The sequence below is a fragment of the Pongo abelii genome, chromosome 6, assembly GCF_028885655.2.
Source record: "Pongo abelii isolate AG06213 chromosome 6, NHGRI_mPonAbe1-v2.0_pri, whole genome shotgun sequence".
NCBI classification, from domain to species: domain Eukaryota; kingdom Metazoa; phylum Chordata; class Mammalia; order Primates; family Hominidae; genus Pongo; species Pongo abelii.
Genome location: NC_071991.2, coordinates 17,265,471 through 17,409,649, shown reverse-complemented (window position 1 = coordinate 17,409,649; position 144,179 = coordinate 17,265,471).

The following is a 144,179-nucleotide window of genomic DNA, read 5'->3' as shown; positions in this document are numbered from 1 at the left end:
GTTCATGAATCGCTGATTATTTTCAACTAACCACAAAGATATTGGAACATTATACCTATTATTTGGTGCATAAGCGGGTTAGTAGGCACTGCCTTAAGCCTCCTAATTCGAGCAGTTCCTGGCCAGCCAGGAACTCTGCTAGGAGATGATCAAATCTATAATGTTATTGTTACCATCCACGCATTTGTTATCATCTTCTTTATAGTTATACCAGTCATAATTGGAGGTTTCGGCAACTGGCTAGTTCCCTTGATAGTGGGTGTGCCCGATATGGCGTTTCTCTGAATAAATAACATGAGTTTCTGACTTCTCACCTGATCCTTTCTACTTCTACTTGCATCCTCAATGGTAGAGGCAGGCACCAGAACTGGCTGAGCAGTTTATCCCCCTTTAGCAGGGAACCTAGAGCATGCAGGAGCCTGCGTGGACTTGACCATCTTCTCGCTCCACCTGGCAGATGTCTCTTCTATTTTAGGGGCCATCAACTTTATTATCACAATCATCAACATAAACCCCCCAGCAATATCCCAATATCAGACACCTCCTTTCATTTGATCCATCCTCATTACGGTAGTCCTTCTACTATTATCCCTCCCAGTCCTAGCCGCCAGCATTACTATATTATTAACTGATCTCAACCTCAACACTTTTTTTTTTTTTTTTTTTTTTTGAGGTGGAGTCTCACTCTATCGGCCAGGCTGGAGTGCAGTGGCGGCGATCTCGGCTCACTGCAACCTCCGCTTCCTGGGTTCAAGTGATTCTCCTGCCTCAGCATCCTGAGTAGCTGGGGTTACAGGCACCCACCACCATGCCTGGCTAATTTTTTGCATTTTTAGTAGAGATGGGGTTTCACCGTGTCAGCCAGGATGGTCTCGATCTCCTGACCTCGTGATACGCCCGCCTCGACCTCCCAAAGTGCTGGGATTACAGGCATGAGCCACTGCGCCCGGCCAACACTTCTTTTTTTGACCCTGCTGGCAGGGGTGACCCTATCTTGTGCCAACATTTATTCTGAATTTTTGGTCACCCTGAGGTTTATATCCTCATCCTACCAGGGTTCGGGATAATTTCCCACATTGTAACATATTATTCTGGAAAAAAGGAGCCATTTGGTTACATGGACAGCATATGAGCCATAATATCAATTGACTTCTTAGGATTTATCATATGAGCCCACCATATATTTACAGTGGGAATAGATGTAGACCCACGGGCATACTTCACATCCGCTAATCCCCCACAATACTCTGAGCCCTAGGGCTTATTTTCCTCTTCACAGTAGGAGGATTGACCAGCATCGTATTAGCTAACTCATCACTAGATATTGTCTTACACGACACATATTATGTTGTAGCCCACTTCCACTATGTCCTATCCATAGGAGCAGTGTTTGCCATTATAGGCAGCTTTGTCCTCTGATTCCCCCTATTTTCAGGCTATATACTCAATCCAGCCTAAGCCAAAATCCACTTCACTATTATATTTACAGGTGTTAATTTAACTTTCTCCCCACATTTTCTTGGCCTCTCCGGTATACCTGGATGTTACTCTGACAATCCTAAAGCAGTATCTGCATGAAATATTACCTTGTCTCTAGGCTCATTTATCTCACTAACAGCAGTCATGTTAATAATTTTTATAATCTGAGAGGCCTTGGCTTCAAAACGAGAAGTATTAATAATTGAACAACCATCTACTAACCTAGAGTGACTTTACAGCTGCCCGCCACCTTATCACACATTTGAGGAACCAGCTTACATGAAAGTCTAGAGGAGAAAGGAAGGAATCGAACCCCTGAGACTGGTTTCAAGCCAATCCCATAACCTCTATGACTTTCTCTATAAGATATTAGTAAAATTATTACATAACTTTGTCAAAGTTAACTCATAGGTTAAACCCTATATATCTTAATAGTTCATCTATTTCAGCTAGGTCTCCAAGATGCTACATCCCCTATTATAGAAGAACTACTCACTTTCCATGACCACACTCTTACAATTCTCTTCCTCATTAGTTGCCTGGCCCTATATATTATTTCCCTAATGCTGACAACAAAATTAACTCATACTGGCACTATAGATGCTCAAGAGAATGAGACTGTGTGAGCTATTTTACCCACCATTATCCTGATCTTAATTGTCCTCCCCTCTCTTCTATTCTGTACTTGACAGATGAAATTAATAGCCTGTCCCTCACTGTCAAAACAACTGGCCACCAGTGATACTGAAGCTGTGAGTATACAGACTATGAAGATATAAGTTTTGATTCTTACATGACTCCAACAACAGACTTAAAACCAGGAGAACTTCGACTCCTTGAAGCTGGTAACCAAACAATTCTCCCAACAGAAATCCCCATTCGTATATTAATCTCATCCAAAGATGTCCTGCAGTCACAAACTATCCCGTCACTGGGCCTCAAAACAGATGCAGTCCCTGGACGCTTAAATCAAACCATTTTAACTGCTACAAGACCAGGCCTTTACTATATGGCTGATGCTCAGAAATTTGTAGGTCCAACCACAGTTTTATACTTATCATCCTAGAATTAGTTCCCTTAAAATGCTTTGAAACCTGATCAACATCTACACTATAATATCACTATAAAGCTAATTCTAGCACCAACCTTTTAAGTTAAAGACTGAGGAGATCTAAGCCCCATCTGTAGTGAAATGCCTCAACTAGATACTTCCATATGGCCCATTGTTATCCTATATTAATTGAATAGGTTGGGCGAGTTTACTGCAGCAGGAACACGCCCTTAAGAAACAGATCACTCAGGCTTTTGTTTGTGGCTTAAGAATGCCTTTAACCGGTTTCTGCCCTGGGCAGGCCAGGTGTTCCTTGCCCTCATTCCCGTAAACCCACAACCTTCCAGCTTGGATGTTAGGGCCATTATGAACATGTCACAGTGCTGCAGAGATTTTGTTTATGGCCACATTTTGGGGGGCTTGCTCCCAACATTCCACATGGTTCATGGTTATCCTACTGATAATTATAACTCTATTCTCCAGTTAAAAGTATCAAATTTCACTTACCATCTACCCCCTACACCAAAAACGACCAAAGCGCAGAAACATGAAACCCCCGAGAATTAAAATGAATGAAAATTTATTTGCCTCTTTTACTACCCCAACAATTCTAGGTCTACCTGTAGTAACATTAATCATCTTATTTCCTACTATACTATTTCCAACCCCCAGTCATTTAATTAATAACCGATTGACTTCCATTCAACATTGACTAACCCAACTTGTACTAAAACAAATAATAATAATTTGCAATGTTAAAAGGCAAACCTGATCCCTTATACTGATCTCCCTGGAGAAACCCTGTCTCTACTAAAAATATAAAAATTAGCCGGGTGTGGTGGCATGTGCCTGTAATCCCAGCTGCTCAGGAGGCTGAGGCAGGAGAATTGCTTGAATCCGGGAGGCACAGGTTGCAGTGAGCTGAGATGACTGAGTGAGACCCTGTGACAACAACAACAAAACCTGCAGATTTGGTGAATTACAGAGAGAAAGGGATACATCTAGAAAAGGAGGACAGGCACAAAGTCATACCAATTGGTATGATTTTGGACAACTGGTATGGTTGATAGACAGGCTGGAAAAGCAGAAACCATACAGAAACCTGGCTTGTTGGTTTCACTTTTACTTTTTTTTTTTTTGCTAATCCTTTCACTAAGCTAATATGAACTTCTTATGTATGGCTAATAATAGCAACTTGGATCTTGCATGTATGGATATTGGGTTTAGGAAACATGATATCTACTTGGGAATTAATGTTAAGGCTGTAAACTACTCTAATAAGCATATCTGGTTTGGGGATTAAGTGAGTTTTCTAAATATTGTGGATTTGGGCCTCATGTTATTGTGTTGTATTTCCTGATAATTCCCTGAAATACTGGAAAGATTGGACATTCAAGAAATTGGGGTAATCATATTTTGAAGGTGTTGATGTTCCTATGGGAAATAGTCCAGTCTGGGAGAGCACTGAAAAAGAAACTCAGGCCCCAAAGGCACTCCTTTGGCTAGGGCTGAGCAGACTTGGAGGAAAGGAAAAAAGGGAGGAAACTGTATGAAATGATAGTCTTCAGTTGCTCTGAATTGATCCAAATGAACACAGAGAAAACATTAACATAGACTTTTTTTTTTTTTTTTGAGGCGGAGTTTTACTCCTGTTGTCCAGGCTAGAGTGCAGTGGCGTGATCTTGGCTCACTGCAACCTCCACCTCCTGGGTTCAAGTGATTCTCTTGCCTCAGCCTACCGAGTAGCTGGAACTACAGGCATATGACACCACACCCAGCTAATTTTTGTATTTTTAGTAGAAATGGGCTTTCACCACATTGGCCAGGCTAGTCTCGAACTCCTGACCTTGTGATCCGCCCACCTTGGCCTCCCAAAGTGCTGGGATTACAGCAGTGAGCCACTGCACCCAGCCTGGATTGTTAATATTTTTATATCCTTTTTTACTTCGTGGCCCTCCCTTTTACTTGGAACGTGTCCTTTAGGATATTCTGTTTTATGTGCAGTTCTTAAGTTCTGCTTTTCTACTTTGCATGGACTCCAAACCTAGTCCCTTATGCCCTTAGGTGTGGCTACTAATCTCCAAAATTCTAGATTCTTAGAGTCAGCATTTTCCCCAAACAACCACACTTTGGTGTTTGCTTAGAAGTCTGGTGTTACAAAACTTTTTTTTTTTTTTTTTTTGCCCTTGGAGATTTTTCGTATCTTCTTGTAGGCTCAGCAATGCATTTACAATATGTTTATTGTAATTCTCCCATCATCTGACTGTTTTGTGGTGGAAAGGTCTTTTGAAATATCTAAGGCACCAGACTATCAGCTGCAGGATTATCTAGACTTTTTTTCTTTTTTTAAAATAGAGACAGAGTCTTAGTCTGTCACCCAGGCTGAAGTACAGTGACACGATCATAGCTCACTGTAACCTCGAACACCTGGGCTTAAGTGATCCTCCTGCTTCAGTTTCCCGAGCAGCTGAGACCACAGGCACACACCACCATGCCCACCCTGGCTAATTAAAACTTTTTTTTTTTTTTTTAAGAAATGGGGTCTCACTATGTTGTCGAGGCTGGTCTGGAACTTCTGGCCTTAAGCAATTATCTGGCCTCTGCCTCCCAGAATTCTCTAGATATTCTTTCTGAGCAAATAATAGGTGGAGTTCCCTTCTCACCTTTCCGCGTAGGGCAGGAGTAAAACATAGTCCTCAAGAATTCTCAGTGATCTTTGCTTCCAGGTGAGAAGGAGACAGAGCTAGAACATAGAGCTCTTCTGGATAGGGGAAGCAAGAAGATTAGTGTTACCTTCTCTCCAACCTCTATTTTTTTGTTTTTTTGAGATAGGGTCTTGCTCTGTCCCTCAGCCACCCCATCACGGCTCACTGCAGCCTCAACCTCTTGGGCTCAAGCAATTCTCCTACCTCAGCCTCCTGAGTAGCTGGGACCACAGGTGCACACCACCATGCTTGGCTAATTTTTTATTTTTTGTAGAGATGGGGGGTGTCTCACCATGTTGCCCAGGCTGGTCTTGAACTCCTGGCCTCAAGTGATCCTCCTGCCTCGGCCTCCCAAACTGCTTACAGGTGTGAGCCAGCGTTCCCAGCCACAATCTCTGCTTTTAATGTGTGGCCCTTCTTCCTTCCATCCTCCAGCTGGAAGAGCTGATCTCAAATTTCATGTCAATTTTGTGATACTGTTTTCCTCTTGCATCTTTCATCTTTGTACAGAGATCTTTTAAGGAGGAATTTCAAAGAAAGGAAGAATATTAATGACAGTACACTTAGAAGGAACTAGAGGGAGGAGACAGAATGAAGGAGACAAAAGGAATAAGAACAAAATGCGAGACAAAATAGGTCTAGATTTAGACATCTGTTGTACAGTACAAGTAAGAGCTTATTGGCATGAATACATGCCCCAGGCCCTTAAATTTTCAGAAAGGATCTCCTTCATAATTTATTAATGGTAATATAGACAGATAAAGTGGCAATGGATTGATTTCCTATTGTGTTTATGCTCTGATTTTGGGGCTCCGTGGACTAGGGTTCAAAAACATATGAAAGGGCTGGGCGTGGTGGCTCACGACTGTAATCCTAGCACTTTGGGAGGCCAAGGTGGGTGGATTGCCTGAGCTCAGGAGTTCGAGACCAGCCTGGGGAATATGGTGAAACCCCATCTCTACTAAAATACAAAAAAAATTAGCTGGGCGTGGCAGTGTGTGCCTGTAATCCCAGCTACTTGGGAGGCTAAGGCAGGGGAATCGCTTGAACCTGGGAGGCGGAGGTTGCAGTGAGCCGAGATCACACCATTGCACTCCAGCCTGGGCTACAGAGCGAGACTCCATCTCAACAGCAACAACAATAACAGCAATAACAAAACAACAAAAAACAAAACACCTCCTATAGGCCAGGCACAGCAGCTCACGCTTGTAATTCCAGCACTTTGGGAGGCTGAGCCAGGCAGACCACCTGCGGTCAGGAGTTTGAGACCAGCCTGGCCAACATGGTAAAACCCTGTCTCTACTAAAAATACAAAAATTAGCCAGGCATGGTGGTGCACACCTATAGTCCCAGCTACTTGGGAGGCCGAGGCAGGAGAATTGCTTGAATCCAGGAGGCAGAGGTTGCAGCAAGCTGAGACAGCACCACTGCACTCCAGCCTGGGAGACAGAGCCAGATTTCATCTCAAAATAAAAATCCAAAACAACAACAACCTCCTATAATTATAATGCTACTAATTATTGGTTGGTCAGTGAGTAGTTACTTCAGACCATAATTAGAGCATGACCAATGCATGGAAATGCATAATCTCTTCAAGAACTGTAATTATTAAGAAACAGTTGTTGATTTCAATTTTTCTATAATTTGCAACTTTCTAATTCAGTGAAATACCTTCAATGAATAATTAGTTGGTATTTGCAAATGCTTAGCACTCTCTAGAGAAAGGTGCTACATTACTATAGAGAAAAGGGCCTCTGGTGTCAAGCTCAGTACCTCTGAGCCTGGAAGGATCAATTAACTAACTAAATAAATTCCTAGAACAAAAGTTGATTTGATGATTTGTTACACAGAGGAGCCAAGGCAAAGAAACAATAATCACAAGTGATTTACCCTGGAAAAAAAGAGGAAAGCCTCTATGAAACACCAAGAGTGAGCAGATTCTTAATTTTCATCTTTTTATTTTTATTTTTAGTTTTGAGACAGAGTCTCACTGTGTTGCCCAGGCTGGAGTGCAGTGGTGCGATCTCGGCTCACTGCAACCTCCGCCTCTCGGGTTCAAGTGATTTACATGCCTCAGTCTCCTGAGTAGGTGGGATTATAGGTGCCTGCCACCACGCCCGGCTAATTTTTGTGTTTTTAGTAGAGACAGGTTTTCACCATGTTGGCTAGGCTGGTCTTGAACTCCTGCCTTGGCCTCCCAAAGCACTGGGGTTGCAGGCCTGAGCCACCATGCCCAGCCTCACCTTGTTTTTGGTGATAGTTTTACCAACGTCTGCAAAGGGGAACATGGGATTTTAAGTCACTTTTGTGTGAAGATGAGAGCCTTCGTCTGTCATTTCTGTGCATAATTTGGTGCATGTTATAACATAGTAGCAGTGGATACTAGAACCAAGTTCTAGCAGGTAAAAGCTCAAGGCAGATGAAATGTCTTTTGAAATAAATGGAAGTCATTTGATGGTAGCCTGAGAAATTACAAAAATCAGACATATATTGTAAAAGAAGAATGACTTTTTTCTTTTTTTTTTGAGTCGGAGTCTCGCTGCGACGCCCAGGCTGGAGGCAATGGTACAATCTTGGCTCACTGCAGCCTCCGCCTCCCGGGTTCAAGTGATTCTCCTGCCTCAGCCTCCCAAGTAGCTGGGATTACAGGTGCCGGCCACCATGCCTGGCTAATTTTTGTATTTTTAGTAGAGACGGGGTTTCACCATGTTGGCCAGGCTGGTCTCGAACTCCTGACCTCAGGCAATCCACCTGCCTCGGCCTCCCCAAGTTCTGGGATTACAGGCGTGAGCCACCACGCTTGGCCAGAATCAATTTTTTCATAGGTGAACTGGAAACTCCAAGAAATATTATATGTTACAGCAACTAACTAAATCTCATTCGTCACTCTGGAGCCATCTTCCTTGAGTAAATACTATATATATTAGTGCTTGGTTAGAGTCATTCAGAAAGGCCCAGTCATGTTTCTGGGCCTAGGTCTGGGACTGAAATTCTCTGGAAGCTGATTTCTTACTGTTGGACTTAATTTTCTTTCTCTTTTTTTGAGACAGAGTCTCACTCTGTTGCCCAGGCTGGAGTGCAGTGGCGCGATCTTGGCTCACTGCAACCTCTGCCTCCTGGGTTCAACTGATTCTCCTGTCTCAACCTCCCAGGTAGCTGGAATTACAGGCATGCACCACCACGCCCGGCTAATTTTCGTATTTTTAGTAGAGACAGGGTTTCACCATGTTGGCCAGGCTGGTCTCTAACTCCTGACCTCAGGTGATCTCCCCACCTCAGCCTCCCAAAGTGCTGGGATTTCGGGCATGAGCCACCGTGTCCGGCCCTGGGCTTGATTTTCTAAGTAGCTCATGTCTGCAGCTGCCAACCATCCACTCATGGGTTCTATTTTACCATAAACTTGCTTCCCCCAGCCGAGTGCCAACTCTTCCTCCTCTTATTCTGTTTCTGCTGGAAATTCCGACACTTCTTTTTCAGGTTAAGTGTTTGAAAACATTATTTTAGAGAAAGTGTTCTCTTTCTAAATGCCCTTAAGGAATGTACTTAGAGGTGGCTGCATTAATTCCGGTGCTAATTCCTCTAATTAGCTTGAGCTGCTATGAGAAATACCACAGACTGGGTGGCTTGGAAACAACAGAGATGTATTTCTCACAGTTCTGGAGGCTGGAAGTCCAAGATCAGGGTGCCAGCGTGGTCAGGGTCTGGTGAGGGTCGCCTTCTGGGTTACAGATGACCAACTTCATGTTGTATCCTACATGGCTAAAAGAGAGCAAGCTGTTTCTCTGCCCTCTCTTTTTTTTTTTTTTTTTTTTTTTTTTTGAGATGGAGTTTCACTCTTGTTGCCCAGGCCGGAATGATGCAATGGCATGATCTCAGCTCACTGCAACCTCCGCCTGCCCGGTTCAAGTGACTCTCCTGCTTCAGCCTCCCAAGTAGCTGGAATTACAGGAATGCACCGCCACGCCCAGCTAAGTTTTGTATTTTTGGTAGAGATGGGGTTTCACCATGTTGGCTAGGCTGGTCTCAAACCCCTGACCTCAGGTGATCTGCCCGCCTCGGCCTCCCAAAGTGCTGGGATTACAGGCATGAGCCACTGAGCCCTGCCTTTTTTTTTTTTTTTAATTACATTTTTTGAGACAGGGTTTTGCTCTGTCACCCAGGCTGGAGTGCAGTGGTGCGATTATAGCTCATTGCAGCTTTGAACTCCTGGGCTCAAGTGATTTTCCTGACTCAGCCTCCGGAGTAGCTGGGATCAAAGGCACATGCCACCATGCACAGCTAATTTTTAAATTATTCTTTTTTATAGATGGAGTCTCACTATGTTGCCCAGGCTGGTTTTGAACTCCTTGCTTCAAGCGATCCTCCCACCTCAGCCTCTCAAAGCAATGAGATTACAGGCGTGAGCTGCTGCACCCAGCTTGGCCTCTTCTTGTCTCATTCATGAGGGCTTCATTCTCATGACTTAGTTACCTCCCCAAAGCCTCCCCTCCAGATACCATCACATTGGAGATTAGATTTCAATGTATGAATTTTGGAGGGGACACAAATATTCGACTCATAACACCCCCATTTTGCAGGTGAAGCAAAAAAGAGCCAGAGAACTTGTAACTCATGTGAAAGCCACGTGTGTGCAAAAATTAGAAGAGTGCCTGACACGCAGCAGATGAACAATACCATTATCTAGAATTACTTAAATTGCCAAGAGTCAAAGCAGGAGCTCAGAAGATCTAAGATGGGGCAAGTCACAAGGGGATGGTCTATGGGCCCAAAGAAAATCCACCAGGGCTGGGCGCAGTGGCTCACATCTGTAATCCCAGCACTTTGGGAGGCCGAGGTGGGTGGATCACTTCAGCTCAGGAGTTTGAGACCAGCCTGGACAACATGGCAAGACCCTGTCTCTACCAAAAAATGCAAAATTTACCCAGGTGCGATGATGTGCGTCTGTGGTCCCAGCTACTTGGGAGGTTGAAGTGGGAGGATCTCTTGAGTCTGGGAGGTGCAGGTTGTGGTGAGCCGAGATCGTGCCACTGCACTCCAGCCTGGGTGACAGAGCAAGACCCTGTCTCAAACAAACAAACAAAAACGAAGAAAAAAAGAAGATCCACCAATCCACCAGAGTGGTTCAAAGTCAATGCTCCCCAAGTTTTGCATGTGGCAGCATTCACAGAAAATGGTAATATTTTTGGCCAGGCGTGATGGCTCATGCCTTAAATCTAGCGCTTTGGGAGGCTGCGGTGGGCAGATCACCTGAGGTCTGGGGTTCGAGACCAGCCTGGCCAACATGGTGAAACCCTGTCTCTACTAAAAATACAAAAATTAGCTGGGTGTGGTGGTGCACACCTGTAGTCCCAGCTACTTGGGAAGCTGAAGAGGGAGGATTGCTTGAACCCAGGAGCTGGAGGTTCCAGTGAGCCGAGATTGTGCCACTGCACTCCAGTCCAGGCGACAGTGCGAGACTCCGTCAAAAGGAGCCCTAAGGCTCTCTAAATGTTTTGTAAAAGTCATGCTTTTTATGATTGTGTCAAAGGTGTTGTAAAGGGTGATTTATCTATATTACCATAAAATTTCGTTGGAAAAATTGTGCCTCAGCTTCCCAGTCAACCTTGAAATCCTTTTGACTTTAAGAATATGGTTGGAGTTTTAACCTACATTTTTAATATACAACATAATCATCACTTCATGAATTTTCATTTATTTTTACAAGATGAAGTCACAGTCAAAGTATTTTTACTTTTGACATTGAGATTTTGGTCTGTGTTTTAAGTGCATTTTCTTTAAGAGGCCCTTTTCTGATACCAAAAATCCAAGGATAACAGGGACCTTTCTGTACATATTGTTCTGTGTTATTAACATCCAATGCAATATAAGTCTTTAGCCAGGTGTGGTGGCTCACACCTGTAATCCCAGCACTTTCGGAGGCCGAGCCAGGTGGATCACTTGAGCGCCAGAGTTCGAGACCAGCCTGGGCAATATAGTGAGACCCTGCCTTTACAAAAAGTAAAAAAATTAGCCAGGCAAAGTGTTGCGCACCTGTAGTCCCAGCTGCGTGGGAGACTGAGATGGGAGGGTTGCTTGAGCCTGGGAGGCAGAGGTTCTGTGAGCTGAGATTGTGGCACTACACTCAAGCCTGGGTGACAGAGTGAAAGCCTGCCTCAAAAGAAAAGAAAAGAAAAAATAACAAACAACAAAAAAACAAATAATAAGATTTTTAGTAGGTGAGAGATTATACCCAGGTAACTTGTTCAGTGTCCTTTCAGTTACTGGGTCTAACCTCAAGGACACTAGCTCTGAAAGACCACTTGAATTAGTGTGCTTCAAATTCTCTGGTTCTATTAGTCTTGATTGTCAAGATACACTTATTATTATACTCTAATTTACATAATCCAGCTAGAAAGAGTCAATGGAGGAGGTTTGGGGATTTCTTGTCCTGGGCACGGGGCTCATGCCAGTAATCCCAGCGCTTTGGGAGGCCGAGGTGGGAGGATCATTTGAGGCTAGGAGTTCGAGACCAGCCTGGGCAAGATAGGGAGACCCTGTCTCTATAAAAATAAAAATAAAATAATTAGTCAGGCATGGTGGCATGCGCCTGTAGTCCCAGCTACTCAGGAAGTTGAGATGGAAGGATCGCTTAAACTCAGGAATTTGAGGTTGCAGTGAGCTATGATCACAGCACTACACTCCAGCCTGAGTGACAGAGTCAGATTTTGTCTCTCTAAAAAAATTAAAAAGAAAAAAGAAATAGGTGAGTATCAGTTCTAAACCCCTGAGATGTTCATCTGACTGTGGATAGAGGGTTGTCCATAATACTCCTTTTGTTTTCTTTTTCTTTTTTGAGACAGAGTTTCACTCTTGTTGTCCAGGCTGGAGTGCAGTGTTGCAATCTCAGCTCACTGCCACCTCCGCCTCCTGGGTTCAAGGGATTCTCCTGCCTCAGGCTCCCGAGTAGCTGGGATTATAGGCATGCACCACAATGCCCGGCTAATTTTGTATTTTTTTTTTTTTTTTTTTTTTCAGTGGAGACGGGGTTTCTCCATGTTGGTCAGGCTGGCCTCGAACTCCCAACCTCAAGCCCGTCTCAGCCTCCCAAAGTGCTGGGATTACAGGTGTGAGCCACCGTGCCCGGCCAACACTCTTGGCGCAACTGGCAATTGAACATCATATTTAAAAGTCCCCTGGCATCTTCAGGCTGGGACCTTTCAACCTCACCCCCTCTCCTTGCCATTTTCATCGGCCAGGTAGAAACAAAAATGGCACAGGTGACGTCCTTTGGAGTTTGCATTGATTCCTGCCGCCCTTTGGTGTCTGATGAGGGCCTTGTTTCCATGCAATGGCTGAACAGACTGCTGGGCCATGGGTTGAGAGGTCCCTCTTAGCCTTCTCTTGTCCACTTACTCTTGCTGTGCCACCATGCTGTTTGGAGCTTTCATCCTTTTTGCATTTGTGTGTTTTCCAAATTAGTAGTTTGCTCTTGTGTGTTGACCTTTTTAATATTCTGTATTTTGATTGGTTGGTCTTACCATTCTCTCTCATTTTCAGCCTGGCTAACCCTCCAGGGAAGAGGTGAAACAGCTATCCAATAAAAATACAAAATACTGAAAAGGTCAAAATACACTATTACAATAAATTACCATAACTCAAACAGGGAAGCAGGCATTAAAATTCTGATACGTACAAGGATGGAGATTGGCATGAGAGTTGAAAATGGCATTGCATTAATGCATTTGGATGTCAGAGTTCATCCAGAAGAGAGTAAACATTCTAAAACCAGAGTCTGAACATTATTTTGTGAGTCTTCTATGCTGTCACACCCCAGCATTGTTGAATAATAGAAATGCTGTCCTGAGCTGACGACTTTGACCATTTTTCCTTCTTCCCCGGCAGTGAGGACAAGGGGGAAAAAAGAAAGAACAAACATCGTCTCGGCAAGATGAAACTCTTAAATCTGGCTTGCCAAGAATCTGTTACAATTTATGGTTGGTCAAGACACAGGGCATTCATTTTATTTATTTTATTATCTGGGTTCTACGGCTGTCATTTGGCAGAAATGTCAGGTGCATGAGATAGAAGCACATGGGTAATATGGCAAACTCCTCTCACTACAAAGAATAAAAAAATAGGCGGGTGTGGTGGCTGGCGCATCCCTGTAGTCCTATGGAAGACTGAAGTGGGAGGATCACTTGAGCCTGGGAAATTGAGGCTGCAGTGAGCCATGATCGTGCCGCTGTACTCCAGCATGGACGACAGAGTAAGATCCTGTCTCAAAAAATAGTAACAATAAAAAAATAAAAAAAGAAATAAGAAGAGACCTAGTTCTAACACTGCCGTGGACTTGCTGTGGCTTAGGCCATTTCCCTAACACTCATAACCTAGTTTGCCCCATAAAAACATCAAAGTCATCGTGAATATCACGCAAGATATTGGGGATAAAAGTGCCTAACACAGGTTGTACCACTTTGCAAGTCTTGAGCAATATAAACTATCTTTTTCTCACCCTCCCGAGCTCTGTGATCTTGGACAAGTCTCTTAACCTCTCTGAGCCCTGCTTGCTTTCTTTTTTCTAGAGCTAGGAGAAACCTAGTGGTCAAGTGGATGATTCAGTGACTTGCCAGGGAGTCCCTCTCTTCCCTCCATCCCATGCAGGCAGCAAAGTTCAGTGAATCAGATCTCCAACCTGCAAGGCCATTTCATATTGGTTGGATCAATAGAAGCTCCATTTTTTTTCCTCTGAGATATCGCCAGCAGACATCACTTGGTGGCTACTGACAGCCAGGCAGCTGGCAGCTGTGGCCCGCTCACCTCTCCTGCCTGTCACCCAGTAATGATGGCAGACCCCCACAGGGGCAGGGTGTGCTATCAAATGCCTGACGGAACTTCAGGGGACAGAGCTTCTGCTTATGGGCATCGCAATCTAATCGGCTCCTGCTTGAACAAATTATCTCTTAAGTGCTAGTGTGAAGAGAGCTGTGTTAATCTACTAAATCATAAACCTTCCCCGCAGTGTGATGCCGCGATCCAGACAGATACTAATCTGCAGCCATGCTGTCAGTTTTGGTTTTGACACCAATATTTTGAATTGCCAACAGAAAATCGTATTTGACATTTAATTCCAATCACACAGAGGCTTTCATTGAAAGCACTGTCAGTTTACCTTTATTTGGGAAGAAAAGAGACAATATGCTCATGTCTTCTGGTAATTTTTTTTTTTCCCTTGGAGGAGGTGGGGGTGGAGGGGAGAGAGGAAGAAAATTCAAACTTCAAATAATGCACCAGCTGAAGAGGTGCTGTAATCCTCATGTCACCCTCATGTTGAATCCACTCCCACGTGCCTTTGGTTTCATATTCTCAGATTTGCCGCATTCCAGTAAATCTCCATCATTTTACACAGATTAGGCATTAATTCAGGTCAAATCAGGATTAATTAGTTAGTCTGAACCAGCCAGTGGCATCAATGTGCCAGCAAGCATTTTAAAATAATCTGTTCTTATTTTGAGTCAGTATTTTCCGAGAGTGGGACCGCTGGATAAAATTGCAATCAAGTATCAGATAGGACTGGAAATTTTTAAAAGCAAAATGTCAGTTTCAGCAATGTTTAAATCTCACCTGTCACTAGGATGCAAACTTTCTCAACCTGAGTCCTGTGGGAAATAAAGGGATGGGTGGAGGGCTGGAGAGAGGGAATGTGTTCAGAGAGTAAGAGAACCAACCTGGAGGCTGAGTGTGGTGGCTCACAGCTGTAATCCCAGTGCTTTGGGAGGCCGAGGCAGGAGGATCGCTTGAAGCCAGGAGTTCGAAACCAGCCTGGACAACATAGGGAGACCCCCCGCCCCCCATCTCTACAGAAAATTAAAAAATGAGCCAGGCATGGTGGTGCATGCCTGTAGTCCCAGCTACTTGGGAGGCTGAGGCAAGAGGATGGCTTGAGCCTATGAGGTCGAGGCTGCCAGTGAGCTATGATTATGTCACTGCACACCAGCCTGGGTGACAGAGTGAGACCCTGTCTCTGAAAAAAAAAAAAAAAAAAAAAAAAAAAAGAAAGGAAAAAAGAACCAGCCTTTCAAGTCAAGGGTTGTTTAATTTGAGAGTGTTCCAGAACCAGCCAGAAAACTTCTAAAAGATAGATCTCAGTGGGTGCCACCAACTTTCTGATTCAGTAGGGCCCTGGAGTAGGGCCCCCAAATTTGCAGTTTTAACAAGTTCCCAGTTGATTCTAATGTTGCCAGTCTGGGATAACCCTACTTTGAGAATCACTGTTTTAAAATCACCATACCTGGTGGTTTTTAGATAGGGCAGAATGGAAATGTACCCTGAGACATGAAGAGTGGGGTTGGGGAAAATGTTTACCTCCAAATCAAACAGAAAGCATATCCTCTCTCTCTATGCCCTTTATCCATCCCTTTATTTCCCACAGGACTCAGGTTGAGAAAGGTAGCATTTCAGTGGCAGGCAAGATTTAAACGTGGCTAAAATGGCCTTTTTTTTTTTCTTCCCCATTTTGAGTCCTGTCTGATACTTGATTGTGATTTTATCCAGAAGTCTCACTCTCAGGAAATGCTGACTCAAAATAAGAACAGATTATTTTAAAATGCTTGCTGGCACATTGATGCCACTGGCCTGCTGACTTGGCAGGGAGATCAGAAGTGCGGCCCCCAAACCAGCCAGTATTTGAGGACTAAGGGACTGTATTAGTCTGTTTTCATGCTGCTGATAAAGACATACCAGAGACTGGGTAGTTCATAAGAATAAAAAGAAGTTTAATGGACTCACAGTTCCATCTGGCTGCGGAGGCCTCACCATTATGGCAGAAGGCAAAAGGCACGTCTTTCATGGCGGCAGACAAGAGAGTATGAGGACCAAGAGAAAGGGGTTTCCCCTTATAAAACCATCAGATCTCGTGAGACTTACTCACTACCATAAGAACAGTATGGGGAAAACTGCCCCCACAATTCAGTTATCTTCCACTAGGTCCCTCCCACAACATGTGAGAATTATCTTGATGAGATTTGGGTGGGGACAAAGTGAAACCATATCCGGGGCCAATTATGTGGTGTAGCTGATCTTTTCCCATCTCACCTGTTGTCTTCCCACATTTTGACTATTTTGGCAAAACAAGAAGGTGTCAGGGCCACAGAGCAAACTGAAGGCAACTTATTTGGAGCACTGAAAATGAAATCAAAAGTGAAATTCTTGGTTAGGATAATGCGTGCTCATTATGTGTGGGAGAGGCTCAAATATAGTAGAAAGAGCACTACATTGGGATTCAAAAAATCTGAGTTAAGTTCCAGTCTTGGCTTTATAACGTAACCATTACTTGAGATTGCTAAGCCTCCATTGTTTCATCTGTAAAAGGAGGTAGTGATACTTATTGCATGGAACTGCTCTGCAAGTTAAGTGAGAAAGTGCACTGTATTAGTCCGTTTGTGCACTGCTATAAAGAAATATCCAAGACTGGGTAATTTATAAAGGAAAGTGGTTTAATTGACTCACAGTTCTGCATGGCTGGGGAGGCCTCAGGAAACTTACAATCATGGCAAAAGGAGAAGCAGGCATGTCTTACATGGTGGCAGGCAAGAGAGACAGTGCATGTAGGAGCAAATGTCAAACGCTCATAAAATAAAACCATCAGATCTTGTGAGAACTCATTCGCTATCAAGAGAACATCATGGAGGAAACTGCCCCCGTGATCCAATCACCTCCCACCAGGTCCTGCCCTTGACATGTGGGGATTATGGGGATTATAATTCGAGATGAGATTTGGGTGGGGACACGGAACCAAATCATATTATGCACCAATATAAAGCTTGACACAAAGTAGGTGCTTAATAAATGCTTGCATCCTTTCTTCCTTATGCATATGCCTCATCTAGGCCATTTTTTTTCCCATTAAGTTATATTGACTCCATTGTGGTTACAGAGCAGATAAAATTGCTTCAGATGTTCCCTTGATGTGGAGGTAATTTTGTTACTCTCCCTTGCACAGATCAGAGGTCTATCTTTCTGTTTTGTTTTGTTTTGACTGTTTTTTTTTTTCCAATAGAGATGGGATCTTGCTGTGTTGCCCAGGTTGGTCTCAAACTCCTGGACTCAAATGGTCTTCCTCTTTAGCCTCCCAATGTGCTGGGATTACAGGCATGAGCCACCGTGCCTGGCCAGAGGTCTATCTTTATTAGAAGATCTTGAGAGGCCACTTGGCTCTCTGAACATTTGGGCTGAAGAGGAAGGAAGAGAGAGATAATGGAAGATGGGGTGTGGGGTTGGGGGTGGTTAAAAAGAACAGGGAGGTGGTCTTCTCTGCTCTCTCTTCAGACTCTAGGATCCTCTGAATCCCAGAGGATCTAAATGGCATCTAAAGCTTCCTGGGAGGGAAAGCCTGAATCCTTGCAATGGGAATTCCACTCAGAGATGCTACTTGGAAAAAATACTCTACTTATATGATTCTGCCGCATATGGGGAGCTCTATTTCCATAGCAACAGAGATGGAAAAAGGCAAAATCTTAACTGGGCTTGTGAGGCAGTGTGTCTTTTAGCTTCTTGACGGTAACTCTCTTGGGCTGACCTGAGCTTCCTAGCCCTTTGAATCTTGGTCACCCAGCTGAGAATGCCAGACTGCCATGGCTGGTGAGAGGTGTTCGCTCAGCAACTACTAGCTGAGGGCTTTCTCTGGGGACCGGTTGCTGTGGATACACAGATGACTAAGATGCACTACTTATGTGGTACTTGCCCAAAAGGACTGGAGGGGCTGGTGGGGGATTTGTAACCCCCAAACTCTATTACAGTAAGAAATGTGTTATAATAGGATCAAATAAAATGAAGAATGACTGACAGGAAATGACTGATTCAGCAAGAAGTAATCAGGGCCCCCGAAAAAATGATGGTGGGCTGTGTTGAAGATCAGTGAGGTAGATGAGACAGTCGGTGGCATTAACGTAGAAAGCCAGGCTCAAGCTTAGAGCTGGATTTGTATGACGGGAGACTTGACCTTGAAAAGGAAGACTAGCAAAAGCATGGTGATTGGCCAGGCATAGTGACTCACACCTGTAATCCCAGCTACTTGGGAGGCCAAAGTGAGAGGGTTGCTTGAGCAACCTGGGCAAGGAGTTCAAGACCAGCCTGGGCAACATAGTGAGACCCCATCTCTACCAAACCCACCCCCAAAATTAGCCAGGCATTGTGGCATGCACCTGCAGTCACTGCTATTTGGGAGGCTGATGCAAGAGAATCACTTGAGCCCGAGAGTTTGAGGCTGCAGTGAGCTATGATTACATCACTGCCCTCCAGCCTGGGTGACAGAGCGAGACTCTGTCTCTACCACAAACAAACAAACAAACAGGCAAACAAACAACAACCCCAAAGCATGGTTTCTCTTTGTCCTGGAGGAATAGGTGTTTATCACCAGGGAGTAGTTCATCAAAACAAGGTCCAGATGGCCAGAGGCTAGGGTACGGGTGTCAGTGGGGACAAAGCTCATTTTTGAGAATTAGGCCACATGATTAGAGAAGAATTGACTGACATCCAAATGCTCAGAATATGAAAGTAGAGCTCCTTAATTCTCCCCATTTAAAGACAAGAGTCTCTCAAATGTCCGAGAGGGACTGAACTTTCTCCTGGTACCAGGAGGCTCCAGGAGGGCTGGGTGGGCAGGGATGAAGGAAAGCCCATATCATCACTGGCTGTGCCCTGCCCTGCCTCAAGGTGTACCAGATGAGACCTCAAGGGCCCTCAGACCTCTGTATTCCAGAAGTAGTCTGTTTGACAGTGAAGGAAGAAACTGGACAAAGATTCCGCTGGAGCCACTGGTCTGTTACCTCGTGCTGTAAGACAGGGGTCCCCACCTCTGGGCTGTGGACAGATACCAGTCCATGGCCTGCTAGGAGCCAGGCCACACAGCAGGAGGTGAGAGGTGGGTAAGTGAGCAAAGCTTCATCTGTATTTACAGCCACTCCCCATTGCTCACATTACCACCTGAGCTCCACCTCCTGTCAGATCAGTGGCAGCGTTAGATTCTCACAGGAGCATAAACCCTATTGTGAACTGTGCATATGAGGGATCTAGGTTGTGTGCTCCTTATGAGTATCTAATGCCTGATGGTCTGTCACTGTCTCCCATCACCCCCAGATGGGACCATCTAGTTGCAGGAAAACAAGCTCAGGGTTCCCACTGATTCTACATGATGGTGAGTTGTATAATTATTTTATTATATATTACAATGTAATAATAATAGGGCCAAGCACGGTGGCTCATTCCTGCAATCCCAGCACTTTGGGAGGCCGAGGTGAGTGGATCTCCTGAGGTCAGGATTCAAGACCAGCCTGGCCAAGATGGTGAAATCCCGTCTCTACTAAAAAAAAAAAAAAAAAAAAAAAAAAAAAAATTAGCCGGGCCTGGTGGCCAGCGCCTGTAATCCCGGCTACTCGGGAGGCTGAGACAGAGAATCACTTGAAATCAGGAGGCGGAAGGTTGCAGTGAGCTGAGATCACACCACTGCTCTCCAGCCTGGGTGACAGAGTAAGATCTGTCTCAAATAAATAAATAAATAAATAAATAAATAATAGAAATAAAGTGCACAATAAATGTAACGCACTTGAATCACCTCAAAACCATCCCTGCCAACCCAGTCCATGGAAAAATTGTCTTCCATGAAACTGCTTCCTGGTGCCAAAAAGAAAAGGTTGGGGACCGCTGCTGTACAGTATTGTCCAAGACTGGCATTATCTTCCTGTCTTCAGTACTCCTGATAACATGTGACATGCAGGAAAGCCATGCCAGAGACTCATAGTGAGAATCTAATCCTCTCCGCAACCATCCATGGAGTAATGGCCTTCCACAAAACTGGTCCCTGGTGCCAAAATGTTTGGTGACCCCTGCTGTAAGAGGACTTAAAGAAGATGGTCTTCCGAAGGCTCCCAGAAAAGAAAAGAGTCTCTCTTTTCTCACTGTCTCTCTTTTCTCCAGATTCCCTGACACCTTTTGGGCATGGAGAAGGGGTGTAGGGAGTGTGCGTGTGTACATGCACATGTGTGTGTGTTTGTGAGCACGGGCACGTGCCTGTGAGCGTGTGCTTTCCTGCTGGTCCATGTCTAATACTCTTCTTGTTGTGAGAAGACCACAGCGGCTGTGGCAACAGCAGGGACTGACATTGTTGAGAAACGTGGAAGGTGTGTGAATTGTCCATTTCACACTGCTCCCTTCATGCTGACGCCCTCCCTGGTGATAATGAAACAGGAGGAGGATGGGAATATTGTGTTTTCTGTTGCTGCCACTTTCTGGGGCAGCTGGTTGCTATGCAATCTTGTGAAAACTGTCGTCTGCAAGTGAGAGCCACCTGACCACGGTGCCGGATGCTCCTCTGTCCACAGGAGTGTTTGTTTATTTCACCTTTCACCACATCAAGACCTAGTTAGATTGAGCCAATTCCTCCAGTCTTAACTGGGGCATAGGAGCTTTGGACAATGCCTGCCATAAAGCAGACATCCAGGAAACATTTATTAAGGATAGTGATGGTGGTGAGCATGAACAAATTCTTGGAAACAGAGTGGCGGTGAAGACTCAGTTGATACATCTCTGCCCATCAGATTAAAATAGGAAGAATTAAACTGATGGATTATATTAGTATTTGGAGGTTTCTTTTTCAAATTTTTAAAATTCTATTTATTTATTTATTTATTGAGACGGAGTTTCACTCTTGTTGCCCAGGCTGGAGTGCAATGGCGTGATCTCAGCTCACTGCCACCGCCGCCTCCCGGGTTCAAGTGATTCTCCTGCCTCAGCCATCAAAGTAGCTGGGATTACAGGTGCCTGCCACCACGCCTGGCTAATTTTTTGTATTTTTAGTAGAGACGGGGTTTCACTGTGTTAGCCAGGCTGGTCTCGAACTCCTAACCTCAGGTGATCCACCCGCCTCGGCCTCCCAAAGTGTTGGGATTACAGGCTTGAGCCACCGCACTGAGCTTGGTTTCTTTTTTTTTGGATAGAGCATGGACTTTGTTGCCATCCAGGTCACTGTGTGACATTGGGCAAGTAACTTTACATCTCTGAGTGTAAATTCCTCCCCTCATTTCTTGGAGTTACGAGCATCAAATATGATTGATCATGCTAAGTACAGATTATAGTCAATAAATGTTAATGGTTATGATCATTGCATAGTGTAGTGGTTGAAGACGTGGACTCTAGGGCCACACTATGTAGGTTTGACCTCTGACACTGCTGCTTACCTGCTGTGTGACCTTGACCTCTCTCTGTCTCAGTTTCCACATCGGTGAAATGGGCACAATAAGGGAACCTGCTTTAGGAGGTTTTACGATGATTCAGCTAATTAATTTTTGCAAATTGCTTGGCATCGTTCTTGGCATATAGTAACCGCTATATAAATGTTTGTGAAATCAATAAATGAAATTAAGTATTGCATTATAAAGTTTAATATGGAGAAAATCTCTTGACAATGAGAAAGATAGTAAAAACCCAACATTTCCCAAAATTTATACATGTGGATTATTTCTGTATTGAACAATTTGCCATGCAACAAACAACCTCAAATCTCACTGGCCAATAGAAATAGTAATTTTTTGGCCATGTTTTAGGTGGGTTACTGCTGTAGCTCATCAGGTCTCTGTGCTATGTAACAAATCACTCTGGGATCCAGGCTGCAGGAGTAGCCTCAATGTGGGATGTGTCCATACTTGGTTATTTTTGAGACAGTCTTGCTCTGTCACTCAGGCTGGAGTGCAGTGATGCCATCACAGCTCACTGCAGCCTTGAACTCCTGGGCTCAAATGATCCTCCTGCCTCAGCCTCCCAAGTAGTTGGTACCGTAGGTGCACACCACCATGCTCAGCCATTTAAAATTTTTTTTGTAGAGATGGGGCTTCGCTATGCTGCCCAGGCTGGTCTCGAACTCCTGGCCTCAAGCGATCCTCCCGCCTTGCCCTCCCAAAGTGCTGGGATTACAGGCATGAGCCATTGCACCTGGCCTGCCCATACTTCTGACAGAGGGGAAGAGCAAGTGGTCTGAGAAGAACACTGCAATTGCATTCAGAATTTCTATTTGGAGGTGACGTGGTCAAGCTCAGACTAGTCACATGGCAGTGGATCGGAATGCACCATTTCCTTTCTGGGAAGTAGCAGCGCATAATTGTGAACAAGACAACTAGATACCAAAACAACGAAAGTAGTCAGATGACATGGCACCATTTTACATGAGGAACAGTTGAAAGAATTTAGCCCCTTGAGCAGAAGTCCAACAAGAGTAATAGTAGATGTCTTCACATATTTGAAAGCTATTTGGTAAAAAAATTGTTGAAATATATCTGCACAGCTCTGAATTAGGGTACAAAGCACAAGGTAGTATTTGGCTCAACATAAATTCTAATAAAAACTGGCTGCTGGGTGCGGTGGCTCACGCCTGTAATCCCAGCACTTTGGGAGGCCAAGGTGGGCGGATCATGAGGTCAGGAGATAGAGACCATCCTGGCTAACATAGTGAAACCCCGTCCCTACTAAAAATACAAAAAATTAGCTGGGCGTGGTGGCGGGCGCCTGTAGTCCCAGCTACTCAGGAGGCTGAGGTAGGAGAATGGCGTGAACCTGGGAGGTGGAGCTTGCAGTGAGCAGAGATCGTGCCACTGCACTCCAGCCTGGGCAACAGAGTGAGACTCTGTCTCAAAACAAAAACAAAAACAAAAACAAAAAAACAACTGGCTGCTGAGCATGCTAATGGGATCTCCCTATGGTGGAGTAGACAACCGAATTACTGGAAGTCTTCAAGTGATGGCTGTCAATGGGTGGGAATTCAGATGCCATACAATCATATGTTCCCTGAGACTCTGAAATCATTGCCTTATGAATGTAAGTGAACTCTGGATAAGTTGGAAAAATTGCTAATTTTTATTTTATTATTTATTTTTAGGTTTGTTACATAGGTATACACGTGCCATGATGGTTTGCTGCACCCATCAACCCGTCACCTATATTAGGTATTTCTCCTAATGCTATCCCTCCCCCAGCCCCCCAGCCCCCAACAGGCCTGGTGTGTGATGTTCCCCTCCCTGTGTCCATGTGTTCTCATTGTTCAACTTCCACTTATGAGTGAGAACATGTGGTGTTTCGTTTTCTGTTTCTGTGTTAGTTTGCTGAGAATGATGGTTTCCAGCTTCATCCATGTCCCTGCAAAGGACATGAACTCATCCTTTTTTGTGGCTGCATAGTATTCCATGGTGTATATGTGCCACATTTTCTTTATCCAGTCTATCATTGATGGGCATTTGGGTTGGTTCCAAGTGTTTGCTAGAAATAGCTAATTTCAAATCAATGGGAGTCAACATGAGTGGCTGTTTAGACGCCAACTTTAGCCTTGTATGGGACACATAGTGAGATGTTGTCATAGTCACTTGTGGTGTTCATTAAATATTTCTGGCTTTTCTTCTTCTATTATATAAGGATTGCACTTGCATCCTGTGAAATTAGGCATTACAATGGTATTTGCTTTGACCAAAGTTCTCTGAGAACAGATGATGTGTGTTACTTCCAAGAGGAAACTTGATGAATGTATGCAGGATTCTCTGTGCTTCCTTCCCACTGCTGCAGTGACAGAGAGCCTGAACTGGAGGAAGCTTCTATCAGCCTGGGCACTCTACTGATTGTGGAAACAGATTCCCCTGCTGATCTATGTTGCTCATGTGTTATTGATGCAGGGCGGATGAGCTCCCAGATTGGGCCTTGGCCCGGGAGGATTCTTGGCCTCTTTCAGGAAAGAATTCAGGAGTGAACAAATGGCAGAAGAAAACAGCTTTGTGGAGGTGGCAGTGTTACAGCTGTGACTGCTCCTGTAGAGCAGGGCTACCCCACAGGCAGTGTGTGGAGAGCAGCAGCTCAGGGGCTGTCATACTTATACCTACTTTTAATTATATGCAAATTAAAGGGTGGGCTATTCAGAAGTTTCTAGGAGAAAAGTGGCAACTTCTGGACTGTAGCCATGGAAAGGGGCTGTCACTTCTGGGTGTTGCCATGGCAATGGCAAACTGTCATGTCGCTGATGGGAGAGGTGCTTTTGGTGTCTCTTTCCTGTTTCAGCAAGTCTTTAATCTGGTCCAAAGTCGGGTCCCACCTCCTACCTCATGATGGCTGAGAAATAAACGCTGTTGTGGTCAATCAGTGAGATTTTTAGGGTGTCTTGTTACTGCCGCATACTCCAGTCTAGCCTGTCTGCTTATGTTTCTACCACCTAGAGCAGAGCTGTCCAGTAGAAATATGTGAGCCACATATATAATTTTAAATGTTCCAGTAGTCATGTTAAGAAAGTAAGAAGAAAAATCACATGTGAAATTAACTTTAATAATATACTTTAATCCAATACACTTCAAATATCATTTCAACATGTAATCAATATTAAAAATTATTAATGAGCTATTTTATACTCTTTTCCATCCAAAGTCTTTGAACTTTGGTGTGCATTTTACATGTAATATTTACACATATTTTACATCTCAGTTTGAGCAAGCCACATTTCCAGTGCCCCACTGGACAGCTTGTGGCTGGAGGCTTCGAGAATAAGATTTGACTTTCTTTGTTTATTTTTTGAGATGGAGTTTCACTCTTGTTGCTCAGGCTGGAGTGCAATGGCATGATCTCAGCTCACTGCAACCTCCGCCTCCCAGGTTCAAGCGATTCTCGTGCCTCAGTCTTCCGAGTAGCTGGGATTACAGGCATGCGTCACCACACCAGGCTAATTTTTGTATTTTTAGTAGAGAAGGGGTTTCTCCATGTTGGTCAGGCTGGTCTCGAACTCCCGACCTCAGGTGATCTGCCTGCCTCGGCTTCCCAAAGTGCTGGGATTACAGATGTGAGCCACCGGGCCTGGCTGTTAAGACTTGACTTTCTAGTGGAATGTTGAAAGGAGGTGGCAGGCCTTTTTGCTATGTTTTATTTAACTGAGCCCATATTCATTGTGTAAAGGGGAATGATTAAGCATTTATAAACAAAACAAAAGGACTGTTATATTGATTTTTAGGTAAAAGAAGGAACAAGATGTTACTTTTTATCAAGACTGAAAAAGACTACAGTAAGTCCCTTGTTATTCATGGTTTTACTTTCCATGGTTTCAGTTACCCGTTGGCAATCACAACCAAAATATGAAATGGAATGTTCCAGAAATAAACTTTTCATACTTATTTTTTAAATTTTATTAATTTTTTATTTTTATAGATTCAGAAGGCACAAGTGCAGCTTTGTTACATGGATATATTCCCTACTGGTGAAGTCTGGGGTTTTCATGTACCCATCACCCATACAGTGTACATTGAACCCAATAGGTAATTTTTCACCCTGCGTGTTCCTCCCACCCTTTCACCTTTTTCTTCTCCAATGTCTTCTAGTCCATTCATAAGTTTTAAATTGTGCATCATTCTATGTAGCATGATGAAATCTCCCACCATCCAGCTCTTTCCCACCCTGACATGAATCATCACTTTTTCCAACATACATCCAACCTTGGGTAATTTAGGAGCTGTCTCAGTTATCACATCGACTGTCACAGTACCATTCTATTTTATTATTAGTTATTTTGTTTCTTTCTTACCGTGCCTAATTATAAATGAAACTTTCCCATAGGCATATATGCATAGGAAAAAACATAGTATATATAGGATTTGGTACTATCCGTGGTTTCAGGCATCCACTGAAGGTCCTGGAACATATTCCCCAAGGATAAAGGGGGACTAACTGTACTAGTGTGGAATAGAAACAGATGTAGGGCCCTTTTGCACACAGGCTTTTGTGTGTTTTAAATACTTTTTTTTTTGAAATGGAGTTTCACTCTGTCGCCCAGTGTGATCTTGGCTCACTGCAACCTCCGCCTCCCGGCTTCAAGCAATTCTCCTGCCTCAGCCTCCCCAGTAGCTGGGATTACAGGCGTGCGCCACCACACCTGGCTAATTTTTGTATTTTTAGTGGAGACAGGGTTTCACCATGTTGGCCAGGCTGGTCTCGAACTCCTGACCTCAGGTGATCCTCCCGCCTTGGCCTCCCAAAGTGCTGGGATTACAAGCATGAGCCACTATGCCCGGCCTGTGTTTTAAATATTTTACTATTTTAAATATTTTATTAGAAAATATTTGAAAGTCTGTATCTTAAAGTATACTAATGTCAACATTGACAAAACAAAACCCTGTATAAAAAGAAAAAAAAAAAAAAAGGCCAGTCCTTGGTGGCTCACGCCTATAATCCCAGCACTTCGGGAGGCCGAGGTGGGCGGATCACCTGAGGTCAGGAGTTCGAAACCAGCCTGGCCAACATGGTGAAACCCCATCTCTACTAAAAAAAATATATGAAATTAGCCGGGCTTGGTGGTGCATGCCTGTAATCCCAGCTACTTGGGAGGCTGAGGCAGGAGAATCACTTGAACCTGGGAGGCAGAGGTTGCAGTAAGCCAAGATCGCACCACTGAACTCCAGCCTGGGCAACAAGCCTGGGAAACTCTGTCTCAAATAAATAAATAAATAAATAAAAATAAAAATAAAAATAAAAAGTTTCACTGCCCTAAAAATCCTCCATCCCCTGCCCCCATATTCCCCTACCCCAACTTCTGGCAACAAACCACTGATCTTTTTACTGTCACTTTTTCCAGAATGCCATATATTTGGGATCGTACAATGTGTAGTCTTTACAGATTGTTTTTTTTCTCATTTAGCAATATGCATTAAAATTTCCTCCATGTCTTCTCATGGCAGATGTGAATTTATATTCTTATTTGTCTCCTTGCATAGAAGGTAGCGTGCTTCTCTGTTAAGTACATTGCTGTTTCTTTTAAACGGAAAATAAACATATGTTGGTGCTTTTCACATCAGTACATGGAGATCTTCATTCTTTTTGCTTTCTTTTTCTTTTTGGTACAGCACATTGAATTGCTATCCTATAATTTATTTCACCAGTCCTCTACTGGCAAACAGGAAAGTCATTCTTTTACAAATATTCATGCATTGCTTAAAGATGGGGATACATTCTGGGAAACGCACTGTTAAGCAATTTCATCGTGCTGACATCACAGAGTGCACTTACACAACCCTAGCTGGTCTAGCCTACCACACACCTAACACCTAGGTTATATGGTCTAGCCTATTGCTCCTAGGCTACACACCTGTTCAGCAAGTGACTGTACTGAATACTATAGGCAATTATAACACAATGATAAGCCTTGTGTTTCTAAACATAGATAAAACATACTAAAAACACAGTATTATAATTTTGTGGGAGCACTGTTGTATATGCGGTCTGTTGTTGACAGAATGTCATTGTGCAGTGCATGACTGTAATGCTGAAATAAGGCCCATGTCCATGTCATTGTGGACGTGCCTGTGTATATCTGAAGGCTATATCCCACCTGGCATTGCAGGATGAAAAGGATCAGAGATTTATGCTATGTTTTGTCAACTTGCACTAGTATAAACTGAGGGAATTGAATTAGTCTTCTGTAGCTGGCAGGTTTTTGTTTATTTTTCTATATGTCTAGATAATTTCTGCTTTGAGAATATTGCTGCTGTGTAATCAGATATATAAATATTCATAACTGTTATATCTTAATTGTGGATAGTACCCTTTAGCATTACAAATGCCCTTTTTGTGTCATTCAATGTTTTTTATCTCAATTTCACCTTGTCTAATATTAATATACACCTTACTTTCATTTTGCTTGGATTTGCCTGGTATACGTTTGCCTAGTTGTTTATATTTTATTTTGGATTGCTTTGTTCTACATATGTCTCTTTTATACAGCATGGAGTTTGGATTAGCTTTGTGATAGGATTTAAAATTCTCTTACTTTTATTAATGATTGAGGTTTGTTTCCATACTGATATCTATGCTTGGGCTTTTCTCATACTGTACTCTTTTTATTGTTTCTTTTTAAAAAGTATTTCACTATGATCTTTGCTCTATGTGTGTATAATTCTTCTGATATGCAGGAAGGTTGGTATTTTTATTCTAGTCACTACCCTCATAAAATTAATTGTAACTTTATATAATCATAGTTTCTATTTCTTTAGAGTGTCTAATTGTTTCCTAGGCTGAGCAGTTATAAACTTAAAAACCTAATATGTTTCTGTGTTCTTCCTTCTTTCCTTCCCTCTCGTCAGTTTTCTGAATTTAGCCTATAGCATTATTTTTCTTGCAATTTACATTTGAACTGTCGATAGGCTTTTATTACATCTAGTACACCTTGATTACTTGATTTGTCAGCTTTAAATAATATTCTGTGTCTCTCCTCTATCCTAGAGGAAGTGAACAGAAAATTCCTACACTATATCTCCTTCCTTCTTTGCCTTCTCTTGTCCATTATTTTTTGTTAGTTGTATCATTTCTAGATTGTCAGGGCTGATATCACTCTTATTCTCTTCCGTCATCCAAATGCATGTATGTGTTTCAGTCTTCACTCTATAGCTCCTTGAGTTTTTGTAGGCTCAAAACCGTTCATAGTCATTATACTTGAAGGATAATTTGGCTAAATAGAAAATTCTTGGCTGTGATTTTTGGGCATTTCTCCAGTGTCTTCAAGTGTTGAATGTTGCCGTGGAAAAAACTGAAGCCAACCTGATCTTTTGCTCCTGTCAGTGAACTTTTAAATGCCACTCAAAGGCTTCTTTATGTATAAAGTTCAGCAGCTTTACACGGAGATGTATCAATGTTGACTATTCTGGGTCAATTTCCATGATCATGATATTTCCTTTTAATTTGTAGAGTCAAGCCTTTTATTTCAGGAAAGTTTTCTTGAATTGTATTTCTTAAACATTTGTTTTCCTTCATTGCTTTGGCTCATTTTATTTTACATTCCATATTTTTAAAGGGAGTTTAATATTGGATCTCCTTTGCCTGTCTTTTACATTTGCAATTTTATCCCTCATGTTCTATAACTGTGTAATATTTTACATTCTTTCACTGCAGTTTTGTATGCCTATCTCTAGTATGCCTTTCTCTATTTTCTGCAGTATCTCTTCTCCCTTTTGCACCTTCAGCTTTTGTTTTCATTTCTGTGATGTTTATTTTATTTTCTTTACTTCTTTCCTGAGTTTTGCCAGCCACATTTCATGAAGAAGTTTTGGAAATTGATAATTTTGCTGCTTTTTCCCCCTACATTTTTTCTTATAGAAAATCTGTATTGGTGCTGAATCAATGATCTATATTATTACTGTTGTTGTTTTTTATCTTATATAATATTATATGTCTTTTTATTATTCTTATTCCAGTAGTGAATAATCATGATACTGTTATTGTTATTATTATTATTATTTTTTGAGACATAGTCTTGCTCTGTCGCCCAATATGAAGTGCAGGAGTGTAATCTCGGCTCACTGCAACCTCCGTCTCCTGGGTTCAGGCAGTTCTGTCCTCAGCCTGCCCAGTAGCCTGTAATAGGCATGTGCCACCACACCCAGCTAATTTTTGTATTTTTAGTAGAGATGTGGTTTTGCTGTGTTGGCCAGGCTGGTCTCCAACTCCTGGCCTCAAGTGGTCCACTTGCCTTGGCATCCCAAAGTGCTAGGATTACAGGCATGAGCCACTGCACCAAGACTGTTGTTATTATTATTATTTATCGTGGTATGGGTTGGATTTCCTGAGCCAGCTAATTGCTGGAAGACGCTATGCAGGAAGGGGCCAGGGAGCCTCCTGAGCTTCCTGCTCTGCTCTGCTCTGCAGAGACAAACTGCTGCCTGTAAACCTGGCTCATTCTGTGATTCTCTGTGTACCCTCCCTCTTCCTCTGTCACTGTGAACCCCAGAAGGCATAAGTCAAGAGCTCTGTTCACCAGTTTCTTTAAACACAGATTTTTCTCTTCCTTTTTCTTTTCTTCTTCTTTTTTTTTTTTTGACAGAGTCTTGCTCTGTCGCCCAGGCTGGAGTGTACTGGCACAATCTTGGCTCACTGCAACCTCCTCCTCCTGGGTTCGAGCGACTCTCCTGCCTCAGCCTCCTAAGTAGCTGGGATTACAGGCACCCGCCACTGTGCCTGGCTAATTTTTGTATTTTTAGTAGATACAGAGTTTCACCATGTTGGCCAGGCTGGTTTCGAACTCCTGACCTCAGGTGATCCATCCACCTCGGCCTCCCAAAGTGCTGGGATTATAGGTGTGAGCCACCACACCTGACCTTTTTTTTCTTTTCTTTTCTTTTTTTTTTTTGATACAGGGTTTTGTCATCCAGGCTAGAGAGCAGTGGTTGCAATTATAGCTCACTGCAACCTCAACCTCCTGGGCTCAGGCAATCTTCCTACCTCAGCCTTCCCAGTAGGTGGGACCACATGTATCAGTCACCACACCAGACTAATTTTTAGTTTTTTTTTTTTTTTGTAGAGATGGGGGACTTGCTATGTTGCCCAGGCTTGTCTCAAATTATTGGGCTCAAGGAATCCTCTTGCTTCAGCCTCCTACAGTGCTGGGATTATAGGCATGAGCCACCACACCCGGACAGAATTTTCTCTTTAGGATGTGCACTTACTGTCAGTCCAGGGCATTTTCTGGTGCTTTCTGAGATTTGTCCCCCTAGGGCCTTCTTGTCACCCTTAGTGCTTTCACTCTTCACTTCCATCACTTGAATTTCAGTTCAACCTCAGCCAATTTGCAGGCCCTGTCTTAGTCCATTTGTGTTGCTATGAAGGAATATCTGGCCAGGTACAGTGGCTCATTCCTATAATCCTAACACTTTGGGAGGCTGAGGTGGGAGGGTTGCTTGAGGCCAGGAGTTCGAGACCAACCTGGGCAACAGAGTGAGACCCCACGTCTACTAAAAATGAAAAAATTAGCTAGGCATGGAGGCATAAATCCTTGTAGTCCTAGCTACTCAGGAGACTGAGGCAGAAGGGTCTCTTGAGCCAAGGAGTTGGAGGCTGCAGTGAGCTATGATTGCAACAATGTACTCCTGCCTGGGCAACAGAGCAAGACCCTGTCTCTAAAAAAAAATTGAAAAAAAAAAAAGGAATGACTGAGGCTGGGTAACTTATAAGGAGAAGAAGTTTGTCTGGCTCACAGTTCTGTAGGCTATACAAGAAGCATGGTGCCAGCATCTGCTTCTGATGAAGGCCTCAGGAAGCTTCCACTCATAGTGGAAGGTGAAGGGGAATGTGTGCTGATCACATGGTGAGAGAGGAAGCCAGAGAGAAGGAGGAGGTGACAGGTCCTTTCCAACAACCAATTCTAGCAGGAGCTAAGAGTGAGAACTCACTCTTGAATGAAAGGCTACAAGCCATTCATGGTGGCTCTTTCCCTGGGACCCCAGGACCTCCCCCAAGGCCCCACCTCCAACACTGGGGCTCAATTTTCAACATGAGATTTGGAGGTGACAAAACAAACTGTATTCAACCCCAGCAAGCCCCTTCCATGTACTTTGAAATCTGGAATATATCTGTCTCCAAATTCCACGGAAACAATAATTTGTGTGTGTATTAGTCCATTTTCACACTGCTGTAAAGATACTACCCAAGATGGGGTAATTTATAAAGGAAAGAGGTTTAACAGACTGACAGTTCCACGTGGCTGGGAAGGCCTCAGGAAATTTACAGTCATGGGGGAAGGGGAAGCAGGCACTTCTTCACAAGGCAGCAGGAGAGAGAGAGGGTGTGTAGGAGACAAAGTCAAACACTTACAAAACCATCAGATCTCGTGAGAACTCACTCACTATCATAAGAACAGCATGAGGGAAACCTCCCCCATGATCCAATCACCTCACACCAGGTCCTGCCCTTGACACGTGGGGATTATGGGGATTACAATTCAAGATGAGATTTGGGTAGGGACACAAAGCCAAACCATATCAGTGTGGTTTATAATTCTCCTTTTGCTTTTGTGTGATTTCTAGGGTGAAAAGGGGGTAAAATGAGGTAAAGGGGAAGAGTCTACTTATTTATGTAGCTATGTTCACACCAAAAGTCTTGCTTCTTTTTTTTTTTTCTTTGAGACAGAGTCTCGCTTTGTCGCCCAGGCTGGAGTGCAGTGGTGTGATCTCGGCTCACTGCAACCTCTGCCACCCAGGTTCAAGTGATTCTCTTGCCTCAGCCTCCCAAGTAGCTAGGTTTACAAGCATCTGCCATTGCACCTGGCTAATTTTTGTATTTTTAGTAGAGATGGTGTTTCACCATGTTGGCCAGGCTGGTCTCAAACACCTGGCCTCAAGTAATCCACCCACCTCGGCCTCCCAAAGTGCTGGGATTACAGGCGTGAGCCACAGCGCCCAGCCAAGTCTTGCTTCTTAAATCAAGAGGCCATGTAGGGTTGGTATTTTCTTGCAGCACAATTGTTTGGTAGAATTTAAAGCCTGGTGTGTTTAATTGTAAGTAGAGAAAATTGCTTTATGACATACAGATTTCTCTCAGGCCATGGACAAAGTATCTCTCAGGATACTTGGGACAGTGTTATTTTTAGTGATAATAGTGCTTTCAGTACCTACTGATTCGGGATACCTTTCTCAGGAATCCAGAAAAGGTGTTTTTACAAGGCAATTAGCAAAGTTGTGTAATTCACACCCGCAGGCTCTCAGAGTGGCTATCCGTCTGATTGGTTTTCATCTGGAGCTGGAGAATGGCTAGAGTTCTGGACATCCTACTGTGATGTCAAAACAGCCCTGGGTTATACCACAAAGGGGGCTTTCGTACATTGCTGATAGGATTATAAATTAGTACAAGATTTCTGAAGGGAATCTGGCAATGTGTATCAAGAAACAACGACAAAAAATTATACCCTTTGACCCAGTAAGTCTATTTTTAGGAATTCAGCTTAAGGATATAATCAGAGTCACAGACCAAGATCGATGCCTGAAGATGATTATATAAAAAATGGGAAACTGCTTAAATGTTCAAGGATGTTAATTAAACCACGGTGCGTTGATATGATAGACTTGGAGTCATTCATTAAAATAATCATTCTGTTAACATTTAGTGATGTGGGAAAATGCTGATGATATTGTTTTTAGGGTGGATTATAAAAATCTACATACCATGCGGTCTTAGTTACGTAAAAATTGCAAAAAAATCAACCAGAAAGAAATACATCAAGCATTATTAGTTATTTTCAGTTATGAAACTATAGAATTATACTTATTAATTCTCTATATTTTGCTGTATTTTGAAGTTTTTCTACAATGAGCATGTCTAATGTGTTTTGTCTTTTTATTTTTAATTTAGTTTATTTAGGTAATGCGTTCCTGTGGGACAAAATCCAAAAGGTATAAAGATATATAGTGAAAAGTCTATTGTCAGCGAGGCGCAGTGGCTCACACCCGTAATCCCAGCACTTTGGGAGGCCGAGGTGGGTGGATCACTTGAGCCCAGGGGTTCGAGACCAGCCTGGCCAACACGGTGAAACCCTATTTTTCCCAAAAATCCAAAAATTGGCTGGATGTGGTGGTGGGCTTCTGTAATCCCAGCTACTTGGGTGGCTGAGGCAGGAGAATCCCTTGAGTCTGAGAGGTGGAGGATGCAGTGAGCCAAAATTGTGCCCCTGCACTCCAGCCTGAGTGACAGAGCAAGACTCTGTCTCAAAAAAAAAAAAAAAAGTTAATGTCCACATCTATCTTCCACCCACCCAGTCTTTCATTTATTCATCAATTGCCTATTTCTTCTCCTTGGAAGCAACTAATATTACTAATATAATGGGTGTACTTCCAAAGATATTCTATGTATATCCAATCAAAAAACCCTACATGTATATCTTCTTTTTCTCTTCCTTATTTATATAAATAGTACCCTATGTATATGTATCCCATTCTGTTCATTAAAAAAAACTTAATATGTTTTGGTAGTAATGCCATATAAGGACATACAGAGATTCCTATAGTTTAGGAATTGTTCCATTCTTTGCAGGTATCTTAATTTATTTAAAGAAAACACTTAAGCTATTTTCAATCCTTTTTTGTTGTTGTTATAAAAAGAATGCTGTGATGAATAGCCTTGAACATAGGTCATTTCAATCATATATAACTTTTTTTTTTAAATTTTTATTTTTAGTAGAGACGAGGTTTCACCATGTCAGCCAGGCTGGTCTCAAACCTCTAACCTCAAATGATCTGCCTGCCTCGGCCTCCCAAAGTGTTGGGATTACAAGCATGAGCTACCACGCCCAGCCCCCACATATATGACTTTTTTCATTAGTAACAGCTGATTATGACTGTCAACAAGACCTTAAGAGGTGGCTTGCCAAAGAGGCAAGATCTTGGTGTTCACATCCAATGTGTTAGATACACTGTTGATTGTAACAGAGCTGGGATGGGCGGGAGAGACAGGGAGGAAGGAAGCACCTTCATAGCTGAGATGCTTATTCCCCAAATAGCAGTTAATCCATCTGAGGAACACCTGTCTAGCTAACTTATATCCATAGACCATCCCCTTTAACAATCCTTGCTGATAGTCCACTTTTGTTATTTCACACTTATATGGGGCTTACCATTGTTGTTGTTGGTTTTTTTTTTTTGAGATGGAGTCTCGCTCTGTCTCCAGGCTGGAGTGCATTGGTGTGATCTCGGCTCACTGCAATCTCCGCCTCCCGGGTTCAAGCAATTCTCCTGCCTCAGCCTCCTGAGTAGCTGGGACTACAAGCGTGTGCCACTACACCTGGCTAATTTTTGTATTTTTAGTAGAGACGGGGTTTCACCATGTTGGCCAGGAGAGTCTCGATCTCTTGACCTCGTGATCTGCCAGCCTCAGCCTCCCAAAGTGCTGGGATTACAGGCTTGAGCCACCGTGCCTGGCCAGGCCTTACCATTTTTTAAATATTAGTTTTTAAAGACAAGGTCTCACTCTGTCACTCAGGCTGGAGCACCATCATAGCTCACTGCAGCCTCAAACTCCTGGGCTCAAGCGATCCTCCTGGCTTGGCCTCTCTAGTGGCTGGAAATACAGATGCAAGTCACCACATACAGCTAACTTAAAATTTTTTTTTTTAGTGAAAGGGTCTTGCTGTGCTGCCCAAGCTAGTCTTGAACTTGTGGCCTTAAGCAGTCCTCCTGCCTCAGCCTCCCAAAGTGCTGGGATTACAGGCATGAGCCACGGTGACCAGCCTACAATTTTTTAAGATACCTCTGCAAACTTTACCTTATTTGACTCATGTGGCTACCCTATGGAATAGGGTAGGGTATTGAATAGCCCCATTTCATGGGTAAGGACAATTAGCAAGTACGCAGTTTCCCATTTGGCTACGATCCCAGTGTAGAATACAGCCAGCTCTATCAAGGTCCAGCCTCCAGTCTCTTTGTTTCTTCTTGCCTCCTGATGAAGATGTACATTACAACTTTAACCTTCACAACTTCTTTCTTTTGACAACCATTTATAGCAAAGACAACTCATTCACTTACCAGGGGCAATATTTCACTACCAGCTTTTCTTGCAGGTTTTACCAGGATGTCACACTGCTTAAAAACAAGACCTTCTGTGTTTGATTTCTTCATTGAGATAGGATGGCTCTGGTGGGCTATTTCCAACTAAAAATATTGCAGCTGTTCTCGTTGGCATTGACTTGGGGGCTTCTGTCTCCAATTTATCTCAGTGTTGGAACAGACCCAGGGCTGTTTTCTGAGGAAAATCTTGGCCCTGCATGGAGCTACTCACTTCGCTTACCTCAAGCTTATATCCTTGTTGGGCTCTTTAATTTATAGATGAGGATGTCATACATGCTCTGTGCTTTGCTGGCTGTTAAAGCATAAAGATCAGCCCTTCCTCAGCAGTGTAGAGTGTCTGTAATCCAGGTCCTTGTTGGAGGGCAAAACCCTAAATTCGTTGCTGCTTAATTTTTTTCTTTTAATAGAGACAGGTTCTCACTCTGTCACCCTGGACGGAGTGTGGTGTAGTAGATCATAGCTCATTTCAACCTCGAACTCCTGGGCTCAAGCCATCTTCCCACCTCAGCCACCAGAGTAGCTGGGATTACAGACATGCACCATCATGCCCAGTTAGTATTTTTTTGTATTTGTTTTTAGACACAGGGTCTTGCTATGTTGCCCAGGCTAGTCTCAAACTCCTGGCCTCATGTGATTCTTCCACCTTGGCCTCCCAAAGCACTGGGCTTACATGTATGAGCCACTGTGCCTGGAGGCTCCTTAATTCTCCTTAACCAACACTCAGCAAAACTTCAGTTTTCTGTTGTGATAGTTTATATACCTGTTAGTGCCATCTAGAATGCTTCCATCCTTCAAAAGTCAAGCTTAAATATTTGATGTAGTCATTGATTCAATCAAAAAATAGATACAGGCTGGGCACAGTAGCTCACGCCTGTAATCCCAGCACTTCGGGAGGCTGAGGTGGGTGGGTCACCTGAGGTCAGCAGTTCAAGACCAGCCGGGCCAACATGGCGAAACCCTGTCTCTAGTAAAAAATACAAAAATTACCCGGGTGTGGTGGTGGGCACCTGTAGTCCCAGCTACTCAGGAGGCTGAGACAGGGAAAATTCCTTGAACCCGGGAGGTGCAGGTTGCAGTGAGCCAAGATTGCACTACTGCACTCCAGCCTGGGTGACAGATTGAGACTCCATCTCAAAAACAAAAACAGAAACAAATAGATACAGAGCACTTACTCTGTACTAAGAACCAGTTTACATGTTGGGAACACAGCAGTGAGCAAGACAAAGTTCTTACTCTCAAAGGGTTTATATTCTAGTTAGAGAGAACAGATAGACCTTAAACAAATAAACAAGTAGACCGGGCACGGTGGCTCACGCCTGTAATCCCAGCACTTTGGGAGGCTGAGATGGGCAGATCACGAGGTCAGGGGATAGAGACCATCCTGGCTAACATGGTGAAACCCCGTCTCTACTAAAAATACAAAAAATTAGCCGGGCGTGGTGGCGGGCGCCTGTAGTCCCAGTTACTTGGGAGGCTGAGGCAGGAGAATGGTGTGAACCTGGGAGGCGGAGCTTGCAGTGAGCCGAGATCGCACCATTTCACTCTAGCCTGGATGACTGAGCGAGACTCTGTCTCAAAAAAACAAAAACGAAAACAAAAACAACACAACTAAATATATAGTATGTCAGGTAATGATAAACGCTATAGAGAAAGTTATGGCACTTTAAGGGAAAGAAAATAAAAAGATGTGTGTGTGTGTCCACGTATGTGTGTGTGCATGTGTGTGTGTGTGTGTGTGTCTGTGTGTATACCATTTCATATTGGTGAGCCCAGGAAGGCTTCATAATCACGTGAGATTGGACATGGGCCTGAAGGAGTTGAGAGTGGGTGCCACTTAGATACGGGAGAAAAGAGCATACTAAATCCTCTGCTATGACACTGGCCCCTCTGCCATGGGAGGCATGGAGGTCTGGAGGCTTCACTGGGCTTCTCATTTTGGAAAACAATAAGTTTACTTTAGTGAACAACAAGTTAAACTGCTGGAACAGAACAAGCAAGGGAAAAATGGAAAAAGTTGCAATAAAAAAGATAACGGGACTGGTAGCGGTAACTCATGCCTGTAATCCCAGCATTTTGGGAGGTTGAGGTGGGTGGATCACCTGAAGTCAGGAGTTCGAGAGCAGCCTGGCAGACATGATGAAACCCTGTCTCTACTAAAAATACAAAAATTAGCTGAGCCCAGTGGTGAGCACCTGTAATCCCAGCTACTCGGGAGGCTGAGGCAGGAGAATCACTTGAACCCAGGAGGTGAAGGTTGCAGTGAGCTCAGATGGCGCCATTGCACTCCAGCCTTGGCAACAGAGCGAGACTCCATCCAAAAAAAAAAGGTAATGGTGGTGTAGGTGATACACCTAGAATTTGTAGGTGTATTAGGCAGGGTTCTCTGGAGAAACAGAGCCAATAGGAGACACACGTGTGCACGCGCACACACACACACACACACACACACAGAGTTGACCATTGAGCAACATGGGTTTAACATGGGTCCACTTATATGTGCATCTTGTTCCGCCTCTGCCACCCTGAGACAGCAAGACCAACCCCTTCTCTTCCTTCTCTCCCTCAGCCTCCTCAATGCCAAGATGATGAGGATGAGGATAAAACCTTTACGATGATCCGCTTCTTCTTAATGGATAACAGATTATCTCTTCCTTACAATTTTCTTAATAACATTTTCTTCAGCTCACGTTATTGTAAGAATACAGTATGTAATATAATATACAAATTATGTGTTAATTGACTATGTTATCAGTAAGGCTTCTGGTCAATAGCAGGTTATTAATAGTGAAGTTTTGGGGGAGTCAAAAGTTACCGACAGATTTTTGGGCTGGGCATGGTGGCTCACACCTGTGATCCCAGCACTTTGGCTGGCTGAGGCAGGAGGATCACTTGAGGTCAGGGGTTTGAGACCAGCTTGCCTAACATGGTCGAAACCCCATCTCTACCAAAAAATACAAAAATTGGCATGGCAGCATGCATATGTAGTCCCAGCTACTCGGGGGGCTGAGGCAGGAGAATCGCTTGAACCTGGGAGGCGGAGGTTGCAGTGAGCTGAGATAGCACCACTGCACTCCAGCCTGGGTGACAGTGAGACCCTGTTTCAAAAAAAAAAAAAAAGTTAATAGACAGATTTTTGACTGCACGGGAAGTTGAATCCCCTAACCCTTGCATCGTTCAAGGGTCAGCTCTGTATATATGTATGAAGGTATGTATATGTATATATATATAGAGAGAGAGAGAAGGAGACAGAGGCTGATAAAGGCATTTATTATGTGGAATTTGCTCATGTGATTATGAAGGCTAAGAAATGCCAATATCTGCAATTGTCAAGCAGGAGACTCAGGAGAGCTGATGGTGTAAGTTCCATTCTGAGAGTGGCAGGCTCAAGTCCCCAGAAGACCCAATGTTTCAGTTCGAGCGTGAATGAAGGAATGGACTGATGTCCCAGCTCATGCAGTCAGGCAGGAAGAATTCCTTCTGAGTCAACCTTTTCGTGTATTCATGTCTTCAGTTGACTGCAGGAGGCCCATGTACATTAGGGAGGGCAATTTGCTTGACTCAGTGTACCAGCACAAATGTTCATCTCATGTAGAAGCACCCTCATGAGCACATCTAGAATAATGTTTGACCAAATGTCTGGGCACCACATGACCTAGTCAAATTAACCTAAAATTAACTCTCCCAGGAGACGATAGTAGTCATTCTGGTGTTTACTTGGAGTGACATGGAGAGCTACTGGAGAGTTTTAAACAGATGAGATATGAGCAGACTCAAGTTCTAGCAACATCCCTGGCTGCTGTGCTGCGAATAGATTGTAGGTGATAGGACAGGGAAAGGGCAGCTGTTAGGGCAGGGAGACAAGTTAGGAGGCAACTGAAATAATCTAAGTAAGAAACATAGGTCACTTGTACTAGAATGCTACTGGTGGGGATGGTGTAAAAATATCCCCGCTATAGACACATTTTTTATTTTTTGAGACAGAGTCTCACTCTGTCACCCAGGCTGGAGTACAGTGGTGCAATCTTGGCTCACTGCAACCTCTGCCTCGTGAATTCAAGCGATTCTCCTGCCTCAGCCTCCTGAGTAGCTGGGATTACAGGCGCCCACCACCACACCTGGCTAATTTTTATATTTTTAGTAGAGACAGGGTTTCACCATGTTGGCCAGGCTGGTCTTGAACCCCTGACCTCAAGTAATCCACCTGCCTCGGCCTCCCAAAGTGCTGGGATTACAGGCGTGAGCCACTGCGCCTGGCCTCTAGACACATTTTTAAGATAGATCCTCTGGGACCACACGGGCTTTGTTCGTAATTTTGTGATGGTGCCTTTCAGTTTAGACTGCAATTGTTTACTTGTTTGTCTCCTGCATTGATTGCCATTCTATTAATCTTTGTAATAACAGCCACATAATAATAATGGCTAACATTATTGGACTGTACTCTGTGTCAGGGACTGAACTTGATGCTATATATATACAGCTTCATTTGATTCTCACATCAACCCTCTGAACATATTATTATTGCAATTTTCTCTAGGAGGTTCATAAAGTCTGGAGATATGGGTACTGTTATTTTATATTTTTATTTATTTATTTTGGAAACAGGGCCTGGCTCTGTTGTGTTGGCTGGAGTGCAGGGGTACAATCATAGCTTACTGCAGCCTCAAACTCCCAAGCTCAAGCGATCCTTCCACCTCAATCTCCCTAGTATCTGGGCCTACAGACATGCACTACCATGCCCTACTGATTATTTTTATTTTGTAGAGGTGGGGTTTTGCTACATTTTCCAGGCAGGAGTTCTATATTTTTAAGATTGAAGATGTCCTTGATGATATATTGTGTATTTGCCTCCGTTTCAGACTTACAGACACAAGGAGGTTCAGAAACTTGGCTAGGATCTCACACCAATAAATGCCTAGCACTGTGTTTAGTACCTAGCGGGTATTGAGTGAGTGGCATTCATCCCTTCCTAAGTATTTATGGTACCCATCCTGTGCCAGACATATGAGGACTGGGAGACAACACTGAAATGATAGTCAAAGCTGCTTCCATCATGAAACTTCCATCATGAAACCCTCAAGTATGCCATTCTGATGCAATGGCATACTTGGGGGCCAATGAGTGCCCACTGAGTGGAAGAATTGAAAAAATCCTTGGAGCAGTTAGTAGGGACAGGATAGTTGAGAATCTCGAATGCCCAGGTGAGAAGTTTTATTTAGATAAGAGATTACAATGCTTGTAGTTGGGTAAAGGCAAGAAGACCTCTGGGATGTGGAACAACACAGGATGGTGCCTTCCCAGTGAATCCACTATTTCTTTCCCCCTCATTCCTCTACAGTGCAATCACAGAAAAGCACTGGCCTGATTGAAAACCCTACTCCTTCTTCTTGATACTTGGCCAACGGGATGCCTCCTTAGTTGGACTTCAAAGCAAGTGACTGAGCAGAAAGAGAAGTCGCCCCCAGAGCTTGGAGAGCATGTTGACTCTGCTGCTGCTGTTTAGAGGAGATATTGGTTGGCAAGCAGCTGTGGTTTGCAGCTGAGCATATGGCTAGGAGTGGGGTGGTCCAGATTTCACCCAAGTGCCCTTAATGAGCCTGCAGCTGCTTCCAACGCTGCCTCCCTGTCCCTGCCCCATTCCCCGGCCTGCTCTGCCACCTCCATGACAATCTGCTCTGTACACAAGGCGGCGTTCATCTCTCCCACTGTGGGGTGCAGGAGGGACCAGAATCAGCTATCCCTTTCTGGTATAAGGTCACCCACTAGCACAATAGCCCAAGAAAGGTAGTGGGTAACACAGGGAATTCCCAGAGTGATCAGCTGTCCTGGAACTTGGTAATGGCTTTATACTAAAAGGCATAAAATGAAAACAGCCTTAATTTATTTGTTAGAGTCAGGGTCTCACTGTGTCACCCACGCTGGAGTACAGTGGCTTTCGTGATCATAGCTCACTGCGCTCTGAACTCCTGTGTGATGGTTAATACTGAGTGTCAACTTGATTGGATGGAAGGCTACAAAGTATTGATCCTGGGTGTGTCTGTGAGGGTGTTGCCAAAAGAGATTAACATTTGAGTCAGTGGGCTGGGGAAGGCAGATCCACCCTTCACCTAGTGGGCACCATCTAATCAGCTGCCAGCAAATATAAAGCAGGCAGAAAAACATGAAAAGAAAAGATTGGCCTAGCCTCCAAGCCTACATCTTTCTCCCGTGCTGGATGCTTCCTGCCCTTGAACATTGGACTCCAAGTTCTTCAGTTTGGGGACACAGTCTGGCTCTCCTTGCTCCTCACCTTGCAGACATATATATATCCTATTAGTTATGTCCCTCTAGAGAACCCTGACTACTGCTTCTAAGGAATTGTCACAAACGTGGTGACTTAAAACAATATGAATCTATTCTCTTAGAGTCCTGCCAGCCAGAATTATCAAACAAGTTTCGCCGGGCTAAAGTCAAGGTATCGGCAGGACAGCCTCCTTCTGGACGCTCTAGGAGAGAATTCATTTTCCTGCTTTTCCCAGCTTCTGGGATCTGCCTGCACTGCTTGGCTCATGGCCCCTTCCTCACAGCACTTCAGCCCCTTGCTTGTGTCCTCACAGCTCCTGCTCCTCTTCTGTAAGTCAGATCTCCCCAAGACTCCCTCCAATAAAAAGGACACTTGTGATTACATTAGACTCACCCAGATATCCAGTGTAATCCCCTATCTCAGGATCCTGAACTTAGTCACATCTTTAGGCCAAGTGCTGTGACTCACATCTGTAATCCCAGCGCTTTGGGAGGCCGAGGCTTGTGGATCACTTGAGGTCAGGAGTTCGAGACCACCCTGGCCAAGGTGGTGAAACCCCATCTCTACTAAAAATACAAAAATTAGTTGGGTGTGGTGGCAGGCACCTGTAATCCCAGCTACTAGGGAGGTTGAGGCAGGAGGTTTACTTTTACCTGGGAGGTGGCGGTTGCAGTGAGCCATGATCACACCACTACACTCCAGCCTGGGTGATAGAGTGATACTTGACCTCAAAAAACAAACAAACAAACCAAACCAAACTAAAAAACAAAAAATACCCAACTACATGTTCAAAGCTCCTTTTGCTATGAAAAGTAACATTCATAGATTCCAGGGATTAGGATGGGGAGATCTTTTGGGGCCATTATTCAGCCTACCACAGTGAGTATCTGGGTCACTTCAGCTCTATTAGCTCTTCCACACAGTCAGAATTTGGCAGATAGATTCACACCAATAATATGCACTTATATATTATTTTTAAACATTTTTATTTTATTTTTTCTAGAGACAGATTCTCACTCTGTTGCCCAGGATGGAGGGCAGTGACACCATCTTGGCTCACTGCAGCCTTGATCTCCTGGGCTCAAGCAATTCTCCTGCCTCAGCCTTCTGAGTAGCCAGGACAACAGGCATGTGTCATCTTACCCAGCTAATTTTTAATTTTTTTTCGTAGAGATGGGGTCTTTCTATATTGCCCAGGCTGGTTTCAAACTTCTTGTCTCAAGTGGTCTCCCAACCTCAGGCTCCTGAGTAGTAGGGACTACAGGCATGCACCACCGTGCCCAGCTAGTTATTTTATTTTTTGTAGAGATGAGGGCTGGCCATTTTGCCCAGGCTGGTGTCAAACTCATGGCCTCAAGCGATTCTCCTGCTTCAGTCTTTTGAGTAGCCGGTGCACTTATGTATGGATGGATTCTTTCCAAAGTTTTTTTGTCTTGATCTGCCCTCCATTCTAATCACCCCTCTACTACAGCAGCAAAGTAGATATGGCAAAGTTTGTTCTCTGAACCTTAGCGTGGTGAAGCATGAAGCTAGTTCCATGGTAAGATCCCAGCACTCCTCTGTCAGCCCACCCTAAGCGTGTCTTTGATCATTGCTGCAATGTCAATAACAATGATTTCTCCCTTCATGATTAGCACCACTTGAGCTAGGTCTAAACGATATCAAAACAGCCAGTCAATTTAGTCAATTTACTCAGTCTGTCAATTTAGTAGAAAATAAAGAAATCCATGAAATCAGTGGTTGGAGTGAATTGACAGGTTGTCTCACGGATTTAGTTGAGTCTGAAAACTGTATAGACAGCTCCAGAGATGACAGTCCCACCACCCTAAAGGGCCACTCTAAAATCAAGGTGATGAAAACAACACCCTTTCTCCAAATTTTCAGGGATGATAACTATTTCAAGCAATTTCACAATCATGATCTAATTTTGTTGTGCCAACATCCCGAGGCAGTTAGGACCATTGAAACAGGGAAGCTAGATAAGAAATTTGGGGTGTGCATGGTGGTGTGCACCTGTAATCCCAGCCCTTTAGGGGGCTGAGATGGGAGGATCGACTGAGACCAGGAGGTGGAGGCTGCAGTGAGCTATGATCACACCACTGCACTCCAGCCTGGGCAACAGGGCACGACCTTGTCTCTGGAAAGGAAGTAAGGAAGGAAGGAAGGAAGGAAGTTAGGAAGGAAGGAAGCTAGGAAGGAAGGAAGGAAAGAAGGAAAAAATTTGAAGATTCACAACTGATATGGTTTGGCTGTGTCCCCACCCAAATCTCATCTTGAAATGTAATAATCTCCACGTGTCAAGGGTGGGACCAGGTGGAGATAATTAGATCACGGGGATAGCTTCCCCCACACTGTTCTTGTGGTAGTGAATAAGTCTCATGAGATCTGATGGTTTCATAAATAAGAGTTCCCCTGCACCATGTACGATGTGATTTTGCTCCTTTTTCGCCTTCCACCATGATGGTGAGATCTCCCCAGCCCTGTGGAGCTGTGAGTCCATTAAACCTCCTTCCTTTATAAATTACTCATTCTCGGGTATGTCTTTATTAGCAGCATGAGAACAGACTAATACAATAATAATAACAATAACAATGTGCATCTCCTAAAATGTGCTAAGAACTATTTAAACACTTAACGTATATTAGCTCATTTAACCCTCTCAACAGGTCTACAAGGTAGGAACTATTGTTACATTTTCTGAGATGTAAGTTAAGGGCAGACCAGGGATTCCAAGTTATATCTCTTAACAACCTGCTTTCCCTCTAGATCAGAAGTTCTCAACCCCAGTTGCACATTTGATTCACTAGAGAGCCTGAAAATACGAAAAGTCATTCATGTAAGGTCATGCATTGCAGCTCTGTTTGTAATAGCAAAAAACTGGAAATAACCTGGAAAGAGAGCTATGGCATGTTCCCATGACAGACTACTGTGCAGCTGTAAAAAGGAATGAGGAAGATCTCCACATGACATAGGGAAGGATTTCCAGCAGGGAGTGAAAAAAGCAAAGTGTGTGGTATGCTGCTTTCATTCAAGAAAGGGAAGCATCGTGCTTATATGTGTGACATAAATCACATTATATATGTATGTATATATGTTTCTATGTGTATATATGTGTATATGTATTTATATTTTAATATAAGTAAATATACATGTATATAGGCATACATGCATTCCTTAAAGTATACACATATACATGTATATTCCTTTATATTTTATTATAAGGAAAATACATGTATATGCATATTCCTTAATATAAAGAAATATACATATATACATGTATATTTCCTTAATATAAGAAATATATGTCTATATACATATATATATATATATATAAAAAATACATGGGCTGGACACGGTGGCTCACTCCTGTAATCCCAGCACTTTGGGAGGCGGAGGCGGGAGGATCACCCGAGGTCAGGAGTTTGAGACTAGCCCGGCCAAGTTGGTGAAACCCCATCCCTACTAAAAATGCAAAAATAACCGGGCATGTGCCTGTACTCAGGAGGCTGAGGCAGGAGAATTGCTTGAACCCAGAAGACAGAGGTTGCAGTGAGCTGAGATCGTGCCATTGCACTCAGGCCTGGGTAACAAGAGTGAAACTCCATCTCAAAAAAAAAAAAAAAAAAAGGAAAAGAAAATACATGTAACATTTCTTTACATGTATATATGTATATTTCCTTATATATGTGTATATATATATATGTATACATGTAAAAGTCCTTATATTAAAATATGTAAAGATAAACTATAAAATTAAATTTAATAAAAAGAATCCCTGTAGGAAGAGAGAAGGAGTAAAATTGGGGTAGGGGAAGGGATAAAAAGCTGAACTTCTTTGCACCATTTTTTGACTTGACTTTTTGTCTTTTGAACCATATAAATAGTTTATGTAATTGTAAAACCAAATTAATTAAAAATAAGCAATTCCAAAATATGAAGATAAAATGAAACAAATGAATCCAAATATTTTATCTAGTTGGAATAAAACAGAAAGAATTAACGATTCCAAGTACCTGTAAAATGTAGTAAATTATTGCTTCTTGGCCTTTTCTATCTCCTGAAATGTGCTAAAAACTGATTGAAGCACTTACATATATTAGCTCATTTAATCTCTCAAGAAATCTACAAGGTAGGAACTATTATAACTGATTTTATGAGGCGTAAGTTAAGGGCAGAGCTGGGATTCAAAGTTAGTATCTGTTCTTGATCTGCACTGTTAGATCAAGTGTAGTATCTGTTCTTAAGAGTTTTAAAATGTAGTAAGTTGACTATACATCCTTAGTAAAATATATCCTAAGGACAAAAAGCTGGGAAAAATTTAAGCTGTTTTCAGTAATCATATTGTTGATAGTAGTTGATACCATCATTTGGAGACTATTGTGTGTTGTATGGGATAAAACAAATGAATAATTATAAACTGAGATTTCTTTTTTTAATGCGAGAAAGAGTTTACACATGTAAAACCAATGAATTAAGAATTCTGTAGTCCAGAATTTGAATTAGAAATATGATATAAACTCATATTTTCTTCAAAAACAAAGCACTTTTTATAGTTCTGTCCTCTAAAAAGGTCTAGAAACAGTTACCAACTCAGTAGCAATAAGGACCCTTAGCCCCCAGATTGTCATCTCTAAATACTATTTTGCACAAAAACAAACCAGTGCCTCTTAGAGAAATAAACTGCCTAAATTCTAGGTTTGGGGCTGGAATGTATACATAAGCCTGGAACATCTTGCCACACCAGACACAAGGATCATCTGTTAGTGATGACAACAGAAGGATCATCTCAGAAGGACTCAGGAGCCAAACTAAATACACTCTCCCTGCCAAAGGTAGGGTAATTCAGTCAGAATAAGAGTAATAATAGCAGCGGATTGAAGCCATCAAATATGTTAATATTAATGAGTTCTTAATGATACTGGAAGAAACCACAACTACAAACCTTCGGTCACCTTGGGAGAATGCTAGGGAACCAGTTCCTTCTTTTGGAAGCTGGTAAATGAAGTGAAGTTATCAAGTGTTTATTCTGCCTTTCTTATTTGAACCATACCTTATATGTGCATATACATATGCACTATACACATATATTTCCTTATCCACAAAGTGGATAAAAGAACGTTTCTCTTTATGGAAGCATTCCAGCAAACAATTTTAAATCCATGGAATTGAATTTTTTTGTTTTTTGTTTTTTTGAGACAGAGTCTCACTCTGTGGCCCTGGTAGGAGGGCAGTGGCCTGATCTCAGCTCACTGCAGCCTCCGCCTCCCGGATTCAAGCAATTCTCCTGCCTCAGCCTCCAGAGTAGCTGGGATTACAGGCACACGCCACCATGCCTGGCTAATTTTTTGTATTTTTAGTAGAGACAGGTTTCGGCTTGTTGGCCAAGCTGGTCTTGAACTCCAGGCCTCAAGTGATCTGCCTGCCTTGACCTCCCAAAGTGCTGGGATTACAGGCATGAGACATAGCGCCCGGCTGGTATATTTCTTTTAATCTATAAGTTACTCTCTCTTTCCTTTTTACTGAGCAATTTTTTAAAGAAGAAATGAGGACAGTGTCTTGCAGAGTTTCTTTTCATCTAGATTTTGCTGATTGAAGCTCCATGATGTAATTTAACACACTGTCCCTGTATTTGCTGAAAATTGGTAGTTAGATCTGGAGACCAAATACATTTCAATTTTGAATTATTTGATAAGACTACTTCATAGGTAGTGGTGTATACTCACATCAAAGATACTTCATGTCTCATTGTCTCTTTTTTGTGATGGTAACAGTCACTAATAATCATTGACCAGATTCATTAGTGTATCAGGACTTTCAAAAAGACAATATTCTAGCCAGGCGTGGTGGCTTACACCTGTAATCCCAGCACTTTGGGAGGCTGAGGCAGGACCATTGCTTGAGGCCAGGAATTAAATACTAGCCTGGGCAACATAGTGAGATCCTATCTCTACAAAAAATACAAAGAAATTAGCTGGGTGTGGTGGTGTGTGCTTGTAGTCCCAGCTGCTCATCGCTAGAGCTTAGGAATTCAAGGCTGCTGGGAGGCAATGACTGTGCCATTGCATTCCAGCCTAGGTGACAGGCTGGAACGTGTATATACACATTATATACACACACATATACATACATATATGTCTTTAATATATATTATATATTATTTAATCTTTAAAATAATATCGATTATATATTAAAGACATATATGTATTGTGTATATAATGATGTATATAAAATGTGTGTGTGTATATATAATATATATATAATGTGTATATATTTATAAAACAACAGGGGAGATTAGATTTTGACTGATTATTTGAGAAATTATTGTTATATGAGAGATTATTTTTTTGTGTGTGATAATGATATTGTGGTTTTTTTTAAAGAGTTCTTATTTTTTTACGAAATATAATCTGAATATCAAGTAAATATGGCATCTGGAATTTGCTTCAAAATAATTATTTTTGGGCCGGGCGCAGTGGCTTATGCCTGTAATCCCAGCACTTTGGGATGCCAAGGCCGGTGGATCACCTGAGGTCATGAGTTGGAGACCAGCCTGGCCAACATGGGGAAATCCTGTCTTTACTAAAAATACAAAAATTAGCTGAGTGTGGTGGCGGATGCCTGTAATCCCAGCTACTTGGGAGGCTGAGACAGGAGAATCGCTTGAACCTGGGAGGCGGAGGTTGCAGTGAGCCGAGATTTCACCACTGCACTCTAGCCTGGGCAACAAGAGTGAAACTCCATCTCAAAAAAAGAAAAAAATTATTATTTTGGGGTGGAGAGGGAAGTGGGTGGAAGCAGAGGTTGACATTGATTGTAGTTTGTGAGTTACTGATTGATCTGTAGTTGTGAGTTACTGATACTTGATGAGGTACATGAGGGTTCATCATGGTGATCTCTGTAAGTTGTGCATTCTTAAAATTTTCTATCTAAAATGTTAAAAAAGTTATGGAGTAAAAATCCTTATCAAATTGCCTGTGGTAGTGTCTGGGTTCAGTTTTGTCTTTCCCTTTTAAAGCTCCCTAGGTGATTTTAATATGCAACCCAAATTCCAGAACCTTCTTTGATTTTCCTTAACAACCTTTCTGCAGTGGGGTTTGGAATTCAGTCCCTCTAGAGAGACACCGTCCTGGGGAGGCAAATCTCTCGCTTGTGATGGACTTCATCTCAAAACTTTTTCATTTACTTTGGTTTCAGGGTTGCAAGATCTATTTTTCTATTAGTTTTTCTAATTTCCCCAGCTGGTTTGAAACTTCAGGAAGTTAATAGCCATTTTGTATTTGGCTTATTTTTCCCTTGAGACCTCGGAGAATGCCTGCCAGTAATGAGCTGACCCATTTTTAGAAACAGGGTGTGGTTCTTAAGACTTCGCTGTCTCTTTCTCTCAAACAGGAAATGCTCATGTTCATGGGCATCTGCTTGGAAATCAGTTCAATTCACTTTTAAGATGCTGGATAGGCAGGGCGTGGTGGCTTGCACCTGTAATCCCAGCACTTTGGGAGGCCGAGGCGGGAGGACTGCTTGCGACCAGGAATTTGAGACCAGCCTGGGCAACACAGCCACCCCCTAGCTCTACAAAAAATTAAATGAAAAATTAGCCAGGTGCGGTGGCACATGCATGTAGTCCCAGCTACGCAGGAGGCTGAGGCAGGAGGATCACTTAAGCCCAGGAATTCAAGGCTGCAGTGAGCCATGATCACTCCACTGCACTTCAGACTGGGAGAAAGAGTGAGGTTCCATTTCAAAAAAAGGAAGGAAGGAAGGAAGGAAGGATGGAAGGAAGGAAATGCACGCATGGCTGTAGGAGGGAGTTAGCGATCATTCAGGAGGAGGAAGCGGGTGTGAGAAATTCCTAAGGGGAGGCCAGGCATCGTGGCTTACATCTGTAATCCCAGCACTTTAGGAGGCCGAGGCAGGGGGATCACTTAAGGTCAGGAGTTCAAGACCAGCCTGGCCAACATGGTGAAACCCCGTCTCTGCTAAAAATGCAAAGATTTGCCGGGTGTGATGGTGCATGCCTGTAGTCTCACCTACTCGGGAGGCTGAGGCAGAAGAATCACTTGAACCCAGGAGGTGGAGGTTGCAATGAGCTGAGATTGCATCACTGCACTCCAGCCTGGGTGACAGAGTAAGACTCTGTCTAAAAAAGAAAAAAAAGAAAAGAAAAAAGAAAGAAATTCCTAGGAGGCCTCTTCTTCTACCCACCTGCCTTGAGTGTTTTGTCAGATCAGGGAGAGCCCTGTGGGATGCAGTTTCAAATGAGCCCCTCATGAATGGAGGGCAAGGACTGTTTGTACTGGAGCTGATGAACTCCCAGGAGGACTGTGGACCCAAGGACCACCCCTTAATCCCATGCACAAAATGCTGGACGAGAACAGAACTTCCCCAGAGTGGGGCAAGAATGTTGGGTCTATCAGCTCCGTCTAGCAACACTGGTTGGGTGCAACCCACACAGTCGCACAGAGTCAGGCATTTGGTTAATGCTCTGCTATCGCTGTCTTGAAATTCTTAATCATTTTTAAATAAGAGGTCCCACATTTTCATTTTGCACTGGCTCCCTGCCAATTTTGTCCTGGTTGAGAGGAATGATTTTGAATGTGACATTGTGGGGAGGGTCAAACCATCTCTTGATTCAGGCCCAAAAGATCTGGTAACTTGAAAGTCTAGGGGAGGGGTGTATTAAACAGAATTTTCTTTCTTTTTCTTTTTCCTTTTTTTTTTTTTTTTGAGAAGGACTTTCACTCTTGTTGCCCAGGCTGGAGGGCAATGACACGATCTCAGCTCACCGCAACCTCCACCTCCTGGGTTCAAGTGATTCTCCTGCCTCAGCTTCCCAAGTAGCTGGGATTACAGGTGTACACCACCACGCTTGGCTAATTTTTGTATTTTTAGTAGAGATGGGGTTTCACCATGTTGGCCAGGCTGGTCTCGAACTCCTGCCCTCAAGTGATCTGATTGCCTCGGCCTCCCAAAGTGTTGGGATTTCAGGCGTGAGCCACTGCGCCTGGCCCTTCATTTTCAAATATGCTGAATAATGGGATTTAATTAAAAGAGACATGATTGAACATCATCATAGTAGCCAAAATAGCCTCTGAAAAATTATTTTACAGCAGTGGTTCTCCAAGTGAGGTCCCTGGACCAGCAACAATCAGCATTATCCAGAAAATGTGAATTCTCAGGCCCTACCCAGATCTGTGGAAGCAGAAACTCTTGGGGTAGAGCTTAACAATCTGTGGGTTAAGAAGTCCTCTGGGTAATTCAAACGCATGGTAAGGCACCTCCCCTTGCACCTTAAACTCTGTTGAATTATGAATGGGTCTGACACCCTCCCACGTGTGAGAACCTGTTTACAAAGGAAGAGCTTTCCCACCCCCTGGCTCATTTGTTGTGATTGACACCTGGGCCACTATACAGCCCTCTTAGCTACTACTTATTGTTCCCAGTCTTTAAAATCTACTTCATAGAGTTTTCATCAAGTTACAATTCCACCTAGCAGAAGATTACAGGAGAAGAGGTAGAGTGAGAAATGCAAATGGGAGAGCTTCATGTGAAAAAGGACAAAAGATGGAGGGGGTATTTTGTTGATTTTTGCCAGCTATTGCAGTCTCTTTCTCATTTATCTATCATATCTATGTATCTGTCCATGTATGTATGTATGTATCATCTATCTATCTATCTATCTATCTATCTATCTGTATTAGTCTGTCCTCAAGCTGCTATGAAGAAATGCCCGAGACTGGTTAATTTATAAAGAAAGGAAGTTTAATTGACTCACAGTTCCACATGGCTGGGGAGGCCTCAGGAAACTTACAATCATGGTGGAAGGCACCTCTTCACAGGGCGGCAGGAGAGAAAATGAGTGAAAGCAGGGGAAATGCAAGATGCTTATAAAACCATCAGATCTTGTGAGACTCACTCATTATCACGAGAACAGCATGGGGAAAGCTGCCCCCATGATTCAGTTACCTCCACCTGGTCCTGCCCTTGACATGTGGAGATTATGGGGATTACACTTCAAAGTGAGATTTGGGTGGGGACACAGAGCCAAATCATATCTCTATCTGTCTATCTATATCTATCTATCTATCTATCTATCTATCTATCTATCATCTATTTATCTATCTGTATATCATCTCTCTATTATCTATCATCTGTCTGTGTTTGGCTGTCTTTCTTCTATTCATGTAACTATCCTAGTGTGTGTCCTTCTGTTAGTCTGTCTGTCCCTCTGTGTACCTGTCTCTTTGACCATCTACCTATATGTCTGTATGTGTATCTATTCATGTATTTGCATTTGGTTTTTTTGAGACAGAGTCTCACTCTGTTGCTCAGGCTAGGCTGGAGTACAGTGGTGTGATCTTGGCTCACTGCAACCTCCACCTCCCAGGTTCAAATCATTTTCCTGCCTCAGCCTCCTGAGTAGCTGGGATTACAGGCATGCAGCACCACACCCAGAAAATGTTTATATTTTTAGTAGAGATGGGGTTTTGCCATGTTGGCTAAGCTGGTCTCAAACTCCTGAACTCAGGGTGATCCGTCCCCCTCAGCCTCCCAAAGTGCTGGGATTACAGGCGTGAGCCACCGCACCCAGCCTACATATGTTTTTAACTGAGATGAAGGATAATGGAGAGTGAAAAGGAAGGGAAAGAGGGGGAAAAGGACTTGAGTAAAATTTGTAACCTCTAGGAGCCTCAGATTCTTCAGATGTCAAAGAAGGATGTGTGTGGGTGGGGGTGAGCGAGCACAGGTGTTGTTGCGTGTGTGTGTAAAACTATCGTTTCACAAGATTCTCATCAGGCTTTGGTGAGTACATTTGTTCCAACAAATCTTCTGACCCACACACAATGTGGTCAGTTAATGGGAACAGCAGTTGAGCCTGAAAGGGGAAGGAATGCGGGACAGGAGGGGAAGGAGGGGACTGTGAGGTGCAGGCTGATCAAGAGGGAGGAGGTGGAGAAGGCAGGAGAAAAGCGGATCGCAGGAAAGACAATTGCAGAGAAGAAGATTGCAGGTTCGGGGCCAGGCCAAGGTGGCAGGAGCAGGTTAAGTCAAATGATTACAGATGGTGAAAGGGGAGTCAAAGGTGGAAGAGCCTAGAGGTGTTCTAATAAAGACATCTCAGAAATAAGGGGGAAAAGCACTTTTTATGGCAGCAGCCAAAGAACCTAAATGAACATGTCTTTGAATGAATTGCTGTTGGTGTTTCATGAGCCAAAATGTGCCAAGACTGCCTGGGGATGCTTCTCCCACCACTTTCCCACCCACTCCTGACCAAGTCGTGAAAACATATACCTGCTTCTCTCTCCAAGTCGTTCTGCCAACTAATTATCTGTAAAGATTCAAATCATGAACTGAAACACCGCAGCTTTTTATGGGCACTAGGGGAGTATTAAATAGGGAGATTGGAAACAAAATAAAGTTCCCCCAATAGATTTTGTGGGGGGATTGATAAAAATCTGCTTTTAATTAAAAATATAAAGAAACAAGACCTCCTATGCATAAACAGGGAAGGCTTTGGGGCCTGGTCCCATGGGCAAATGCTGACAGATGCCTACTGGGATTTCGGCCTCTGCTGCCTGGTTTGTGGGCCTCCGGGAGGAATGATTGATGGGCTGGCTGGATTTTTGGCTGAGAGGCCTCGCTAATAGATACATGAAAACAGAGGCTGTAATGCAGCTCACAAGATGAAGTAATGCACTTGCCTCTGTCTAGGTGGGGAATTCAGCCAAGCCCTGTGTTTTAAATAAAATGAGGCTTTTGTGGTTCTTGGCATGGGCTCGCCAGTGCAGGCTAACCTTGGCATCCGTGTGCCAGGCTTTCTCTAGCATGTGGCTGCGGGATTGACATGGGCTCAGAGACTATCCAAGGGCAAGGATACTGGGTTCTGGGGACTTTCCATCTCCAAGCCTGTTCCTGTGTCATCAAAGGCATGGCTATCTACTTAGTTGCTCAAGCTCAAAAGCTAGGAATCAGCTTTCATTCTTCCCAAATCACAAATGTATTTTAAATCTGTTCATTTTTCTCTGTTTTTCATTGCTACCACCCTATGTCCACCACCAACATCTCTTACCTGAATTCTATAAAGCCCTCTCAATTAATCTGTTATTTCCATTGCTCACCCCTCCACAATCCACCTTCCTGCTAAAGTCCAAATAATTCTTTTTTTGTGCAATCCTCGGCAGGAAATACAGTACAGCCCAGTGCTTCCTACAGGAACTGAAAAACCAGATGGCCTGGATTTGAATTCCAGCTTACACCTCCTACAGGCTCTGTGAGCTTGGCAAGCTCCTCAACCTCCCTGTGCCTCAGTTTCCTCGGCTCTAAGATGGGGATAATGGTACCTACTTCACACAAAATTTTGAGAATTGAATTGCTATAAATAAAGTACTTATAACCGCACCTGATAGTTAATGTTAATTTACTATACATGTAAGTCTTAGTAAACATATGCACCTTGCTAAAAATATAATGGCTAGCCATTATTTTGCTTATTATTCTCATCAACTTCCCCTTACTTTTATTTTTATTTATTTATTTATTTTAGAGACAAGGTCTTGGTCTGTGGCCCAGGCTAGAGTGCAGTGGTGTGATCATAGCTCACTGCAGCCTCGAACTCCTGGACTCAAGTGATCCTCCCACCTCAGCCTCCAGAGTACCTGAGACTACAGGCATGTGCCACCAGGCCCAGCTAATTTATTATTATTTTTTCTGTAGACACAGGTTCTCACTATGTTGCCCAGGCTGGTCTCAAACTCCTAGCCTCAAGCGATCCTCCCATCTCGGCCTCTCAAAGTGCTGGGATTATAGGTGGGAGCCACTGCGCCAGGCTCCCCTTGCTTTTAGACAATCCCAGACTTCTCTGCATGACCCCAAGTCCATGCATCATCTGGGTTCCACTGGTGTCTCCAATCCCTGGTTCTGTCACTCACTGTGCTCCAGCCACACTGGCCTCTCTGTTCCTCAGAGCAGGATGAGGAGCAAGACCAGATTGATGATTGAGAGCTGCTGGGTCCTTGTCTGCAGGAGGGTCCCCAGGGTAGGGCAAGTAGAGAGGAAATGGGCTCACCTATTGCTGACTAGAGGGGATGTGAGGCCAGGGATCCTGGTGAGCTCTGAACTCCCCTTCATCCTGATTATACCTCACAGGGTCCATGACTGTGGTTTAGTCCTAAAAATGCAAACAGAGGGCTGGGCAAGATGACTCATACCTGTATAATTCCAGTGTTTTGGGAGGCTGAGGTGGGAAGATCGCTTGAGCCCAGGCATTGACGACCAGCCTGGGCAACGTAGTGAGACCTCGTCTCTAAATAAATTTTTAAAAATTAGCCAGGAGTGGTGGTATATGCCTGTATTCCCAGCTACTTGGGAGACTGAGGTGGGAGGATTGCTTGAGCCCAGGAGTTGGAGGCTGCAGTAAGCTATGATTGCACCACTGCACTCCAGCTTGGGTGACACAGAAAGACCCTGTCTCTAAGAATAAAAATGCAAACAGGAAGAATAAGATCATAGCAAACACTGGTTTTTCCAGGGCTGCTGTCATCAAGAATGTGAACTGGATCTGATTGTGGAGCTCTTCCCTTCAGTAAGCAATAATTAAACACCTATGATGCACAAAGCATCAGCTAGAGCTGAAGACATATATCCCATCCATTCACTCATTTATTCATTAGTCCACAAATAATTACTGAGCATCTTCTATGCATCAGGTACCAGTTTAGGTGCTTGGGTGTATTAGTCTGCTCTCATGCTGCTGATAAAGACATACCTGAGACCGCGTAATTTATAAAGAAAAAGGTTTAATGGACTCACAGTTCTACATGGCTGGGGAGGCTTCACAATCATGGCAGAAGGTGAAAGGCATATCTCACATGGCGGCAGGCAAGAGAGAACTTGTGCAGGGAAACTCCCCTTTATAAAACCATCAGATCTCTTAATACTTGTTCACTACCATGAGAACAGTGTGGGAAAGACCCATTCCCATGATTCAATTACCTTCCATTCGTCCCTTCCCATGACACATGGGAATTACAGGAGCTACAATTCAAGATGAGATTTGGGTGGGGACACAGCCAAAACATATCATTGGAATATGTCTGTGAGCAAAATAAAGATTTCCATTCACAAGGAGCTTACAGAGTGGGTGGAGAGAGAATAAATCTCCACTTAAAACAATAAGTATAAATATAATACATTTTATAATATGATAAATGTAATAAAGATATATTATTTAATATATAATATAAAATACAATACATATAGTAAATAAATCCATGTATAATAAATTATTCTGGGTAACATAAAAAGCACAGGAGGGTAACAGGAGTACAGGGGTGAGGTGCAGTTTTAAATATGGTAGACAAGCTAGGCCTTGCTGAGAAAGTGACATTTGAGGAAAGTCTAAACGGAGGTGAGTAAGTGATCCAGGCTGCTCTATGGCAGAAGAGATTTAGGCAGATCCACCAGCCTTTACAAAGGCTTTAGCCCCCTAAAGGTTTATTGAAAATCACTGACATAAGGCAGATTGATTACCAGAAGAAAAGGCATACAAATTTATTTAACATGTATACACAAGGGCCTTCAGAATAAAGACCCAACCCCCCAGTGAGTTACAGAAGATTGTATGCCATCTTGGCAGGGCACAATGGCTCATGCTTGTAATCCTAGCACTTTGGGAGGCCCAGGCAGGAGGATTGCTTGAGGTCAGGAGTTCAAGACCGGAAGCTTATAGACCATTTTGAGGTTACAGAAAGAATGGAGGCCTGGATCCTGGTAAAACAGGTTATGGAAAAGGAGCAGGGAGAAGAATTCTGTTGAGGGGATTACTAGGGAGAATGAATGGATTGGGGTACTTGTAAATAGTTCTCTTTGGAATTTGAATGATCGTTGGAGACAATCCTCATACTTGTAAAAGGGTCTGTTCAGGTGTGGTTATGTCTTGGTCTCCTTTTCTGCAATAGACAATAAGATAGACAGAGAGGGGAAGGAAAAACAGCTGTTCTCCCTGGTGGTTCTGGATCTCAGGCAGATAAAGGAATTTCAGTTTCTCGGGTGCGGAGGTGGGGAGGCCAGAGAGACCTTGAAGCTCCTTCATTTCAGCATGTCTAAATGTCGTATTTTGGGGTATTGGTTTCTGAGTCAGTGGGTGTGAGAGACAAGAGGTGGAACAACCGTACTGAGAGTGTTCCAGTAGGCAGTCAGGCAGACATGAGCACGGCAGGAGAGGACACCCCCACTCCAAACCCAGCGACGTCAGGCAGCCAGCAGGTGATGGGCAGGTGGGTGGCTGTTAAGCTGTCTCTCTAAAATATAATTGGTCACAGCCAGTGCCAGGGAAAGGCAGTCTTCCCATAGACAGGAAAAACCTGAAACTGGTGATCAGTAGCTTCCCAATAAGACCTGAGGAGTTGGGCGAGTGGTCTCAAGCATGCACCCTAAGAGGCAAAATGGCCGAGTTTCACTGGTCTATGACCTTCCTCTAGGAAAACTTGACTGGTAAGGGAAGAACGCTTCAAGTGAGCATGCGTACAATTTCAGGAAGCACACTGCACATGCGGCCCCTCCCGGATGCTGGAAGGCCACTGTGCATATGGACAGCCCACCCCATGGGAAGAATCAGGGGAGAAGGGATGCAACGCTCCGGAATCAGGCCCACCTATAAAACCCCAAGTCCAAGGTCAAACTGCACTTGATCTCTCAAGTTGCTGTGTGGTCCTCTTCCAAGTGTGCTTTACTTCCTTTCATTCCTGCTGTAAAGCTTTTGAATAAACTTTCATTCCTGCTCTAAAACTTGCCTCAATCTCTTCCTGTGCCTTATGCTCCTCGGTAGAATTCTTTCTTCTGAGGAGACAAGAATTGAGGTTGCTGTAAACTCATGTGGATTTGCCGCTGCTAACAAAAGGGCCCCACGTACAGAGACTCCATGTATCTTGTTCACCTACTGTGTGCTTGGCACATAGTAGGTGCTCACTAAATATTTCTGAAATGAATGAATCCATAGGACGTGGCTACTGATTGAATGTGAGGCAAGAGAGAAAGAACAGAGTGAGGACCAGGCCATGGATTGCAGTAAAGGCTCAAGTCATGAGTTATGCTCAGGGGAAGTAGGAAATGAAGGAGAGAGGCAAACAAACAAACGAAAACCAGAAAACAAAGGGGAACCAGAAATAAGAAAACAAAAATTCAACCACACATGACCAAAGACATGAGCTCTGACCCCTAGCTGGGGCTTCTAGACCAGTGGGGTATGGAGACCTGCATGCTTCAAAGCTGAGTTTTTCTATAGAAAAGAACCCCAGCCTGAGAACCAGACTTCTTGGGTTGAAATCCCAGCTGAACCTCCTGCTAGCTCTGTGATCTTGGGCAAATTACCTCATCACTGTCAGTGCCTCAGTTTCCCGGGGTGATTATGAGGATGAAAAAACAATGCTTGCATAGGGCTTATGGCAGCACCTAGCATATAACAAGTGTCTGATGCACTTAGCTGCTCCTGTTAATTATTATTATTATTATTATTATTTTGAGATGGAGTCTCACTCTGTCACCCAGGCTGGAGTGCAGTGGTGTGATCTTGGCTCATTGCAATCTCCATCTCCCAGGTTCAAGCAATTCTCCTGTGTCAGCCTCCTGAGTAGTGAGGATTACAAGTGTGCACCACCACGCCTGGCTTTTTTTTTTTTTTTTTTAAGTAGAGACAGGGTTTCACCACGTTGACCAGGCCGGTCTCGAATTCTTGACTTCGTGATCCACCTGCCTTGGCCTCCCAAAGTGTTGGGATTAGAGGCGTGAGCCATGGCACCTGGTTGTTAATTGTTATTACAAGAGAAGAGAGCCCAGTACAAAGTGTAGAGGCATGGGACATCAACATAGGGCCACAGTGGGCTGATGGGTGCCAGAGGCTGTGGCTATGGGTTGCAGCTATTGGTTCTGTCTGTCCTTGAACTCAAGGTCCCAGGACAGATTGATGGGGCCAAGCAGTCTGCAGGACTGGGAGTCCAGAGGAGAGAAAAAATGAGAGGGAAAATGACTGTTAATGAGCAGAAGAGGGGCCAGGTGTGGTGGCTCATGCCTGTAAGCCCAGCACTTTGGGAGGCTGAGGCGGGCAGACCACTTGAGCCCAGGAGTTTGAGACCAGTATGGGCAACACAGTGAGAACCTGTCTCTACAAAAGATTTTAGAAGTTGGCCAGGCATGGTTATGTGCACCTGTAGTCCCAGATACTTGGGAAGCTGAGGCAGGAAGACTTCTTGAGGCTAGGAGTTCAAGAACAGCCTGGGCAATATAGTGAGACACCACCTTTAAAAAAAATTAAAACATTAGCCAGGAGTGGTGGAACACACCTGTAGTCCCAGCTACTTGGGAGGCTGAGAAGGGAGGATTGCTTGAGCCCAGGAGTTCAAGGCTGCTATAAGCTGTGATTGCACCACTCTACTCCAGCCCGGGAGACAGAGCAAGATCCTGTCTCTAAATAAATACATGTATTAATTAAATGGGGAGAAAAGGGCTAGACTCATGAGTCCTGAGGATAGCAAGGAAATGAACCCATGGCTTCTGTAGTGAAGGTCTTTCTTGAAGGAGCAGAACAAACTTGCCCATGCAGGGTGGCAGCTAAACTTCCCGAATGCCCAAGAGGTGGAAAACACTCCAGAGCTATGATTTCAACCAACAGCCTGAGCAGATGGGTTCAATAAAGCCAACGGTTATTTACATCAATGCGAAGACTGCCTGTGTTTATTTCTGGCTCCTGGGGTCTGGAAAGGAAAAGGAATGACTGAAACGAGGAACATGCTGAAAGGCAAAAAATGGACAATCTAACAAGAAAAAAATGTTCATGCTTAGCATAATGACTTTCATCCCAGGGCCTTCAAGGGCTCAGTGAGGGGATCAGGTAAGCCCTCCGGAGACCTCAGACTCATACCAGCTGGGATCCCAGAAGGCCCTGGGAATCGCTCTCTTATGGTCTGGGAAACATGGGGCTGGGAATCAGGGGAGTAGAAGGGATGCCTACTCAAGTGTGTGTTGGGGTTCAAATCTTGCCCCACTCTTTACTAGCTGTGTGACACTGGGCAAGACCAGAATCAATCTGGCTTCCCGGACCAGGTGTGGTGGTGCAGTCCTGTAATCCCTGCACTTTGTGAGACTGAGGTTGGAGGATCACTTGAGGTTGGGAGTTCAAGACCAGCCTGGGCAACATAGTGAGACCCCCCCCTCCATCTCTACCACAAATAATAAAAACTAGCCTGATGTGGCTGCACACACCTGTAGTTCCATGACTCGGGAGGCTGAGGCAGGAAGATTGCTTGAGCCAAGGAGTTTGAGGCTGCAGTGAGCTATGATTGCACCACTGCACACCAGCCTGGGTGACAGAGCAAGATCCTTTCTCTTAAAAAATTCTGTACTTTTGTTCCCACATCTGCAAAGGGAGCAAAATAATGAAACATCCCTCGGAGGGTGGCAGGACTTGCTATTACAGTTAGGGAAGTCTCATTTGGTCATGTGGTGGAGGGACCTTCTTTGCCTCCTTGACAAGTTCATGCCACTGTAGGCATCTCCCGGGGAAGGTAGGACTCACAGACCAACCTTGCACCAGCTTTTGTCTCGCTCTTTCCAGGATTTGGGAGTAAGAGAATGCAACATGATATTGCTCCTAGCTGATGTGCCAGGCAGGCAAATCTAGGATCTAAGATGAGGAAATCTAGTCTCTAAGCCAATTCAAGCTCCCGGAGGCAGGGGCTGGGCTATGCTGGTTTAGTGGGGAAACAGAGCCCAGCCTGATACCTTGTCAGAGGCACTCAGGATGCTATCATTATTGCTCGTGGTTTTAGAAAGTGCTGTGGGATTTCTGGTGTCCAGGGGAAATGCTGTTTTTCTCTCCATGCAAGGGAGCCTGGAACTGCCTCTCTTCTCCCATGTGAACAAATGGGAATGCCCTGGAGAGAGGCCATCAGGGGAGGAGGGCTGAGTCTCCCATAAATCAAGAGGTTCCATAAATCTCTTAACTCCTACTTTTCTCAGGGGAGAAGGAAAAAAAAATTATAAGAGCATGCAGGGTTTTCTAAGTCTGTAAACACTCTTGTCCATGGCTCTCAGGGGTTTCCATATGAATCAGGCTCCACCAGACTCAGTGCCAAGCACATAGCTTTTTAGATATGACCTGGTGGCTTCTCCAACCGAGCATTTTAAGAGCTCTTTGATGCGGCAAATGCTCCCACAGAGCCTCACCATGGGAAAGCTGCCTCCCACTGATGCATCTGTCCTCAGATCCTGGGTGCTGGGAAGCTGGACCAAGCTGTTAGGCTGCCTCATGTCAACTGGGAACCATTAATGAGCTTAGAACCATCATTAAGTCAAGGCCTGGTCTGTTTCTTCATTTTGCCTCCTGCAGTCTTGGTTGTAGAAATGCTTTTATATTATATTATATGTTTTTTTTTTTTGCTGGGGGAGGATACTGACTCACTTGCCTGGTACCAGCTGCAGTCTGTGTTGGACCCAGCATGCTAGTGCTCTCCTGTTAGTAAATCTCTGCATGTGTACTTTTTTGCCTTTTTTAGACAACAGGGATTTCTGCATTGGATGTCATCTATAAGGCATGCTCTCTTACTCACTCCTGAATCCCAGCAATGCCTGACATGTGACAGGTGCTAATGAACATTGACTGAATGGATGAGTGCATAAAAACAAGCTCTTTTGGCTGGGCACGGTGGCTTGCGCCTGTGGGATCCCAGCACTTTGGGAGGCCGAGGCGGGCAGATCACCTGAGGTCAGGAGTTTGAGACCAGTCTGGCCAACATGGTGAAACCTCATCTCTACTAAAAATACAAAAATTAGCCAGGCGTGGTGGCAGGCGCCTGTAATCCGAGCTACTTGGGAGGCTGAGGCAGCAAAATTGCTTGAATCTGTAAGGCGGAGGTTGCAGTGAGCCGAGATTGCGCCATTGCACTCCAGCCTGGGGGACAAGAGTGAGACTTCGTCTCAAAACAAACAAACACATAAACAAAAAACAAAAAGAAAACAACAACAAAAAACAAACTCTTTTGCAAAATGGACCAAACTAGAGAAGGAAGCAGTGGAGATTGTGAAGGGGTTGGGGGGTGGGATGAATTAACCCGACTGCAGGGCTGGCTTTACAAGGGTATGGCGATGGGGGAAGAGAGAACCATTTGTTCAAATGACAAAGCCCAAGGGATACAGGTAAACTGACTTCATTGGGGCTGCCTGTAGTTCCCCAAAGAATTCCCAAATGCAGGGGCTTTGGGTTTGCTGCAGAGGTCTTTGGAGAGTGACATTTATTAAAGTATGGTGAGTGTCAGGGCTTTGGTTGTAAACGTCTTATCCCACCTGGGCAGGAGTCTAGGCAGTAGCAAAGGCTTTCCAGGCAGAGTCCTAACTGCAGAAACATAGGTCTGGCAAGAATTAGACAAGGTGGGAAGGACCCAGTCAAGCTACCTGGGCTTCAAGGAAAGGTCTTCTTATGGGCTGAATGTTTGTGTTCCTCTCCATTCTCACAAATTCATATGTTGACATTCTAATCTCACTGTGATGGTATTCAGAAGTGGGGTCTTTGGGAGGTGATTAGGTTTAGATGAGGCCATGAGTTGAGGCCCTGGTGATGGAATTAGTGTCTTTACAAGAAGAGAAAGAGACACAAGATTCATCTTCCCCTGCAATGTGTAGATTGAATAAGAAGGCAGCAGTCTGCAAACCAGGAAGAGAGCCCTCACCAGGAACTAAACAGGCTGGCACCTTGATCTTGGACTTCTCAGCCTCCAGAATCACGAGAAATGACTTGTTGTTTAAACTACCCAGTGTAGGTATTCTGTTATAGCAGCCTGAACAGACTAAGACAAGTCTGATCCTAATGAGGAAGCACATGGCCCACAAGAACCAGTCATATAGATGGGGCAAAGACAAAGGCAGTGGGGAATGGGGAGATGCAAGTGGACAGGCACATGAGTAAGCACATGCCTAGTGGACTTGGGGCACCAAGACCAACTGCAGACATCACCTCTGATGTGGACGTGTCTGTGTGTATATGTGTACTTAACATACTCTCTGAGGGTTTTACAACTGCCCAAGCCTCTCGTTCCTATGACTGTATCAGGGTATGGACTCCCCAAATGAAGCTGGGGTTCACCATGATCCTAGGGACAGCATATCTCTAACTTCTAACAACTCTTTTCTCCTCCTCCTTGCTCTGTCACCCTCTCTGAACTCCAGCCCTATTTTCCTGGTAGAAGAGATGCAGTGCACCCATATGGGGCATGGAGGCTAAAGCAACTCCATCTTGGATGCTAATCCACCATGTTGACTTCTGATTAACCCTAGTTCTGGAGATACTGCTAAGATTTCTATTTTATCTACTGTTCCTTACGTAAGAGCATTTACTTACTGTAAATCCTGCCCTTAGGTAAAAGCAACATTGATGTTATTGTAGACACACACTTACTATTTATCTTGCCCTTAGGCAATACTCTGTGGTATATAAGCCCTGGGTCTGGGGGGTAATAGTGTAGGGATCCAACCATCTCGAATCCTCCTGAAACATGGCTTCTGTTCATAAGTTCCTATTAAATGTTATTTTCCGAGAAGCTGGATTTATCTGCCTCTTTCTTTGGTCTCAGCTTCCATAGACTTTGGCAGTAGGTTTGCATAGATCTCACCACAGAACATGGGGCATTGCTCACTTTACCTTGGCCTGCAGCTCTTCTGGGCAATTTGGCCCCACTAGCAGGTACCTGCAGCTGGTTGTCCCATCTGGAAGCAGCCTAGGCAGGAGCTGGGTGGGCTGGAGGCAGCTCTGCCCACATGTCAGACAGGCCATAGAAGTTCTCTATCCTCTCACCAGCAACCCTTAAGCAATGACTGATAGATAAATACCCCTAATCTTTCATGTCTCAGGTGGAATAACTCAGAGATGTCTCCCAGAGTACTCAGCAGGTGTATTAGTCTGTTTTCATGCTGCTGATAAAGACACACCTGAGATTGGGTAATTTATAAAGAAAAAGAGGTTTTGGGTAATTTAAAAAGAAAAGTAGGTTTAATGGACTCACAGTTCCATGTGGCTGTGGAGGCCTCATAATCATGGCGGAAGGAGAAAGGCACTTCTTACATGGTGGCAGACAATAGAGAATGAGAATCAAGTGAAAGGGGTTTCCCCTTATAAAACCATGAGATTGGTGAGACTTATTCATTACCACGAGAACAGTATGGGAGAAACTGTCCCCATGATTCAATTATCTGCCACCGGGTCCCTCCCACAACATGTGGAAATTGTGGGAGCTACAATTAAAGATGAGATTTGGGTGGGGACACAGCCAAACCATACCAGCTGGATTAAGCTTCAGTTGTGCAAAGTGGTAACTTGCTTGATAACATCCTTTGTTTCTTCCTTTCTTCCCCAGTCTCATTTTCCTACTCTTCTAACTGTGCTTCCTGAGATTATCTCCCAAACATATTATATCCATTTCAATCCTTGTCATAGTGTGCATTGCTGGGGAAACTCAAACTAAGTTATGTGGTTTCGGCATCTTCTCCCTTTACACCAGCCTAACTATTCAGTGTTGGTTCAGAACTGAAACCCAATTTGAGGGGGCAAATAGACTTCATATCTGGATGAGAGGAGCTGCAAAGTCACATTGCAAAGACTGTGGCTGCAGGGTGGGGTGGAGAACTGGAGCTTTTTCTGCAAACGACTCCAGAGCCATCTTCAACTCCTTCTACCTCTCATAGCCAATTGGTTGCCAAGTGCTATCAAATCTACCTCTGTGGTATCTCTTAAATCATGCCCTCATTTCCATTTTCCCATTACTGCTATCCCTAATCTCTTGCTTGAACGTATGCAGCCACTTTCTAAACGGATTCTATGTCTCCCACTTCCCCATCTCACCCCAGTCTGCTGTCTCCAGTGCTTCTGGAGTGATGTTTCTAAAGTGCACTTGACTATGTCGCTCTTTTGCTCAAGACCCTTGCTGGCGTCCTAGTGCTTACAGGAAAACATTAAATTCCTCAGCCTGACATTCAAGGCCCTCTGTGATTCGGTTTTCCAGCATCATTTCTTGGCATTTCCTACCCACATATTCCAGAAATGCCACGATTTTCTCCATTCCCTGGAATTTCTCATCACTTTCCCTTTTGTTCAAATACTTTCCTCCACTTTACTGACTGCCATAGTCCTGATCATCTTACGTAGCTGAGTGGAAATATTTTCTCCTTGTGTCACATTCTCTGATTACTCTTGTCTCTGTGCCTGTCTAGCACTGTGTTTATAGGTCATTGAGCAAACGCACTCATCTGATCAACTCTTGCATGTGCTGAGTACCATGGTTATAAGATGTATATTGTTCTGTTGGCCTGTTTGCTTTTTTTTGTTTAAATCATGAAATTGTAAGCTCCACGAATAAATGCAATATACCTTCCAGTGTGTACCATAGTTCGGGATGAGCAGTAGGTGTTTAGTAAACCTTTCTAATTCAAACTGAGCTGAAATGAATCAGAACCTGGACAATAAGAGAGTCACCTTGTGCCTCCTGTAAATGATCAGATTCTGTAGATGTGGAATACAGTGTAAAATGCACTTAACGCTAAAGCACTACTGAGCATAATTTAATCTTTCTTGGGTGATTCAAAGGCTCTCCAGGATCTTATAGCATTGGAGGGTCATTAATGTGAGCATCAGTTCTCATTGTGTGGAGCTGCCAGTTAGGGAGTGCAGGTTGATAGAGTTCTGGAGAAATCAGAAGTCTTCTTATTTTTTAAGCCAACAATTTGCCTAAGTGTCTTTAAAGTGCATATTGTAACCAAATCCTTGATTTAAAAATTTTTTTGGACAGAGAAGGTTAATTCTGGTGAGCTCTTGGGTAAATAAGAGTATAAATAATAGTGATTATCTGGGAGATGAATTTGTACAGTCCAGTCCTTGCTTAGGGTAGGGAGTTGAGGTGTCTGTACTGAAAAATGTCAGTTATGTCCTGAAACAGTGACACCAATGTCATTGAGGTTGTAACCAACACAATGCAGGGACTTAATTGTTCTTGCTTTGTGCAAGTAACCCCATGTCTGGGGCCCTCAGATCAGATTGGAGGATTAAATGATCGCTTTCATGTGGGTTAGAAAATACTCTCTCTCTCTTTTTAGTCCAGAATTGGCTAGTTGGATGAAGTATGCCTGAGCTGAGGCTTGAATGCTTTTGAAAATCAGCAAACACAACTACAGTCTCCACGATATAAACCAATCTGCTGGACCACTTCCGATTTCAGCTCTGACACATGAAGAGCTTGGAAGTCATCATTCCCATCCTTCACAAAAAGTAAAAACCAAACAAACTGAAAATTGATGACTTTTCCTGGGTCCCTCAGAGAATAAAGGTTTCAGGCAAACTGCCACCTTGACATCTGGAGACAGAGGAAAATCCAAAGAGACATAGCCAAGATCCGTTTACCAGAACCTGAAGACAACAGAACGATCAACTAGTAGAAAAACTTAAATAATAATTTTGATGACTTGCTGGAGGCAGAGTGTGAATTTGCCTGAGAGTGAGAGACCTGGTATTTGGTGACTACAGCATACAGGTAAGTAAAATGAATGACGGCAATATCACAGGGGGTGAGAAGGATAAATTGGGAATATTCTAAGGTACCTGCACTACATGTGAAGTGGTTTAGTGTTACTTGGAAGCAGACTTAATTAGTTAAAAATGTAAATCAGAAACTCTAGGGCAACCACTAAAATGTTTTACAAAAGAAGTATACTTGATATGCTAAGATACAAAATGCTTGATTAAAACCAGAAAAGGCAGAAAAAGAGGAAGGATAAAGGAACAAAATATAATGAGTAGAAAATGGTTACAAACATGGTAGCTATCAATCCAATTAAATCCATAATCACTTTAAATGTGAATGGTCTAAATATATGAATTTAAAAGACAGAGTTTGTCATAGTAGATTTAAAAAAACACCTAATTATATGTTGTTTACAGGAGACCCACTTTAAATATAAAGAGTCAAGTAGGTTAAAAGTAAATGTTTGAGGTGATGAATATGCTAATTACCATGATTTGATCATTACACACTGTAGACATGTATTGAAATATCATTCTATATCCCATAACTATGGACAATTATTTCATGTCAACTAAAAATAAAAGGAAGAAAAAGCAGAGACATAAACAAAAATACACCACGCTAATACCAGTCAAAAGCAAGCTAGAGTAGCTCTGTTAATTTCAGACGAAGCTGACTTCAGAACAAGTAACCTGATAAGGGATGAAGAAAGATATTACATTATGATAAGGAGGGCAATTCTCTTGAAGTTGAGAAGACCTAAGTATCCTATGAAAATACGTAAGGCAAAAACTGAGAGAACTGCAAGAAGTAGACAAATCCACTATTACAGTTGGAGACTTCAATATCCCTCTCTCAGTAACTGATATCAAGCAGGCAGGGACTCAGTAAGGATATACTTGACCTAAAATAACCTACTGAGTTACATGCAAAATATACTTTTCTGTTATTTCTTATTTCCCTAACCTCTGAATTTTGTTTCTCTAACCTCTTTGAAATGTCTGAAGAGAAAACTGTAGAGTAAGTCTAGAAACATGATTGAAATTTAACTGGGTAAAACAACAGCAATGAAAACAACCCAGTTCTATTAAAGAAAATAATGATCTCTTCCTTTAGATTGTAAGAAAGAAGATAATGGTACTTATATGACCTTTCATTTGTATAATCCTTGTTTCATTTCGAAGTACTTTGTCTCCTAATTAAAAAAATTTTACTTGTTTAATTAATTTATTTATTTTGTAGAGACAGGGTCTTGCTATGTTGCCCAGGCTGGTCTTGAACTCCTGGCCTCAAGCAAGCCTCCTACCTCAGTCTCTCAAGGTGCTGGGATTACAGATGTGAGCCACTGCACCTGGCCCAAAGTACTTTTATATGCCTGTAGCTTATATGCCTTTATTTTATTTAGTAGAGACAAGGTCTTGCTAAGTTGCTCAGGCTAGTCTTGAACTTCCAGACTCAAGCAAGCCTCCTACCTCAGTCTCTCAAAGTGCTGGGATTACAGGTCTGAGCCACTGGACCTGGCCCAAAGTACTTTTATATGCCTTTAGTTTGACCCCCACAACCCTTATCCATAAAATGGGTACAAAAATACACGCCATGTAGCCAAAGAGGGTGTTTTCGCTCCCATTTTACCAGCTCTATAATCCAAGATTCAAAGAGACGATGCGACTTGACGGTGATTACCCAGGTAGGAAGCGGCAGATCTGGACAGAGAACCCAGTCTTTTGATTCTTACCCCACTATTCCATCCACTCCACCAGGTTTCCTCTCGAAATAACCGGGTTGGAGAGAGATTTCTTGGCATATTGCTATTTTGGACTTTGTAGACATAGCATTAGGGGAGACACCCCCCACCAACATACTTTAACATCTGTACAGTTTCTCTTCCAAAGATGTTTTTGCAAACAGCAGCTAGTGTTTATGAAGTCATCCCGGATTTGACAGGATACTGTCAAGTATTCAGTGCCTTCCGCCCTCCCTCATTCTCTCTTCAACTCAGCACCACTCCCTCCACCTCCACTTCCTCCGGACCACTACATTTGAGGCTTCCAATGCTTCAAGAACAGAGTCAGAGAAAAAAGACTTCAAGTGTTTGGCTTTTAAGATGCATTCCTGGTATAAATCAGAGAGATTTTGGAGAATACATATTGTATCAGCATTTGTTATCTTTTTATTCATATGAGATTCTTTTCTTTCTTTCTTTTCTTTTGTTTCTTTCTTTTTTTTTTTTTTTTTTTTTTTTTGGAGACAAGATCTTGCTCTGTCACCCAGGCTGGAGTGCAGCAGCATGATCATAACTCACTACAGCCTCATACTCCGGGTTCAAGAGAGATCCTCCTGCCTCAGCCTCCCAAGTAGCTGAGACTACATGTGCATGCCACTGTGTCTGGCTATTTAAAAAAACTTTTTTGTAGTGATAGGGTCTCATTATGTTGCCCAGGCTGGTCCCCAACTCCTGGCCTCAAGTGATCCTTCCACCTCAGCCACCCAAGGCGCTGAGATTACAGGCATGAGCCCCTGCACTCCACCCAAGATGAGATTTTTTAGAGGAAACTCTCACTGAGATGGGGGAGAAAAGCTAGGTGGGGCCATGATGCTACCAAGTTTGGTAAAGAGGGTGCATCCAGTATTGTATACTGCCTTTCCAGATCCTCTTCATGCCTCAGTGCAAAACGGAGGTGGGTGACAGAGCCCCATCCTGGGCTCAAGAAATTCTCCCTACCTCAGTCCCTCTGAGTTGCTGGGACTACAAGCATGTGCCACCAAGCCCGCCTAATATTTTTGTATTTTTAGTAGAGTCAGGTTTCACCAGGTTGCCCAGGCTGGTCTTAAACTCCTGGACTAAAGTGATGCTCCTGCCTTGGCCTCCCGAAGTGCTGGGATTACAGGCGTTAGCCACTGAGCCCGGCTGAGAATGTTCACTTCTAACAAGTACCCAGGTGATACTGATGCTGTCAATCTGGGGACCAGACATTGAGAACCATGGGTTTAACTCACTGTAAGTCAGGACAACAATTATTTGCATTGGAACACAATCCTAACTGATACCATGCCATATCTGAGAGCAGAGACAATGACAGGGCCTCCTCAACAGATGTCAGCATGCAGGGATGACCATACCTGAGAGAATGTTCCATCTGGAGAGGTGGAGAGTGGAAGGCCAGAACTTAATTAGTACAATGAGGAACCAGGGGCTAGTCAAAAAAATTAGCCTGGTGTGGTGGTGGGCACCTGTAATCCCAGCTACTCGGGAGGCTGAGGCAGGAGAATCGCTTGAACCGGGGAGGTGGAGGTTGCAGTGAGCCAAGATCGCGCCACTGCACTCCAGCCTGGGCAACAGAGTGAAACTTCATCTCAAAAAACACAAAACAAAACAAAACAAAACAAAACAAAACAAAAACACACATAGAAGGGAGGGAAGAGAGGATTCCAGGCAGAGGCACGGCCTGGGCGAGAGTCTCAAGGCAGAAGAGTCTGGTGAGAGGTTTCTGTAGGGGCAGATGAAGCAAGGAGAGAGGATAGAGAGGGACAGAGGCTAGAATGGGCAGAGCCTTAGAAGCTGCATGAAGACTGTGGTTTTGTGTCCTAAGGATGTTGGGAAGCCTTAGAAGGGTGTTTTTTTTTCAAATAGGCTAATGTTTTATTAGAAGGGAGGAGATACAATTCCAGAGCAGCAAGAGAGAGAGTCGAAAAGAAGGAGAAAAAGCAAATACAAAGCATTAAGCTGGGTGCAGTGGCTCAGACCCGTAATCCCAGCACTTTAGGAGACAGAGGTGGGAGGATCACTTGAGGCCAGGAATTCAAGACCAGCCTGGGCAACATAGAGAGACTCTGTCTCTACAAAAATGTAAAAATTAGCCAGGCAAGGTGGCACACACCTGTAGTCTCAGCTACTCAGGAGGATGAGGTGGGAAGATTACTTGAGCCCAGGAAGTCAAGGCTCCCGTGAGCTGTGATCACATCATTGCACTCCAGCCTGGTCTACAGAGCAGGACCCTGTCCCCCTGCCCCTGCCCCCCCCCAAAAAAAAGCAAACAAACAAACAAACAAAATGGTGCAACAGGGAGCTGGCCACAGCTTTAGGGGTTGCATGGTTGGCCCACGTGGACCATAATTTGTGGTGCACAGAGTGGTCCACCAAAGAGTGAGGGGGTAAATTCATGTGCTGGCTTTTTTGCACCTCCTGTCCCTCTTTGGTCAGGGTAGACCTCACAGGGTGATAACTCTTGATATGGTTTGGCTGTGTCCCCACCCAAATCTCATCTCAAATTGTAGCTGCCAGAATTCCCACATGTTGTGGGAGGGATCCAGTGGGATATAATTAAATCATGGGGGGCAGTTTCCCCCATACTGTTCTCATGGTAGTGAATAAGTCTCACAAGATCTGATGGTTTTATAAGAAAAAACCCCTTTTGCGTGGCTCTCATTTTTCTCTCATGCCTGCCGCCATGTAAGACATGCCTTTTGCCTTCTGCCATGATTGTGAGGCCTCCTCAGCCACATGGAACTGTGAGTCCATTAAATCTCTTTTTCTTTATAAATTACTCAGTCTCAGGTATGTCTTTATCAGCAGCATGAAAATGGACTAATACAACTCTCTAGCACTCCTGGGCTATGTCACCAAAGACCCCTCCAGGGGACCTCTGGGGAAGTCATAGCTGGAGTGAGGTATGGTGCTATCTCTGAGTCTGGAAAGGGTGGGAGGAGACAGAGACTCCATGGTCAAGGTCAGGTTGGGCTGGCTTGAGAACTGGTCTGGCAGGTGCAATGGAGGCCAGGCCTAAGAGGGTCCTCACAGCGGAGAAGACAAGCACAACCAGAGCTGTCCATTTAGCAAGCAGCTTGTCAACCAGTGAGGCAAATATGGGGAAGCACATTACAAAGTCCAATATGAGCCGGGCATGGTGGCTCACTCCTGTAATCCCAGCACTTTGGGAGGCTGAGGCAGAAATCCCTTGAGGTCAGAAGTTTGAGGCTAGCCTGGGCAACATAGTAAGATCCCATTTCTACAAAATATTTAAAAATTAGCCCAGCTTGGTGGTGCACACCCATAGTCCTGGCTACTTGGAGCTGAGGTGGGAGGATCACTTGAACCCAGCAGTTGGAAGCTGCAGTGAGCAATGATATTAATAGCTTCTGCACACCATCCTGGGCAACAGAGTAAGACCCCATCTCTTTTTTTTTTTTTTTTTCTGGAGATGGAGTTTCGCTCTTGTTGCCCAGGCTGGAGTGCAATAGCACAATCTTGGCTCACTGCAACCTCTGCATCCCGGGTTCAAGCGATTCTTCTGCCTCAGCCTCCCAAGTAGCTGGGATCACAGGCGTGTACCACCATGCCTGGCTTATTTTTATATTATTAGTAGAGATGGGGTTTCGCCATGTTGGCCAGGCTGGTCTCAAACTCCTGACCTCAGGTGATCCACCTGCCTCGGCCTCACAAAGTGTTGGGATTACAGGTGTGAGCCACTGCACCCAGCATGAGACCCCCATCTCTCTCTTTTTTTTTTTTTTTTTTTTGAGACAGAGTCTCGCTCTGTTGCCCAGGCTGGAGTGCAGTGGTGCAAACTCGGCTCACTGCAAGCTCCGCCTCCCAGGTTCATGCCATTCTCCTGCCTCAGCCTCCCCAGCAGCTGGGACTACAGGCACCCGCCACCATGCCTGGCTAATTTTTTTTTGTATTTTTAGTAGAGATGGGGTTTCACCATGTTAGCCAGGCTAGTCTCAATCTCCTGACCTCGTGATCTGCCCGCCTCAGCCTCCCAAAGTGCTGGGATTACAGGCGTGAGCCACCACGCCAGGCAAGACCCCATCTCTAAAAAAAAAAAAAAAAAGTCTTGGGGCGGGCCGGGCACAGTGGCTCATGCCTGTAATCCCAGCACTTTGGGAGGCCGAGGCAGGCAGATCACTTGAAGTCAGCAGTTCAGGACCAGCCTGGCCAACATGATGAAACCCTGTCTCTACCAAAAACACAAAAATTAGACAGGCGTGGCAGCATACATCTGTAGTCCCAGCTACTTGGGAGGCTGAAGTAGGGGAATGGCTTGAACTTGGGAGGCAGAGGTTGCAGTGAGCTGAGATCACATTACTGCACTCCAGCCTAGGTGACAGAGTGACACTCTGTCTCAAAAAAAAAAAAAAAAAAAAAAAAAGTCCAGTACAGCCTTAGAAGGGTTTTAAGCAGAAGTCTGGGTAGGGGTTGAGCAGGTAGGGGTGGGGCAGGGTGTGTAGCAAGTGGAAATTTTGAGTACGTGTATGTGTGTGTGATGTCACAATATATGTTTTTGAAAGGACAGTTCTGCCATACTTTGAGATAACACCATTGGCAAGAGATTTTCTACCTGTCCACATCTTGGACAGTCTTCTTGGTTAGAAAATAATTCCTTAAAATAGGCTATACATCTTTGGATGTTTGAAGATAGCTAGCACGGACCTAAACCTAAGCATAGATAGGATACTGAAGGCTAAGCGGATCTGGTCCTCCACGTGTTTCTCATTAGACTTGATCTGATGTCTTCTTACCACCTGGTATTTTTCCTTGGCACCTATTACTGTCTGACTCCTAAAGTGTGAAGCTCAGAACAAACCCAGATCTATAGTATGGCCTGATTTCCCTGCATGTATCACTTCTCTCATTCTGGAAACTACACATTCAGTGCAAGCTAAGATTGTGTTAATTGTTTTGGCAGTCAGATCACACTATTGACCCGTGCTGAGCTTACTGACAAGTCTAACTCCCCAGGTTTTTCATATAAACTGCAACCACGTGCGGCTCCCTCTTCCCACACCTGTGCCTTTTGGACCCAAGGGCAGAACCTTACATTTGTTCCAATTAAATTTTATCTTGTTAAACCCAGTTCATCACTCTATCCTGTCAAAAATGCCTGGAGCCCTTATTAGGTTTTCCAAAATACATGCTATACTCCCACAAGTTTCCAACCCATCAATCTACACACATTTGAATGCCTTTTCTGTGTCCGTGCTGTTCTCAACATTGAGGATTTAGAGATGTTTGGGACTCTGTCATTGCCTTCAGAGAGCTCACAGATACGCACAAAGGCAAAAAAAGTTGCATTTCACTGGGTGCAATAAAAGAGAAACCAAGTTTGATGGAAGCAGGTAGAAGAGGTCCCTAATCTAGACCGGGGTGAGAAATGAGGGATGGGGGAAGGCGTCTCTGCAGGGGTCACACCTACAATAAATCCTGCATAAAAAGTAGGAGAGCAGAAGATGTTGGATACATTAAGGCATGGAACACTTGAGAACCTGCAAGCACTTGGGGAATGGTGAGGTCAGATATGAAAGGCTGAAGACTTCAGACTTCATCCTGATGGGCAGTGGGGAGCCACAAAGGGGCTTCTACAGGGGGCTGATATATGTAGATTTGGGTTAAAGAAACACCATGTAGCTTGAGGGTGAAGGGGATTGGGCACATGGTACATACCTAGAGGTGGAGAGTATAGTGTAACTGTTAACCACGCTCCTGGTGAGAGTTGTTGGGGTGATGATAAAGCAAGGTGGTGTGGATGGACAGGAGTGTATGTAGATCTGGGATTGAATCAACAGGTCTTGGTAATGATTGGAAGGAAAGAGTGAAGGTTGGTGCCAAGAATCTTGGCCTTAGCACCTGAGTACATAATGGTAATCTTAATTTGGATAAGAAATTGAGAAGAGAAATAGGTTTCAGTATGAGTCTTTGATTTTGATGCACTGTGAGGCATCTAATTAGAGATGTCCAGAAGACAGTTGAATACATCCATCTACATGGGCAGAAGTGAAGTGGACTGGGAGATACAGATTTGGGGATCATCAACCCTGAGATAATAGTTGAATATGGAGAGGTAAAAATGTTTAGGGAAAGTGTAAAGAAAGGGCTAAGATGAATCCTTTATGAGGTCAGCATCTATTCACTCATCTGTCCATCCATCCATTCATCATTCATCTATCCATCTAACCACCCACCCACCCATCCATTCACCCACCAACCCACCTACCCATTCATTCATTCATCCATCATCTATCCATCTAACCACCCAATCATCAATCCATCCATCCATCCATTCATCATCCATCCAACTACTTAATCATCCATCTATCCATCCATCCAACCACCCAATCATCAATTCATCCATCTATTCATCATCCATCTAACTACTTAACCATCCATCCATCCATCCATCCATCCATCCATCCATCCATTCATCCATCCAACCACCCAATCATTAATTCATCCATCCATTCATCATCCATCCATCTAAATACTTAATCATCCATCCATCCATCCACCCATCCATCCATCCATCTAACCACCCAACCATCTATCCATCCATCCATCAATCCATCCATCCCTCTATTTCTCTATCTCTCCATACAACCATCCATCAATCTAGCAAACAGAGTACCTATTATGGGCCAATGACAGTGACAAATGAAGAAAAGGTGGAATCCTCTATCCCTAAGGAGTTTGTATTCTGATGGCTGTGGTGGGAGACAGGAAATAAACATGTAGCAAATAAGAAAATGAGATAACTGTAGTTACCAAGTGGCACAAAGAAAATAAAATAGGGTGATATGAAAGAGAACAACTAGGCTAGGCAGCATTAGCTGGGATGGTAAGGAAATGAGAAGGGGCATTTTGATTGAGACCTAAATGAGAAGGAGGCAGTTTTATGTGACAATCTGGGGGATGAGCTTGGGATGAATAAAGAATGACAGGTACAAAGATGCAGAGAGAGAGGAATCAGCTTGGCCTTTGTGAATGAGAAACTAGACTAGCTGGAGGGTAGTGAGCAGGAAGGGAAAGAGTGGTGAGGATGATGTAAAGCAGGTGGTCAGGTGCCTTGTAGATTAGGTAGGATCTTACAGACCTTGCTGAGGACTTTGGCTGTGATGGGAAGATTGTTCACTAGGAACATAAGTATGATCTGGTTTATGATTTGGAAAGATCATCCTTGTTGCTATGTGGATGACATTTTGTAGTGAGGAAAAAGTGGAGGCAGGGAGACCAATTAGGACAGTGGTCCAGGCAAGAGATAATGGTAGTTTGATGAGGGAAGTAGCAAGAGAGATGGGAGAAATGGTCATATTTGATATGAATTTTGGAGGTTTAGTGGATAGAACATATTTGTGGATTAGATGTAGGGTGTGAGAAAAATAATCAAGAATATGCTTAGGTTCTGTGCATAAGAATTTGGATGATGATGATGCTATTTGCTGAGATAAAGAAGGCTTGAGGATGGAGCAATGCTTTCTTTTTGTGGGAAATGGGAGTAAATGGTTTGCTTGTTGCCAAGTTAGATTTGAGGTTTCTTTTTGACATTCAAATGAAGATGTTGGGCAGGATGTTGGAAATATGAATCAGTAGCAGAAGGAGAGACAGGGTTTAGAGATACAAATTTGAATGTTGAGAGCACACACAGGCAGTCTCGAAGCCACGGGAATGAATGCACACACCTAGCATATATAGAGAGAAAGGATAAATGACCAGCAGGGGAAGGAGGTCTGTCAAGAAGACTGGGAAGGGCCAGGTGCAGTGGCTCAGGCCTGTAATCCCAGCAGTTTGGGAGGCAGAGGCGGGTGAATTGCTTGAGCCCAGGAGTTTGAGACCAGCCTGGGTCACATGGTGAGACCCCATGTAAAATTTAAAATTTAATTAGCCAGGCGCGGTGGCAGGCGCCTGTAGTCCCAGCTACTCGGGAGGCTGAGGCAGGAGAATGGCGTGAACCCGGGGGGCGGAGCTTGCAGTGAGCCGAGATTGCGCCACTGCACTCCAGCCTGGGCGACAGAGCAAGACTCCGTCTCAAAAAAAAAAAAAAAAAATTAAAATTTAAGAAATTAGCCAGGTGTGGTGGCATGCGCCTGTGGTTCTGGCCACTCAAGAGGCTGAGGTGGGAGGATCCCTTGAGCCCAGGAGTTCCAGGCTGCAGTGAGCCATGTTTGCATCACTGCACTCCAGCCTGGGCAACAGAGTGAGACCCTATCTCAATTGAAAGAAAAAGACTGAGAAGGAGAGTTAGGTAGATGTGAGGGCAGATGTTAAGAGAGGTCAGCCAGGCACAGTAGCTCACGCCTGTAATCCCAGCAGGTTGGGAGGCCGAGGTGGGCGGATCACGAGGTCAGGAACTCATGACAAGCCTGGCTAACATGGTGAAACTCCGTCTCTACTAAAAATACAAAAATTAGCTGGGTGTGATGATGCGTGCCTGTAATCCCAGCTACTCGGGAGGCTGAGGCAGGAGAACTGCTTGAACCCAGGAAGCAGAGGTTGCAGTGAGCCGAGATTGCGCCACTGCACTCCAGCCTGGGAGACAAAGCGAGACTCCATCTCAAAAAAAGAAGAAGAAGAAGAGATCAATTAGAATGAAGACTGCAGAGTATTCATTGGCTTTAGCACAAGGCAGGGCAGAGGTGATGTTTGCCAAACCATTTCAGTGGCATAGTGGCATTGGGTGTTGAAGAGTGAGTGGGAAGTGAGACTATGGGGAAGTGACTGCACATTTTTTTCAGTAACCTTTACTCTGAAAGGAGGCAGAGAAATGCGGTAGTAGCTAAAAGGGGACCAATAAGTATGAAGGCACTTCTTTAAAAATAACACTAATTTTTTTTAGGGGATAGGGCAATGATCTGAACTTGGGCATGAGGTCAAGGGCAGACTACAAGTAACAGTAGCCTAATAATGAGCTCCAGAAATTGAGGATCTTGCCTCTGGGTAGCATTGATCTTGGGTCCTTAGAGGTATGGGAGCAAGTGGGGAGGAAGTGGGTTCAGATGGGCAGATTGGAAATGCTGCAACCCTAAGACCATGTGTGGCCTGTTATCAAGAAGCTTGTACCCAGTGGGAAAACTGGATGTGAGGCTAACTTGGTATAGCAAAAAAAGAAAAAAAATTTTTTTTGAGATGAGATCTCTGTTTGTCACCCAGGCTGGAGTGCAGTGCCACCATCATAACTCACTGCAGCCTTAGCCTCCTGGGCTCAAGTAATCCTTCTGCCTCAGCCTCTTGAGTAGCTGGGGTTACAGGCACAGGCCACCATGCCCGGCTAATTTTTAAATTTTTATTGTTTGAGATGGGGTCTCACTATATCTCCCAGGCTTCACTCAAACTCAGTGGGCTCAAGAGATGTCCCTGCCTCAGCCTCTTGAGTAGCTGGGACTATAGGTGTGCACCACCATGCCCAAGTAATTTTTAATTTTTTTGTAGAAATGTGGTCTCACTATGTTGCCCAGGCTGGTCTTGAACTCCTGGCCTCAAGTAATCCTCCTGCTTTGGCTTCCAAAGGGCTACTATAGGCAAGGACCACTGTGCCTGGTCTGGTACAGCAAGTTCTTAGTGAAACTGTGCTGCTTCCTGTTTTAAGAGCTCAAAAACCATCACTCTATATCATTTCTTGGATCAATACAAAGCACACTGGTTTAGGCCTCTCTTGGGTTTAGAGGCAGGGTTCCAATCTCCTTCTCTTTCAAAAAACTGGCAAAAGCAAGTTCTCGGTTCTGAGGGAGGGAGTGAGGGGAAATTCCAAAAAGAGGACTAGCCAGCTGTTGTCTTGAGCCCCTGGATGGCCCTGTTCCCACTACTCTTCAAGCTCTCCTCGCCTATCCGCAGGTCTCTCTCCCACCTCCAAGCTCCAGCAGGAAACTTCCTGAGTCCACCCCTTCCCCCAACCCCGCCAACACTCAACCAAGCTCTGTCAACCAAAGGCTCAGCCCATCAGGCAGCCTCCAGGACTCCAGGCCAATGCTGCCTTCTGATTGGTCCGTGTTTTTGCCTTAAACGTGGTCAAATATATTTGAACATCACTCTTGCAATTTCTGGGAAGCAGAGTTCAGCGTGTACATCTTCAGGTCTACTCTTTGCTGCTTCTGCTACTGGCTTGGCAGTCTAATTAATAAGTTCTTAGCATTCCTTTGGAATCCATTCAGTTCAAGAGACTTGCACTCTTGAGTGCCTAAGTGCTCGGCTGCAGAGGCCGCCCCACTTGAGCTCTGATTCCTACTTTTCACAGTTAATTCTCTCTCTTTGCGAACAAAGATTACCCTCTCTGACGGGTACAAAAGAACAGAACAGGAGCTGGAAGGACAGAGAGCATTGCAGGTGGAGGAAACAGAATGAATTAATGCCTGGAGGCACTTGGGAAATGGTGAGAGGCCAGTTTGAGCTCCAGGCTTGCAGCACACAGCCAGAGGCGGGAGGGAGCTTTGGGGGAAAATGGTCCTTTGGGGTCAATGCACACAGGACTCTGAGTGTCAAGCCTGGGGAACTTAGGGTTCATTCTGGGGGCCATGAAGAATCAGTGGAAAGCTCGGATTAGGACAGAGACATGATAAGCCCTTTGCCTGTAGAAGGTTGACTGCGGGCTACAGTGAGGAGGGGCTGGGGGTAGGAGAAGCATTAGGAGATTTTGCACAAGTCCAGAAAGGAGCCAGCTGAGGGCATGGGGTGGGCACGGAGGTGACAGCAACCCTTCTTTAGGGTCACTGGATGTGAGGAATGGCTGTTGAGCTTGGCAGCTCTGTGCTCCGGGCAGGTTCCAGTAGTGTCGCTATGAAACCCGTACTGATTTTGCTTGTGTCTAAAATCCATCACATGTTAGCCAATTCCAAATTGTGTTTGAGTTGAAACTTCTGGTTTCTAACAAATGGTTTATTTAAATGACCTCTTGAGGGATTATTAAACATGCTTGTAATTTTCTGTAAGCTTCCTTGAGATCTTAAGGGTAAATGCAAACAGAGCTTTAACCCTTTAACATAGTATTACCCTGGTAATACTTCTCTCTCTCTCTCTCTTTCTTTCTCTCATAGTCACATTTTTTGGGGGGATATGGGTAGGTGGCTGAGATGATGTTCAGACATTGCTCATTTTGGCAACCTCTTCCACATCCCGCGTCACATACAGGACAGATCCCTGAGGCATACCCCTGGAGTGTGCCTTCAGACCACACACATATAATCTCGATTCCTCCATCCCACACCTTTCCATACTCTAGATTTTTAATTTTTACAGGAGACTTACTAATTGGGGAAACAGAGAGGAGAGAAGAGGGGGAGGAAAAACTTGGTGTGGTGGGTGTTTCCAGTTCTGTCTCTTTGACTGGGTTGAGGCTCTCGTTTGGGAGTCCAAGAATGGGGCTGAGAGAACTCCTGCACATTCTTGCTGTGGAAAGCGTAGTTGGATAAGGACCACCAGCACCGCCCAGGAGCTTGCAGCAATGCAGATTCTCAGGCCCCATCATTGACCTAACAGAATCAGAATCTGTATTTTAATCAGTTCTCTAGGGATTCCTCAGCACATTACAGTTTGAGAAGCAGTGGGGATAGTGGTCTCAAGCTCAGCTACACATTAGAAACACTTGGGGAGATTGAGGAAGTCTTGATGTTGGCTGGATGCAGTGGCTCACTCTTGTAATTGCAGCACTTTGGGAGGCAAAGGCAGCAGGATTGCTTGAGTCCAGAGTTCGAGACCAGCCTGGGCAACATAGAAAGACCTCCCCCATCTCTACAAAAGATAAGAAAATTAGCCAGGTGTGCTGGCGTGTGCCTGTAGGCCCAGCTACTGGGGAGGCTGAAGTAGGAGGATCCCTTGAACCCAGGAGGTTGAGGCTGCAGTGAGCCATGACTGCACTGTGAGACATTGTTTCAAAAACAAAATAAAATAAACTCCCAATGCCTCTGCTGCACCCCACACCCATTAAATAAGAATCTCTGGGACCTGGGCATTTCTACCAAGCTTCTAGGTGATGTTGATATTCCAGGTCCATGGACCAGCCCTTCAGCAGAAAGATTCTAGAGAATGTACTGGCCTCTGATCACTATCAGGGCTGACGAGTAATGTGAAGCTGGGGAGGAATCTCCGAGGGCATCCAGCACTCCCTGGCCAGGCTGGGGAATGGCAATTTTTGGATCACCCTTGGCTCTTGCATAAGTTTCCCACACAGGGACTGCTACAAGGGCAGCTGCACTGCTCCCTTGAGGGGAATTACAATGGTGGAGTCCAAGTGGGAGCCAGGGTGTTTGTGGGCTGCCAGAAATAACTGGAGGACCCTTGGATAAGGGTTAGTTTTCTGCTTGGGTAAGTTGAAGGGATTTGAATTCATTCTAATGTGACCCCATTTTACCTTTTCCAAATGGTGAGGCATGACATATTGGACAGAGATTTTTATCTGTCTGTCCAGCCATACATTCATCCATCCATCCACTCATTCACCATACATTCATCCACTCATCCATCCATCCATTCATCCATCCATCTGCTCATCTATCCACTCATTTATCCATCCATCCAACCATCCAACCATCCATCCATCCAACCATCCATCCATCCATCCATCCATCCATCTGTCCACTCATCCATCCATCCATCCACTCATCCATCCACTTGCTCACCATCCATTCATCCACTCATCCACTCATCCATCCATCTATCCATTCATCTATCCATCCATCTGCTCATCTATCCACTCATTTATCCATCCATCCATCCATATATACACTCATCCACCCACTTACCCATCACCCATCATCCATCCATCCATCCATCAATCCATCCACTCATCCACCCACTTACCCATCACCCATCATCCATCCATCCATCCAGCCAGCCAGCCAGCCATCCAGCCATCCATCCAATCAATCATCTACCCACACTACTATGCACACAGTCTGTCACTTTGCTTATTGTTAATGAACACGGGCTTGCTAATTGTTGCTCTCCAGAATAGTCTGAGATTAGCCATCATTGTTAAACTATCCTATGAGGATAGAAGGCAAGGCTTTAAAGAAGGCATACAGAAACCAGCATTCATTCTTCATGTGGGATGGCAGTTGCTGAGGTCAAAACCCTAGTATCATTAAGAAACACCCAAAGTAACCACTTGTGGGGGGTCACAAGGCCAAACCCTTTACTGTTAGTGCTCTGAATGCTTCAAGAATTCTTGGTGTGGTTAGAAGCTGTGTCTTGAAATAAAGTACCCTGTGTCTTTAGGCCATTTGCAAATTCATTTGGAATTCCATGCAGAAATAATGCTCGGCTACGGAAATCAGGCCTTCAGTGACAACCAATCCTCGTTAGTGAGCACAAATGACCTACAAATGGCCACAGATCAGCAGCTCATGGGCTTTGTGCGGTGGCAAATTGGCCCCACTGGAAAGGCGTGCTAGAATGAGCAGCGCTGCACAACAGCCCTTGAGTCAGCCTGAAGCCTCGTCTCCCCACCCCCAAGCAGATGCAAGCCCTGCGTGAGTCCCTTGGCATTCTGTGACGCAGATGATTTGATGGGCACAGCTGCTTGCACAACAGGAGTGGCAATGCTGTGTGGATCTCACCCACCCAGAAGAAAGGGAACAAAATGGCCCCACGCCCTTCCTGCTACTCTCCTTCTGCGGAGCTATTACTCCTTCTCCCAGGCTGGAAGCATTGCCGCCGGCTCTGACTCTGCTGTCACTTTCCTCCTTCCTGTAGCTGTGGTTTGGCACAGCTTTGTCCGGGACATCATTGTCCTTGACAGACATTGGGTCAGCCAGGATGGTGCAGGAGAGAGACAGGGCACAAAAGGCAATCTCTTAGGCCAAGGCAGGTGTGAAAGCTGACCTAGCTCCAGGCACAGAGTCTGAGGGCATCCATCAGTCTCATTATTAATTCTAGAAGGGGCGAGCTCCGAGGAACCATCAGTCAAGGGAGGACAGCAGCAGGGTTTCTGGGTGGCAGCTAGTATGTAGCTGTGTATAGGATTAGGCAGTGGTTTGGGTAGGTATTGGCTCATAAAGAATCGTGAGAGCTTGTGGGCCAGGCTCTGGCCAGAGGCTTGTTCTTTTTTCTTTTTTAAATGGGGTCTCACTCTGTCATCCAGGCTGAAGTGCAGTGGCAAGCTCACTGCAGCCTCAACCTCCTGGGATCAAGTGATCCTCCTGCCTTAGCCTCCCGAGTAGCTCCCATGTACTATCATGCCTGGCTAATTATTTTTTATTTGTTGTAGAGATGGGGTCCTACTGTGTTGCCCAGGCACATCTTGGACTCAAGCAATCCTCCCACTTCGGCCTTCCAAAGTGCTGGGATTACAGTCATGAGCCACAGTGCCCAGCCCAGAGACATGTTCTGAAGTACTTGGCAGAGTGTGTAATGGGGCCAAGGATAGGGCTGTCAACTGGCTCTGCAGAAGGGTCAGTGGGAGAAGGAGGAAAGGAAGCTGTTCCTGGGGGCTTCTCTATAGTATTGACTCCAGGTATGTTTGGCATCGGTAGAGGACTTGGGACTGAGACACTGGGTCCAAAGTTTGGGATCATGCCAGGATTTCAGGGCAGCAGAACTGTGGTTACTGATGGGTGTCCTGACACACAACAAGAGTGTCAGCTTTTACATAGGGTTTTGGAGGCCATTGGCCATGAGAAGCTAGGGAGACTGAAGTGGGAAAGGAAGTAGAAGTTGGCAGTCCCTCAGATCTTACTCTTACCTAGCTCTGTTTCTTCTTTCAAAAGACCTTTCCTCCTCATCTTCATTTCCCCCACTCTAGGAGCTGGGTACACTGCTGCATAGTCTGATTGCCACCCTACATATTTTTGCCTCATGTTAATTCCCTGGAGAGGCAGTTCTGGGAAATCATTAAGAGCCTGATTTAAATATTGCAGCTCTGTGACTTTGTGTATGTGACTTCATCTCCCTGTGCCTCAGTTTCTTCCTCTGTGAAACTGAGATAATAATAATAAAATCTACTTCACAAGATTGCTGTGAGAATTAAATAATTATATAATTATGTAATAATAAAGCCCTTACAAAGTGCTTGGCATATAGTATCATATATATGTTTACTGCTGAAGCTACTTCTGCTACCATTATGTAACTCCTCCTGCTCCTCCTCTTCCTCCTCCACACAGTTTAATCCCTCTAAGCCTCCCTGCAGCCTCCAGATGCAAGCACTCACCAAATCTTCTGATGTTTAACCCGCAAGTCCCATCTCTCCTCTGTTCCAATGGCCACCACCTCATTTCTAGTCCTCATTGCCTCTGGCCAAGCAATGGCCTTCAGATTGTCCTCCTTTCCTGCAATTAAGTCCCCTTTTGAACCATTTTCCAATCTGCCTCTAAAAGAGTTATTTTTAGAAAATGCAGATCAGATCATGTCATTTTGTCTTATTTTCAGTAACTACGTTGCCCACAGAATAAAGGTCAAACTTAATCTGACCCCAAGCCGTCTTCTGAACTCTCTGTGTACCTTTTGCTCTAAATATATCCAAATTCTTGCTCTTCTCCAAACCTATCCATATTTTTCCTTCTGCCTAGAAGTAATGAATATTTCCTTTCCTTCCTTCCTTCCTCTCCTCCTTCCTCTCTTCCTTCCTTCTTCTCTCTCTCCCTTCTTTCCCTTTCTCCTTCCTTCCTCCCTTCCTTTCTTCCTTCCCTCCTTCTTTCTTTCTTTCCTTCCTTTTTGCCAACTACACTTTTATTCCGACTTTAAAACCCAGATTGAGAGAAGTCTTCCCCAGTTCCCTCAGTGCATATACACAGTAGATGGCAGTTCTTGAAGGCAAGGACAGAATCTGATTCCTGTGACTCACACATGGGTAGAAATGAAACAAGTGAGTAGAAAATCATGTTCTACCACATAAGAGTGGTGTCTTAGTCCATTTTGTGTTGCCATAACAGAATACCTGAGACTGGGTAATTTACAAAGAAAAGAGGTTTATTTAGCTCACAGTTCTGCAGGCTGGGAAATTCAAGGGCATGGCCCTGGCTTCTGGCATGGGCTTCTGTGCTGCATCATAACATGGCAGAGAAGGTCAAAGGGAAAGCAGACATGTGCAAAGGGGTAAAACCCAAGGGGCATCCTGGCTTTATAACAACCTGCACTTGAGGGAACTAACCCGGTCGTGCCAGAGTGAGAACTCACTACCAGGAGAACGTACCAAGCCATTCATGAGGGGCCCACCCCAAGGAAACAAATACCTCCCACTAGGCCCCACCCCCCAACACTGCCACATTGGGGAATCAAATTTCAACAAGAGTTTTGGTGGGGACAAACTTAAACTGTGGCAGATGGCATGTCTGAAAGTGAGTTATGAGAAGTAAGGTAGCTTCAGTAATTCATGACAGAGAGGGAAACTTTTCAGGTAGTGCTAAATAAGGATGTTTCCTATTTCATCCAAAATGTCAGGTACGTTGCAATAGCCAGAGAGGAAGCATTCCAAATGACAGCAGTGGGTAGGGAGGAGTGGAACTCTCTAGGTTTCTGCTTTGTAGGAAGTGTGCACTTTCAAGTCAGGAATACCTGGAGCAAGAGATTCAGGAAAACAGAAGCAGACAAACTCCAACTCAAGTCATTGTGTGCTGAACTGTGAGCAGCTAGGGATAGAGATCCTGGAACTACTGGAGGGGAGGATGTCAGCCTTGATCCAAAGAAATGGCCAAGTGCACCTGAATTTTTGTTGGATGTGAAAAATTGTGGGAACCAGAAAAGAAGGGCAAAGCTAGTGGATTAAAGGTAAAAGGGCCTATGCAAGGCAGAGATGAACTACTCCAAGCTACCAGGAACTATATTCTGGTCTGTATTGCTGTTGAACAAGTCATCCCTAACCTCAATAAGTGCTCATGAATTTGCAATTTTGTCCATGAATCTGCAACTGGACAGGGATCCTTGGGAAGGCTGGCCTTTGCTCTTTGTAGCATCAGCTGGGAGCTGGAGAATCCACTTTGGGAGAGCTCTCTCATGGTTGACAAGTTGGTTCTGGATGTTAGCTGGGAGCTCAGTGGAGGATGAGGACCAGGGGTCTTGGTTTCCCTCCATCTGGGCCTCTCCACAAGCTGCTCAGCCTTCCTTACAACATGGCAGCTTAGTTCTGAGCATGAGCTCACAAAAGAAGCAGGTGAAGCAGCCTGCTAGCAAATATTGAACAATTGGCTTCCTGGGGTAGAAAAAGCCCAATTTGTAGTGTTTGCTAATTTCCATGGAGTAAATAATCCCAGAATGGCTAATTTCAAACTACTGAACATACAGTTGGGAAGAGATGTATACAATTAGCTTTCAAGAGCTGGTATGAGCTCCAGCACCTCACTGGGTGGAAATTGCCCTAGCCTTGGAGGTCACATAGTGTCACTTGTACTGTAGTACACAGACATGTATAAATGCAAGAGAAAGGAGCTTAGACCTCTATATCTTGATGGAAAGCATATCAGAGTAGCATTGTAAGAAGAACTGTGGGATGGGAGATATTTTTGCTGCAATTTAGAAAGTATAGTAGGCTGCAGAATGGAGATATAAATGCCTAGAGAAGCCAGGTAGAGAATGAAAATTGGTAGGGAGGTCAGGTGTCAGGTGATGAGAGCAATTGACATGTACCCTCTGTGCCCTGGCAGAAGTAGGTGGGGAGGGCCAGGTGCTGTGGCTTTTGCCTGTAATCTCAGCACTTTAGGAGGCCGAGGTGGGCAGATCACTTGAGGCCAGGAGTTGGAGACCAGTCTGGCCAATATGGTGAAACCCTGTCTCTACTAAAAATACAAAAAAAATTAGCCAGACATGGTGGTGCATGCCTGTAATCCCAGCTACTTGGGAAGCTGAGGCACAAGAATTGCTTGAACCCAGGATGTGGAGGTTGCAGTGAGCCGAGATCACACCATTGTACTCCAGCCTGGGTGACAGAGGGAAACTCTGTCTTAAAAAAAAAAACAAGTAGGCAGGGAGGAGATGCTGGTGAACAGGAGACCACCCATGCTGGGAAAGCCAAACACTTCTATGGCCAGAGCCAGCCCTCAGGCAAGTTGTTGGCAACATTTAACACATTCCCAACTCAGAGGAGACTAGAGGAAATAAATTAGTTCTTACATATTTTTAAAGCATATTAACTTGGCAGCTTGGATTTAAAAAACCAAAACGCTGGGTGCAGTGCCTCGTGCCTGTAATCCCAGTACTTTGGGAGGCTAAAGAGGGGAGATCACTTGAGACTGTTGACCAGTCTGGGCAAGATAGTAAGATTCCATCTCTACAAAAAAAAATTTTTTTTAATTAACTGGACGTGGTGGCACACGCGTATAGTCCCAGCTACTGGGGAGGCTGAAGTGGGAGGATCACTTGAGCCCAGGAGTGCAAGATTGTAGTGAGCTATGGTAGAGTCACTGCACTCCAGCCTGGGTGACAGAGTGAGAACCCAACTCTAAAAACAGAAACAAAAACAAAACACCTGCCTTTGGGTTATCATTCCAAAAAGTCATCAGAAATGAGTAGACCCAAGTGCCATTTGCATTCAACACTCTGATAGATAGTCGCCCTATGGAATACTTCTTAAATCAGTCCCATTTCAATTTGAGCATACTTAATATTTCCAAGCACAGTGTTTGCTTTGTATGTATGTATGTTATACACACACTAATCAATCCACACATACATATATGTATAATCAGCACCTGTCATAGTGTGTGTGCAATAATATTTGCTAATTGAATGAAGTTAATTTGGCACTAGCTAGTGTGGTTCTTGTACTATTTTCTTTCTTTCTTTCTTTCTTTTTTTGAGACAGAGTCTTGCTCTGCTGCCCAGGCTGGAGTACAGTGGCATGATCTCGACTCATTGCAACCTCTGCCTCCCAGGTTCAACACTTTCTCATGCCTCAGTCTCCCGAGTAGCTGGGATTACTGGTGCCCGCCACCGTGCCAGGCTAATTTTTGTATTTTTAGTAGAGACAGAGTTTCACCATGTTGCCCAGGCTGGTCTCAAACTGACCTCAGGTGATTTGCCTGCCCTGGCCTCCCAAAGCACTGGGATTACAGGGATGAGCCACCGCCCCCAGCCTCTTGTTCTATTTTCCACATGCGTCTTTGCTGCAGAGTCTAGAATGAAGAAATGGCAGCACAGTTGGCTGAGTTAGCCAAGGGTCACATATAGCTGGTGGCCCAAGGGGTCAGAGTGCTATTATGAGTTGGAATTCAGAGTGGGATCTTACAAATCCACTCTGTCCTTTGCCACCACACTGGGCAATCCCTCCTATGACTCAGTCAGGCTTCATTATTTGCAGTCTGATTAGCCATGATTAGCCAGTCCCCAGATCCTTCGGACCCTGGTTTTCCCTTTTCCCTGCTAAGGTGACTTTTTGGCAATGTTTGCCCCTGCCAGAGAGGAGGGGCAGGAACCACGGTGACACTCACAGTGGGAAATTTTCATACTGGCTGGAAGCATCCACCAAAATTAAAATGTATGGATTATTTGTGGGTTTCAGTTTTCAGACTGTTCCTCTTCCCCACTGACACAAATAATTGGAAATTGACTATAGTAGCTCTTTGAGAAGATTATGGAAACACAGTGAACGATTTATGCAGCTGGATGAATTGGGAATGTGGGTCTTCTAATTTTTTTTTTTTTTTTTTTTTGAGATGGGGTCTCGCTCTGTCACCCAGGCTGGAGTGCAATGGCATGGTCTCGGTTCACTGCAACCTCCACCTTCTGGGTTCAAGCGATTCTCCCGCCTCAGCCTCCTGAGTAGCTGGGTTTACAGGTGCCCACCATCACACTTGGCTAATTTTTGTATTTTTAGTAGAGATGGGGCTTCGCCATGTTGGCCAGGCTGGTCTTGAACTCCTGACCTCAAGTGATCCCCCGGCCTCGGCCTCCCAAAGTGCTGGGATTACAGGTGTGAGCCACCATGCCTGGCCCAGGTCTTCTGATTTTTGTATGTGTGTGTGCTAATAAAAGTTTTTAGTGTATAGCTTTCAATTAATTGATTCATGTTTACTGGGAACCTTCTATATTCAATTAGGGAATTTGAAGTAGGCCATAGTCCCTGATCTCTAGGGAAGCAGGGTCTACCTGTGAGAGGTTATATAGCCATACAATGTCAGTAGCCACTCAATGCAATGGTTTAAGCCAAGAAAGAACTAATATTTATTTTAGGGTTATAGACCATACGGTGCCTGGTTGGAAGAAACATGAGAAACTGACAAATTGCCTGAATGAACATAGGTGAGGTAGGAAAATGGATTGGTAGGATCTGGGAGGGCTTCAAGAGGAAAATTCTCCAGAGGCTGAAGAGTAGGTGGGTAGCACTAGGGGTTGGAGGAGTGAGGGGCATGGGGGTGAGGGACTGGGGAGAAGAGCATTCCTGAGTAGAACCTCAAAAGCAAAACTTCAGAACGGAGAAAGTAGAAGACAATTTTTTTACGTACAAGTTTGTTTTTGGATTTTTAGTTTCTTGAAATATTTACTTACTGGCTCTAAATGAACTTATTATATTGGTAGATCTGCAAGAGAGTACTATGATTTTAAAAAAATATAGGAAAAAGGCAACTTTTGTATCACACCAGAGTGGCTGGAATGGAATGTTCTGGAAGGTGGGCTGCTGGCAGCAGGATTGAGTAAATTCGTTTGAACCAGACTGTGGTAGACCCGGTAACCAGGTCAAATAACCAAATGTTTTTCTGGTGTGAGATATTGTTTTCCGGAAAACATAGCATTGCTACATGTTTTGTTCATGCCCAAGTTTGCTGCCTATGAAAAAATAAATGGTTTATTCATTTTTTGAATATGCATATGTTAAAACTCCAAAAACACAAAAAGGTATGTAGCACCAGTTAAGTCTCCTGCCCACCCTTACCCCCGGCTTACCAGTTCTTTATTCTAAGACAACCTAACAGGTTTTGTTAGGAGTTTTTGTTATATGTTATTTGCCAACATCTAAAAGGTCTCTGGGCTTAGAAAGAGTCAGCATTATCTGCATCATTCTGAGTTGTGCTCAGTTTTAAAATTCTAGTCCTCAACTGCAGCCGAAAGCCAGCGCTATGTCAAGTGAACACTGGTGGCAAAAAATTGTCAACACTGCTCATGTGACATTTATTTATGTATTTTGAGATGGAGTTTCTCTCTTGTTGCCCAGGCTGGAGTGCAATGACACAATCACGGCTCACTGCAACCTTCACCTCCCTGGTTCAAGTGATTCTCCTGCCTCAGCCTCCCAAGTAGCTGGGATTACAGGTGCCTGTCACCATGCCTGGCTAATTTTTGTATTTTTAGTAGAGATGGGGTTTTGCCATGTTGACCAGGCTGGTATCGAACTCCTGACCTCAGGTGATTCGCCCACCTCGGCCTCCCAAAGTGCTGGGATTATAGGCGTGAGCCACCGGGCCCGGCCAGTGTGGCATTTGGTACATAAGTGCATGAGCTTCTTTTGGGTTTTTGGGTTCCAAGTTACAGAATATAATCAAACCATCTCAGACCCAAAAAGGAGCTGTTGTCTTGTAAAGAGATCTCATAGAATCCGAGGAAAGAAATCAAAGTAGAACCAGTCTCTGGGGAACTGTGTCTGGGCATAGCAAACTGAAACCTGTCTTCTCTTTCTCTTTCTGATTGTGTGCTGCGGGTTTGTGCAATTCATCTCTTTGTGCAGATTAGCCCTTTTTTTGTGGAAAATTGTTTGCCCTATTCCCTAAATCGATATGACCTTTCAGCTCTAGTGCTCACCACCCCCGTTGGCAAAAACTTCTATGCCTTTTAGCTTAAATTCTGGTGAGAATTGGATTGTACCAGTTTATCTCCCTGAGCCAGGCCACACACACAAGCAATAACTCGCACTGGCTGCCTTTGGTCACATGTCTGTCCCTGGTCCCCTGAGCTGTTATTTGATCAGGAGCAAAAGAAGGTCAAATGGCAGGTTTGAGGCCCCTTTCAGGCAGTTCAGAATTACCCTTTTGACCTTATCTTGTTTCCACTGCTGTGTGTAACCTCCTTAAGGACAAAGACCCTGAGGGTGTCTAGCTTGGCATTGAACACATAGTTTGATGCTCGGTAAATATTTGTTGGTTTTATTGGTTTTCGCCCCCTTCTTGGAAGACACTATCCTTCAGAAAGGAATGAAAAGTCTGCGTTTTAGATATTTATTCAACTGCCATTAAATGAGTGTGGTGAAACAGATAAGACTCAAAAATTAGTTACTGCCAGGAGGTAATGATTTGGAGCTGTGTGTTCCTCTTTTGAACAGGATCAATAGATTATTTTCATTAGAAACACAAGGCAAAAAAAAAAAAAAAAACACACAGAAACAGAGCAGCTATAGCCTGGAATATGTCCTTTAGATAGAATTTAACTATATGTCTACTCAGGCTCCTGAAAGTGTGACAGTAATAAACTCTTAATTGGAATATCTTGGAGGGTGGCCAGCCCTAGTGAGTGAAAATTGTGAAATTATAACAAGCATTTAGCCAAGTACAAGGCCTACTTTAATGACTAGATAAGAATCTTTGATAAGAGCAGAATGTTTACATGCAAATGATGCTGATAACGTGATTGTCAAGTATCCAGAGTTAATTTTCTTAAGTAGATTCAATGTCCCCCTTCCGATTTTGTTAGAATTGATCATTTGATTTGCAAACTTATTTCTAGAATCACTACTAATTTCAGAAGAGCTGATTCTGAATGTGTGTTTTATTGGCTTACAAAAATTTACCATCCACTCGTGAATTTATAATTGCCAAAAATTGGGCTAAATTCAAATTGTTTTCTTGGGGAAAACGTTAGACAAGGGATGAATGAAGCACTTATGTTCTGCTAAGGTAAATATATGTGCATCATTTACATTTGGTACATAATCAAGAAGTGTTATCTGGCTGGGTGTGGTGGCTCATGCCTGCAATTCCAGCACTTTGGGAGGCCGAGGTGGAAGGATTGCTTGAGGCCAGGAGTTGGAGACCAGCCTGGGCAACATAGCAAGACCTCATCTCTACAATACATAAAAAAATTAGCCATGTGTGGTGGCACACACCTGTAGTCCCATCTACTCAGGATGGTGAGGCTGGAGGACCACTTGAGCCCAGGAGGTCGAGGTTGCAGTTGAGCTATGATGATACCATGCCATTCAGTCTGGGTGATAGAGCAAGACCCCAGTCTAAAAAAAAAAAAAGTGTCATTTGTTGGGAAGCACTAGGAAACGGGATTTTGGAAATCAAGGTCCTGACATGGAGCAAAGGTGACCAGAATAATCCATCAGTCTGACTTTATTCTACCTTATCAGGAAGTGGAGAGTGTCCATCCCTTTGACCCCAAGCAGGCCTTGTGACTACTTTAATAAAGAGGGCATGGAAAAAATGACTCAGGGTCAGTTCAGGCATAGCTCTTTGCTGGCCTGGCAGCTTCAAGTTCCTGCCTCTTGGGAGCCATCTGCCTTAGAAGTGTGTTCACCATGAGGTCTCCGTGTAGTAAAAAATCTGAGCCACGTGGAGAGGGCCTGGAAGATGTGGCAACTGTCGACTGACAGAGGCCAAAGAGTACCGAGGCACCACACATGACAGTGAGCAAGCTCCCTTGGAAGTGGATCCTCCAGTCCTTGCCTGCCCAGCTTGTGACACAGACAGCAGAGATGCACCGTCAGCCAAGACTTTCTGACCTACAATATCATGAGCAGTTTAAATGGCGGTTTTAACTGTTAGGGTCATAAGTCACTTGTTCCTTCTGGGCACCCAGCAGTTCATCAGGAACAAGACAATGGTACCTTTTTCCCTGTTTCATAGGGTTGTTGTCAGATTTATCATGAGGTCATACTTGAGATAACATACGTGAAGTTGTTTTATAGGTTAAGAATGCTAAGAAGTGGAGCACAGTGGGTAGGCTCAAAACATGTGACTTAGACAGGCATGGTGGTATGCCCCTGTAGCCTCAACTACTTGGGAGGCTGGGGCAAGAGGATCACTTGTGTTGAGGGGTTGGAGATTGCAGTGAGCTGTGATTGCACCATCTGTGAGAACAAGAGATGTGGATCTACTCAAAATGTAGTAGGGGAAACCAATGGTCAAACATCAGTAAGACAGTACAGTCATCAGGTCCAGAAAACTATTAATAGAAACAGGCTTGAAATCAAAGACTAAGACAGGGCCCTGGTCAGTAAATCTGTTTGGATCAGAGAAGACTCAGGATGTTACCAAATCGAACTGGGGTCCACTCACCCAATGCAGTAAAGCCAAACATCCACACCGAGGTTTTGCAACAGGAGAAAGGAGGGCATTTATTTGCCTGGCACCAACGAGGAGAATTGGGCAGCTCACGCTTAAGACCTGACCTCCCCGATGGCTTGCCAGCAAGGATTTTTAAAGGCAGGGGTAAATTTCAGGAAAGTAGAAATTAAAGGCAAAATTGTAAACCAATATATGGAGGTTATACATTGGTTTGGCCGAAAAAGGCAGGATATTTTGAAGTGGAGAGGCTTGCAGGCCAGAGGTGGATTGAAAGACTCTGATTTGTGATTGGGTAAGGAAGTGAAGCTTTGTCTAAAAACTTGGGGTCAGCAGAAAGGAATGTTAAGATCTGGCCTGTGGTTGTGACTTCCTCCAGGCTCTGCAGGAAGAAATTTAGAACAAAAAATAGCAGTAGAAGTTCAGTCCTCAGCTCCCCCTTATCTGAGGTCTACACACCAGCAGATCTGTTTGGTGGGGCCCGGGTTTCCTCTTGCTTACCAAGTTGCTCACAAAGGAACTCAAGATTTTTCTTTATTTCCATCCTTGTGGGGCTCAGCAGACTTCTAAGAGGGTTCCCTGCTTCTTCTCAGGGATGAGTGTGGTAAATATCTCTCAAGAAGCCTTTCTGCAGTGTGTGCTGTCTCACTGTAGGGTGGCCAACTGTTTTTTGTTTTTTTTTAACAGGGTCTTACTCTGTCACCCAGGCTGGAGTGCAAGTGATTCTTCCATATTGGCTCACTGCAACCTCTGGCTCTCAGATTCAAGAAATTCTCCTGCCTCAGCCTCCGAAGTAGTTGGGGTTACAGGCATGTACCACCACACCCAGCTAATTTTTTGTATTTTTAGTAGAGACAGGGTTTCACCATGTTGGCCAGGCTGGACTCGAACTCCTGACCTCCAGTGGTCTATGGGCCTCGACCTCCCAAAGTGCTGTGATTACAGGCATGAGCCACCGTGCCCGGCCTGGCCAACTGTTTTGTTTTGCCTGGGACATCCCTGGTTTTAGCACTGAAAAACCTATCCCCTGGGAAATCTCTTAGTCCTGGGCAAATTGGGATGGTTGATCACCCTTGATACCTGACTTTTTGCCTTGATTTAAAGGGTCTGAGGTGGGGCAGAAAGTATTTAGACAGACATATCCTATATCTGAAATGAGGCTGCTGGGGACCCAGCACGGTGTATACTCCTTTTGTAGGGCCCATATACAATAGAACAAGGAGTTGGTTGGCGTGTGTTCTGCTTTGTGACGTTGCTAGTAGGGGTGAAGAAGGTCCCAGCACAATGAAACCACACAGAGCTGATTCAGCTACTTTCACACCTCCCTATATGGAGGGTTGTATATGACCCTGCTCATGCCTTTCCAGGTAAACCACTAGTACCCTTGGTAATAGCAGCCTCTGAATGTGGGCCATTCTGACAGGTCTTCCTACAGGAGTATAACTTTGGAGAGTCTTATATTTCCAGTGGCAGAGAGCACAAGCTGTGTGCTAGTGGCAAAGTGACCACAAATGTGATCCAGTGTTTCATCTGCAGACTCTAAATGTTTACTGACCTCAAAAGCAAATGCAACAAAAATAAAACTTGACAACTGGGACCTAATTAAACTAAAGAGCTTCTGCACAGCACAAGAAACTATCAACAGAGTAAACAGACAACCGACAGAATGGGAGACAATATTTGCAAAGTATGTGTCTGACAAAGGACTAATATTCAGATCCTATAAGAAACTTAAACAAATAAACAAGAAAAAAAACCCCAGATAACCCCATCAAAAAGCAGGCAAAGGACATGAATGGACACTTTTCAAAAGAAGACATACAAGTGGATAACAAACATGAAAAAATGCTCAACAGCATCAATCATTAGAGAAATGCAAGTCAAAACCACAATGAGATACCACCTCACACCAGTCAGAATGGCTATTAATAAACAGTCAAAAAACCCCACCAGATATTGGCAAGGTTGTGTAGAAGAAAAAAAAAAATGCTTACACACTGTTGGTGGGAATGTAAATTAGTTCAGCCCCTGTGGAAAGCAGTTTGGAGATTACTCAAAGGACTAAAAGTAGAAGTACCCTTTGACCCCACAATCCCATGACTGGGTATATGCCTAAAGGAAAATAAATTATTCTACCAAAAGACACCTGCACCTGTATGTTCTTCACAGCCATATTCACAATAGCAAAGACCTAGAACCAACGTAGGTGCTCATTAACAGTGGATTGCATAAAGAAAATGTGATACATATAAACCATAGAATACGATGCAGCCATAAAAAAGCATGAAATCATGTCTGTTGTAGCAACACAGGTACAGCTGAAGGCCATTACCCTAAGGGAATTAACGCAGAAACAGAAAACCAAATGCTGCCTGTTCTTATTTGTAAGTGGGAGCTATTCATTGGGTACACATGGACACAAAGATGGGAATGATGGATGCTGGAGACTCCAAAAGAGGGGAGGGAAAGAGAGGGGAAGGGGTTGAAAAACTACTTGTTGGGTACTATAATCACTCTTTGGGTGACTGGATCAACAGAAACCCACTTCAGCATCACTCAAAATTCCCATGGAAGAAACCTGCACATGTACCCCCTGAATCTAAAATAAAATAAAATAAATGTTTACTGACATTATATGAAGTCAGGTTCTCAAATGTTAGCATACACCAGAATCCCCTGGAGACCTTGTTGAAACACAGATTCTTGGGCCCCATCTCCAGAGTTTCTGATTCAATAGAATTGGGAAAGGGCCTGAGAATCTGCATTTCTAACCAAGTTCTAGGTTGATGCCAATGCTGCCAGTCCAGAGACCAAGTCTGAAAACCAGTAGATTAAGACAGCTCAGGAAAAGCCCAGCAATGGGGGAATTATTCCTGTTTTACGGAAAGGATGTATGTCGAGCAAAAGGGACTAAACGGTTTACCCAAAGTGGCCACCGCTAAGTGACAGAGCTGGGGATTTAAATTTCTCTTTTCTGACTGCAACTGCAGGCTTTCTGTCTCCATCTGGCTTTCTTCCCATTTGAAGGAGAAGCATGCCAGGAATGGTTATGCTCTTAACTTCCATAGAAGTCCACATTTTCCAGGTCTCTACATTTATTTAATCTATTCTCATCGTAGTCTACATTGAACTCCAGGTAGTGAGTAAAAAGTCAAATTCAAGATTTAGGAGCTTTATCCCTGGTGTAAAACGTGCAACTTGTCCACTTTCTGAACTTGGTTTCCTTGACTCTATTTAACACCTCATCCTGTCTCCAATCTGATACCATTATCTGAATGCAAATTATAAGTCTTTGGGAAAGTACAGTGTAGATACATTCTAAGTCCTAACGGAGGCTGCCCATGCAGTTAGGAAATCAGTATTTTGTAGAACTCTCTTCTTGCTGTAACAAAGACTGTGGTATGAAGACGAAGGCTTTTAGAATCCTGGTATCATGTTACCTGGATTTCAGAATGTTCAATTGGGAAGTACAATTTCACTGACTTTTGGAGTCAAATGTCCTGGGGCTGGACAGGGCATTAGTAATTAGAGTTCAATACACTTTTTCATAAAGTCGAATTCTTGTATTTTTTCCTAGGCAGCTTTTTGTTAAATGAGATTATACAAGACAGAGCCTTGTAAACTGCACAGTCTCAAAGTATTATTGTGATATTAATAATTGTATATGAATACATTCTGGAATCATTGACCTCAAAAGACATGGAAAGATATATTTTTACCTATTGCAAAGAGTTCTTCCTGGAGAGAGCCATGAGTCAGATGAGCTGGTGAGATGCACTAGTCCAGTCTCTCACCGCTATAAAGAACTACCTGAGACTGGGTAATTGGTAAAGAAAAGAGGTTTAATTGGCTTATGGTTCCACAGGCTGTGCAGGAAGAATGACTGGGGAGGCCTCAGGAAACTTACAATCATAATGGAAGGTGAAGGGGAAGCAGGCACATCTTTCACGTGGCCAGAGTAGGAGGGAGAGAGAGAAGGGGGAGGTGCTACACACTTTTAAACAACTAGATCTCCTGAGAGTTCACTCACTATACATTGGTTTGGCTGAAAAAGGCAGGATATTTTGAAGTGGAGAGGCTTGCAGGCCAGAGGTGGATTCAAAGACTCTGATTTGTGATTGGGTAAGGAAGTGAAGCTTTGTCTAAAAACTTGGCCTTTAAAAATCCTTGCTGGCAAGCCATCGGGGGGAGGTCAGGTCTTAAGTGTGAGCTGCCCAATTCCTCTTGCTTGGTGCCCTGAAAATAAATGCCCTCCTTTCTCCTGCTGCAAAATCTCAGTGTGGATGTTTAGCTTTACTGCACTGGGTGAGGGGACCCCAGTTCAATTTGGTAACATCCTGAGTCTTCTCTGATCCAGACAGATTTACTGACCAGGGCCTTGTCTTAGCCTTTGATTTCAAGCCTGTTTCTATTAATAGTTTTCTGGACCTGATGACTGTACTGTCTTACTGATGTTTGACCATTTGTTTCCCCTACTATATTTTGAGTAGATCCACATCTCTGGTTCTCACAGATGGTCTCTAAGAAAGCAATCCTGGTGGGGCATGGTGGCTCACGCCTGTAATCCCAGCACTTTGGGAGGCCGAGGCGGGTGGATCACGAAGTCAGGAGATCGAGACCATCCTGGCTAACACGGTGAAACCCCGTCTCTACTAACACCACAAAAAAATTAGCTGGACGTAGTGATGGGTGTCTGTAGTCCCAGCTACTCGGGAGGCTGAGGCAGGAGAATGGCGTGGACCCAGGAGGTGGAGCTTGCAGTGAGCCGAGATCGCACCACTGCACTCCAGCGTGGGCGACAGGGCGAGACTCCGTCTCAAAAAAAAAAAAAAGAGTAGCTGGCCAAAAAGAGAAGGAAAGGCAAAAAGCCCAATACAGCAATTTTAGTTTGGATTAATAGAGGTAAATGGTCTGGAATGAGCAAGGCAACAGGTGTTCTCCACCCACTTTGCAGAGCCAGATCACTCCTGGAATACTGTGCTTAATTCTGGGCTGGAACCACCAACCTGGGACGCATATCAGGGAGAGAGCTCCTGCAGGTCCCTTGTTTGGAGTGTTCTGTAATCTCAGCTCCCAGCCTAGGCTTCCACATTATGAGAAAAAGGCATTCATTCACTCATTCATTCATTCATTCATTCAGCACTTATTCTCTCAAAAGCACAGAATGTGTTCAAAGGTGGATCTACGGCCGGGTGTGGTGGCTCATGCCTGTAATCCCAGCAGGCGTTTGGAAGGCCGAGGTGGGCGGATCACCTGAGGCCAGGAGTTCGAGACCAGCCTGACCAACATGATGAAACAGCGTCTCTACTAAAAATACAAAAATTAGCTGGGTGTGGTGGCATGTGCCTGCAATCCCAGCTACTCAGAAGGCTGAGGCAGGAGAATCGCTTCATCCCAGGAGGCGGAGGTTGCAGTGAGCCGAGATCGTGCCACTGCACAGCCTGGGTGACAAGAGCGAAACTCCATCTCCAAAAAAAAAAAAAAAAAAGGTGGATCCACTTTGAAGCTAATGAAACTTGCCTCGGTTTTTCTTCTAAGATGTTGGATGAGCCTCAGCAATGTGTTTGCATGCTCATATGTTTTTGCTAAATTCATAAACCTAATACATGATAACTGTCATTGTTACTGAACCGAGCTTGGGTTTCCCTGCCCGATGCAGCAAAGCCAAACACTGACATGGGGATTTTCAATGAGAGAAAGCAAAGCGGTTATTGCAGAGCGCCAAGCAAGGAGAATCAGGCAGCTTATGCCTAAGACCTGAACTCTCTGATGACTTGCAGGGAGGGGTTTTTAAAGATGGAAAGGCAGAGGTTACAGGCAAAGCCATAAGTCAGTGCATGGAGGCTCTACGTTGGTTTGACCTAAAATGGTGGGACATCTAAAAATGGCGGTGTGGGGAAACAGGTCATAGGGGAATTCAAAGGTTTTCTGATTTGAGGCTGGTTAAAGAGGCAAAGCTTTGTCTAAAAATTAGGGTTCAGTAGAAAAGAATGTTAGCTCTGGCCTGTGAGGATGGCTTCTTCCAGGTCTTGTAGGAAGAAATTTAGAACAAACAACAGAGGTCAGGGTTCAGTCCTCAGCTTCCCCTTATCTGAGGTCTCTGTGTCAGCGGATCCCTTTGGTGAGGGTCTGGGTTTCTGAAAAGCAACTCAGGGTCATACGTTAAGATGTTATCTTAGTTTCTATAGGGGACCAAACATTTCACTCTAACTTCCTTGGATATCATTTTAAGCCACTATTACCTTCTTGCTTATCAAGTTGCTCATTTATGTCTCAGAGCTGGCTAGGTGCCTAGAATTTGCCTTGAAGGAACTCAAGATTTTCCTTTGGCAGGGGGCTGGGCATGGTGGCTCACGCCTGTAATCCCAGCACTTTGGGAGGCCGAGGCAGGGGGATCGCTTGAGGTCAGGAATTCAAGACCAGCCTGGCCACCATGGTGAAACACTGTCTCTACTAAAAATAAAAAATTAGCCAGTGTGTTGGTGCTCACCTGTAATCCCAGCTACTCAGGAGGCTGAGGCAGGAGAATCGCTTGAACCCAGGAGGCGGAGGTTACAGTGAACTGAGATCGCACCACTGCACTCCAGCCTGGGTGACGAAGCAAGACTCCATCTCAAAAAAAGAAAAACAAAAAAAGATAACATGAAAGATACAACACCACTGCAATGAGAACATCTATAACACATTGGTAAATGAGGGTCACTGTAAAATTGAAATTTATAATAAGAAATATATATTATATTCCCCCATCTCCCTGCTCGTGGCTCCTGAAAGCCTTTGTAATCTCTAAAGTGATGTGTCTTTTTTTTTTTTTTTGAGACGGAGTTTCGCTCTTGTTGCCCAGGCTGGAGTGCAGTGGTGTGATCTTGGCTCACTGTAACCTCCGCCTCCTTGGTTCAAGTGATTCTCCTGCCTCAGCCTCCCAAGTAGCTGGGATTACAGGTGCCTGCCACCGCACCAGGCTAATGTTTTGTATGTTTAGTAGAGACGGGGTTTCACCATGTTGGCCAGGCTGGTCTTGAATTCCTGACCTCAGATAATCCACCTGCCTCAGCCTCCCAAAATGCTAGGATTACAGGCATGAGCCACTGTGCCCAGTCATGATGCGTCTTTTTGTAGGCTACTAAGATGACTGATGGCTGCTGGCTCCTGCACAGCATCAGGGTGGGGCTGGTTGCCAGGTGAAACAACCACGTGTTGAGAGGGTTGGAACTTTCAGCCCAACCCCCGACATCCAGACAGGGGAGAGGGGTTGAACGTTGAGTTGATCATCAGTAGCCAATGATGTAATCAATCATGCCTATTTCATGAAGCCTCCATGAAAACCTAAAAGGACAGGGTTCAGGGGGCTTATGGATAGTGGGACATGTTGAGGTTCCTGGAGGGTGGTGAGCCTGGAGAGTGCAGAAGCTCCCTCGCACCCGCCCATGTGCCTGGCTTCATGCCCGTCTCCCATCTGGCTGTTCATCTCTGTCCTCTGTAATATCCTTTGCAATAAACAGGTGAACGTAAGCCTTTCCCTGAGTTCTGTGAGCTATTCTGGCAAGTTAATCGGACACACGGAGGGGGTTGTGAGAACCCCTGATTGATAGCTGGTCAAAAGCACAAATCACAACCTAGGGCTTGTGATTGGCATCTGAAGTGGGGGGCAGTCTTTGGACTGAGTCTTTAACGTGTGGGATCTGATGCTATCTCCAGATAGATAGTGTGAGAACTGAATTGAATTGAATTATAGGACCTCCAGTTGGTGTCTGCTGAAGAATTGCTTGGTTGGCGTGTGGGGGAAGCACCCCCCTCCATATTCTACACATCTGATGTCAGAAGTGTTGAGTTGAATGATGTGTGATTTTCCTTTTTTCCTATCTCTCAGTCATCAAGACAAAGAGTATTTGAGATTTGTTCCTGTGCAAAAGAAATGTCTCCAAATCTTGCAGCTATCAAAAAAATAACTTTATAAACATAACGTCATTATTAACAAGCTATGATGCTCAAATAAACATTTGCAAACCTTCAATAATACGAAACTAGGTTTTAGTCAACCATGCTTGCTAGCAAAAATGATATTACAAATTTAGAAATCATTTCAAAAGCCAATCAAGGCTTATGTGGCCAAAAAATCGGAGGTTAAAAACGTATTACAAAGCGGTGTCAGGTAGTTAAGAAATAAACATATCCGTTCTTTTCCTGGTTTTGTCATATTTGTCTATTTTTAAAGTCTGTAATTGGCAGTATGCCCTTCCTTCATTCTAAATAAATATTCACTTTCTACAGAATCTGGTGTTTATAATGTTAGATTATTTTTCTTAAAGAAGGCTTTTCAAATTGTGTAAGCTACAGGATCCACAAGAACTACATCCACCCTGGCTGGGTTTTAGAGACATTTAAATGCAAATGTGGCCAGTAACCGGCCAAGGAGTTTATCACATAGGAGGAGAGATGAGACAAATTCATCCAAGAAGACTGCCTGGCAGGATGTGACAAGAGTCTCAAGAGAAATGTTAACAATGATTTTGGGGGTTCAGAGGTCTCTGGGGACACCTTCACCAACATCTCAGCTCTCCCAGCCAGTCTTTTTTTTTTCTTCTAGAGACAGGGTCTTGCTCTGTCACCCAGGCTGGAGTGAAGTGGTGCAATCATAGCTCACTGTAACCTGGGCTCAAGCAATCCTCTCACCTCAGCCTCCCGAGTAGCTAGGATGACAGGTGCGTGCCACCATGCCTGCTAATTTTTATACATTTTTTTTGTAGAGACAGGATCTTGCTATGTTGCCCACACTGATCTCAAACTCCTGGCTTCAAGCCCTCCTCCTGCCTTGGCCTCTCAAAGTGCTGGGATTACAGGCATGAGCCACTGCATCTGGTCCCTTCTTTTACAAAAAATTTTAGATTCAGCGGGTACATCTGCATGTTTATTACATGGAAATATTGCATAATGTTAAGGATTAGGCTTCTAGTAAATGTGTCACCTAAATATTGAACATTGTACACACCAATAGGTAGTTTTTCAACCTCTCCCTCCCTGGCCACTTTGGGAATCATCAGTGTCTATAATAATTTTCCATCTTTCTGTCCATGCGTACCAAATGTTCGCCTCCCACTTATAAGTGAGAACAGCTTTCTGTTTCTGAGTTAGTTCACTTAGGATAATGGCCTCCAGCTCCATCCATGTTGCTGCAAAGGACATGGTTTCATTCATTTTTATGCCAGCTAGCCCTTCTTGCATTCATTCCTAAAAGGAAGGCTCCTTTAAAAAAAAAACAACACCCTTCCGTGTATAAACCACTTGCTCAAAACGACACATCCATGTCTCTCTTATGCCGTTTTCCTGGCCTGTAACGTCCTTCTCCCAATGGAATGTCCCGAGTCCGCAGCAGCGTTACGGAGAGGCGATGGATTCCACACTTGAGACCGGGGCTCCCTTCCTCACCAGCTACATGACCTTGGTTAACTCATTTGACCTTTCCTCACTTCTAAAGTAGCGGCTAAATACCAAACATTGCCAACCTCAAGCACTATAGAAAGGCACTAAATGGGTTAATGCATGTAAAACGGTTGTCAACTTCAAAGCTCCGAACAAATGCTACATGTTATTACTACTCATCCTTCAATGCCCAATTCAAATGCTACCACCTTTACAGTCCCCCCCAGCCCCCACCCCATCGATCATCCCTTCCTCTGTGCATAATAACTTGCTTCTCTGTTTTCATGTAGTTAATTTGCTGTGTTATTATTGTAAAGTCATTCGCTTATTTATTCATTCATTCTTTTATTTCATAAATATTTATTGAGCTCTCCCTCTGTATGAGACACTTGCTTTCTCCCTCCCTGCATTTATAAACTGTCTGGGCAGAGACTGTCTTGTTCTTATTTGTGTCCATGAGAGCGTGTAGCTCATTATCTTGCACCTCTAAGGGCTCAGTGATGGTTTTTTTTCAGGGGTGACATGTGAACTGTGCCTTCGAGGTTGGGAGGATTCAGATTAGGTATGGATGGGTATTCCTGGGAGATAGGGTACAAGCCCTGTTTCCTTCCAGATTGGTAATTCCATCATGGCTGGACATTAGAATCATCTTGGGGTGCTTTAAAAGACATGGGGGCCAGGTGAGACAGCTCATGCCTGTAATTTCAGTGCTTTTGGAGGCTGAGGCAAGAGGATCACTTAAGCCCAGGAGTTTGAGACCAGCCTGGGTAACATAGCAAGACTCTGTCTCTACAAAACAATTTTAAAAATTAGCCAGGTAAGGTATGGTGGTACACACCTGTAGTCCCAGCTATGCAGGAGGCTAAGGTAGAAGATCACTTGAGCCCAGGGGCTGAAGGCTGCAGCGAGCTATGCTTGTACCACTGCACTCCAGACTGGATGACAGAGCAAGATCCTGTCTCTTAAAAAAAGAAAAAAAGAAAAAAAAAGACAAGGGGCTGCTTGAGTCCCCCCACCCCCACTCCCAGAAATTCTACTGTAACTGTCCTGGAATGAGACCTAGCATTGAACTGTGGGGTTTTTTGTTTTGTTTTGTTTTGTTTTTGGTTGTTGTTGTTGTTGTTTGTAAAGACAGGGTTTTGTTATATTGCTCAGGCTGGTCTTGAACTCCTGGCCTCAAGTGATCCTCCTGCCTTGGCCTCCCAAAACACGGGAGTTACAGGCAAGAGCCACCATGCCCAGCCCATTGAATTCTGTTTAAACCAACCCCTCCCTCCAGTGATTCTAATGTGCACCTGGGTTTGCTAGCCACAGCTCAAAGACAATTTTATTAATTGGTGACTGACACTCGCACACTTAGCAATTGTCTTTAGTTCACTGGCCCATCATGGGGATGACTCTGGGGATAACAAATTCTACTTAATTTCCCCATGCCTGAATCTTGGGAGGCCGACCTACCCTTTCCTCTCGCTCAGCTGTTCCTGGTGAGCGGTCTTTGATAGTCATTTGTGTTTTTCATGACTTGACAAAGGCCAGGTCAGACATGCCACCAATAGCTTTCTAGTTTATTGATCCAAGACCCCATTGAAGGAAGCGGTGGGTGGGCCAGGGAGACATGGCCATGCTGGGACTGCACGTTCTCCTGTTTGTCACCTTTCTAGAACCTCTCTCTCTGCTCCATGGATTGAAAAACAAAAAGGGGCCAGGCGCAGTGGCTCACGCCTGTAATCCCAGCACTTTGGGAGACCCAGGCGGGTGGATCGCCTGTCAGTAGTTTGAGACCAGCCTGGCCAACATGGTGAAACCCCGTCTCTACTAAAAATACAAAAATTAGCCGGGCATGGTGGTGGGTGCTTGTAATCCCAGCTACTCAGGAGGCTGAGGCAGGAAAATCGCTTGAACCTAGGAGGCAGAGGTTGCAGTGAGCTGAGATCACACCACTTCACTCCAGCCTGGGCGAAAGAGCGAAACTCCCATCTCAAAAAAAAAAAAAAAAAAAAAAAAAAAAAAAAGGAAAAGAAAAAAAGAACAGATCTATTCACCAAAGAGCTAAAGAAACCTTCAGAGATTCTCCCCCATTCCCCACTTTTCCATTTCATCTCACTGTTCCTAGAGCTCTAATTGAATTTTTACACTTCATTTATGTGTTTTTAGTCCGCTCATTCTTGTGTATTCTTTCTTTCCTCCCCTTGAACCGCTTCCCCTCCAGGTCGACCACCTGTGATTACGCCTCCCATGCAGACGTACAGAGCGACATTTAATAACAGGGCACTTTCCTGACAGCTGTTTTGATAATGGTGGCGGGAAAAGGTTCTTTCATGGGTGCACTTGGCAGAGAAAGTCTCGGCTGGTATCACAGTCTGAGATGTTCCGGGATCCACCTGTTAATTATACCTTCTCAACCTCACCTATCTACTTCCTTTTCAGAGGAGAACTATACTGAGTGGCACTCACCTCCCAAGTAGAGGAGGTGCTGACTTTTCAAGCAGATCAAGGCAGATTTGGGGGTTAGGAAATTAGTATTTCATTCTTCACCTGCCCTGCGGGTGCCGTCACTACCAGAGAAAGACTGCTGGCTGGAGCTGGAAAGATCATCCCCACAGGGGGTAACAACAATACCATCGCCTTTACCTTGATGGGGGGCTTGTTTCCAAAAGAAATTATGCCTCCATTAAGGGCCATTTTAGACCATTAGTGATGTGTTTGCATTTCCACAAGAATGTTTACCTTTCCCCGCAGGGAACCGAGGTCAGTCCGTGCTGTTCACGAGTTAGTAACTGTGATCAAAGCTCTCTGCTTTAGCTCAAGGAACCAAACTTCAGGTTTGGGAGTTGAATTTCGACTCACTAATAGGCTCTGCAGGTGCCTTTGTTTTTCATTTCCACTCCCTAAGTGCCCTTGTCAGTCTCTGGCTGGCCTCCCTGAGTGCTAGAGAATTCAAAACAAGGAAAAGAGGGAAACCTTGGGAAGCAGGAAACTGAAGGTTACTCTGGAGATCCTTTTGTCGGCTGGATAAGTCACCTGATTTCTCTGTGCCACAGTTTTGGGATCATGTGGGTACCTACCTACTAGCTTCATGGGGAGGTTAGGTGAGATAAGGCATAGACGCCCTCAGCAAATGCAAGGCAGAGCGCCCTGCTCAATAAAAGGGAGCTGTTGTTATTTCAATGTTCTTTCTTCCATCGTTACAAGAGGGGACCAAAGTCCTGTCTGGATGGTCCTCCCTACCCCTGCCTATCCCAGGAGGGAATCCATAAAAAAATTACAAAGAAGCCTTTTGAAATCTTCAGCTCCTGGGAAAATCAATAGTTGGATGACCCCTTTGATGTTTATTTATTATTTATTTCGAGATGGAGTCTTGCTCTGTCACCCAGGCTGAAGTGCAGTGGCGTGATCCTGGCTCACTGCAACCTCTGCCTCCCGGGTTCAAGCAAGTCTCCTGTCTCAGCCTCCTGAGTAGCTGGGATTACAGGTGCACACCATCAGCATGGCTATTTTTTTGTATTTTTAGTAGGGACAGGGTTTTGCCATGTTGGCCAGGCTGGTCTTGAACTCCTGACCTCAGGTGATCCGCCCACCTCGGCCTCCCAAAATGCTTGGATTACAGGTGTGAACCACCGCGCCCGGCCCCCTTGATGCTTTCTAATCCCAACTACAGCAAAACTTTTTTTAAGTTGTTTTTGTTTGTTTCTTGAGACTGGGTCTTGCTCTGTCACTCAGGCTGAAGTGTAGTGGTGCGATCATAGCTCACTGAAGCCTCCAACTCCTGATCTCAAGCGATTCTCCTGCTTCAGCCTCCCAAGGAGCTAGGACCACAGGCATGTGCCACTGAACCCACCTAATTATTATTACTAATTTTTTTTTTTTCAGACATGTTTTCACTAAATTGCTCAGGCTGGTCTCAAACTCCTGGGCTCAGGTGATCCTCCTGCCTAGGCCTCCCAAAGCATTGGGATTACAGGTGTGAGCAACTGCACCTGGCCTCCTTTGATGCTTTTTAATCGCATTTACAGCAAACATCTCTCCAAGTCATTCATAATGGGAGAAGCTTCCACCTTTTGCTCCATACTGCTAGGGCCGGAGACTCAGTGCTTTTTAAAGATGCCTAGACCATTTTCAGATTTTAAAAAGTTATTGTTTCATATTGGGTTCACATCTATCTCCCTATAATGTTTTCCTTTTTTTCTTTCTTTCTTTCCTTTTTTTTCTTCTTGCCAGAGTCTCGCTCTGTCACCCAGGCTGGAGTACAATGGCACGATCTTGGCTCACTGCAACCTCTGCCTCCCAGGTTCAAGCAATTCTCCTGCCTCAGCCTCCTGAGTAGCTGGGACTACAGGTGCCTGACACCATGGCTGGCTAATTTTTGAGTTTTTAGTAAAGACTGGGTTTCACCATGTTAGCCAGGCTGGTCTCAAACTCCTGGCCTCAAGTGATCCACTTGCCTAGGCCCCCCAAAGTGTTGGGATTATAGGCGTGAGCTGCAGTGCCCAGCCCTCTCTATAACTTTTGATGTAATGTGCTGTACTGGATAGGATCATTGTCATGTTAAACATTAGGATGGAAAACTGACAGCAGGCTTCTTAAGTCCCTTCTAACTCCAAGCCTCTATGAGTCTAATCTAGTCTTTTCCTCATTCATAAAATGAGCATAGTTATTACCTCCCCTGCCTACTTCATACCACTCCTGTTAGCACTGGTTGTGACTACATTGGTTTGGAAAGTGCTAAAAATTTAAGGGGTATCATTATCCTTTTGGGTAATGTTCATCATGCTTACCTTGTTTCAGCATGACAACTCCACATGACTTACATAAGTTTCCAAAAACACCTCAAAATAGAAAGAATTCTGTAATGACCCCATCCACCCATACCCATCACCCAGTGGCAGAAATTACCAGTATTTTTGCTAATCTCATCATATGGTTTCTTGACCTTGTTCCCATCTGCCTTCCCCTGAGAACTTTCTAGATTGCTGGTGTCTCCACTGAAATAGAATTATTAGTGGATTTTAAGCTGTCAGAGTAGAGGGCATGTCTGTCTTGTTTATCATGGTATCTTTAGTGCCTGGCACTGCCCTGGTCATGGTAGGCTCTTAATAAAAAATTATTCAATAACTGGACTTGGCTGGGCACAGTGGCTCATCCCTGTAATCCTCAGTGGGCGACTGAGGTGGGAGGATCCCTTGAGGCCAGGAGTTTGAGACCAACCTGGGAAACACAGTGAGATTTTGTCTCTACAAAAAATCTGTAGAGACATCTGTGGTATGCATCTGTAGTCCTAGCTACTCAGGAGGCTGAGGTGGGAGGATTGCTTGAGCCTAGGACATAGAGGCTGTAGTGAGCCGTGATCACTCCACTGCACTCCGGCCTGAGCAACAGAGTGAGAACTTCTGTCTGAAAAAAGGGAAAAAGATAAATACATAACTGTACTAAAACAAACAAACAAACAAACAAAAAAATGGAGGCCTTTGGTGCTGTAACAGTCCCTCAAGAATTGTGTCCTCTTGGGTAGGAAGTAGATTCTCTATATATACCAAAGAGGCTAGGTCAGGACAATGACAATTAACTGACCTCAACTGGCTGTTGAGGAAATTTCAGGAATCCTTTGGGCCCCAGCTGGATAGAGTTTTGGGGCAAAGTAGATCTGATTGCCATTGGTTTTGGATTAGAAATCACTCCTGAATTCTCATCATTGACGTGCACTCAAGGATTTCCCAAGAGCAGACATAGGTGCCACCTGGGTGCTTGTCTCTCTCTCTTAGGACTTGGCTGCGTGATTCTCCAGTAGGCCCTGGCTTTCTCTAAAGTCAAGTGGAAGCTCTGGGAGCAGGAGAGCATCAGAGATCATGGTGAGTCCCTTCAACTCCTGTGCCCACTCATTCATAAAATAACCCATCTCATGGGTTATTTTGTAAGGTATATCTGTTTGTAAAGTATATCTCACAATGCCTGGCATAGGATCGTTGTTCACTAACGCTTAGTTTTGTTCTCCAAGTAGTGTGCAGGTAACCAAGAATCAACTTGTGGTTGGGTGCTGTGGCTCACACCTGTCATCCCAGCACTTTAGGAGGCTGAGGCGGGTGGATCACTTGAGCTCAGGAGTTCAAGACCAGCCTGGGCAACATGACAAGACCCTGTCCCTACTAAAAATATACAGAAAAAAAAAATAGTCAGACTTGGTGGCATGTGCCTGTAGTCCCTACTACTTGGGAGGCTGAGATGGGAAGATTACTTGAGCCCAGGGGACAGAGGTTGCAGTGAGCCAAGATGGCACCACTGCACTTCAGCCTAGGTGAAAAAGCAAGAACTTGTTTTAAAAAAAAAAAAGAGCAAACCCACACAGCAGTCTCTCCATGCCTGACCTCTGTCTTTCATGCACGACCTCTTTTAGTGAGCACCTACTGTGTGCCAGGTGCAACTGCCTGGTGGCACCAGGTTACTTAGGAAGGTAGTACTTAAAGGTAGTGTTTGTGATTACTCCCATATTCTTCCTCAAATATTCTTTGGTGCCACTTTCAGAGCTGAAACATGGGCCTGGAAGGGCCACAGGCCTGACATGAAGCAGAAATTCTTGTCTATTTATGTTATCACCGATGAAGGCCATGAACAGGTCAACTTGGTGACATTCATTCTTATCTAGAGCACTGGTCTCATCTTTTACTCACCAGCCTACAGGTGGTGCTTGACCAATTCTTGTATTCATTGATAAATTTGCAGTATGGTTAAACATTGCTTTTTCAGCTATTGGATCTGGAGGAACACTTTTGGATATATACAGCCAGGAATAGCAACTATTTGTTTTGCAAGTTAAAGAAAATCATGCATGGGAAAAACGTTGCCTCATCTAAGGAAAGAAGGAAGGATGGAAGGACAGAAGAAAGAAAGGAAGGAAGAATGGATGGAAGGAAGGAAGGAATAATGGATGAAAGGAAGGAAGAATGGATGAAAGGAAGGAAAGATGGAGAAAGGAAGGATGAATGAAAGGAAGGAAGAATGGATGAAAGGAAGGAAGAATGGAGGAAGGAAGGATGGATGAAAGGAAAAATGGAAGGAAGGAAGAATGGAAAGAAGGAAAGAAGGGAGGGAGGGAGGAAGGAAGGATGGATGAAAGGAAAAATGGAAGGAAGGAAGAATGGAAAGAAGGAAAGAAGGGAGGGAGGGAGGAAGGAAGGAAGGAAGAATTGAAAGAAGGAAAGAAGGAAGGGAGGAAGGAAGGAAGGAAGGAAAAGAAATGAAAGAAGGAAAGAAGGAAGGTACCAGTCTGTGGCCTGTTAGGAACCAGGCTGCACAGCAGAAGGTGAGCGGCAGGTGAGTGAGCGAAGCTTCATCTGTATTTACAGCCACTCCCCATCACTCGCATTTCCGCCTGAGCTCCACCTCCTGACAGGTCAGCAGTGGCATTAGATTCTCATAGGAGCATGAACCCTATTGGGAACTGTGCATGTGAGGGATCTAGGTTGCACGCTCCTTATGAGAAAGTGATGCCTTATGATCTGTAACTCTCTCCCATCACCCCCAGATGGGACCATCTAGTTGCTGGAGAAAAGCTCAGGGTTCCCACTGATTCTACATGATGGTGAGTTGTATAATTATTTTATTATATATTACGATGTCATAATAATAGAAATAAAGTGCGCAATAAATATAATGCTCTTGAACCATCCCAAAACCATCCCCCCTCCCCTCGGTCCATGGAAAAATTGTCTTCCAGGAAACCAGTCCCTTGTGCCAAAAAGCTTGAGGACCGCTGTGATAATGCATTGCAGGTTACAAGGCACTCAGAGACTTCAGCAGGTGTTGGAATATTTTTAGAATGTTATGCTATACGTTTTAGAGATCTGCTGCACAATATGGGGACTATAGTTAATAATAATGTATTGTATATTTCAAAACAGCGGAAAGAGTAGGTTTTAAATGTTGTCACCACAAAAGTGTTAAGTATGTAAGATGATAGATATGTTAATTGGCTTGATCTAATCATTTCAGAATGTACACATCTATCAAGACATCAAAACATTGTACCCCATAAATATATACAGTTATTATTTGTCAATTTACAAAAGCGATTATACTTGTGATTTTAATATAAACAATTTAAGAGAAGAAGGCTGTTTATAAACTATATCGAATGTAAGATTCTGAATGATTATATTTAAAGCTTTGAGTGATTGGATTTATGAACTGTTGAAGGGCCTAGTGACATTTCCTGTTAGATTTGTAAATTTTCCTCTAGGTACTTGAAGTTTGAAGGGAAATATTTGTAAACGTAGTATACAACATATGAGGGAATTTAAATTTGTGAGTAGAGTTAATCATATGGAAATTTAATCTGAAAACTCTATGAATGAATGTATGCTTAAGGAATACATATACTAAAATAATTTTATTTATTTTGTTTAGCTTAGTTTTTTTTTTTTGTTTGTTTGTTTTTTTTTTTTTTTTGAGATGGAGTCTTGCTCTGTCTCCAGGCTGGAGTGCAGTGGCATGATGTTGGCTCACTGCAACCTCTACCTCCTTGGTTCAAGCAATTCTCCTGCGTCAGCCTCTCGAGTAGCTGGGATTACAGGCACTCACCAACACACCTGGCTAATTTTTTGTATTTTTAGTAGAGATGGGGTTTCACCATGTTGGCCAGGCTGGTCTCGAACTCCTGACCTCAAGTGATCCACCTGTCTCACCCTCCCAAAGTGCTGGGAATACAGGCGTGAGCCACTGCTACCAGCCCATGTGCTAAATTAATTTTAAATTAATAAAGTTGCAAATGAACAAAATGTTATTCCAAAGCAGAGGGTGGGGGTTTTCTTTTCTCTTTCCTTCCTTTCTTTCCTTCCTTTGTTTCCTCTGTCTCTGTCTTTCATTCTTTTCCTAGAAATGACTTTTGGAGTAGAATGGCAATGGACTGAATATTTATGTCTCCCCAAAACTCATATGCTGAAATATTAACACCCAAGGTGATGGTATTGGAAGTGAGGCCTTTGGGAGATGATTAGGTCATGAGGGTAGAGCCCTCAGGAATGAAGTTATTGCCCTCATTAAAAATAGGCCCCAAAGAGATCCCTCATTGCTTCTGCCATATGAAGTTAAGGTGAAAAGACAGCTGTCTGTATCAATCAGCCCTCGCCAGACACTGAATCTGACAGCACCTTGAACTTGGACTTCCGGCCTCCAGAACTAGAACTGTATGAAACAAATTTCTGTTGTTTATAAGCCACCCAGTTTATGGCATTTTGTTATAGCACCCCAAATAGAAGTGAAACATCTAATTTAATATTGTGAAAAGAAAGTGTAAACTGGCCAGGCGTGGTGGCTCACGCCTGTAATTCCAGCACTATGGGAGGCCAAGGCGGGTGGATCACTTGAGGTTGAGAGTTCGAGACTAGCCTGACTAGCCTGACCAACGTGGTGAAACCCTATCTCTACTAAAAATACAAATATTAGCTGGGTGTGGTGGCACACACCTGTAATACCAGCTGCTCTGGAGGCTGAGGCATGAGAATCGCTTGAACCAGGGAGGCATAGGTTGTAGTGAGCCAAGATCACGCCACTGCACTCCAGCCTGGGCGACTGAGTGAGACTCTGTCTCAAAAACAAAAATGAAAGTGTAAACTAACAAAATTCCTAAATTCCTGCTCACTGTCAACTGAATGGACCTTCTCTTTGCCAAGGGGACCACAGAAAAATTTTTAAAACTGAGTTCCCAGCCATGACGGGAGGTCAGGCGTGCCTCATAATATCCCTGTTCTTTTGCAGTTTAGACACAACAAGTGACTGGCATTAATGTTAAAATAGAGACCAGGAGACCAGCAGAACAGACTCTTTGTGGCAATAAGATACCAAATTGTAAACAGGATCTAAGGTCATGTCAGGCGAGGTTAAGTCACAAACGCCTACACTGGAATAATAAATTATGTTCTCACTGCCACAAGGTTTTTCTTTTTCTCTAGCAGCTAAACAATCACTGCCCTAGAGATAAGCAATGTTTAAACAATTATAACTTATCCAGCTCACAGATGCTGGCTAACTGACCCCCCCGTTCCCCCAGCCATAAGTCCAGCTTTGATTGGACAGGCGCCTGATTTCAGTAACTTTCTCCTGATAAGAAGACCACCAACTATGGACTGGTTCTGGCCGGTTTGCAGAGGCTGCACACTGAGTGCTTTTGTGGCCTGAAAAGACCTTTTCACATGCAGGGCCTAACTGTCATACATTGAAATGTTAAGTTTCCACCCCAAAGTGAACCTGAGTCATTATGTTACATGTGGTTTGTTCAATATACATGCGTCAGGACCACCTTCATGAATATTCATAGCTCCTCTGGTAACCTGTTGAATATATATGTTTAGCCAAACTATTCAGCATAAAGTTCCTGCCCCAGCCCCTCCCCCTTCAACATGCCTCTTTCTGGTCTTGGCTGGAGGCTGTGCTTCCCAGCCTGCTGGATGGCCATCTTGCAGGCTGTAACCCTTTACCAGAAATACATTCTTTGCATTTGTAATCTCATCTCAGCACTGGGAGGATGAGGCAGGAGGAATGCTTGAGCCCAGGAGTTTGAGACCAGCCTGGGCAACATAGCAATACCTTGTCTCTACCAAAAAAAAAAAAAATTATCCAAGTGTGGTGGCATGTACCTGTAGTCCCAGCTACTCAGGAGGCTGAGATGGGAGGATTGCTTGAGCCCAGGAGTTTGGGGCTGCACTGAGCTATGATCACAGCACTGCACTCCAGCCAGGGTGACAGAGTGAGACTATCTTAAAAAAAATTAAAAAGAAATAAAGAAATAAAGTCTTTTCCACATTTATAAACTGTGTTTTTTTTTTTCAGTTAACAAAAGTAATGGGCAAGAAGAAAGGGAGGGGAAGAGTGGAGGGAGGTGGGGGAGGGGAGGTTGGAATGTACTCATCTGTTCCCTGTTGGAGGATTATGGATGGAACTACCTCCCTTCATTGCACTTTGCAGGGCTTTGTCTGGGGGCTATCATTTTCCACTGTTGTGCAAAGCCCAGACTGCATCCTCTAGGATAAGCACCTAAGTGAGGAGGAACCCTGGGCCCCTAGGTGATGACCATGCCCTTGGGATCCAGGAGCAGACCCGGGAAGAGCAGTGTGTCTCCATAGACCACCTGTTGACCATGGAGGAGTTAGGGAGCTGTGGTGCGTCTCCCTTGTTACATGAGTACTGGGCTATATTTGTTCCTTTTGCCTTGGCATCTTCTAAAATCAATAGCCAGCAACAATTTCCATCAACTGGAGGAAATTATCCAGGGGTGTGGTGGGGCCAGTGGTGACTGGCTGGCAGTTCCCAGGCAATCTGTCCTCCAGACACTTTCATTACTGGAGCCCTCTTGGGGGCTGGCAGGCTGGGTAATCTGACTCCAGAGCCAGGGGAATGGTGGCAAGTATGTGAGTGAACGGGGACCGAGAGATTCTTCTCTCTAGGCTGCAGAATCGTGGAGTGACTGTGGAAAAGAAATAAGAGCAAATGGAAACTGGTACAGACACTATGGAGAATGATATGGGGATTCCTCAAAAAACTTAAAATAGAGCTACCATCGGACCCAGCCATCCTACTGCTGGGTATGTACCTGAAATGAAAGGAAAGCAGTATGTGGAAGAGATATCTGCACTCCATGTTTATTACAACAGTGTTCACAATGGCCAAGATTTGGAAGCAGCCCAAGTGTCCATCAACAGATGAATGGATAAAGAAAATGGGGCCGGGCACAGTGGCTCACACCTGTAATCCCACACTTACTGAGGAGGCTGAGGAAGGTGGATCATTTGAGGTCAGGAGTTTGAGACCAGCATGACCAACACAGTGAAACCTCGTCTCTACTAAAAATACAAAAATTATCTGGGCATGGTGGCAGGCACCTGAAGTCCCAGTTACTTTTGAGGCTGAGGCAGGAGAATTGTTTGAACCCAGGAGGCGGAGGTTGCAGTGAGCCAAGATTGTGACATTGCACTCCAGCCTGGGCGACAAAAGCAAAATGCCTTCTCAAAAAAAAAAAAAAAAAAAAAAAAAAGAGGAGGCGGGGTACGTATATACAATGGAGGAGTACTATTCAGCTATAAAAAAGAATGAGATCCTGTTATTTGCAATGGCATGAAAGAAACTGGAGGTCATTATCTTAAGTAAAATAAACCAGGCAGAGAAAGTCAAACTTGATATGTTCTCATTCGTTTGTGGGAGCTAAACATTAGAACAATTGGTCTGGGCGAGGTGGCTCACACCTGTAATCCCAGCACTTTGGGATGCCAAGGTGGGTGGATCACCTGAGGTCAGGAATTTGTGACCAGCCTAGCCAACATGGTGAAACCCTGTCTCTACTAAAAATACAAAAAAAATTAGCTGGGCGTGGTGATGGGAGCCTGTAATCCCAGCTATTTGGGAGGCTGAGACAGGAGAATGGCTTGAACCCGGGAAGCGGAGGTTGCAGTGAGCAGAGATCATGCCACTACACTCCAGCCTGGGTGACAGAGTGAGGCTCTTTCTCAAAACAAAACAAAACAATTGAACTCATGGAGATAGAGAGTAGAAGGATAGTTATCAGAAGCTGGGAAGGGAAGGGCAGTAGGAGGGATGTGGGGATGGTTAATGGGTATAAAAATATAGTTAGAACGAATAAGATCTAGTATTTGAGAGCGCAACAAGGCGACTGCAGTCCACAATAACTTACTGTACATTAAAAAATAACTTAGGCTGGGTGCAGTGGCTCACACCTGTAATCCCAGCACTTTGGGAGGCCGAGGTGGGCAGATCACGAGGTCAGGAGTTTGAGACCAGAACCCCGTCTCTACTAAAAATAAAAAAAAAATTAGCCAGGCGTGGTGGTGCTCACCTGTAATCCCAGCTACTTGGGAGGCTGAGGCAGGAGAATTGCTTGAACCTAGGAGATGGAGGTTGGAGGTTGCAGTGAGCCAAGATTCTGCCACCGCACTCCAGCCTGGGTGACAGAGAAAGACTGTGTCTAGGAAAAAAAAAATTAGCTCAGCGAGGTGGTGCAGGCCTATAATCTCAGCTCCTTGGGAGGGTGAGGCAGGAGAATCGCTTAAACCCGGGAGGTGGAGGTTGCAGTGAACTGAGATTGAGCCACTGCACTCCAGCCTGGTTAACAGCAAGACTCCATCTCAAAAAAAAAAAAAAAAAATTAAAAGACACCAGAAAGTATGAGTGTTGCCTTATGGAAGAAGAGAAGCTATTGCCTTTTGCTTTTACATGCTCCTCATTCTTGAACATCTGCCTTCCGTCTTATCTCAAGATGCATGGCCATCATTGTCAGGCAGACCTTGGTTCAAGTCTGGGCTCAGCCTCTTTTACAGTGGTATGAATGTGGTGAGTTACTTAACCTCCAACACCACACTTTCTTCATTTGATTTAAAAAATACTTTACTTCACTGGCTCTTCGTGGGGATTAAATGGGATAAAGTATTTCACTTACTGTGCTTTACAAAATTCCTGATAAGTTCTCAGTAAGGGATAGCCATTTACATTCTTATCCTCTGTAATTTTCTTCTTTGTATTATGTTTAAGTAATTTTTTTTCTTTCATGGAGAAGCTACTAGGAAAGCAAGATGTGGGAAAATGGGGCTATTTACATATCAAAAAAGGAAGACTAGTAAAAAATTAATACATGTTTATTCCTTCTGCTTATCCATGTTGATTTCTTCTGCAAGAATCAACTTGTCTCTTTTTGCTCATTGCACCCAGGAGGGAAAAAACCATGCCCAGAGGTCCCCTTGTTGAGGCTCTGACATTAGCTATTATTTTTTGACTTTGTTTTGGGGTGCAATGCCCACTGGGAACACTGGTCTTGCCATCTACCCAGGCAGAGAGGTCTGACCACTGGGCATATAGGTCTGAAGCTTTGGGGAAAGGATTAGGCTGGCGATATCTACTCAGGAATTCATCAGTGTATGACCTAAGCCATATTGGTAGGAGTGCATCGGGAGATTTATGGCAGAAACGGGCCACGGTGAAATCAGGGTGAGGGGGTTGTCAACATTTAAGAGCTCACTGGGGCCAGGTGCAGTGGCTCACACATGTAATCCCAGCACTTTGAGAGGCCAAGGAGGGTGGATTGCTTGAGCCCAGGAGTTTGAGACCAACCTGGGCAACATGGCGAGACCCTATCTCTACTAAAAAATACAAAAATTAGCAAGAAATGGTGGCATACGCCTGTAGTTCCAGCTCCCTGGGAGGCTGAGGTGGGAGAATTGCTTGAGCCCAGGAGGTGAAGGTTGCAGTGAGCTGAAATTGTATCATGGCATTCCAGCCTGGGCAACAGAGAAAGACCCCGCTACACACACACACACACAAATCACAGGAGAATAAAAAGCCAGTGAAGGAAAATGAGGCAGAATGGTCAGAAAGCAAAGAAGAGAGAATTAGGAGAGAGAAATGTCCCCATCTCTGTGGTAGGCAGAATAGTGGCTTCCAAAGATGTCCACCTCCTCAGGGGTCCCCAACCCCTGGACCACAGACGGTGCTGGTACCAGTCCTTGGACTGTTAGGAACTGGCCACACAGCAGGAGGAAATACTTGCCTATTTATGTTATCACCTAAGAGAGCCATGAACAGGTCAACATGATGTCATTTATTCTCATCTACAGCACTGTTCTCATCTTTTACTTGCTACCATACAGGAAGTCCTTGACCAGTTCTTGTATTCAGGGATAAATTCACAGTATGGTTAAACCTTGCTTTTTCAGCCATTGGATCTGGAGGAATACCTTTGGATATATACAGCTAGGAATAGCAGCTATTTGTTATGCAAGTTAAAGAAAATAATGCACGGGAACAATGTTGCCTCACCTAAGGAAAGAGGAAGGATGGAAGGAAGGAAAGAAGGAAGGAGAGAAGGATGGAAGGAATGAAGGATGAATGAAAGAAAGGATGGATGGAAGGAAGGAAGGATGGAAGGAAGGAAGGAAGGTCCAGTCTGTGGCCTGTTAGGAACTGGGCCAACTTCATCTGTATTTACAGCCATTCACCATGGCTCATATTACGACCCGTTCTTTATAAATAAAGATAATACAATTGTATCCTTTAAACCACTAAGTTTGTGGTAACTTGTTACAGCAACAAAAGCAAAGGAATACAGTCGCCAAGGGAATGATAAACTGTTCAAAGAAGGAGGGAGTGGTCTCCAGGGTTTAATGCCCCAGGCATATGGGCGGCAGCAGATAGGGTGGTACTCTTAAGTCAAGGTCGGGTGTGCATTTTTTTAAAGTAGGGTGGAGTCAACAGGTTGTGAGGACAAGGCTCAGAATAAGGGGTGGGACTTCATTGACCTGGGACAGGAAGGGTGAGCCAGGCTGGAAGGGGTTGGGTCTTGGCACCAAGCCCGCCTCCTGGGGTGAGCCAGAGCCTGGGGCCATCAGCCTAGCTGCAGGGACTGCAGATGGAAGAAAAGTGAGGCAATTGCTAGTTGCCACTTGGGCAGGATTTGTGGGTGGGCAGTGCACAGAAATGGAGCACCTGAGAAGGAGGTGGGGTGTATCTAGCTGGACAGTCCTGCAGACTCTTGGCATTAAGAAGGCCTCCCTGGGGCTGGGTATGGTGGCTCATACCTGTAATCCCAGCACTTTGGGAGGCCAAGGCAGGAGGATCACTTGAGGCCAGGAATTTGAGAGCAGCCTGGGCAACATGGCAAGATCCTGTCTTTTCAGCCTGGCCAACATGGTGAAACCCTGTCTCTACTAAAAATACAAAAATTAGCCGGGTGTGGTGGCGGGTGCCTTTAATCCCAGCTACTCGGGAGGCTGAGGCAGGAGAATCACTTGAAACTGGAAGACGGAGTTTGCAGTGAGCCGAGATTGCACCACTGCACTCCACCCTGGGCAACAAGAACGAAACTCTGTCTCAAAAATAAATAAAAAAAAAAAAATAAAAAGCAAAAAATAAAAAACATTATTTAGGCATGGTGGCGCATGACTGTAGTCTCAGTTTTTCAGGAGGCTGAGGTGAGAGGCTCCTTGGAGCCCTGGAGGTGGACTCTGCAGTGAGCTATGTACATACCTAGCCCGAGTGCCATGCTGCACTCTAGCCTGAGTGACAGAGCAGGACTCTGTCCCTAAAAAAATAAATAAATAAATAAATAAATAAATAAAAAGTCTCCTCCATAGGAAACAGGCTGAGTCACTCACTGACTGGGTTGGGATTGAAGTTTGGGGCTTCAGTCCAAGATGAGAATTAGAATGCTAAATGGGTGACTTGGAGCTGGACTAAAACAGAAAACAAATGAAAAGGTGAGACCCCAGGTTTGGGAGATCCTGGTTTGGGTGAACAAGTTGCAAATCTAGGTATCAGAATATGCTCCTGAGAAGTGGGGGCAGAGGCACCTAGGCTATGGGAAACAGGCTGAATGTCAGAGCCAGGTCTGGAGGGAGTTAGTTCTCCTTCCTGCAACAGTTCAGTTCTGGGACTGTCAGGAAGGGGATCAAATAGAGGGTGGCTGTGGTTGGAGCCAGCAAGACTTGCCATAGAGAGCAGAAGTAATATCACCAAACTGGGTCAAGGAACAGTTAAGAGCAAAGCAGCACCAAGCAAGGGTGAAGCTCTGTCTCATCCACAAGTTCTTCCAGTGCTCCTGGTGAGGTTCCTAGTCTGAGGATGGAGCAGATTAGAAGATGAAGATAGGGAGGGAAGATGAGTGCATGAATATTAACTTAAGGCCAGGAGTTTGAGACCAGCCTGGGCAACATAGCAAGACCCTGTCTTTATATGGAAAGCGATGTACTTGTGTTACAGCCCTGTTTCAAGTTGAAGATGCTGAGGCTTTGAGAGGAAGTCACTTTGCCCAGAGCCCCAAAGCTATTAAGTGGTGAAAACAAAAACGGCTTTGGGTCTCTCAACTCCTGGCTTGGGCTATTTTCCCTGCACCACAGCCAGGTCTCCAAACAGGGCCAGGTCATGATTTGCATCTGGCTTGGGTCCATGTGCACATATTTTATAAGGATTGTAAAATCTTGGCTCCTTTTCAGTAGGGAAAATTCTGTGTGTTTGAATACCTGAGAAGTGGACACTAGATTTGGTAAAACTATTGCCTTTTCTATATTGGCTGTGAGTCAGCTGGAGTTGAGATGAGGTGAGAAAGGGCTGGGAATAAGAGCTAATGGATTCGGCATGGAGATCTGACCCTTGCATTTTTCACTCGGTTTTAATTTACAGTGAGGTGTCCTCTCATGGAATACTTCTGTGATGAAATCTTCTCCAAAGAAGAAATCACTCATTATCACAGATGGTAGAGTGAGATGTAAAAATAAATGAAACTGCATATCAATATTTTTCAAGAAACCATTGTTCTGAACAGGGGAGGGGGGCACAGCCAACTCGTGCCTGCCGTCATTTACAATTAGGCACATCTGGATCCCATCCCTAGAGATTCTGACTAAGTAGGTTTGCACCCAGACATTCGGAGAGCTGTTCTGATGCGCGTCAAAGGTTGAGCACCACGATGCTAAGTTCTTCCTTGTGACAATTTCACTTTTGTGGATTTCATTATCCTAAAGTGGCCCCATAACTCCTTGCACTGCAGAAATCTGTGCAGAGGCAGGAATCAGAAACCTGCCCTATGTGAGACCCGCAGTGAGAGCGACGACATCAGTAAGCCCACCCAACTTCCCCAAATTTGAGTATTGGTTGGTTAGTCGCTCTATGACTCTGCCTCATTAAAGGTCTGGAGTTGTGCTCCAGTTTTTGGAGAAAAAATGTGCTGGCATAGTACTCACGAATTGGAGGATTTGAATGTTTCCCTTGACAGCGTTAAAAGCCTATCACCTAAGCCTTTCCAAGTCCTCTCTTTGCTTACTTGCTACATGTGGGTTTCACGTCCAGAATAAGTCACCGGCTCTGAGAACATGTGATTCCCATTATCCTGGCGATTTCTCTGATGGTGCTTCTCTGGGTGAGCAAAGGTATCCTTCTCTCTTTCTTGTTTTACCTGGTTGGCATAGGAGGGAAGAAACCCAGCACAGATTTTGGTCTATAATGATTGTGGAATATTTCCAGATGCAAAGTGTATAATCCCTTTGGTTCTGCTGTGTCTGCCAAGCGAGAGTCTAACAACTGTGCATTACAGAATAGAACAGAGAGTGAAACAAATGCGTAACATGATTCTGTTAGCAGGCTGTGCTTGAGGAGAAATGAACACAATGTAATTAGCATGCATGCTGGCCTGCCTGTTCCCCTTTGTGTGTATTTTTAAAGAATTTTGAATGGAAAGATGGTTGAAGGGGAGAGGTAAGGCTGATTTGATGGAGCAAAAAATATTGATGAACAATGTGTTTCTCTGGTTCTAACTCAAGAAGATTGAATTTTTCTGAAAATTGTGGCTCAGTGAACGGGCTCGTGTTAACCAGAGAGAAAGAGGCAAGCAGTCATCTGGAAGAGGTGGCGGGGTAAAGAACTGATGACTTGTCTCCTCTCTCTCTCCCTTCCTGGGGTTGACTGGTTTGGACAAGCCTTTCTCAGCAGTGGGAGGTGATGGGCTAAATGCAAAACTATATGGGAGAGAGGACTGGGGACGGTGGCTCATGGCTGTGATCCCAGCACTTTGGAAGGATGAGGCGGGAGGATCACTTGAGCTCGGGAGTTCAAGACCAGCCTGGGCAACATGGCAAAACCCTGTCTTTACAAAAAAATACAAAAATTAGCCTGGTGTGATGGTGCATACCTGTAGTCCCAGCTACTTGGGAGGCTGAGGTGGGAGGATCATCTGAGCCTGGGAGGTCAAGGCTGCAGTGAACTGAGCTGTGATTGCAGCACTGCATGCCAGAGCTTGGGTGACAGAGACCCTGTCTCAAATATATATATATATATATATATATATATATATATATATATATATATATATGCACACACATATATACGTATATATGTGTGTGTATATATGTATATACGTTTATATATGTATATATGTATATATATATACACACACACATGCATATATATATACACACACATACATATGGGAGAGGTTAGAAAAGTGAACACCTTGCCGGGTGTGGTGGCTTACACCTGTAATCCCAGCACTTTGGGAGGCTGAGGCAGGTGGATCACCTGAGGTCAGGAGTTCGAGACCAGCCTGGCCAACTTGGGGAAACCCTGTCTCTACTAAAAATACAAAAATTAGCTGGGTGTGGTGGCAGGCACCTGGATTCCCAGTTACTCGGAAGGCTGAGGCAGGAGAATCGCTTGAACCCAGAGGGTGGAGGTTGCAGTGAGCTGAGATCGTGCCATTGCACTCCAGCCTGGGCGACAAGAATGAAACTCCATCTCAAAAAAAAAAAAAAAAAAGTGAACACTTTAATACATGCCTGTAATAGAATCTCTTTGATTTCTGACTGCAGATGGTCTTGGAACCCTGCAAGGTCTCCTGAACCCAGTACTCAGCTTCGTCCAGATCACTTGTAGCTCTCCTGAAAGTTAGCCCCTATTGCCTGCATCATAATGGACTTTTCTGATCCAGGGCTCTGCCTTTCTGCAAGACCTCTGATAATAATAGCCTAGTGTCATGCTTTGCAAATACTGACTGTCCCCTGACGTAGACTGCCTATTGCCTACTCCACTGCGTCTCCTTCCACTACTCCTGTCATCGCTGATTAGTTTGGTCCTGGTCTTGGTCAGCTGCACCTCCACCATTCAGTCCGTGTCTATGACAGCATCCCCAGTACAAGCATATTTTGCCTCCTGTTACACTACCACTGCAATTCATGAATGCTTGACCTGTGTGATTTCTTTTCTTTTCTTTTTTTTTTTTTTCTTCAGACAGAGTCTTGCTCTGTCTCCCAGGCTGGAGTGCAGTGGCAAGATATCGGCTCACTGCAACCTTTGCCTCCCAGGTTCAAGTGATTCTCATGCCTCAGCCTCCCACATAGCTGGGATTACAAGCGGGTGACACCACACCCAGCTAATTTTTGTAGTTTTAGTAGAGACAGTGTTTCGCCATGTTGACCAGGCTGGTCTCGAACTCCTGATCACAGTCGATCCACCCGCTTTGGCCTCCCAAAGTGCTGGGATTACAGGCGTGAACCACCGCACCCGGCTGACCTGTGTGATTTCTATCTTCATGTACAGTCACAAAATAGTACTGGGAACCTGGGTTTCAGTCTTGGGAGCTTGGATGTGTTGCTTAACTGCTCCCTGTGTTAGTGGCTTTGTCCAAAGAGGGGATCGTGGAAGCTGGACCTCGCACCTTTGCAACTAGGTAAACCAAAAGTCAAAAGATGCTTGATAACAACAAACTGTGCTAAGGTCTTGGTGTGTTTATTGGGTCTATGTTTCCTGTATTTCACCTCTCTAGGATGGCAGGCATCCTCAGAGTGAATTGCATCCAAGTTTGTAGTTCAATTTGGAGAGCATGCAGGATGTTTCAGAAGTATTATAGAATGTCTTTGGACTTTTTTTTTTTTTTTTTTTGAGATGGAGTCTCGCTCTGTCGCCCAAGCTGGAGTGCAGTGGTGCCATCTCGGCTCACTGCAAGCTCCGCCTCCCGGGTTCACGCCATTCTCCTGCCTCAGCCTCCCAAGTAGCTGGGACTACAGGCACCCGCCACCACACCCAGCTAATTTTTTGTATTTTTAGTAGAGACGGGGGGTTCACCATGTTAGCCAGGATGGTCTCAATCTCCTGACCTTGTGATCCACCCGCCTCAGCCTCCCAAAGTGTTGGGATTACAGGCATGAGCCACCGGGCCCAGCCATCATCGGAAGTTTTTTAAATTTGTTAAATTTTATGCAAACATTTCACTTCTATTTGCAATATCATTGTCTTCTAAAGCATAAATCTACTTTTTGAGTTGCTTAAATATGTTCAAAGTTCATTATCACTTTTGTCAAATATAGGTATATTTTTTGAGACAGGGTGTTATTCTGTCAACTAGGCTGGAGTGCAGCGGCTCAATCACAGCTCACCTTGAACTCTTGGGCTCAAGTGATCTTCCTACTTCAGCCTTCTGAGTAATTGGGACTACAGGTGCGAGGTGGATCGGCTAATTAAAACAAATCTGTTTTAGTAGAGACGGGGTCTCACTATATTGCCCAGGCTGGTCTCAAACTCCTGGCCTCAAGAGATCCTCCTGCCTTAGCCTCCAAAAACACGGGGATTACAGGCATGAGCCGCTGTGCCCAGCTCATTTTTGTTGAAATCTTCAAAACTTCTATTTGGCAGCGAGTGTGGCTCAAAGGTAAGCAATGTAACAAGTATTTTTGGAAAATGCAAATTGAGCAAATGCAATGTGAAATGCAGAGACAAGTTCATAAATAAGAAGTGAACATACTAAGTTTGGGCTTAAAATAAAGTCCCATTTGTACTATGCAAATAAGGGCATCCTCTGTGTTTCTTTATGGATGGAGTGAGAGGAACTGATTTTGAAATCACCTGTGTTAAATTCTTTGGAAAAACTATGGTGTATTTTAAAAATTCTGTTTGTATTTTAAACTCAGTGAAATTCACTCTCTCATATTTTAGCCCGCACCTATAGTAAAAATAAAACTGGCGACTTCTAGTGTTTATCCCATTAGTATTCAATTATATTTCCCAGATAAACAGCTGGAGGCCATCTCTTCAGTGACAAATGTGTTTGATTTGACTTAATCACCACCACAAGGCACATAATTTACTAACATTTGCTGTAGTACAATTTTAACAAGTAGGATGATTCACCCTGGGAGGGGAGAGAAGAATGCAAAAACCGAGACAAAAAGAGAGGCAAAGGCGAGCATGGAATTAGCAAGATATCTGTGCCTTTAAACAATCTCTACATTGGCCGGGCACAGTGGCTCATGCCTGTAATCCCAGCACTTTGGGAGGCTGAGGAGGGCAGATCACAAGATCAGGAGTTCGAGACCAGCCTGAGCAACATGGCAAACCCCATCTCTACTAAAAATACAAAAATTAGCCGAGCGTGGTGGCGCATGCTTGTAATCCCAGCTATTCGGGAGGCTGAGGCAGGAGAATCGCTTGAACCCAGGAAGCGGAGGTTGAAGTGAGCCGAGATTGTGCCACTGCACTCCAGCCCAGGTGACAGTGTGAGACTCCGTCTCAAAAAAAAAAAAAAAGAAAAATGAAAATCTCTACTTTTATGGAAGCATAAACTTGACACAGAAATGTGCATAAATTATAAGGACACAGCTCAATGAACTGTCACAATTTGAGCACATCCATGTGCCAACATTCAGCTCAAGAATGCAACACATCAGCAATCTAGAACCACCCTTCTGTATATACCCCTCCTATACCTCCCTCCCCCAAAGTACCTGAATCGACTCTGTTTTTGTTGATTTGTTTTTGTTTTTTGTTTGAGATGGAGTCTCGCTCTTGTCGCCCAGGCTGGAGTGCAGTGGCATGATCTTGGCTCACTGCAACCTCTGCCTCCTGGGTTTGTCAAGTGATTCTCCTGCTTCAGCCTCCTGAGTAGCTGGCACTACAGGCACCTGCCACCATGCTCGGCTATTTTTTTTGTATTTTTAGTAGAGACGGGGTTTCACCGTGTTGGCCAGGCTGGTCTCGAACTCCTGACTTCAGGTGATCTGTGCGCCTTGGCCTCCCAAAGTGCTGGAATTACAGGCATGAGCCACAGGGCCCAGCCTTGTTGATTTGTTTTTAAGGATCTTTGCAAACTGTCATTCGAGCAGTTTCTCAGCCAGTCCCTTGTGAGGAAGTCCTGGGTGTGTTTGTAGACTAAGGTTTCCATGACTCAGGTGTTAGATTTGGGCACTGTGTCCTGAAGTTTCATAGTGGCTGGAAAGGGAGCAAAGGTTTATGATGAGAGACACGAATCTACCATCCTTTCCCTGCCTGCCTGTCTTGGGAAACCACAGTCATCTCTTTCTTTCTTTCTGCACTGACTTCTCCAGTGTGGACACAGGCAGACACCTGTTCTATTTCCTTTCAGGGTTGCTGTAAGGCTCTGATGACATGATGGATATCTTTGAACAGGATGAAGTATTGCTCAATTATTATATCCTTTAACCAACGTGATGGAGAGGTATTGCTAGTGCAGGGAGTTATCTTGAACAAGAGGAAAGCATGTAAGTATATGTCCAAACCAAAAGAGGTACTGATCCTAATGGTTTTAAATGGCTTTCAATGATTCTCTGATTTTGGAGAAATGCCATTCACTTATTAGCTCTTCAGGGCATAACCCTAATAAGGCCAGAGTCACAGAGTTATCTCCATAGAATCTCATGCCGTGGTCCCCAACCTTTTTGGCACTAGGGGCTGGCTTCATGGAAGGCAATTTTTTCACGGATGGGGGGTGGGGGTGGGGGTGGCGATGTAGTGGCATGAAACTGTTCCACCTCAGATCATCGGGCATTAGTTAGATTCTCATAAGGAGCGCACAACCTAGATCCCTGACGTGTGCAGTTTACAATAGGGTTCACGCTGAAACGGGTAATCCCAGCACTTTGGGAGGCCAAGGAGGGTGGATCACCTGAGGTCGGGAGTTTGAGACCAGCCTGAGCAACACGGAGAAACCCTGTCTCTACTAAAAATACAAAATTTGCCGGGCGTGGTGGTACATGCCTGTAGTCCCCAGCTACTCAGGAGGCTGAGGCAAGAGAATCGCTTGAACCCGGGAGGCGGAGGTTGCAGTGAGCCGAGATTGCGCCATTGCACTCCAGCCTGGGCAACAAGAGCAAAACTCCATCTCAAAAAAAAAAAAAAAAGTTTTTCCTTATCTCCCTCGCAGGGCGTGCAATGGGGGTGTGGCTCACTTCTTCAGCGCCCTGCTTCTCAAACCCATAGGGGGAGCATGCAGACAGGCAAGTCTAGGGGTGAGTGTCTACAGCTCCTGAGGCCCCAGTGGGCATCTGTTACCCTGTGCTCTTTCAGCTTAGCCCTCTGCAGGCAGCTTGTGTTAATCAGCTCATTTAGACCTTCTGCCTTATCCCAAGGACAGAGGGCTTTCTGTATCCAGGGTTCTTGTCCTAGTGACTGGAAAAATTGGACCACAAGTGGGCTTGGAGGATGGGTGCAAGGCTTTACTGAGTGGTGGAGGTAGCTCTTAGCAGATGGATGGGGAGCCAAAAGGAGGGTGGAGTGGAAGGTGGTCTTCCCCTGGAGTTGGGCTGCTCAGCAGCCGCGCTCTCCTCCGACCGCCCTCTGCCGAATTCCCCTTGGCGTCCGTGTTGTTCCATCATCGATGGCCTGCTAGCGTCTGTCAGTGTGTTTTTCTGCCAGTGTGTTCCTCTTGATGTCCAGCTGCTTGTGTGTGTGCCTGCTGGGGTCTCAGAGTTTCTATAGGCACAGGACGGGGGGTGTGGTGGGCCAGAGTGGTTTTGGAAAATGCAACATTTGGGCACTAAAACAGGAATGCCTGTCCTCACCTAGGTCTGTGGGCACAGGCCCGAGGGTGGAGTCCTTGCCAGGGACCCCACCCCTCTCTACCCAGCACTTCCCTGCCCCGTCTCATATCAATGTTCCTATGAGAATCCTTTTTTTTTTTTGAGACGGAGTTTCACTCTTGTTGCCCAGGCTAGAGTGCGGTGGCATGATCTCAGCTCACTGCAACCTCTGCTTCCCAGGTTCAAGCGATTCTCCTGCCTCAGCCTCCCGAGTAGCTGGGATTACAGGCACCCACCACCATGCCCGGCTAATTTTGTGTATTTTTAGTAGAGAGGGGGTTTCACCATGTTGGCCAGGCTGGTTTTGAACTCCTGGCCTTAAGCAATCCACCCGTCTCGGCCTCCCGAAGTGCCAGGATTACAGGCGTGAGCCGCTGTGCCCGGTCTAATGCTATTGTTAATCTCACAGGAGGTAGAGCTCAGGAGGTGGAGCTCAGGCGGTCGTGCTCGCCGCTGGCCTGCTGCTCACCTCCTGTTCTGCGGCCTAGTTCCTAACAGGCCACAGACTGGTACCAGCCCTCGGCCCAGGGTTTGGGGACCCCTGATCTAATGAACTTTCTTCTGTTTTGTAGCTGTTCCTATTTTACCCAACTACATCCAATGTATCAGCAATGTGAATTGTTTGTTATTAATGAGGTGAATCATAATCCAATAGCGAGTGATTAGATGATCAGATTATCAGAAAAATCAAGATATATTAACCTACTAATAGAGGACTATTTTTACACAGAGCCCAGCATATTCTAGTATTTAGGATATGAAGTAATGACCTTTCTGTGCTTTGCCTAGGCAATTTTTGGAATACAGATTAGTACCTTATAGATGATGTGTTAGGCCTTGGCAATATAATAGTTAAAAAAATGTTCACTCTCTTTGCCCAATAATGTTTTAAATCTCTCAGTACATTTTTCTTATCTTGTTTAGTTTCCTTCTTATTTTGCTGTGTTTCCATCTCAGTCTTTTCTCTTTTGGCTTTGCATTCCCGGATCATAGAGGTAGTTGTTGCCTATCAAGAAGAAGTTTTCTAGGCCAGGCATGGTGGCTCACGCCTGTTATCCCAACACTTTGGGATGCTGAGGTAGGTGGATCTCTTGAGCCCAGGAGATCAAGACCAGCCTGGGCAACATGGCAAGACCCTGTCTCTACAAAAAAAAAAAAATACAAAAATTAGCCTGGTGAGGTGATCCATGTCTGGAGTCCCAGCTACTCAGGAGGCTGAGATGGGAGGATGATTGAGCCTGGGAGGCGGAGGTTGCAGTGAGCCAAAATTGCACCACTGCATTCTAGCCTGGGCGACAGAGTGCAACTCTGTCCCAAAAAATAAAATAAAATAAAATAAATAAAATTTTCTCTTTTATTGCTCCTCCTTTTAGTCTAGGTAGTGAAATCCTTTCCTACTTATTATGCGTTTTTGTTTCATCAGGTCTTCTATTATGATTTTACTCACTTATTTATTTATTTATTTATTTATTTTAGAGACAGAGTTGTACTCTGTTGCCGAGGATGGGGTGCAGTGGTGCAATCATAGCTCACTGCAGTCTTAAACTCCTAGGCTCAACTTTCCTCCTCAGCCTCCTGAGTAGCTGGAACTAAAGGCATGCACCACCATGCCAAGCTGATTTTTAAACTTTTTTGTAGAGACAGGATCTCTATGTTTCCCAGGGTGGTCTCGAACTCCTGGCCTCAAGTGATCCTCCCACCTCAGCCTCCCAAAGCACGGGTATTACAGGCATAAGCCACCATACCTGACCTGTTATTTATGCATTTTGCACGTGGTGGTCACTGCGGGGGGGTCTCTTTCCTTGTCCTTGACAGGAGGGAGATATGTTTAGTCATGGTACTTACTAATGGTTGAATATGTGCATTGCCTGTGGTGTTTACTTACGCACTGGGTCAAACACTCTTCTTAGAGCTGCCGTGAATGCAGCTTTTAAGACTGATTCTCGGCCGGGCACGGTGGCTCACTCCTATAATCCCAGCACTTTGGGAGGCTAAGGTGGGTGGATCTCCTGAGATCAGGAGTTTGAGACAAGCCTGGCCCACATGGTGAAACCCCATCTCTACTAAAAATACAAAAATTTGCTGGGCATGGTGGCGTGTGCCTATAATCCCAGCTACTCAGGAGGCTGAGACAGGAAAATTGCTTGAACCTGGGAGGCAGAGGTTGCAGTGAGCCAAGATCACACTATTGCACTCCAGCCTGAGAGACAAGAGCGAAATTCCATCTCAAAAAAAAAAAAAAAAAGACTGATTCTCAACGTGTGGTGAGTTTACTCTAGGGAGGTTCTGCTGCAAGAGATGATGTCTTTCACTCCCAAAGCCGGAGGTTCTAACAAGTGTAGGAAGTGAAACCATACCCACAGCTCCCAGAATAGAGCACTACAAAAGCTCATCTTTACTCATTACTCATAAGTAAATGAATAAAATAATAACCCTTCCTTAGGGTTTCACCTTTCAAGGTACATCCCACTCCCGGACTCCAGCCCGTCCAGCCCATCTACTTGGGTTCGATATTTTTTGAGAATGGCAGGTTCCGATTGAATGTTGGAAGAAGAGCCCCTGATTTGGGTGAGGAGAGGTAGAGTTTGGGGCAAGGGAAATTGCGCTCTGATGGCCCTTAAAAAGGAACATTAGCCCTTTGGGAGGCCAAGGCAGGCGGATCACCTGAGGTCAGGAGTTTGAGACTAGCCTGACCAACATTGAGAAACCCTGTCTCTGCTAAAAACACAAAATTAGCCAGGCGTGGTGGTGCATGCCTGTAGTCCCAGCTATTTGGAAGGCTGAGGCAGGAGAATTGCTTGAACCCGGGAGGTGGAGGTTGTGGTGAGCCGAGATCACACCGTTGCAATCCAGCCTGGGCAACAAGAGCGAAACTGTTTCAAAAAAAAAGGAACGTTTTTGCAGGAGATGGGCTAACTGCTCAAGTTTCTGGTGATACATACTTTAAACTGGAGACAAACACTGGAGAGGAAGAATAATAAGAATAATATCTGTCTTCTTTCAGCCCAAGTGAGCTATTTGTTCCATTGACCACGTAGGGGAAAATCTCCAAATTCTATCTAGAAATAGACTGACTATTGGTCCTGGTTTTCCACGGAGTTATGGATTTGATTATTTTTCTGTGTTTTTAAAGGCGTTTTAATTAAAAATTGGGAAAGGCTGCTTCAGGGCTGCTAAGTAGATGATATTGAAAAGTAGGAGCTGAATACAGCCCATTACTGCTTAATTTTATAATCGTTGCATTTATCCTTTGCTTCTTCAACGTGTCTTCTTTACCGCTTAATGAAGTTCTTTGTTTTCTCCAATCGCAAATATTCTTTCTATTCAATACTTTGAGCTTTTCTATTTCTATTTAAATGCAACCAGAAGGAAACTTTTTCTATCAGCCAAGTATTGTTTTGTAATTAAACCTATTTAACAAAATAAAATAGATATATTTCAACCTACAACTGTTTTAAACTCTAATTTTAGAGTGGACTGGAGATGTTCCATTGGACTTGTATTCTTCCTAATCTCTACTTTTTGATATATTTTTGTGCCTTGGAAACATAATTTTTTTTCTCATTTCCCTTTGAGATTTCATGGTATTATAAAATGACACGATAAAATATTTAAATTACTTATTTTGGATAACTTTCATTCTTTTACTGTGGTAGCAGATACAATAGGTTAAAGATTATACTTCTAAAGTGGTCCTTGAGGCCAGGTGCGGTGACTCATACCTGTAACCCCAGCATTTTGGAAGGCTGAGGCTGGTGGATCACTTGAGGTCAGGAGTTCGAGAACAGCCTGGCCAACATGGGGAAACTCCGCCTCTCCTAAAAATATAAAACTTAGCTGGGTGTAGTGGTGTGGGCCTGTAATCCCAGCTACTGGGGCAGCTGAGGCATGAGAACCACTTGAACCCGGAGGTTCAAGGAGGAGGAGGTTGGAGAGAGCTGAGATCACAACACTCCACTCGAGCCTGGGTGTCAGGGCCAGACTCCATCTCAAAAAAAAAAAAAAGTGATCCTTGATAAGTGATGTTAACAACCTCTTCTCCATTTGTCCCCATTTCTAGAGGCTTCCCCAGGCTCCCTGTACTCAGGATCCTTCATGCATGGTAAGTCCTGCTATGGTTTGGGTATGGGTTGTGTGTCACCACCACATCTCATGTTGAAATTTAATTCCACAGCTGGTGGTATTGGGAGGCGAAGTCTAGAGGGGAGTGTTTGGCTCATAGGGGCGGATCCTTCATGAATGGCTTGGTGCTGTTCTTGCCCTAGTGAGTGAGTTCTTGTTCTTGCGAGACTGGCATGGTTCTTGGGGGAACGGATTCCTTCCTGAGAGAGTGTGTTGTTATAAAGCTAGTACCCCCTTGGGTTTGGTCTGTCTTCCCCTTTGACCTTCTCAGCTACATATGATACAGCACAAAAGGCCTCACCAGAAGCCAAGCAGATGTCGGCGCCATGCTTCTCCTTTTTTTTTGAGATGGAGTCTTACTCTGTTGCCCAGGCTGGAGTACAGTGGCGTGCTCTCAGCTCACTGCAACCTCTGCCTCCTAGGTTCAAATGATCCTCCCACCTCAGCCTCCCATGTAGCTGGGACTACAGGTGTGCACCACCACGCTTGGCTAATTTTGGTATTTTTTAGTGGAGACAGGATTTCGTCCTGTTGACCAGGCTGGTCTCGAACTCCTGACCTCAAGTGATCCGCCTGTCTCGGCCTCCCAAAGTGCTGGGATTACAGGGGTGAGCCACCGTGCCCAGCTCGTGCCATGCTTCTCATGAAGTCTGCAGAACCGTGAGCCAAATAAGCCTCTTTTCTTTATAAATTACCCAGCCTCAGATATTCCTTTATAACAACACAAAATAGACTGAGACAAGCCTATGGGTTGAGCTCTAACTCAGTCTCTTCCCTACCCCCAGGCTTGCATTTACAAGCGTCTGGTTGTCTCTTCTAAGTCAAAGAGGCATCTCACATTTAAAAGTACCAAAACAGAATTCTTGATTCTTCTTCTTTTCCCACCAAAATTCCTCCAGATTTATACCACCCATCTTCTTGTCTCAGCAGCCCCATTCTACCAGTTTTCTAGCCCAGAACCTGAGAGCCACCCTAGATGCTTCTCTCTCACATCATATTCAACCCTTCAACAAATGCTGCAGCTCTGATTTCCGAGTTCATCCTGAATCTGTGCCCTGCTCACCACCTCCTTCCCTGCTTCTCTACTTCTCTCTCTATCCTCACATCCCAAATGGGTTTCTTATTTACATTCTTGACTCCTTGGAGTCTAGTCTTCCCGCAGCATTCAGAATGATCCATCTAAAATACAAAGAAGATCATGTACTTCCTCTGTTCCAAACCCTCTAGTAGATCCTCATCTCATTGGCCTCATTAAAGAAAGAAAAACTGCATTCAGAAAGAAATCTGTGCTAGCAATGTCTCATGAGATCTTGCCCATATTCTCCTCTTTTTTCCCTCTCCGCCCTCCTCTGTTCCCTGTGCTTGTTGGAATGTTCTTCCACCGTATGTCTGCATGGTTCAGCCCCTCTTTCTCTTATGTGTGTTCAAATACCATTTCATCAACAAAGTCTTTTTCCTAACCACCCTGCTAAAAAACACCATCAATCATCCACTCCTTTGACCTCACTTTATGTTTCTTCAGGGCACTTGACATGTTATATATTTATTAGTGTGTTGACCATCTGTCTTCCCCATAATTGTGCTCTATATCTGTTTATTTTATTTTTTAAAGACAGGGTCTTTCTCTGTCACTAGGGCTGGAGTGCAGTGGTGCAGTCATAGCTCACTGTAGCCTCCAACTCCTGGGCTCAAGTAATCCTCCTGCCTTAGCCTCCTGAAGTGATGGGATTGTAGGCATAAGCCACTGCACCTGGCTGTATGACTGTAATCTTTAGTGCTTAGAACAGCTCCAGGTACAGTCCATATTTGATGAATGTATGAATGAATGGATCATAATACATTAGTTTCATTCTTCCCAGGTTATTAAAGACCCTCACTCTGGTTAGTAGTTTTAAAACTATTTTTCTGCTCTAGAACATTCTCTGTGAACAAAGTCTCACAAAGAAGACAAATAATGCAAACCAGATGTATTTGGAGTAATGTGATGTCATGACAGGTGGGAGCCAGGGAAGGGAGGTGCCCCTCTCCCCGCACTGCTCCTTTCAGCTCTTCACCTCCTGGGGCACCCTGGGTATGTTTGGAAACCACAAATGTAGGTTATCTCAGCCAATCCCTATGACTACCATACAGAGCAGTTATAACCACCCCCATTCATAGATGAGGTAACTAACAAGATGGTGTCAGCTGGCCAAGACAACATGGTGAATAAGCCTCATGTCCACAAAGTGAGAGAGCCAGATGCCTATTTGAATCTACTAACTCCAAAGGCAGGTCTCTCCCCTCTGTACAACTTGCTGGCTCCCTTAACTCTCTTCCCAATTAATTATCCTTTATTCTTGGCATTCTATTTTCTTTCTGTATCTTTCTTTCCATTTTTACTGTTTGTAATTACATGGCGTTGGGACTTTTCTTTTAGGGATATTTCTGGCCAGAATTCTGAGCATTTCTTCCGTTTGTCTGCTGAGCTCTCTTTATAGATCTGGGAAATGTTTCCCCAATTATTTCCTTAATTATGATTTCAAGGTTACTTACCTTTTCTATTCCTCCTGGGACCCGTGTTATTCAGTTTGGATAATCTTGCTCTATTTTTAGGGCCATCACTTTTCTTTCCTCCTTGAAAAACGGAGAGCTGTTTGTTGAAAGCTGTTCTTTTATTGGAACTATTATTTTCTTTTTTTAAAGCATTACTGGATCCTTTCTTCTCTGTGTTCATTATTCTCTTTTCCACCCACGACATGGCCTGAGAACCTGGACTTCTGCCCTCAGTTGCTCCTGACCAACTCCTGGGGGTGTTTACTTGTGTGTACACTGTGTGTGAGTATGTAGGACGATTACATTTCAGATAAAATTATCAACACAAATCTATGAACAATTTTCCTTTTTTTTCAAATAAAAGTTTTATTTCTAGATTCTATAGTTGGGTTTAAAATATTTTTAATTGACAAAAATTATATATATTTATGGTGTGCTATGTGATGTTTTGGTATACGTATATATTGTGTGATCCAATACAAAGCTACAGTAATTACAACAGTGTGGTAGTGGTATAGTTGGTTCTTTCATCCAGGAATTGTAGCTTTTCTAAATTACTCATGATATCTTCTGTAGATTCGCTCTTTTAAAAGGGTTTCCGGCTGGATGTGATGGCTCATGTCTGTAATCTCAGCCTTTTGGAAGGCCTAGCTGGGAGGATCACTTGAGGCCAGGAGTTGGAAACCAGCCTGGGCAACATAGTGAGAGCCCTTCTCTCCAAAGAATTAAAAAATTAGCCAGACTTAGTGGTGTGTGCCTGTAATTCCAGCCACCTAAGAGACTTAGGTGAAAGAGTCACTTAGAGCTCAGGAGGTCAAGGCTATAGTGAACTATGATCAGGCCACTGCACTCCAGCCTAGGCAACAGAGCGAGACTGTCTCTAAAAAATAAAAAATAAATAGGCCGGGTACAGTGGCTCACACCTGTAATCCCAGCACTTTGGGAGGCCAAGGCGGATGGACACGAGGTCAGGAGATAGAGACCATCCTGGCCAACATGGTGAAACCTCGTCTCTACTAAAAATACAAAAATTAGCCAGGTGTGGTGGTGGGTGCCTATAGTCCCAGCCACTTGGGAGGCTGAGGCAGGGGAATCGCTTGAACCCAGGAGGCGGAGGTTGCAGTGAGCCAAGACTGCGCCACTGCACTCCAGCCTGGTGACAGAGCAAGACTGTCTCAAAAAAAAAAAAAAAAAAGAAGAAAGGAAAATAAATAAATAAATAACATAAAATGAAAGTGTTTGCATGTTTCTTTTGGTAATTTTATTCTCCAAGAGAAATCCCCAGCCAGCACATGTTTTATTGTGATCTTGGATATCCTGAGAAGAAAAAGAATCTTAAACTTACGTCTTGACATGATCACACCATTCAGGGGAATACTTATTTCAATAGCTTGAAGTTGATAAACTGTAAACCTGAGACTGTTTTATTTTTTTAGAAACCTCATTGGCCTCTGACCACAAAGTTTAGCTTTCTCTTCCAAATTTTCCTCAACATTTCTTTATGTAAATTTTCAAATATTCAGCCAATTTAGAAGAATGTTACAGTGAACACGCATACACCTGCCACTTGGATTCTACCATTAACATTTTGTTCTGCTTGCTTTATTACTTATCTATCCATCCTGAAGATGAGTTTTAAGTATAAGGAATGACTAACTTTCAATAGAGAAGGAACTTCTTACAAAGCCTTTGAGAAAATTACTTCTCTCTGAACCTCAAATATCCCCCCACTGTAGAATAAGTGATTGGAGTAGATGGTGGTTTTCTGTTGTGTTTCATGGAGCGCTCCCGTTCTTAGAGAGGTCTGAGAGTTTCTGATAGATGCGACTCCTGTGTGGAGGCAGGAAGAAAAGCATGAAGGGGTGGGGGGTCACTTGAGTAGGCCAGGTTCCAAGCTCCTCAAAGCTTCAGCTGAAACAGCTCAGCTTTATTTGTTTTATATTTGGGGGCTCCACGAATTTGCAAAGGGGAATTGGGCAGCTGAATCCATTTTGAAAACTCTTGGATAGCATGGTTGCAAAACTTTTCAGCTCACAGAAAGGATACATCTGGTCTTTCTAACTATCTCATAAACTTTTAAAGATGATAAACTAACTCTTACATCTGAGATCTTCCTCTGTGCCAGGCAGTTTGCCAGACCCTTTTGAGTGTTATTGCATTTACCTCTCATAGCAATCCTATAAGACAGAGATTGTTAACCTCACTTTATAGGTGCAAAAATCCAGGGCTTAGAAAGTTGACTTTCTCAAAGTCACTTGGCCTGCATTTGGGGGGATTGAGTCTGTACTGATTCCCTGGGCATTGCTTTCATAGCAAGAAGGCATGTATCTGTTGGCATAGTTGTGACTATATGAGTATCTCCAATGCTTCCTTAAGGCAGGTCATGAAACTGTTGGTCAAGAGATTTTCTGTGTTGCTGCCTTAGTAGGTTGTGAATACAGAATTCTCCCATCGACCACGAAGGCCATTGAAGAAAAACCCTATGGTAGAGAATCCAAGTCTGAGAATTCCAACTGTGAAAAAATAGACTGTGGATGAGAGAGGGACAGGGTCAAGGTCAAAGAAAATCTATGTTATCCTTTTGTAGAGGGCTTTGTCATCTTTATTTTTGAGTTCTGACATCCAGCCCCATTTCCTGTCTTGGAGAACTCTCTCACTGAGTGAAATGTTGGGGAATTAATGTGCACCTACCTATAGAAAATGGAGACCTTCTATTTTGGCCCCTTTGTGGCCATGTTGTGGCATATGACCTCTGCTCAACCAATTGGATGCCCCCTCCTGGGTCTTTGCTTCTAAAAACAAGTGAAACAGAGATCAGAACCAAGTAGAATTTATGCTTGGAAGCATCTGTGGAGGCGTCTAATGGTAGCTATAGCAATGACTTCACCTATCAGTGGTGGTGTTCTGGTCACACTATCCTGTGCAAAGATGGTTATTTTACTTGTTTCTTGATCCCCCAAATAAAGGTATATGAATTTATTTCCATTTTACTTGGTGTAGTGAGAACATGTGGCAGTTGACTTTCTGTTTCTGAGTTATTTTACTTAGGATAATGACCTCCAGTTTCATCTGTGTTGCTGCAAAACACACGATTTCATTCTTTTTTATGGCTGAGTAGTATTCCATGGTATATATGTACCGCATTTTCTTTATCTAATCATTATTGATAGACACTTAGGTTTATTCCATGACTTTGTTTTTGTGAATAATGCTGTGATAAACAAGTGAGTGCGGGTGTCTTTTTTATATAATGATTTACTTTCCTTTGGGTAGACACCCAGTAGTGGGATTGCTGGATTGAATAGTAGTTCTATTTTTAGCTTTTTGAGAAATTGCCACACTGTTTTCCATAGAGGTTGTACTAATTTATTACATTCCCACAACAGTGTACAAATGTTCCCATTTCTCCCCATCCTCACCAACTTAAGTAGAGCTGAACCAGCTTCTGACCCTGAACTGTGTTCTCATATTCGAGAAGAAACTTGGAAAATCTCCATTTAACAGGATCCATTATTTGAAGATAGTTGGGAAACCATCTTTAATTCCTTGAACTTACCTTTTGAGTTTTAAATGACTCTAAATGTGTCATCGGCTGTTTCTTCCTAACGCATGGCCTGCTGACCCCAAGAGGATTCCTGGTGAACATTTCATGTTCTCCATCTAGTTGCATATGCATTCACTGATATGGAAAAGCACTGTGGGGCAATGGACACAGCACTGACCAGAGAGACCTGGGTTCTATTTCTAGCTCTTCCTCTTAGCAGCTGCACGGCCCTGGAGAGATTATTTATCTTCTCTGGAGGTCAGTTTACAAAGCTTAGACTAAGAGGGTGTTTCTCGAAGGACCGACATAACTCTTTCCACTCCCACAATTCTTAGTTCTTCATTGGTTTTATGCTTTGTGGTGTGGATAACACTGGGTTTTCTACTATCCTCCTTTCCAAAAAAGCAAATGAACCCAACACTGGATTCAAACTTAAGGTGCAGACTCACAGAATATTATTATTTTGATGCATATCAGCTGCATTTCTTTAAGGAAAATTTAAGAGCTGTTTTTTCTTTTAAACCCTAGTTGGATTTTTCAGGTGTCTTGTAAAAGCAAAACTGTAAGTCTTATTTTTATGTTCTGTCTCTTTCAGACACACGCGCATGCACACACACACGCATACATGCACACACGCACACACACACACACACACACACGTGTCCACCAGCCCTTAGTGCCAAAAAGGCAATTTGGCTGCCCTGCAGCTTTTATTAATTTTGACATGCTTTTGGTGAGCCACTGACACTGCTGCTGAATGGGGCTTCCTAAGATAACAGGATGAATGAAATTGAAAAAAAAATAGTAAGGAAAGATAAAACCTTCTGAGGAAATTTTTAAGGAAAAAGTTCCCATCTCAACTGGGCTGTGTGCTCTTGCCTATGGGGGACACTGCAGGGGCACAATTTTAAAGACACTACAGAAACAGAGCCTCCTGAGCATGGCTGGCATCAATGAGACAGCCACAGCTAAAACCTCATTTCACAGTTTGATAAAAATTAAACATAAAAGACTCCTCTGGCTTCAGAAAAATGGAAATATATGCTGTTTTGAGAAGTGCCACCTCTAGTAATTGAGTTACTGTCTTCCAGCCCTACCTTGCTTCTGAAGAATGCTTCATGGATTGCATCTGAGGCAATTGCTCATCATGTCTCTGAGAGTTTGCAAATGCATCTGCCTGGAGTCTCAAACAAAGCCTTGTCAACATGACCTCAGGAAGGCTCCTCACCACTGGGATTCTGAATGGAGTCAATGACTCTAGTATTTAGTCTTCTTTGTAATCCTGGAGTAGGGATCTGACTCTGCAGGCCATATTTGGCTTTGTAGGGCTCTGCCAAGGGTGGGCTAGAGGGAGACTGCACGGAGAGGAGGAAGTAATTACCCCTTTCTGTGTGCTTCCTGTGGACTTCCTGTGTGCTTCCTGTGGACTTCCTGTGTGCTTCTTATCCTGTTGACTTGCTGTGGATTTCCTGTGTGCTTCCTGTGAACTTCCTGTCTGCCTCCTGTGGACCTCCTGTTGGCCTATGGTGGATTTCCTATCTTCTTCCTGTGGATTTTTTTTGTCTACCTCTGATGGACCTCATTGTGGCTTGCTGTGGACTGCCTTTCTGCTTCCTGTGGAGTTCCTGTGTGCTTCTTTGTAGACTTTCTGTCTGCTTCCTGTGGATTTCCAGTGTGTGTCTTGTGGCTCTCCTGTTGTCTTGCTGTGGAGTTCCTGTGGACTTCCTGTGTGCTTCTTGTGGACCTCCTTTTGGCTTGCTGTGGACTTCCTGTCTTCTTCTTGTGGACTTTCTGTGTGCTTCTCATGGATTTCCTGTTTTTTTTGCTGTGGACTTTCTATGTGCTTCTCGTGGACTTCCTGTCTGCTTCCTGTGGATGTCCTGTCTGCTTCTAGTGGACCTCCTGTCATCTTGCTGTGCATTTCCTGTGTGCTTTCTGTGAACTTCCTGTGTGCTTCTTGTGAACTTTCTGTCTGCTTCCCGTGGACTTCTGCTTCCCATTCTTGCCAAGTGCCATCCAAGAAGCACTGTTTTACTCCAGTAGTGGCAATTCCTTTCGGTAGTAGTGACTGAATTCAGTTTGCAGTTTCTCTGGTGTTTGCAGACAAACTTCATTATGTCCCACTCTGAGACAACAGCATTGATCATTCTTCTCTCCTTAGAGGTTAGAGTCCCAACTTCATAGTAGCTCCTTCTCAAAGCTTCAAGGTTTTAATGATTCCAGCCTCTTCTCTTTGTTCCCCCAGCCTTGGAGGTCCTGGGAGTGTTCAATGCTTTGTGTAGTTGCTACCACTGTGGTAACTTCCAGTTACTTAGTCAACAGCTCTATACCCAGTTAATAACTTCTTTTTATTAAATTCTTTCTATGCAAATAACTTTTGTGATTTCCAATTCCTTACTGGATGTGGCTGATACATCACTTTTAACAGGTTGGTTTATAAGATTCTGATTTTTTGTATGCATTTATGGACACACACATATTCTATGTTTACTTATGACTGTATGACTTTATTTTTACAGAAGTGCCATCATTTTGTTTGCGCAATCTTCTGCAACTTTCTTTTTATCACCTAATTTTAAATATAAATAAGAAATAAGAAATAATAAAAAATGAGAATATATTCAAAAATGACTTTCCATGTCAGTACAAATGAAGTTTCCTTATCATTTTTCATGGCTGCATAGTATTTCATAATTTGTCTAATGATGACCACTCCTAGAACTTTTGATTGTTTCTATTTTTTTTGCGATTACAGAAAAATGTTTTAGTGAATATGCTTATACACAAATATACACAGACAATTCTTGGGTACATGTTTGAGTATACATCTTTAATATACATTTCTATTATGGAAACAGTATAAATAACATGCGTATTAAATATTTTTGATACATGCAGCCAATGCCCCCCAAAAACCCTTTACCCTTTGACATTACTATCAGCTAAGTATGATTGTGCACATCTGCTCTCTCTTTTTTATGAATTCCTAAAAGTTTCTGGTCTGCTGATGGTACACTTTTTTATATTCTAGCAATAGTATTGATTTTCTGTTTTTTCCTGGGCATGAGGAGTGACCAAAGCAAGTGCTCAGCTGGCATCTCGATCCAATTTTTTCAGATTTCAGTTTTCTTCAGTGGCCTTGGTGGATTCAATACATCTTCAGGTAGTCTACTGCCAATTACCTTGTTTTCATGGCAGTCTTGAAAATGTTTTGGGTTTTTCTGGTGCAGGCAAAAGACTTTAAACATTTCTTTCTAGGTGAGTTAATTTTCCTCTCCTTAAAAGATACACCCTTACAAGGAGTATTCATGAGGAGCCTATGGCCAAGAATTAATAGTAGCTACAAGAAAAAATAGCCAACATTTATTAAGCCTTTATTATATGCTCCACATCATGTTAAGTGCTTTTGCATTGAATACATAATTTAATTCTTACAATGATCTTATTTTACAGGTGAGGAAACTAAGGCTTAGAGAAGTTGGCTTATTTGCCAAAACCGCTCAGCTAGCAAGTGCAAGAGCTAGAATTTAAGTGTAAGTAGTCAGATTTCTTTTTACTATTTTTTTTTTGAGATAGAGTCTTGCTCTGTTGCCCAGGTTGGAGTGTAGTGATGTGATCGTGGCTCACTGCAGCCTCAGCCGCCCAGGTGCGAGTGATCCTCTTACCTCACCCTTCAGAGTAGCTGGAACCACAGGTGCAAGCCACCATGCCCAGGTATTTTTTTTTCTTTTTTTGTAGAGATGGGGGTCACTTTATGTTTCCTAGGCTGGTCTGAAACTCCTGGGCTCAAGTGATTCTCCCCCCTTGGCATCCCAAAGTTCTGGGATTACAGATGTGAGCCACCACACCTGGCCCTTTATAGTGTTTGATCATGAGTTTATTCATCAATGCATATTAATTGAATACTTAGTGTGGTAGCCAGCCTCCATGCTGGCCCCCAATGATCCCTGCCTCCTGACATTCACAAGGAGGTAGTCCTCTTCCTCAGTGAATAGGGCTGACCTATGCAACTAGTAAGATATTTTAGAAGACTTTCAAGTCTACATCATAGAAGATCCTGTGGCTTCTTCCTTGGCCTCACTTGAATTAGGCCTCTTGCCACCAGCCATGGGAGGGGGCTATCTTGGAAGGCCCCGATTGAACCTTCAGATGACTGTAGCCTTATGACATCTTAACTGCAATCTAATGAGAGACAAACCAGAACCAGCCAGCTGAGTAGCCCTGATTTCTGACTCCCAGAAACTGTGTGAGATAATGCATTTTTGTTGTTTTATTCTGCTAAGCTCTGGGATAGTTTGTTACACAGCAATAGATAACTGTTACATTTAGTATGTTCCAGTCACTGTCCTTGGTGCTAGAGATATAGCAGTCAATAGGACAGACAGGATCTTGCTCTCATGGGACTTAAAAAGTTCTCTGAAGGAAAAGGATAATAATTCAATGAATAAGCAAGAAAAAAATCTAAGTTTTATGCAGATAGTAAAATAGAGTGAGTTGATGAAGTCATTTAATTTGGGTGGGTGATAGAAATACTCACTGAGGTGGTAATATTTATGTTGGAATCAGAAAGTTGTGGGCAAGCCAGGAAGGCAGATATCATTTATGGGAAGGGTATGGCCAGTGCAAATGCCTAGATGAGTGAAGGGGCCATGCCAGTGTGGTTGAATAGTGGAGGCTGGTGGGAGGAGGGTAATGAAGTCCAAGAGGAGGCAGAGGCAGAGTCTTAGGGCCTGTAACATTGTTGGTAGTTTGGATTTTATTGGTAACTCAATGGGAAACTGTTGATGCAGTTGAGAAACCCAATCAGGTTTAATTTTAAAAAGAATATTCTGATGTCAGTATGTGAATGGATTGCAGGTAGGTAAGATGTGCATGGCTCTTGGGCTGCTGGATAGAAAGGGCGAGATGAAATTGAGGATTCACAGGAATATGAGATTTGAGTGGCTGAGTGGATAGCAGTGCCATTTACCAAGATGGGCAAAGTGGGAAGAGCAAACTTGTTGGGGAGTCAAAAGTTTTGTTCAACCCTGTTCATTTTGAGTTGCATGTGTGGCCACCAAATGAAGGCTTGGAGTTTCTGGAAGAAGTCAGGGCTGGAGCTAGGCATTCCAAAGACAGTGTTCTTTACAAAAATTATTTAATTTTTTTGTTTTTGTGGATTTAGGGACACAAGTGCAGTTGTGTTACAAGGACATATTGTATAGTGAAGTCTAGGCTTTTAGTGCACCCATCACCCCAATAGTGTCCATTCTACCCAATAGGTATTATTTCATCTCTCACCCTCTTCCCACCCTCCCACCTTTTGATGTCTCCACTGTCACTGAGTCCACTCCAGAAATGGTGTTCTTAATCTCTATGCTAAGATACGTACAAAGGCTAAGAGGAATGTTAAAGATCATCTCACGCAGCTGCCTGTAGTCATGGTTGGACAAAACAACTCAGTTTTTTGGACAAATCAACTCAGGGATGGTTGAGTGATTTCCTTAATGTCATGCACTTCAGCCTACCTAGAACCAGAAGCTCGATTTCTTGATTTTCCTCTTAGTGAAGGTTCAGTGTACAGTTACTCAGGATCGACTATAAGCCAGACTCTCTGCCAAGTGTCTTCATTTAAGTTATTTTATCTACACCTGCACTCTTATTTTTTATTTATATTTATTTATTTATTTATTTTTGAGACGGAGTCTTGCTCTGTCTCCAGGCCGGGGTGCAGTGGCACGATATCAGCTCACTACAACCTCTGCCTCCCAGGTTCGAGCAATTCTCCTGCCTCAGCCTCCCAAGAATCTGGGACTACAGGCGCATGCCATCGTGCCTGGCTAATTTTTTGTATTTTAGTAGAGATGGGGTTTCACCATGTTGGCCAGGATGATCTCGATCTCCTGACCTCATGATCTGCCCGCCACAGCCTCCCAAAGTGTTGGTATTACAGGCGTGAACCACTGCGCCTGGCCTACACCTCCACTCTTTCTACCTTAGTATAGACTGTCTAAAAGCATACATGCCCCTCCAGGATGTGTCCCTAAAAGCATACATGCCCCTCCAGGATGTGTCATGGACTAGTATTGACAATTACATTTTATATGTTGTCCTGCGTGCTTCTGGGGAAAAGCAATTTATCTATTCAAATCAAGTGACCAGCACTTTCAGGAGTGGAGTATGGCTGCAGCGTGTTATGACTTTAACAAGGGCATTCTTTTTAAGCAGGAGATGTGAGCACAATCTTGAAACTATTCAGAAGGAATATGTGGCTCTAGGGTACATTTTGTATAAGGTACTTAATTCAATTCAGGTATTCCAGGATCCCCTACCCCATTCCCCTCTCCCTCCCTTCTCATCTTTCTTCCCTTTGTCCCATCTTTCCAGTCCCTATAATATTCCAAGAACTATGCTGGGCATTGTGGATATGAACATGGCCACTACGCTTGTCTTTCAGCATGGGTGCCTACTTCCTGGCTATGAGGCCATGAACTTGAGGTCATGAACCAGGTGTTGCACTTAAAAAAAAAGTAGTAAAATATACATCATATAATTTCACCATTTTAGCCATTTAAAAGTGTAGATGCAGTGACATTTAGTACATTCATAATGTTGTGCAACTATCACCGCTGTCTGTCACCACCATCACCAAACTGTCACTATCCCTGTCACTATCTGTCACCAAACTATCACTATCACTGTCTATCACCAAACATTTTGGTCACTTCTAAGGGAGACCTCCTGCCTATCTATTAAGCAGTCACACCCCCCCTTTATTTCTTCTCCTGGCCCCTGGTAACCATTAATTTACTTTCCATCTATCTATAGATTTGCCTATTTTTGATATTTCCTTTAAGTGGAATCATACAATACGTGACCTTTTGTGTCTAGCTTCATGCACTTAGCATGGTGTTTTCAAGGTTCATTCATGCTGTTCCACGTATCAGAACTTCATTCCTTTTTATGGCTGAATAATATTCCATTGTATGGTTATACCATGTTTGGTTTATCCATTCATTGGTTAATTGACATTTGGGTTGTTTCCACCTTTTGGTAATGGTGCTGCTATGAACACACATGTGCAAGTTTTTGCTTGGCTACGTGTTTAAAATGCTTCTGGGAATATGCTTAGAGTGAAATTACTGGGTTTTATGGTAATTCTGTGTTTAAACTTCTTGTAGAACCAGCAAAGTGTTTTCCCTGTTATTATATTATTGTGCTTCTTTGCATTCCCTAACTCAGTCTAGGGCAGGGTATTTGAAATATTAATCAATCAACCAATCAATCCTTTAAGGCATGCATTTGCTTGACCAATCTCTCTTTCCCACCCTTCCTCTCTCTTTCTCTCTCTTCTTCTCTCTCTGTTTATGACTCATACATATAGAAAGGTCTGAGTTATAAATCTCTGAAAACTGGGTTTATGATGGAAAGTAATAATACATTTCGAGATGCTTCCTGGCTTTTAAATCATTCTGATAATAATGTTTAATCTGCGATTTAAATAAAATATTTTCAAAAAGAAAAAAAGTCACTGATAATTCTACCAGCCTTGTATGGTAACAATTTTCAGTTTTAAATTCTCTTCCAGTTGGTCTCTCTGCAGTTATTTTATGTACTTATAATCAGAGCATACACATAAATGTGTCTATACTGCATTCCAACAGCCCTCTGTTTATCCACTCATCCATTGGTTGGATCCACTTGAGTTGCTTCCATGCTTTGGCTGCTGCGAATAATGCTGGTGTGAACATGGGGGTACGAATATCTCTTCCAGTCACTGCTTTCAATTATTTTGGGTATATACCCGGAAGTGGAATTGATGGATCATATGGTAATTTTTTTTTTTTCTAATTTTTCAAGGAACTGCCATGCTGGTTTCTATAGTGGCTGCGCCATTTTACATTCCCGCCAGTG